The sequence below is a fragment of the Magallana gigas genome, chromosome 7 (assembly GCF_963853765.1).
Source record: "Magallana gigas chromosome 7, xbMagGiga1.1, whole genome shotgun sequence".
NCBI classification, from domain to species: Eukaryota; Metazoa; Mollusca; class Bivalvia; order Ostreida; family Ostreidae; genus Magallana; species Magallana gigas.
In genome coordinates this window covers 52,585,262-52,705,797 of record NC_088859.1, presented here as the reverse complement: position 1 = coordinate 52,705,797, position 120,536 = coordinate 52,585,262, and the positions used below count along the sequence as shown (strand labels likewise).

General features: G+C 33.6%; 8 protein-coding genes and 2 long non-coding RNA genes across 27 annotated transcripts; 4 read left to right on the top strand and 6 right to left on the bottom strand.

Annotated features, from left to right (window-relative positions):
- Nucleotides 1-16,426: 16,426 nt before the first annotated feature.
- On the bottom strand, nucleotides 16,427-50,087 carry LOC105335367 (SH2 domain-containing protein 4A). Of its 16 annotated transcripts, XM_066065721.1 has the most exons (11): nucleotides 49,915-50,087; nucleotides 47,299-47,414; nucleotides 45,277-45,349; nucleotides 44,054-44,210; nucleotides 43,747-43,939; nucleotides 43,448-43,542; nucleotides 42,587-42,628; nucleotides 41,224-41,379; nucleotides 40,916-40,980; nucleotides 40,239-40,397; nucleotides 38,662-38,854 (listed from the first exon to the last, which is right to left on the bottom strand). In XM_066065721.1, exons 2-5 carry the CDS (start codon nucleotides 47,395-47,397, stop codon nucleotides 43,879-43,881), a joined length of 390 nt encoding a protein of 129 aa, XP_065921793.1. In that variant the 5' UTR covers nucleotides 47,398-47,414; nucleotides 49,915-50,087; the 3' UTR covers nucleotides 38,662-38,854; nucleotides 40,239-40,397; nucleotides 40,916-40,980; nucleotides 41,224-41,379; nucleotides 42,587-42,628; nucleotides 43,448-43,542; nucleotides 43,747-43,878. The 16 variants fall into 16 exon arrangements, with proteins under 16 accessions (XP_065921801.1, XP_065921802.1, XP_065921797.1 ...); XM_066065720.1 differs by having other exon boundaries at nucleotides 43,448-43,939; XM_066065732.1 differs by lacking the exon at nucleotides 43,747-43,939 and having other exon boundaries at nucleotides 49,915-50,084.
- Nucleotides 18,403-23,185, bottom strand: LOC117684600 (SH2 domain-containing protein 4A-like). Its single transcript, XM_066065735.1, has 4 exons — nucleotides 22,695-23,185; nucleotides 21,222-21,294; nucleotides 19,878-20,034; nucleotides 18,403-19,390 (listed from the first exon to the last, which is right to left on the bottom strand). The coding sequence occupies exons 1-3, from the start codon at nucleotides 22,791-22,793 to the stop codon at nucleotides 19,943-19,945; spliced, it is 264 nt and encodes an 87-aa protein (XP_065921807.1). The 5' UTR covers nucleotides 22,794-23,185; the 3' UTR covers nucleotides 18,403-19,390; nucleotides 19,878-19,942.
- On the top strand, nucleotides 28,361-30,825 carry LOC117684595 (E3 ubiquitin-protein ligase TRIM71-like). The gene is made up of 2 exons (XM_034457353.2): nucleotides 28,361-28,520; nucleotides 28,775-30,825. The coding sequence occupies exon 2, from the start codon at nucleotides 28,808-28,810 to the stop codon at nucleotides 30,491-30,493; it is 1,686 nt and encodes a 561-aa protein (XP_034313244.2). The 5' UTR covers nucleotides 28,361-28,520; nucleotides 28,775-28,807; the 3' UTR covers nucleotides 30,494-30,825.
- LOC136269992 (uncharacterized) lies at nucleotides 32,437-33,171 on the bottom strand. The gene is made up of 2 exons (XR_010707624.1): nucleotides 33,124-33,171; nucleotides 32,437-32,915 (listed from the first exon to the last, which is right to left on the bottom strand). It is a non-coding gene; the product is annotated as an uncharacterized lncRNA (long non-coding RNA).
- Nucleotides 50,088-52,241: 2,154 nt separating the features above from the next.
- LOC117684520 (tripartite motif-containing protein 3) lies at nucleotides 52,242-54,624 on the top strand. Of its 2 annotated transcripts, none has more exons than XM_066065718.1 (2): nucleotides 52,242-52,355; nucleotides 52,703-54,624. In XM_066065718.1, the coding sequence occupies exon 2, from the start codon at nucleotides 52,741-52,743 to the stop codon at nucleotides 54,409-54,411; it is 1,671 nt and encodes a 556-aa protein (XP_065921790.1). In that variant the 5' UTR covers nucleotides 52,242-52,355; nucleotides 52,703-52,740; the 3' UTR covers nucleotides 54,412-54,624. The 2 variants fall into 2 exon arrangements, with proteins under 2 accessions (XP_065921790.1, XP_065921789.1); XM_066065717.1 differs by lacking the exon at nucleotides 52,242-52,355 and adding an exon at nucleotides 52,520-52,609.
- A 6,679-nt stretch (nucleotides 54,625-61,303) lies between these two features.
- LOC105341013 (E3 ubiquitin-protein ligase TRIM71) lies at nucleotides 61,304-81,207 on the top strand. Its single transcript, XM_066065714.1, has 2 exons — nucleotides 61,304-61,379; nucleotides 79,189-81,207. The coding sequence occupies exons 1-2, from the start codon at nucleotides 61,315-61,317 to the stop codon at nucleotides 81,056-81,058; spliced, it is 1,935 nt and encodes a 644-aa protein (XP_065921786.1). The 5' UTR covers nucleotides 61,304-61,314; the 3' UTR covers nucleotides 81,059-81,207.
- LOC136269957 (uncharacterized) lies at nucleotides 74,239-77,183 on the bottom strand. The gene is made up of 4 exons (XR_010707567.1): nucleotides 76,612-77,183; nucleotides 76,278-76,396; nucleotides 75,260-75,381; nucleotides 74,239-74,397 (listed from the first exon to the last, which is right to left on the bottom strand). It is a non-coding gene; the product is annotated as an uncharacterized lncRNA (long non-coding RNA).
- A 1,209-nt stretch (nucleotides 81,208-82,416) lies between the features above and the next one.
- LOC105341014 (diphthine methyltransferase) lies at nucleotides 82,417-91,549 on the bottom strand. 2 transcript variants are annotated; one of them, XM_011447292.4, is made up of 9 exons: nucleotides 91,465-91,549; nucleotides 86,759-86,890; nucleotides 86,381-86,498; nucleotides 85,583-85,808; nucleotides 85,228-85,385; nucleotides 84,909-84,981; nucleotides 84,605-84,670; nucleotides 83,595-83,767; nucleotides 82,417-82,609 (listed from the first exon to the last, which is right to left on the bottom strand). In XM_011447292.4, the coding sequence occupies exons 2-9, from the start codon at nucleotides 86,882-86,884 to the stop codon at nucleotides 82,443-82,445; spliced, it is 1,107 nt and encodes a 368-aa protein (XP_011445594.3). In that variant the 5' UTR covers nucleotides 86,885-86,890; nucleotides 91,465-91,549; the 3' UTR covers nucleotides 82,417-82,442. The 2 variants fall into 2 exon arrangements, with proteins under 2 accessions (XP_011445594.3, XP_011445593.3); XM_011447291.4 differs by having other exon boundaries at nucleotides 86,381-86,495.
- A 363-nt stretch (nucleotides 91,550-91,912) lies between these two features.
- Nucleotides 91,913-102,372, top strand: LOC105341015 (Golgi to ER traffic protein 4 homolog). The gene is made up of 9 exons (XM_011447293.4): nucleotides 91,913-92,070; nucleotides 95,109-95,187; nucleotides 95,468-95,549; nucleotides 95,735-95,890; nucleotides 97,209-97,347; nucleotides 100,203-100,343; nucleotides 101,134-101,209; nucleotides 101,316-101,385; nucleotides 102,090-102,372. The coding sequence occupies exons 1-9, from the start codon at nucleotides 91,955-91,957 to the stop codon at nucleotides 102,230-102,232; spliced, it is 1,002 nt and encodes a 333-aa protein (XP_011445595.1). The 5' UTR covers nucleotides 91,913-91,954; the 3' UTR covers nucleotides 102,233-102,372.
- A 4,531-nt stretch (nucleotides 102,373-106,903) lies between these two features.
- On the bottom strand, nucleotides 106,904-111,107 carry LOC117682712 (uncharacterized). Its single transcript, XM_066066916.1, has 2 exons — nucleotides 109,218-111,107; nucleotides 106,904-107,989 (listed from the first exon to the last, which is right to left on the bottom strand). The coding sequence occupies exons 1-2, from the start codon at nucleotides 110,944-110,946 to the stop codon at nucleotides 106,971-106,973; spliced, it is 2,748 nt and encodes a 915-aa protein (XP_065922988.1). The 5' UTR covers nucleotides 110,947-111,107; the 3' UTR covers nucleotides 106,904-106,970.
- Nucleotides 111,108-120,536: the final 9,429 nt, after the last annotated feature.

Below are 120,536 nucleotides of genomic sequence, written 5' to 3'. Positions count from 1 at the left end.
GGAAGACATTATATATATACCACAACAAACAAGAGGCCCAAGGGCCCTAAAGTCCACCTGAATATGAGATAAAATCCACTAGAGGATTCACAGAATCGCAGCTTTCTTTTAGTTATTAAAACAAAATAGTATTTTGCTTAGAAACAAGATTACATGATTTATGGGATTACAAATGATTAAGAAGATAATGGATTTGGTATTCTAAAATTTTCAAAATCTTTGATTTTATTCAATGGCTGGAGAAGGGAGAATTATGACCAATATGAGTAAGTTGACTTATTTTGTCATGAGGGGGGGTTAATGTTCTTTCATTTCCAGCATGTAAATCATAAATTATTTAAATATATATAAGTGTTTAAAAAAGAAAGAATCAGAACCACTCAACTAAAGGTTAAAAATTTCAATAGTTAGGTAAAATATCTTTATCTCATCTAAACCACCTGCTCAGTTTTTTGTTGTCCCCCCCCCACCTGCACACACTAGAACCTTTAATCGAAGGGTCATGCATTTTTGCATTTTACACTTCTGGTTGATCATTATACTGCACTTAGATGACCAGTCACCCCCCCCCCCACCCCCATCCCCCAAAACATTCTCATCCCACACCACACCAGGGATATTGATTCTGTTAAGTCATCATCAAAACCCAGTACTTAGTTTTCTGCAAGATGCTAGGTAGTATGATATAAAATTACAATGATTTGCTCCATGTTAACTATATTACAAATAGAGTCCCACCATAACACCAGAACCACTGATTGAGAGGGTATAAATTTTTACAATTTTGGTACAGACTTCCTTCTCCATCTGTATTACATACATAATTTGACTGCTAATACTTCAGTAGTAGAAATTCCTCAAAGAATCCATATTTAGTATATGGAAGCTAAAAACCAAACTTAACACAACCCTGGACCCAGCGGCCAAAAATTTACAATTTTCTTGTTGGCATCCATGCATATCATAACCATATACACTGCTCAATGTTCGACAACATAGGGAATTTTTCAAAATTGAATTTATTTTTACAGTTTTTACCCAAATTATATAACACATTAAATATAGTCAGGATAGGTAATCCTAGCTAGCAGGCTAAAAAATCCTGAAAATGTTTAAAATTAATGAGTACCGGTACTAATGCACGAAGGACGACTGCACGACAATGAACGAAAACGCATCGCAATACATGTAGGTCACCCAAGTCACTCAGGTGACCTAATAAGAGAGGTTAATTATAATGCTTTTTATAATGATAATTATCACGACTTTGTACAAGTACGAACCTCCACATGGTCACGCTGGTTAGAATTATAACTTCTCTCTGCCCCTCACAGGAAACCATCCAGGTGCAGCATATCCAAAGTTCTCTCCCCTACAATATTCACTCTTGTTTTAATACATTGTTAGGGTTTAATACATTTTTGTACATGTATGATAACTAGCCTATTTGTGTTGTATTTATATATAGTTTATCTCCTTATTATACTGTAAAATTCATTTATTTTACAATTTCTACCGATAAAAATTAAATAAATGTATCAATAAATAACAATTGAAGCATTTCCATGGCATTGATGAATGCTTTAAAGGAAAGGTACATTCTTAAGAATATTGATCAAACTTGTTCAAACAGTTATAAATCTATATAAATTAATACACACGGTTGTACATGTTCCTGATACCTACACAAAGGTTTACCTGATCTGATTTGTTTCAAACTTGGTAGGATGGCACTTGTCCCTGTTCTTAATGTATCTGTAGATTTCTTGTAGAAATGATATCCTCTAGAAGAATAAAGTTTCAGACTTACAAAATTTATTCAGTCATGTTAAAATGTTATATTTGTCATTGAGTTTTTTATTTATAATAAACATGGTGATTAGTTTTCACATCCCTGTCACACATTATAAACAAATAGCCCATTCAAATATTCGGAGCATATAAATATTTTTTGTTTAAATTTTTGCATTATTTAATTGTTTTGTATCTTACCAATATTATTAGTTTTTCATTTCAATCCTGCATTTTTTCTGAAAAAAATGTGATATATTAACGTGTTATATTTTAAAGAAATTTATTTTAAAACCACTGAATTCTTTGAGAAAAAATAAATTGTTACAAAACTTAGACATGACTAGACATCAATACTCTACAGTGAAACTGCATTTAGTTTGTGTACTGTATTCAGTAAGAATACATTTGGCATTGATAGCCTATTTACCACAGAAATGGGTTTCAAGGCAATAAATCTTCACATCAATAATATCGTCTGTTTTACTTATACAAAAGTTGTATCTCGATCCCGATCGTTTTTCTGTGACGCTAAATTGCTACAAGAGACACAGCATATTAATGGCATTCATTAAAAGATTTCAATGATAAAGATTAAAATGCTCGTAATTCAAATAATAATAGATAAAAATCTCAGTATTTTGATACACATAAGTTCTTGCAAAATGTGATGGCACTTGGTCAAGGTCTTCCACACAGTTGTTTATTTTATTAAAGTTTATTTTATAAATGTTTATTTTGTAAATGTTTTTTTTCTAATTCCTGGTGGTTATTTAAAACGAAAATTATATAATTATATTGGTGATTAATTTTTATTAGGAACTGAAACATATCTCTTTATCAGATAAACCTTTATCATGTAAAATAAATAAAAATGAAACGTCTAAAAAAAATCAACGCAGGCCGACTTTAATTTTTTTTTGCGTAAAAACTACAACACCAAAACTGCAAAATTTAACATTGTGCAATATACACCAACCCTAGTGTACCGGCAAATATCCTGGAAAATCTACCATCTGTTTTTATTTAGGGGTCCTCTTAAAATATGGGCACATTTACGATTGGGATATACGTTTATAGGAAGTTGCAATTTTTTGCACTTCAAATCAAAAAATGCTACAATACATAGACGTCGAAAGCAAATTGAAAGTGAGGGGGGGGGTTAGCCTTATCCGAAATCTTGACAAGACAAAAAAGCATAAAAAGAACAAAAACAAAAAAAACACCGTCTCCTCCTATCCTCACGATTCTAATTCGGGGGTGAGGTTTAAATGATCGATTTATTCATTCTGTTTGATTATGTCTACAACATCAATTCCACCATCTGGTAATTAAATTGACTCATCTCAAGATATCAAAAATTAATGCACGAAATTTGCAATTTATTTTGAGTGTATTGCAAACGTAGATTGGTACAATGAATATATTCATTAGAAAATTAGAAAAATTAACCACAAGGAGAGAATATTTTTGTTTTCAAAATTTCTAATGCTTACATTTTCTACTTTTTATTTTATGTCAATTCATCTAGAAAGCTTCATTTTATCATTACATCATATTATCACGACGACAACACCCCTTCACCAACCCCCCCCCCCCCCCAAATCAAATGATGCCACGGAAAAATAAAAAAAATTCAGAACGAAAATTTTTTATGTATGTGTATTTTGTTTATTGTGTTCCAATTTTCAAAAATCAAAAAATATTTAAAAAATATCAAAATAATTTCTGAAAAGGTGCAAATACATCGACTTTTACAGGAATCATCAAAAGCAACTATAAAGTTGGCCATCATTAACCTTTTTCATTGCTGGATCCTCTGATTATTTCCTCCTCTATATCCTAAATAAATCTATTTTTAACCCCAAAAAACACTTTCTTGTCGATCTGGTTTTTGAAAACAATTTTTCCGTGTATTATAAATGAAATAAAAAGGTTTTGTTGTTTGTTGTTAAAGGTCCATTCAGATACATTTGTTTGTCATGGATAAATTAACGTATTGTAGTTGATGAACACAATTTTCTCTCCTCCTGTGGAACACAAATCTTAAAATAAGATACATTTCAGACAGCCAGGAACACGTCGTATTTAATTACAATAAAACACAAGCTGTCTTAAGATTATAATTAGAGTCTGTTATACATTGTAACATTTTTAATTTTTCAAATAAACAATAACCCTTTTATCATTAATGATTTGAAGAAAAAATCGTCCCAAGTTATTCAAAATGATTTATTCGAAGAACATTTTATGGATATTCTTAGCGTAACATTGGCCTGTGTCCTGGATAAAGCATACTGTGTGCCCCATATGAAAAATATGGTGGCATATTGCTGACCCCTACATGCAAGATAAATTAAATTATGTCAACATAATTATCTTGCATGTAGACATAATTTATTTTGCATGTAGGAGCAGAACTATGCCACCAAAGAAAAGGAATCGACAATAAACTAGGCTCGAAGAAAACTCATTTCACTGTCTACTTTTACAAACGGTTAAATAATACAGTTTTTTCATGTGTAAACTGTTAAAGATGTCACTATAGATATCAATGTCCGATGAGTATTGTTTACAAGATCTTCATCCACATGTCAATGAATTTAGATACGAAGGGGACATTAGTAGGAGAGTGAGGACATTAAACATGACATGTTCATAAAGCAACCCTTCTCAAACACGTGCATTTTTCTGTAGTTTGTTTGACAGAGACGGTATATACTAAAAATCAAGGATACACGACTATTTAATTGACTTTCATCACGTATGTAATTTTATGCACTCCTATTACACATCCTATACCTAGATAAATCAACCAGTCTACCAAAATTATCGTCGGAAGCTCAACATGATGATGTAGGATTAACGGCCAAATTTCATCTCATATCTTGTTGTAAAATGTGAACAAATATAAACAGATAGCCATGCTATGACCTTAAATTGCTAGTATTAAATAATGGTCACAATGATATTTAAGTGTACCTAGGTACTGCGCATTGAATGGTGTTAATGATAATTAATAGAATGAACTCTGTTAATCTTGTAGCACTGCGTAGTATTCCTAAATGATGTTATAAAACCAGGCGAATAATACGGGCATAATAATATTCAAATTGAGAGTTTAAAAACAAGTGTCATATTTGGCGATTCTGTGTCTGCAACGATAGCTCTGGTACTCTATATTGAGTCATATATTGTGTATTCTATATATTAACCTTTGTAACCTTTTATGCCAGGTATGAATGAACGTATTATGAGTAAGTGATGCCTCATACTAGGTGGGGGACTCCGAGGCTCCTGCATCCAGACTCTTTGATTGGCAGTTTTGATGGTTTTGTTACTTTATTTAGGAATAAACTATTAATCTTAATTTTGAACACTAAATGTTCACTCATGATCGCCGTAAATGGGCAGAACTAGTCAGAACTGTCCATCATAAGTAAAATGTTATATATACCCATGTAAAATGATGTTGAACAGATTCCGCTTATAGAGATTCTTAGATTCTTAGACTCTTGATTTGGGCTGATTTTAATTGTTGTAACTATACGATCACGCTTAAGGTCAAGATCTAGTAAATGAAAGGTGCCTACAGATTTATGAAATTCAAGCTATACATTCTTTCAATGAAGCTTCATAACAATAGCTTTGTTTCATGGGGTGTACCGGGGCTTAAATTTTATGGTAAACTCAATGAAAAATAATGTTTTAAACAGCAATTGTTTTTAAATATGAAGGATAAAAGTAACAAAACTCGGACTTTTGTCCATTTTTGACTTATGAAATATATCTAGAATGCCTACAGTCTCTCCAAAAACAGCATTAAACAAGCTTTTGACCTCCTCTTTAAAATGATGTCAAATTCAATATAGGTACCGGGATTACTTTTCATGTGATTAAATATAGAATGTCAAAATATTGTTTTATTTTCTACATAATTCCTTTAAAGTCGTAAAATACGGGAAAAGATTCATCAAAACCAATTATGACGTCATAATGGTTCTAGCACCAAAAAGACACTCTGAAATAATTTACTAGATCTCGACCTTAAGAAAACCGCTTGAGAAAGAAATACTGTACTTGTGATCACTAAGTTTGAGCTGACCCTCAATTGGATCCGTAAGACATAAGGCTTACATGGACTTTCTTAGTGCCAGTGACCAGGACTGAGCGAAGTTCAATACAGAATAAGGTAAGAACCATTTCTATATGTCTCTTATAGCTATCTCGAAGTAAAACAACTTTGTCTAAGCAACCAATATGACGACAGGTGGTGGGTTTGATAAAAAAGAATTTAAAAATCAAATGGAGCAATTAGAAAAACAATTCGCGGGGTTGGGTCAGAACAGGGAAAATAAAGGGCAAGAAACAGGTCAAAAGTCCCCCAAACAAAATACTTTTGAAACATATCATGATGCTAGGCCGTATGAAACTCGTGAACCTCGACACCGAGTCCCAGATCAGGATGATGGTGAATATTTTTTCATTGGTGAAGTTAAAGCTATAACAGCTGCACTCTTAGTGCCCCTATCTTCTGTGATAACTCCTTTTGAGGGAGATGCTCACAAATTTAAACAATGGATAAAAGAAGTTGAAAAGTACAGTGTTATGTCTGGGAAACAAGGTCATGAAATCCCCATACTTGCATACATAACGAGTAAGGGTTCAGTTGGGGATTATATTAAAAGGTATTTAGATGAAACAGATGCGTCGGAAGAAATCCCATCTTGGAACGATCTTAAGGAATCCCTTAAAAATAGATTTGCAGAAATAACAGATCCCCAACACGCGTTAGCAGTAATGCGTAAAACTCGACAAAATTCAAATGAAAGTGTTCAGTTGTTCGCCGAGAGACTATTGCAAATCGCAGAAGACGCCTACAGTAATGCCAGACTAAAAGATCCTTTGAAACAACAACAGTAAGTAGATATCTTTTGTGACGGGTTGACATTCGACTACCTCAGAATGAAAATTTTGCGAGAAAACCCTAAAGATTTAGAATCCGCAATTCAATTAGCAATGCGAGAACAAAATCTGACACAGAGGCTAGCGAAAAGAGTGTCAAATATGTCAGAAATTGTACACAGTAATGACAACAGACGACGAACTCTTTTCAATTTTGATACTACTCTTCCCTTAGTAAAGGATAGAGCAGATAATCTTACCTCAATAGAAACAAGGCATGTAGAATCAATGGAAAGACCTTGGCCAAAGCTGACAATGGACACCCCTGGGTGTGCCCTTCCTGTACTCAGCGTTCGGTAGCTCTCCTGGCCAAAATTTGTAAAGGCACAAATACAGTTTGGAAATATAGCATCATCCCTGGTTACCCCTACAGCTAAAATCCGAGGACGGAAAACGATAGATTTACGAGTCCCTGTAAATGTTTTTGTCTGAAGCTTACCTGAATGATGACTTTGATAAGGAGAAACAGTTAACCTTGTTGAATGGGGTCTTATTTTATACTTGTAATGCTTACTTTATGTATATGTAAGAAACACGATATCTTTACGAGTCCCTGCAAATCTTTTTGTCTGAAGCTTACCTCTGAGATGACTTCTAGATAATGGGATACAGTTATCATAGTTGACTGGTGTCATTTGCAATACCAGTAATGCTTACATTTGTGTATCTTTAAGAAATAAGAATCATTCTTCGAGTATTATGAGGTGATCAATATGAAGTAGCTTTACAACTGGGCGTTGTACCAAGAACAAAAATACTAATGGTTCGAAACTTATACTCTGTTTTAAAACGAAAACCCTGAAATATACAATAAGAGTATGCCTTGTAATATGCATAACATGATAATGATATAAACAATTTATACACAACAATTATACGATGTTCATAATTATATGAGTTATCGCTCATACCGTGACAAACAATTACTCCATCCATGTAATTTCTACACGTTCATATGCAACATTACTAAATGATATATTTATACATTTAGAGATCGATATATCATATATATGCATCTCCATAAAAACAACAATTTATAGATATATTTAGGTAACAAAATATTATATTACCTGATTGTGGATCAGGGTCCACTTCAAATAATTATGACAAATGCTGTTAATCAAGTCAGGATCCTGTTAAACATTATTATGTGCGTATAGAACACTATATTTGATAAATTCCAACAGATAATAATTTCTACGGAATTGATTGTACCCTTCGTGGACTCAACTATGTTGGTGAAACCAAAGGTTCACTGAACAAACGAATATCAGGTCACAGATTACAAATCAATAGCGGTGGTCAGCAGCTTTTATAGAAACATTTTAATTCCCCTGATCATTTTATTTTCTCTATGAAAGTTGAAATTCTAGAAAAAAGTTACCATCATACTAATAACCCATCGCTGAGTACGCAATTCCGTAGACAACAAGAAGAACTTTGGATAAGAAAACTAGGTACGGCCTTTCCGTATGGATGCAACGATAATGTTGAATTTCAAGTCCACAGTGTACCAATGTTTATGTAATGGGACTTTTTAACAACACCAAGAGACGTAGGCGTAGTCATGGACATCGGTCTTATAACAAACCAATTATACACGATGTTTCCTTTGATTCATTAGTACCCTATGTAAAATAAGAATTGGGTCTCTATTTCATTCGCACCAAACTTTACTCTGTCCCTTTGAAAGAGTTAAACAATCTTCTTGAAAAAGTCAAGGGAAAGCCGCTTTTTGACTTTTCTACACTGGAATACAGACTCGAATCCATGATTATGGATATTGCTAATCATCGGCTTTTTAAACCTACAAAAACACAGAAAATACTGCTCATGCACCGCGTTATTTTTTCAAACTGCAGTATGCCAACAAGGGAATCGATGTCGTAAATACTAACAATATTCTTAACCACAACAAAGTTCAGTCCTGCATTCCGCCATATTTCAAATCAAAGTCAATCCCTTGTATTTCTTAAAATTATACTTCAACCATTGCTTCCAATTTATTAATTATAAACAAACTTTACAAGATCTTAACATTGAACATTTGAAAGATAATCCTCCAAAGTGCTCATGTTCTTCTTCACCCTACAACTATAGTCCTGCCGGACACGTCATTACTGGTGATGTTAATCTAGTTAACAACGAAGACCTAAGATCACTTATTATGAGAGGACCAAAATTTAGGGAACCTAGATCCTTCACATGGCGTCGTAATTTTATACATATCATGAATTCTTTTGAAGATTACGACAAGCGATGGGCAAATCTGAAAAAGAAGACATTGATGCCTTGTCAGAGAGGGTTAAAAGCATCAGATGTACATTATGATCTCGTATTAAACGACCGAGAGATCAAATGAAAACCATATATCCTTCTGTTTTCAATACAACAGAAGTGAGAAAAGAACTAGACAGATTGCACGATCAGTATGTACTGGAACCTGCTGATAAGGCAAGTAACAACATTGTCTTTGGTTGTAAGGCACATTATATAAAATGTATTTTCAAACAACTAGGTTTTGATCCTACACATGGTAATCCTACTTGCACCAATAGCAGCCTTTCCAAGCAGGAATTACTTCAAAATCATAAATCAGTTATGGATATCTTTAATATCCCCAATAAACAAAATGAATTTGATTGACCTTATTTGTACTGGATTCCAAAGCTTCACAAAAGTCCCTACAGACAGAGATATATAGCAGGTTCCAGTAAATGTTCTACCAAACCTTTCTCTTTACTCCTTACTAAAATTCTTACAGTAGTGAAGGAGAAACTTCAAGAGTACTGTACAACAATATATTCCAGAAGTGATGTGAATCAGATGTGGATACTAAAAAACTCTAAAGAATTATTAGAAACCTTGAGGTCACAAAATCTTACCAAAATCAATAGCATCAAAACGTACGATTTTTCAACGCTTCATACAACCATTCCCCATGACAAATTAAAATCTAGGCTTTTTGATATCATCGACAGTTGTTTCTTCAATAAAAATGGAAGTCATAAAAATGCTCACCTGGTCATTGGAAATCTAAAAAATTATTTGTTAAAAAACCATTCTGATTGCACTCACAAGTACTCTGAAGTTGATATAAAATGATGCTGGAGTTTCTGATAGACAACATCTACAGTAAAACACGGTTATAGCGAACACGCTTATAATGAATTGACGCTTACAGCGAAGGGAATTTCATTCCCCAAGTCTCTATTTCATGTTGTAAACTTGATGGATATAACGAATTACGCTTATAACGAAGTTAAATTGGCCGTCCCTGGGACTTCGTTATAAGCGTGTTTTACTGTATGTAGTTTTGGAAATCAAGTCTTCCAACAATCTGTTGAAATTCCCATGGGTACAAATTGTGCCCCATTGTTAGCAGACCCATTTTTGTATTTTTATGAAGCAGGATTTATTAAAAAACTTGTACGTGGAAAAAATAAATCACTCGCTGTGGCCTTCAACTCAACATTCAGGTATATCGACGACGTATTATCAATCAACAATTGCTATTTCCATAATTACGTCGACTCGATATATCTCAGTGGATACCACTGAGCCTGCGTCATCTGTTTTATATTTGGATATTTTACTGGAAATGGACATTGACGGTAACCTAACAACAAAACTTTTTGATATACGCGATGACTTCAATTTTTCTATACTCAACTTTCCTTACTTATGTAGCAATATACCTTCATCACCTGTATATGGTGTTTTTGTCTCTGAGTTAATTCGATACACAAGGGCTTGCTCTTTGTATGAACAGTTTCTATGGCGAAGCAAGCTACTGACAAATAAGTTGATAAAACAGGACTATCAACAGTCTCGTTTGAAGTAATCTTTTCTTTAGTTCTAAGGTCAATACAACTACCTTTTCAGCAAATACAATCTTCCACTGGGTCGCATGCTGACTGACGTTTTTCATACTAATTGTTAGACCATAATTAAAACCCTATTTGTCTACGGACTTAATCGGTTTTTTCCGATTACGACACAAAGTACATGGCGGGTGTGATCGGTTAGCTGAGGATGTTCACTCCTCCTAGGCACCTGATCCTACCTCCAATATAATGGAGGTCCGTGTGGGCTCAAGGTTTGTATTTTGACCATCACAAACAAACCATCAACGTTTCGTTTTTTTTTCCTTTTTTGACATTTACCTTGATAATGACATGCTTAATTGTGACAAGGAGCACACAGCGGGTGCAACCGGTCAGCAGAGGATGCTCACTCCTCCTAGGTACTTAATCCTACCTTTATCTTTTTGGAGGTCCGTGTGCTCTGCTTTGGATTCGTATTTCGTTTTATGGATTTTTGAGATGTTTGACGGTTTGTTATTGTCTTTTTTTATTTCATTATCTGCTTTTAAACTTTGCATTCTCACTGAATAGGGTTTATGTAAAAACTATAGGCAATCAAAAATATTACGCTATTTAATTAGAGTTTAACTGTGAATTAAGAAGTAAAAGAACTTACAGTATGAAGTCATGTCAGAAGTCGTATTGAGTTGTATATCTCAGTCCACCTCTCCAGAGCTCGACAGAAAACTACCTGCTAAGCACCGCGGTAAAATTCCCCCAGCCAATCAACAACCAGAATTAAATATAGAACTGACCATTTGCTAATTTTAACTTTAAGGAATAACAGGTATAACACAACTTTTTAATATGAATGATCTTATTGTTGTAATGATAAACGTAAATTTGTATAGCTAAAATAAAACAAGAGGCCCAGGGGCCACATCGCTCACCTGAGCAACAATTGCCTTAATTCTGATCAAATTAGCATTACAGTATCAAAATATCTTGACAACTGAGTACCGGTACAGTAGATCTTGCTAAAAAAAAATTGAAAATCTGCCAATTTTTATTCACCTCTTATTTTTTGGTAAATACCAAGCCCCTTTTGTTGTTGTACCTGTAAGAAGATTTTTCTCTATTCCTAACCCCCCCCCCTCCCCATTTCGTGGCCCCACTATTCTCTAGGGAATCATGGTTTCATCAAACTTAAATCTACCTTTAATCTCATAACGTGTGCTTTCACACTAAGTACTGAGTTTTGGACCGAAAACTTTCCCCAGAATATTTTTAAAGATTGTAAAACTTGATCCCCCAATTGTGGCCCCACCCTAACCCCGGGGACCATGATTTGAACAAACTTGAATCAACACTTCCTGAGGATGCTTCCATTTTAATTTGAGTTTTTCTGGCCTAATAGTTTTTGAGAAGAAGATTTTTAAAGATTTTCTCTATATATTCCTATGTAAAACTTGATCCCCCAATTATGGCCCCACCCTACCCCCGGGGACCATGATTTGAACAAACTTGAATCTACACTTCCTGAGGATGCTTCCATTTTAATTTGAGCTTTTCTGGCCTAATAGTTTTTAAAAGGAATTTTTTTAAAGATTTTTTCTATAGATTCCTATGTAAAACTTGATCCCCCAATTGTGGCCCCACCCTACTCCCGGGGACCATGATTTGAACAAACTTGAATCTACACTTCCTAAAGATGCTTCCATTTTAATTTGAGCTTTTCTGGCCAAATAGTTTTTGAGAAGAAGATTTTTAAAAGATTTTCTCTATATATTCCTATGTAAAACTTGATCCCCCAATTGTGGCCCCACCTACCCCCGGGGACCATGATTTGAACAAACTTGAAGCTACACTACATGAGGATGCTCCCATTTTAATTTGAGTCTTTCTGGCCTAATAGTTTAATGAGGAGAAGATTTTTAAAGATTTTCTCTATATATTCCTATGTAAAACTTGATCCCCCAAGTGTGGCCCCACCCTACCTCCGGGGACCATGATTTGAACAAATTTGAATCAACACTTCCTTAGGATGCTTCCATTTTAATTTGAGCTTTTCTGGCCTAATAGTGTTTAAAAGAAATTTTTTAAAAGATGTTCTCTATATATTCCTATGTAAAACTTGATCCCCCAATTGTGGCCCCACCCTACCCCCGGGGACCATGATTTGAACAAAATTGAATCTACACTTCCTGAGGATGCTTCCATTTTAATTTGAGCTTTTCTGGCCTAATAATTTTTGAGAAGAAGATTTTTAAAGATTTCTCTATATATTCCTATGTAAAATTTGAACCCCCAATTGTGGCCCCACCCTACCCCTGGGGACCATGATTTGAACAAACTTGTATCTACACTACATGAGGATGCTTCCACTCAAAGTTGAGCTTTTCTGGCCTAATAGTTTTTGAGAAGAAGACTTTTAAAGATTTTCTCTATATATTCCTATGTAAAAATTGATCCCCCAATTGTGGCCCCACCCTACCCCCGGGGACCATGATTTGAATCAACTTGAATCTACACTACCTGATGATGCCTCCACACAAGTTTAAGCTTTACCGGCCTAATAGTTTTTGAGAAGAAGATTTTTGAAAAATACCAACAAATTTTCAATAATTCTTAATTATCTCCCCTTTTAAAAGGGCGTGACCCTTCATTTGAACAAACTTGAATCCCCTTTACCTAGTGGTGCTTTGTGCCAAATTTGGTTGAAATCTGCCCAGTGGTTCTTGAGAAGAAGATGAAAATGTGAAAAGTTTACGACGACGACGACGACGATAACGACAACGACGACAGACAACGGACAAATTGTGATCAGAAAAGCTCACTTGAGCCTTTGGCTCAGGTGAGCTAAAAAGGCCTAAAATACTAGTATGTACAAAATTCAACACTATCATAATTATGGCTTGAAGGGCTTTATGATAGATTGGATCACGCCACAACCGTAATGCCTCACAATACTCAAAGAATGATATTTTATTACTTATTCATGTATTTAAATGATGTTTGGCAATTGTACGATCAAATATTACACCACATTGACATTTTTACGTTATATTTATTTTATATAAGCAAACCCCGCTTACAACGGTATAGAATACGTCATTTGCGTTATTTATGAAAATATTGAACAATACATTACAAATTAAATTTGAATCGTTATCACAGACAAAGACGCTGAAAAATGTAGATACAAACCTTTAAATGCTTCTTTGGTGAGATTAATTAAGTTAGCGTTTCTAACTTATAAGCAAAAACAAGATGCTTTTATGCAACATTATACGTTAAAATTGTGAATTCAGCCAACTTTTTAAAAAGAAAACCCTGATTTTAACATGATTAAAAATATCAACATCAGTTAAAAGGTCCATAACTATGTATAAAGTCGTATGTTATGGACCCCCTGATATTATCCTCTCAAAAAATTCTTTTGAAACGAAAATTAGAAGTGTGATTTTTTTTTATTTGCAAAACTAAAAAAAAATAAAAGAATAAAATAGGTATTTTTCCAGCATAACGTTCATTTATCCAAAATCTTGGTTTTTCATTGTAAAATTCCATTATTGCAAGGAATGATTATAAAAAGAGCACGTTGCTACGATGTTGTAGGCGTTGCTTTGACACCAATCAACACTGTAACAATGGGAAACATCTGTTATAGTGATGTACTACGTCCATCTTTCCACTGAGAAAAAAAAAGAAGTTAAAGTTTTAGTGTAATAAATTAAAAATAAACAAGATGTGTTTGTAAATCTTAAATAAGTTCCCTTTCTACAACCAATTGACAACGCTTTATTATCAATCCTGAAGACATTTGCCCTGAATGATATTAAACCATGCTCTGTATGACTGTCAAAAAGGTGTATCTAAAGATATTGGTGAGATATAGGTCAAGCAATGTAAATAAAAGATTTCTCGATATTTTTGTGACCAAATGAATATTCTGAATATATACTGACAAACAGTAGATAATCAGTCTACCCTTTGATTCAAAGTAAACGTCGATATGATTTTGAATTTCCACCAAAAATGACAAATATGGAAATTTTCAATTTTTTTTTTATTTTCTTTATTGTATATTCACTTTCTCTGGAAAGTACTTTCAATTACTACTAATAACAGGTGTGTTATTACCTGTAGTATGTGAATTGACCACCACATGGTAATCTATGTGCAAAAAGACAGTTGGGATATAAACTACAGGTATGTTATTAACCTGAATCATCCATTACATGGTAACCATTGTACATCGTGGCTGTCAGATTACTTATTCAAAATGTGTTATTACCTGAGATATGTTCAGTGTCCACAGCATGGTAACCATTGTACATCGTGGCTGTTAGATCACTTATTTCAGGTGTGTTATTACCTGAGATATGTTCAGTGTCCACAGCATGGTAACCATTGTACATCGTGGCTGTTAGATCACTTATTTCAGGTGTGTTATTACCTGAGATATGTTCAGTGTCCACAGCATGGTAACCATTGTACATCGTGGCTGTTAGATCACTTATTCCAGGTGTGTTATTACCTGAGATATGTTCAGTGTCCACCACATTGTAACCATTGTACACTGTTGCCGTCGAAACACTAATTACAGGTGTGTTATTACCTGAGGCGTATTTAGTGTCCACCACTTTATTTTGTGTTGCACCGTGTTGAAAAACGAACGAGAAAAGTATTTACCAAAATTTTTATCTTTATAGACCAAATGTTGTCGATTGCTTATTAAGCATGTTATGTAAATTTATCAGTATTGTTATCGAGAATGCTTTTAATTCCTATATATTTACATCCACCAAGTATTATTCTTTCGATTTCTTACGGACACTTGTAGTTAATTCATAGCTCTATAGAAACAGACTGAAATCTACACGCCCCGTTTATCGATTGGTAGAAATCTACAGCGGCTGAAACTGACAAGAAAATGACAGGACAGATATTGACACGCCCTGTTTATCGATTGGACCAAACCTACAACGTAACGACCTAGGAAAAATCACAGATTGCACAAAATAATCATGACGATGTCAGAATCAAAGTCTCACAGGAGACGATTTGGCTGTTTCTTTTAGCTAACTTACTTACATACATTAACAGTAATTTAGTAAATATTACTTACTTTTCATAATCAATTTATCAATTTGCTAAAAGAAAGATGTTATTATAAACAATAAAATACTTTCTTTGATGATTCATTAGGGTTTTGAAGGTAAATAATAACATAAGTGTTTTTTCTGCAATGTCGCTACCTTCATATCCCGAAAAAAACACCAAAAAAAGCATTTTATTGTTTAAATATTTATTTACATAAAAAATGTACATTTATACTTCATATATATTTTGTACAGAACCATTATAATTGTTTATTTTTCCTCTACTTACCCATAAAGTGTAAATTGCGTATATATGTTTGTAATATTTTCTATGTTGTAAACTACAACTAAAGAGAAAAAATAAATTATTCAAACCACATGGTAACCATTGTACACTGTGGGCAGCAGAACACTAATTACAGATGTATTATGACCTAGAATATGTAAAGTTTACCCCACATCATACTTGCCTTTTTCAAGTGACCAGTATATGTATTGTAACGTGTATAGTAATTGTATATGTCTATGAGTTGCACAGCTGTTGACCAAAAAACAATACACTATCATAGCTCTTGTACATAGTAGCCGACATGACACTAATTACAGGTGTGTTATTACCTGAGATATGTTCAGTATCCACCACATGGTAACTATTGTACATAGTGGCCGTCATAACACTAATTACAGGTGTGTTATTACCTGAGATATGTTCAGTGTCCACCACATGGTAACCATTGTACATTGTGCTCATCATAACACTGATTACAGGTGTATTATTACCTGAGATATATTTTGTGTCCACCACATGGTAACCATTGTACATCGTGGCTGTGTGTGACCAGGGTGCCAATTGACCCTACAGATGTCCCGCCTAAATGTGTGTCTGCCAGTGGATGCTTCATCTGTCTGCTGTTCCACACAAGGAGGTGCTCATCATAGCTACAACACAAACAAACCTCTAAATATTAACATGTCTCATCATAGCTACAACACAAACAAACCTCTATATATTAACATGTCTCATCAACAATGCATGCAGTCTTATGTTTGAATTGTTGCTAAAAAGGAGAGAGAAAACTATTTGTAGACATTTAAATGATAATTTGTGATACACATATTTAGGACATGAAAAAACATTTTATTTATTCAAATATTTATGATGTATGAAGGATAATTCTTACCTCCCTGTAAAAGCAGATGGTCTCTGATTGGACAATACTAAATACTGCACACGCCCATTACATGTCTTCATTATATCAAAATATTGACATTAAAAATCAGTAACATTATAATAGACATAATTTTTATGTTTGTTTAAAAATTAAATACAAATTTTCCTTACATGGATTTATATTTTTACAAAATCTTGCAAAATTACAAAACTTACTATGTCAAACATGTATTTGTTAAAACTATTATATGTAAATCATTGAATTATTTTGCTGATATCTGAATGTAGAGTAGTATGTTCCTTCATAGCTAGAACGTTATAAATAGACCTACCTTTTACTGAAGAATATTGGAATAGAAGACTTTTTTCATGCTCAAGCCCTTTAGTTAACAATCAAACCTACAGATTTATATAAAAAGGTTTCTTAAGTAATTGTATTGAACAAAACATACGCTGCAGAAAAATCAGTTACAGTACAATATCTTAGATTCAAAACAGTAAAAATTCAACTCCATGCAAATCAAGAAGGTTGATATCTTGACAAGAACAATTTAAGACAGATAAAAACATCCTGTAAAATCATTGAAGTGTGGGTGATTTTGGACTATTAACAATTTTAGATATTTGTGTAAATACACCAACCTGTGCAGGCAGCATTGGTGTCCTAGTAATTGAAACTGTGATCCAGACCTTAATATTATGAACTTTCAAGGATGAAACAGGAATGGGCTCCCCTGAGGTCAGCTGGTTAACTTGTACACAACCATCGGATGAGGAGGTAGTCAACATTTGGTGGTGCTACGGAGGAAGCAAAGCGGTCAAGGTAACAAAGGTATAGTCCACTCTTAACAAGCGTTCTGATTTTGTCTATGACATTTTATTTAGAATTCTACAAAAATTATTTTCCTCTTTACAGGAGATTTTCAGGATAGAAATAAAGTTACTCATTGAATTATGCATCTATATGATATTTTTATAAAAGTGAGTCATGTTTCTCTCATAGGTACAATTCAAATCATGAATATTTTAAAATTATTTTCATCAATCCCGGCTTGTGTCCTAACAGTGTATGTAATTTGATACGTATCAATTTTTCAAGTAACGCAGATTGTGTGTTACCATGCAGAGAAAAACAACTATGTGACTTCGTTGAAAAAGCAATGTGACGATAATGAAGTTAATAAAAAATTAAAAACAAAATATGACTTGTCGTTTTATCACAGAAAAAGACATTTGAAATGTAACTATTGTTAAAAAAGTCTTATTTTTATTTTCAAAGTTTACTGTATGCATTAATTGTGATCGATCAAAATTTTTCTCTACATTGAAAACACAAAATATACCAACAAAGGTAAAATCTCTAAAAAGCCGTCATTAGTTTCTTACATGTAAAAATTATCACTTTCTTCTAATATGCAAACAGATCAACAATAGGAAAATTTTAATATTGCTAGACCATAGTGTACATATTGTTGTGAATTATTTCCATGGCATTGATTAATATTTAAAAGGTGTAATACATTCTCCAAAAGAATATATATCAACCAAATAAATCATGTTTTTATCAGTAATACACGCTGTTTATTGATTCCTGACATGTACACACAGATATACCTGATCTGATTCAGATGAAACTTGGTAGGTTGGCTTCTGGCAACCTTTTACAAATGTACTTGGAGTGTACATGTACTTGAAATGGGCATTTTAAATTTGAATCATCCGACAAATAGACATTTATGGTTGCAAAAGAAAGTCAAAACTCAATGTTAAATATTCACATTAAGTGTATTTTTTTCGTTAAAATAAAATATAAAAAATGAAATATTAAGTTTCATTCAATGCAAAAAATTGAATCACACCGAATATAATACATGTTCATGTAGTGTAGACTTATTAACTTGGATGAGGATTATGACCTTACTATCAATCTTATTGAAGATATGGACATTTGAAATCCTTGACTCCAACTATGACATTGACATTGCTTAATGATATATCAGAAAGCCAAAGCTTAAATATAGGCTAAAATCAAATAGTACATGAAACTTCTGATTCGTCTGACCAACTCAAAACAAAAATTTCATTACAATAACTTTTCATATGAGTGTACATGTTATTGATAAACTTTTAACAAGTTAAAACTACAAAATAAGAATTTAAATTTAAATATCAATGAAATCTTAAACAACCCATTTTAAACAAAGAATTAAAACTACACAAATGACATAATATGTAGGTCTTTTGACTCTAGACCAAAAAAACCTTAGTATGATGTTTACGAGGCATTCAAATTTTCCAAGGTAAATTGTTTTTGCAGCGTTTGACATTTGCATAAAATCAGTAAGGAGTCAAGATTTGTTGCATTATTTACACAATCAAACACTAAACTCCAAACGTCATACAATGTCAGGACCGTTCAGCAGAAAATGCTCATTCCTTCATGGCACCTGATCCTACCTCTAATTTTTGTAGAGGTCCATGTTTGCTCTGCTCCTGTTTTGCATTTTTTCTTTGGACTTTGGAACATTTTTTATTATCACCACATTTCATTTCTAAAATACAATTCATACTTTTAAAATTAAAACATAAAGGGTTTGGTTGCAAATGGTAAAAACATCTCTTACATTTCTACTCTGAAGCCACTCCCAAAAGCAAAGGTGATGATGAGTCTTTGTATCACAAAAACACACTTATGTTTTACGAACCCCATCACCAAGACTCAGTAAGTCATTATTGATCTCACTTTATCTCACCTGATCTCCTCGATCTCGCACTCGGCCTCCTTGAGTGCCCTCTCCTGGATCTCTAACTCGATCATCTCTTCTATAAAGATGTCGTTTTTGTGATCCCCATCACCCAGACCCTTTTTTTTATTACAGATCTCACTATACCTCAACTGATCTTTTGATCTCATACTTGGCCTCCTTAGATTAACTTTCCTGGATCTCTAACTTGATCATTTCTTCTATAGATTTGTCAATTTTGTGTTTTCCCACTACAAGGACTCAATATGTAATTACTGATTTTCCTATATCTCACCTGATCTCCTCGATCTCACGCTCGGCCTCCTTGAGTGCCCTCTCCTGGATCTCTAACTCGATCTTTTACTCTATAGACCTGTCGTTTTTGTGTTCTCCCATCACCCAGACCAACTCCCTGCCATTCTTGCCCAACAGGAAGTCCACGTTCTTTCTACCTACTCAACAAATCAAACACATTAATAACAAAGCTAAGATGAAATAAATGGGAAAAGTGACAAGAATAAAACATACATGTATGACATCCAGAATCATATCCACCTCAAACAAATCCAAAAAAAGACGCACAAATACACAAAGAACTTGGAAGATAGCTACCATCTGTGCATGTTCCTTGAATTTTATCTATGACATATAAATGAACTATTAAGTGACTTGATTGTTTAGATCAATTACGGGGCCTGAAGTTGTCTCCCTTCAAATAAAGGAAGTTTGTATCTGCAATTGTTCCACAGTCCACATCATGTTTAAAACAGCGCGGAAAAATAAATTAATCTTTAAGCAATGCTGTGTCTAAAAATTAAAGCCATCATTTGGATCATATAAATCCGAAAGAACATTAAAGATTGTGATAGCTTAATTTTCATTCAGGTTTAATGGTACCCCTTCACCGTCAATTTTAATGCAACAATCTTGTGAAATATAATCTTAATTATAGCTTAACTTGAAAATTTAGAAATAATGACCTTTATGAACCTTTAAAACATTATAAATCCTACAAAAAGGCTATGTCGACTGAAATGAAGTTATTGTAAGCTCCTAACCAAATTATGATATTTTTTGCTTTATCAAATAGGTTCTCTTCCTTTATTACATTTTACTTCATAATTAATTCTTATTAATACAGATATATATTTTCCTGAGTATCATTAGAGAGTTCATTCACTTAAAGATAGATTGCTATGAGTTCTCCAATCAGCCACTAATTACTTGCACATACACACTTAAAGCATTAATTATCTGTAAGACCATTGATGGTCTAAAATCAGGAAGTACTGACGTTAGTGAAATCAGTTTAATTAAATGAGAGTGTCACTGTGACACTCAGAACAAGGTGTTAAAGTCAATACCTTGACCCCAGGGAACCGCCACATTAACCTGTAATTAGGGCAGGAAGCCATTAAAACCGACCACCCTCTCTGTTAAGGTGGAAAGAAATACTCTAACTTTATCATCAACATATCTCACAATTTCTACATTGAAATCTTTAGAATAGTATGATGACAAACTTGGAGGATTGGTTTGTACCGAAACAATTAAAACGGTAATTTCAGTAATTAACAACAGTATAACGGCCAGCGTAACTGTACAACACATAGCATACAACCGTTGTGTTACGGCATACCTTTCTTGGGTTTCCTTGGAATCCAGTCATCTTGATTCTTCTTCTCAAACTCATTGTACCTCCGGACTTGTTCCTGGGTTAAAAGATAGGAAAACATTTGTCAGATTCAATCAACTCACATTAAAAACATTTAATTAATTCTGCGTTTATCAAGATTGATAAAAAATAATCAGTTAAAAGGACTTGGACACGATTTGATTTTTCCATTTTCAATGTTAATACTGATAAATATAGAAGTTTATAATGCTTTGTCAAAATTTGAAAGTCAAATATTAAGTTATAGCCAAGATACCAAGTTCATAATTCTTTGATTTGTAAACAAAGTCCGAATGTTGTCATTTTTACATATGTGTTGTAACGGTGCAAGTTTCAATCAAATGTATCTTTCTTTTGTTGATAATACATGTAGTATTTATGAAGATACTGAATTAGTTTAAATTGTTGTCATTTTTTCAAAGAAAACTGCTCTCTGCTAAAACCACTAATTAGTCTAATTTAATGAAATACAGAGCCAAATGTAATACATTTATGGTATATTGATTTCAAATGAACATAAAATGTAATACATTTACAGTATATTGATTTCAATTGAACATAAAATGTAATACATTTACAGTATATTGATTTCAATTGAACATAAAATGTAATACATTTTATACGGTATATTGATTTCAATTGAACATAAAATGTTAAAGGAACATCACCAACCTGCTGTTTACAGACAAACTATGGCCTTCTGTATGATATACATGTATAACTGTATGTGGTACTGACAATATTAAGGTTTATTATACTTTCATGTTAAATACCGAAATCTGATTGGTTTAGACGCAGTAGGTAATCCGTTCCATTTCCGTACGTTCTGACAGCGTTAGCAACACCCTTGGCAACGGGTAACACAACGAATTTTATGCACATACATTATGTGCGAACGGTTTGCCATAGAATTCACTTCATTTCTACATGTATATAAAAGCAGTAAAATTTTCTTTAAGATGAGGCATTCAGTATAATAAAATAAATAGTGCCTGTTTGGGAGGGTAACGGTTGAAACTGACACCCCTCGAAAACCATTGTCAACCGACGCGAGGCAGAGGTTGACAATGGTTTTCTCAGGGTGTCAATTTCAACCGTTACCATCCCAAACAGGCACTATTTATATAATATCAAACACCTCCCATATCTTGACAAACAGTATGGCCTTCTGTATAATGTACATGAATAACTCTACATGTATGTGATTTAGACAATATTAAGGTACATCACCCACCTCCCAAATCTTGACAAACATTATGGCCTTCTGTATGATGTACATGTATGACTATATGTGTATAACTGTATGTAGTATAGACAATAATAAGGTACATCACCCACCTCCCAAATCTTGACAAACAGTATGGCCTTCTGTATGATGTATATGTATGACTATATGTGTATAACTGTTTGTGGTACAGATTAAGGTACATCACCCACCTCCCGAATCTTGACAAACAGTATGGCCTTCTGTTCGTCCGACAGCTCTGACAGGAGGTCAGGGTCGACGGTCATCGTCTGGAAAATCTGCTGTAACATGGTGGACTCGTACTGACCTGTAACCCACAAACAAACCAAAAATAATTAACAGTTTGATTTAATGATGAATTTTCGTTAATTTGAAAGCATTACAATGAAATATTAACTGTACTTGTTAGAGTAAATAAAACACTGCACATCAAGAATAATATTTGCCAATAAAAAACACTTTCAAACTCATAATTAAATTTTATTCAATACTGTTGAATACATCTGGTTTAAAAACTTGTGACACCATTAACACAATTCTTTTAAATGAAGAATTTTATTACTTTGATATCAATACAATGAAAATTTCACTACAAATTTTACATTTTTACCAACTCTACAAATTTAACACTTTACCACGTTTACAGACTTTCTCTCATATTACCTCTAGATCAAATGGAATCCAGGGTAAGTTAAAGGCAATAGATCTATTTTTATGTTTTCTCTGATTTAGAAATGCACAAGGAAATAGTATGTTTAAGAAATAAAGTACGAGTTTTCGTGAATGTTGCAGAATAACCTCCGAGGTCGAGAAATGTTGTTTTGAAATATAAAAGCCGAGGCGTTAGCCGAGGCTTTTATATTTCAAACAACATTTCGAGACCGAGGAGGTTATCCTGCAACATTCACGATAACAAGAACTTTATTTCTATTCTACTAACAGCCCAGTATTTCTACGGATCGTTTCTCCTATAGAGAGACGATCTAGGTCATTTTGACGGCTGTTCCGTGTAACCCCAATGGTTTTGTTGGTAATGTTTACATGTGTATCGATCAAAGGAATCACATGCAGACGACAGAAATTTCTTTGGTTTTTTAATACTCTTATCTTATTTATAAAATATCTTTGAATCATGTTCCTAATATTATAAAGGCAATTTAATACGATTATTACTACTACACGATATATATTTTATGTAAAAACATGCAGTGAAAAAATGCTAGGGAGGTGCTAGGAACAGCCGCCTTGATCTCTTAAAAATAAACATTTGAGGCAATACACATCGTTTTGACTGGAACTAACACGTGAAACTGACATGGTTTTAAAACTTTTTACGGTTTGAAGTTGTACTTTCATAGTCAGTGCGAGACAAATAGGTATTTCTGATCTGATAATTTACTGATGACGTTCGTGGTATATTGGAGAATAATGTCCGCGGCATCTCTTTGATCTCGGCAATAACTGTAGTAGAATGATAAATACTTTACTAGATTCAAGAATGTTTGAGTGTTCACAAACAACTTCCTCATAATAATCATTGGCCATACTTCAGTTGTAACGCTTTCTACCTCACGGTCGCTCCGTTAGATTAATGTTCATTGAGACTTTCAGAGTGTGAGAGACAACTTTACAAAGGATTTCAATTCTAAAAATCACTGATATGTATTTTACGTTTAATGTCTCTGTCCTAAAAATTTCAAAATACATGTTTATCTACATACTTTAAATTACCTTCCACAGATGTCCGGTAATAAGTTATAATAAAGCTATTTCTCTGAATTAATTAATTCTAAGTTTCTAACTCTTTCTTCCTCTTCCTTAGATTATGGACTTAATTGGCCAACATTTAAATAAAAACAAATGAACCGCTGATTTAACGGTTTTACATCTTTTACATGATGTTGTATGTAATTTCAATTCTCTTGGTACAAGACAGATTCAATTGATTCACAGATGAACATATAATGGTGGTTTAAGATAACGAGGAGATCATATATATATATATATATATATATAGTGAATTCACTTCCACTGGGAGTTGGATTATTACGATGACCTGACAATATCAAGGATGACTCCAGTCTGTCAGTCCGCTGTCATCCCGTTATCTTACCGCTGCCAAAAACAAGCTGATCACATGACTCACGCCAGTCAATCCCTCCCCCTACCGTTCACACGGCATCCTGGTACCCCAAACATCTCACTCCTACCCCCCTCCAGTAAATAATCAACACCAGATACCTGGGGGCACAGTCAACACACAGTTTTTATCATATCACTACTGAGTTCCCATCACACTGAGAATCTACAAAATGTCTTGTAGAATTCCGCTGAATGGCAGTTTTTAATCTTGAATGCTGAGGATGTTTTGATCTGACTGGTTGATAAGAAATCAAAATACACACATCTATATTTTTCTTTCTTCCAATATAAATAAAAAATCTAGACAGGAGTTTTGATGAAAGAGAGAAGCAATGGTTTAGTAAATCTCTGTATAACAAGGAATACAAAAACACAAACAACTTGTGTATATATCCCTTGTTTTAACAACATTGGGACATAAACTGTTTGCTGAATCACTGCTTCCCAGATGTTCCCTATTCCCTCTCCCTAGACCTAATGTGTGTTATAACGTTTGTGTTGTAAGGTGGAGAATGACATTCAATGAACTGGTATCATTGTCTTGTTTATCAGTAAGTAGAATACTCCTTCCTCTGTATATTGTTACATCACAGTACATCATATCATACAACACTGGTATCAGCGACTAACTACCCACCACAAAATCGTGAAAGTTAACTTAGGAACAAATGCATTATTTGACTACAACAAGTTTTGTAAAGACAGCCCCCCCCCCCTCCCCCGCCAAAAAAAAATCATTGCTCAGTGCAAATGTAAATCAATAACACAAATAATTTTGTACAGTGTAGTTTACTCTTCCATGAAATTCAATACAGTATAGCTGACATAGATATGTCAACAATTGGTAAGTATTATCAACATGACCTCAATTTTAAATTGTTTAATGGGGACAAGAATATTTGTATGTTTGAATAAATTAAAGCAACTCAAACAATGTAAATGATCAGTGAAACTATTTATTATATAGGTTAATCAGTTACAGCCCTTAAGGTCAAATTCAACAAGTTTGTCCATTAGCTTGTAATGACAATCTTCAAGTCATCCCATTCTGACAATGACATCAAAATGAAAGTAATTACACTCTCTGATTTCTCTCTTAATGCAGACAAGTGAAAGGTATAGTTTAAAATGTCCAATATCATTCCATTGCTTACCAAAGCATTCGTTGAGAGAGAGAGAGAGAGAGAGAGAGAGAGAGAGAGAGAGAGAGAGAGAGAGAGAGAGAGAGAGATTGAGATTTTCACAACGAGATAATCGTACTCCAGTCAATTTAATATGCGTGTATTCGCATCACAGACATTAAGTAAATAGCAAAAACAACCAACAACTGAGAATTGCTAACCAACAGGCCGCAACAACCGAATATTTCGTCTCTTCTCTTTTAACAGCTGTGTAACAAGGGGCAACAGATTTAAATGCTCTACTTACGATTCGACCAACGCAATAAATGCCGTAGTGAAATGATATGGCGGAAACTAATGCATCATTCTTCCATAGTTAATGTCTTCTACACTAAATATAAGTTCATAGCATCATGCTGTTTTGTGAAGTACAGCACCTTCGCTTTCTACTTCCACTTTACCAAAACTTCCTGTTGGTGGCGCTGCTAACCCGGAAAAAATATTTCACGATGTTATGGCGGGAAAAATGAATTTTCTCAAGGGAGATAATCATAAGTCATCATAATTCAATTTTAGCAATGGAAGAGAAAAACATTAAATTATCATTTTATTTTCTTATTGATCACCGTAATACCAATATTCAAATTATCCTACCAGAAAGTATAGACCTATTATATTATTTTTTATGAATCTTATTTTAATTTAATTCCTTTGAGCTGCATTAAATATTATATTTTCTTTTTCAAGAACAAACACATTTTTATGTGACTGAAGGAAATTGAACAAAATAATTTTAAAAGTTCAGACTGCAAACTACCGGTATACATATTAACCAAAAAAGACAAAGCATTAAAGTTTCTAATGAATTCTCAAATGTTGTAATTTAAGCATCTTAAAACATAGGAGAGAGTAGACGGAATAAAAAAATGAGAAACAGAGAAAATCCAAGATTCTCGGTAAAACATGATATTAACATCTATCCAGTATTTCCGCCCTTACTTTTTTCTTTATTTATAGAAATTTGAGTTACTACATGTAAAGCCACTGACAAATTAAGCCATATCATCATTAATCTAATTTGTCTGCATATGACTGTACACAATATGTTTAAACCAACAGCCTACAAATGTATCATCAAGCAGTGATTGGCCTATGAAATGACACATTTAATAAAAGTAATGATTACATTGTTAAATTGGGGTTTATTCTATAACTTTGAAGTGAACTATGCTTTGATTAATCTGTGATTGATTTAAACTTCCTCTACAATGCATGGGTGGAGCACGTGGCTCAGTGGTCAGAGGCGTTAGACCAGTAAACAAAAGGTCACTGATTCAAATCCCTCTGTGGTCTCATGATGTTATGTGTTGTGCATATAGTCAAGGAATACTTGCTCTACATTTTCTAAGTCCACCCAGCTGAAATTGAGTACCAGTTTACGCTAGGAGTTTACTTGCAATGGACTGATGACCCATTCAGGGGATCGAGTCAATGACTCACATCTGCTTAGCACCACGCAAGCTGTGGATAAGCACCGGCCTAATGTGCCTTCATGCCATGGAGAATGATTTGACTTAACAACAGCAGCGCACGGACTCAGGTCAGACTTAGGGGAAAGGAGAAACTATATATGGCAAAGTCTCAAGACAGGGACTTTACAAAGAGGTTGGCTATGGCCTGTGACCATCATACTTTGTTCAAAGTCACTGCACATCCTGTACCCCAAAACACTCTGTGGGTGAAGTATAACCCAGATTGGGCCAAAAGAAAAGAAACTATATGCTATGTACTAGTGATATCGGACATCCAGATGGATGGAATGAAGGATAGAAGGAATAATAGACTCATGACTATAAGGCATCTGTATATCGAGGCCCTAATAATGGATAACAGAGAGAGAGAGAGAGAGAGAGAGAGAGAGAGAGAGAGAGAGAACTATATCTAGTAAAGTCCTGTCTTTGGTGGTTGATATGACACCAATTAAGAGACAACCTACCCCCAATTCAGGACAACACCCACTAGTCAAGACGAACTTGACTCCAACATAAAGATCACTTGTCCCCTCTGATATTCTTTTTAATTTTTTATGAATGTACTTTTGGAGAATAGAGCGCAAGGTTGTTTCAGCTTCATGTACACAAGCCCACGCATCATTATTTTTTTATTTTGTCACACTTCACAATAAATAGTGGTGTTGAGCAAACACATCGTTCATGTCCCCAATAAAATATGGGAAAAACCCAATTTTTCATGCCAAAACACCGATTTTGTGGAACTAAATCATTTCATACCTCATCTACGACCTTAATCAGGTATATGGACTTTACTTATGATATAAATGAATTGTATATGGTTTTAATTATCTTTCAGCCTTCTACACATGTGTTAACGTTCTAAATTCAATTTTCACTTGTTGGCAGAACATTCTTTTAATATATCACAAATAATCATGTGGCTGACATCCTCAGAGACTTCTACAATGTTTTAATAAAATTTCCACATGATCCCCAACACAGGACAGACAGAGGGTGATAAAAGAAATAGGTCATCTATTTAGTCTGTCACTGAGACATTTAAAATCGATCACGTGACTATCGGCAGGTAACCAGACCAGGAAGAGTAAATATCTGGAGCCGCCATGATAGAAGTTTAAGGTAAATCAGTTTGTACCTATCGGAATAACAGATATATTCTACTTTGAATGGATAAAAAATAGTGAAAATATCCATACATCTTTTTATTCAATTAGACCAAGTAAGTGTTTTGAAATTTATATTATAACTATGATACCAATTTTAACAATTACACTGTAAAAAACATGCCCGGACAGGAAAAGGTCAAAGTATATATATCTACTAAAGATAAATATGAATGATACACACGGGCAGTTTTCTTTATAACAGAATAGGTATGTAGTCATAATATTAACAAACATTTAATTTCTTATAGGCATTTTAAAAAGCATTGGGAGTTTTAAGAGATAAATAATCATAAATATTTTATTTCAGGATCCATGAGTAAGTTACATCGTGTGCCTGACCATGTACCCTAGGACTTGGGCCCAGGATGTGTTACGGTGTCGTCTCTGTGAGACCCCGGGCCCCCCGATGTACTGTGACATTTGTCACATACATCTGTGTAAAGCCTGTGTGGGGGAACATCTCTCAGATCAATCCACAGAACACAAAGTGCTGCCATTTGAAAAGCGGGGATCTACTCCAAATTACCCTAAGTGTTCTAAACATTCCACAAAACAATGTGAGCTTCACTGTGAACAATGTGACATTCCTATTTGTGCACTCTGTATTTCTGGAGAACATATAGGACATAAACCAGTCGATATTGTTAAACATATTGAAAGCAAAAAAGAACTTTTACAGAGAGAAATGCAAGAATTAGAAAATTCCATTTCTCCTAAATATCAACAGATTGCCTCTAATATCCCAGTTCAGAAAGCTGCTCTAAATAAAAACAGCCAGAAACTGACATCAGCAATAGACAAACATGGAGAAGCCTTGCACAGAGAAATAGACACCAGGATCCACAAACTGAAATCTGATCTGAATGAAATGGACACCAAACACCTGGCCGTCCTCGACAAACAGGAAGATGATATCACACGCACCATTGATGAGATCACACAGACCATTACTGATCTGAAGAAGTTAGTGGACTCCAATGATGTCAGCCGTGTCTCTGCCTACAAATCCAGGATTGCTGAATTCAGAAGATTGCCTCCTAAACTCATAGTGTCCTTACCAAGTTTTACCCCTCAGAAGATCAACAAAGAACAGCTTTATCAACAGTTTGGTTCTCTGTCAGCGTCATCTATTAAAACAGAAAAACAAGTCTACACCATGGATTCCCCCGGTGCTGAGTCCTCTCCCCCGGACAGACCCCTCATTGATGTACCACGGATCATCACACAGATAAACACCGAGTATGGAGTCTTACTCTATAATAGATTATTTGGTGTGTCCTGTCTAAAGGATGAAGAACTATGGACGCATGGTCAGGACAACAAGATGAGACTGTACAACCTAAAGGGAAAACTAGTGAAGTCAGTCCAAACCAAATCAGGGAACGAACCATTCGACATAGCAGTGACAAGGAGTGGGGATCTAGTTTATACTGATGGAGGTGATAGAACTGTGAACATAGTGAAGAATACACAGATACAGACAGTGATCAGATTACGGGGGTGGAGACCTCGCGGTGTCTGTAGTACCTCCTCTGGTGACCTCCTGGTTGTCATGGAGAGTGATGATAAAAAACAAACAAAAGTTGTGTGTTACTCTGGCTCCACAGAGAAACAAAGTATTCAGTACGACGACAAAGGACAACCTCTCTATTCATCTGGTGGATACAACACTAAATACATCAGTGAGAACAGGAACCTAGATATCTGTGTGTCAGACTTTGACGCCCGTGCAGTAGTGGTGGTCAATCAGGCCGGGAAACTCCGGTTTACCTACACTGGTCCTCCCTCTACTACCAAGGAATCATTTAGTCCACGCGGCATCACAACAGACAGCCAGGGTCGGATCCTGACAGCAGACATTGACAACCAGCGTATCCACACCCTGGATCAGGACGGACAGTTCCTCCGCTACATTGACAACTGTCATTTACAGAATCCATGGGGTTTATGTGTGGACACCAGAGACAACCTCTTTGTGGCTGAGTTGATCACAGGTAAAGTGAAGAAAATCCAGTATTACATGTAAACAAACTGTGTGTATTACCAACAAATATGTAAACTGTGGGTATGTTTCATTGATATGAACTATATATAAACACAGTATATGTATTATATACAAACAAACCATGTGTAACTATGTATTATATGTAAACAAAGTGTGTGTATAAATAACAGAAAATGTACATGTAAACAACATGGCTGTGTAAATTACAGGTGAACAATCTGTATAATCATGATAATTTATACTTCATTGTATACTGATGCATGTAGGCAAATGAATATACTACAGTATATAGTAAACAGACTGATAAAGATATTACATACAAATTAATTTTGATTATGAATTATGCTGATTTTTTAATTTTTAAAATAATAACTCAATGCATATTTATAATTCTTACTATGCAAATTTGTTTTAATAAATTATCTAAGAACCTGTTACTGCAGTTTCTTTGATTAAATATTGATGAATTTAATTACCTGATTACTTACTTGTATTTCATATGCAAACAGTCCTTCCAATTACATCCATAATGTTGTAGACACTTACACCGTCACAGCAATACCTGCATATGAAATATGTTAATTAAAAGGTATATACTGCCTCTATGGCACTTCAGAAGTAAGAATTAGGAAGACAATAGATATATCTCACCACAAACAAGAGGCCCAAGGGCCCTAAAGTTCACCTGAGTATGAGATAAAATCTGGTAAAGGATGCACCGAATGGCAGCTTAGTTTTAGTGATTAAGAAGATAATAGATTTGATATTATAAATTTTTAAAATATTTGATTTTATTCAATGGCTGGAGAAGGGAGAATTATGACCAACATGAGTAGGTTGACTTATTTTGTCATGAGGCAGGTTAATGTTCTTTTATTTCCAGCAAGTAAATCATAAATTATTTAAATATATATATGTATATATATGTATTTAAAAAAGAAAGATACAGAACCACTCAACCAAAGGTTATAAATTTTACTATTAAGGTCAAATATCTTTATCTCATCTAAACCACCTATTCAGTTTTTTTTTGTCCTCCCACCTGTACACACTAAAACCTTTGATCAAAGGGTCATTCATTTCTGCATTTTGCACTTCTGGTTGATCCTCATACTGCACTTAGATGACCAGTCAACCCCCAACCCCCCTCCCCCCAAAAAACATTCTCATCCCACACCACACCAGCGACATGGACTCAGTAAAGTCATCATCAATAGCAAGTACTTAGTTTTTCTGCAAGGCGCCCGGTAGTATATATGATATATAATTTCAATGAATTGCTCTATGATTTACATATTACAAATTTTGGTACAGACTTTCCTCTCCATCTTTATCATCTACATAGTTTGACTGCTAACACTTCAGTAGTAGAGAGGGAATTCCTCAAAGAATCCATATTTAGTATATGAACATTAAAGTCCCATCCTAACACAAAAACCCTGACCCAGGGGCCAAAAATTTTACAATTTTCTTGACGGTATAGTGAATTTTTAAAAATTGAATATATTTTTACAGTTTTTACCCAAAATATACGACACATTAACACAATAAATAAAATCATGATAATCCTAGCTAGCAGGCTAAAAAAATCCTGAAAATGTTTAAAATTAATGAGTACTAATGCACGAAGGACGACTGCATGACAATGAACGAAAACGCATCGCAATACATGTAGGTCACCCAAGTCACTCAGGTGACCTAATAAGGAAGGTTACTTATAATGCTTTTTATAATGATAATTATTCTGATTTTGTAGAAATACAAACCTCCACATGGTCACGTTGGTTAGAATTATAACATCTCTCTACCCCTCACAGGAAACCGTCGAAATGCAGCATATCCAAAGTTCTCACCCGGGCCTACAATATTCACTCTTGTTTTAATACATTGTTAGGGTTTAATACATTTTTGTACATGTATGATAACTAGCCTGTTTGTGTTGTATTTGTATATAGTTTATCTCCTTATTATACTGTAAAATTCATTTATTTTACAATTTATACAGATTAAAATTAAGTAAACTATTAATAACAATTGAAGCATTTCCATTGCATTGATGGATGCTCAAAAGGTGAGGTACATTCTTGAGAATATTATTGATCAAACTTGTTTAAACAGTTATAAATCTATATAAATTAATATACACAGTTGTCCATGTTCCTGATACCTACACAAAGGTTTAAATAAATTAAGTAAACTATTAATAACAATTGAAGCATTTCCATTGCATTGATGGATGCTCAAAAGGTGAGGTACATTCTTGAGAATATTATTGATCAAACTTGTTTAAACAGTTATAAATCTATATAAATTAATACACACAGTTGTCCATGTTCCTGATACCTACACAAAGGTTTACCTGATCTGGTTTGTTTGAAACTTGGTAGGTTGGCACTTGTCCCTGTACTTGATGTATCTGTAGATTTCTTGTAGAAATGATAACCTTTAGAATAAAGAGTTTCAGACTTACAAAATTTATTCAGTCATGTTAAAATGTTATATTTGTTATTGAATTTTTTTTATCTATAATAAACATGGTGATTAGTTTCCACATCCCTGCCTCACATTATAAACAAATAGCCCATTGAAATATTCGGAGCATATAAATATTTTTTAAACTTTTTGCATTATTTAATTGTTTTGACTCTTACCACTATTATCAGTTTTTCATTCCACTCCTTCATGTTTTCTGAAAAATGTGATATATTAACGTGTTATACTTTAAAGAATTTTTTTTACCAATTCTTTGAGGAAAAATGGGAAAATGTTACAAAACTTAGAACATCAATACTCTATAGTAAAGCTGCATTTAGTTTGTTTACTGTATTCAGTAAGAATATATTTGGCATTGATAGCCTATTTACCACAGAAATAGGTTTCAAAACAATACATCTTCGCATCCATAATATCGTCTGTTTTACTTTTACAAAAGTTGTATCTCGATTCCGATCGTTTTTCTGTGACGCTAAACTGCTACGAGAGACACAGAATATTAATGACATTCATGCGCGGATCTAGAGGGGGGGGGTCGGGGGGGGGGGGTCGGACCCCCCCCCCCCCCTGGAAAATGAAAATTTATTAAATTTACATAGTAAATATGCCTCGGACCCCCCCCCCCCCCTGGCAAACACAATTATCCTTCGGACCCCCCCTGGAAAAATTTTCTGGATCCGCGCATGACATTCATTAAAAGGTTTCAATGATAAAGATTAAAATGCTTGTAATAGATAACACATCTCAGTATTTTAATACACATAAGTTCTTGCAAGATGTGATGGCACTTGGTCAAGGTCTTCCCCACAGTTGTTTATTTTATTAAAGTTTATTTTATAAATGTTTTTTTCTGATTCCTGGTGGTTATTTAAAACGAACATTATAAAAATATATTGGTGATTTATTTTTATGAAGAACTGAAACCTATCGATTTATCAAATAAACCTTTATCATGTAACATAAATAAAAATGAAACATCTCAAAAAATCAACGTAATTAAGCAGGCCGACTTGGATTTTTTTTTTGCGTAAAAACTACAACACCAAAACTTCAAAATTTAACATTGTGTAATATACACCAACCCTAGTGTACCCAGGAAAGTCTACCATCTGTTTTTATTTAGGGCCCTCTTCAAATATGGGTACATATACGATAGGAATACACATGTATAGGAAGTTGCAATTTTCTGCACTTCAAATAAAAAAAATGCTACAATACATAGACGTCGAAAGCAAATTGAAAGTGGGGGGGGGGGGCGGTTAGAGATCCAAAATCTTGACAAGACAAACCCCCCCCCCCCAAAAAAAAAAACCCCCACAGTTTCCACCTATCCTCACGATCGTAATCCGGAGGTGGGGTTTAAATGATCGATTTATTCATTCTTTTTTATTATGTCTATTTTTTGCACATAGAAAAAAATCACAAAGTATTTTGATTGAGTCATCTAAAGATATCATTGAGTATTGCAAACGTAGATTGGTACAATGAATTCATTCATTAAAAAAATAGGAAAATTAACCAAAAGGAGAGAATATTTTTGTTTTCAAAATTTCCAGAGCTTACATTTTCTACTTTTTATTTTATGTCAATTCTTCTAAAAAGCTTCATTTTATCTTTCCACCATTAAAACACAACGACAACCCCCTCCCCCTCAATTTACGCCACGGAAAAATTGAAAAATTCAGAACAAAATTTTTTATGTATGTGTATTTTGTTTATTTAGTTCAATTTTCAAAAATCAAAATATATAAATAAAATATCAAAATAATTTCTGAAAAGGTGCAAATACGTCGACTTTTACAGGAATCCGCAAAAACAACTATGTCACATAAAAGCCACACATTGCTTGTTTTGATTTTATGACAATTGTAATTATCCAGTGGTGAGCCCCCTCTTTCGGAATGTTACCTGTACAATTTACCTGTAACGAGCCTCAACTCACTGGACCTTTAAAATTAAAATCAGTCCGTGCACAGTTTGGACACGGCAGTCCGAGGGGAAGGACGCAACAAAGACTTCTCCTGTTTTTCTTGTACTAGTCCTGGCACATTTTTACTTTCCTTTGAGCACTCTTTATTTAAAATGCCTATGGTCCAGCTTTTCTGAGGTAAGCCTTTTTTGTACTGTGCTTTAAATGTTATTGTTTCATAAATGCAGAAAAACTCTTAAAACATCCAGTTACGAAGTTTCTCGGTAATTTCAACTTAAAGCTATTCACGTTTATCATTAAATGTCTTTACCATCTGTTTACCTATATTTAGCTTTCTTATTATGGTGGTCCGTTTATGTCTGTACTCATATATATTTACATTTTCCAGTGTCTTTGCCTGTGATAACACTACGTATTGATTTTGTACTATATAACTCATAACTCATTGCTTATAAATATTTAAATATTTAATCGTACGATGGTTTAAAATTTAATAAATATAAGTAATAAGGAATCATTCTTTGCATATTATGAAGTGATAATTTCGGTCGGGGCGTGATCAAATCTATCATAAAGCCCTTCGGGCTTTATTGGATTTGATCACACCCCGTCCAAAATTATCACTTCATAATATGCAAAGAATGATTCCTTATTGCTTATGAATGACATGTGTTCCGTTGTCTTGATCTCATTTTAGTGAGTGTAAAGTGTGAGTAAGTGTGAGTGTATCCATGTGTTAAGTAATGCATGTATTTCATGTATGTAGTGCGTAACAGAAGTTACGAGTAAGTAAAATGTCTAGCATTGAGACATGAAGTACTTGTGTATATATGCCACGTGTTGGTATGGTGTGCACCTTGTGACATAAGTATGTATTTGTATTTGAACAATTAACAGGTTTAAGTCTTCCTGGTAGATGCCTTGTGTTTTTCCACGTATCTACATCGTAGACATCTTCGTCATTGAATGGAACATCAGCCTCCTACAAGATCAGCAACAGCAGAACCATATTTGAAGGACAGTCTCGCCACAACCGCCATACACGGATCATCAACCTGATAAGCAGCATTCTCCTCCAATACCGGATTCATGGACAAATCATTGTTTCAATCATGTATTTTATAACTCAATGTAGAAAGAAAATATAAATCATTTATGTAAAATCAGTTTTTCTTAACATTTGAGGGTCAGGATCTTCTATTCTCACTAGGTCATTTGGTCATTTTATGACAAACTACATGTATAAAGTTGGCCATCTTAAACCTTTTTCATTGCTGGATCCTCTGAATATTTCCTCCTCTATATCTTAAATAAATCTATTTTTAATCCTAAAAACACTTTCTTGTCGATCTGGTTTTTTGAAAACAAATTTCCTGTGTATTATAAATGAAATAAAAAAAGTTTTGTTGTTCGTTGTTTAAAGGTCCATTCAAATGCATTTGTTTGTTTGTTTGTCATGGAATAAACTAACGTATTGAGCTTGATGAACACAATTTTCTCGCTTCTTTTAGAACACAAAGTTAAAAACAAGATATATTTAAGACAGCCAGGAACACATCATATTTAATTCTAATAAAACAATAGCTGTCTTAAGATAATAATTAGAGTCTGTTATACATTGTAACATTTTAAATTTTTTAAATAAACAATAACCCTCTTATCATTAATGATTTGAAAAAAATCGTCCCAAGTTATTCAAAATGATATATTCGAACAACATTTTACGGATATTCTTACCATAACCTTGACCTGTGTCCTGGATAAATCATACTGTTCGTGCCATATGAAAAATATGATGGCATATTTCTGACCCCTAAATACAAGACAAATTATGTCAACATAATCATCTTGCATGATGACATAATTAATATTGCATGTAGGGGCAGAACTATGCCACCAAAGAAAAGGGATCGACAACAATCTAGGCTCGAAGAAAAGTCATTTTACTGTTTACTTTTACAGACGGTTAAATTATACAGAGTTTTTTCATGTTTAAACCGTTAAAGACGTCATGTCACTAAAGATATCAATGTCCGATGAGTATTGTTTACAAGATCTTCATCCACATGTCAATGAATTTAGATACAACGGGGACAATAGTAGGGGAGTGAGGACATTGAACGTGACAGGTACATAAAGCAATCCTTCTCAAAACACGTGCATTTTTCTGTAGTTTGTTTGACAAAGATAGTACTAAAAATCAAGGATACGCGATTATTTAATTGACTTTCACCACTTATGTAATTTAATGCACTTCCATTACACATCCTATGCCTAGATAAATCAATCAGTCTACCAAAATTGCTCAACACGATAATTTAGGATTAACGGGCAAATTTCATCTCATATCTTGTTGTAAAATGTGAAAAATATTAGGGTAAAATAACTGCCTACTGTTCTAGAGACCTTGGCCAAAGCTGTCAATGGATACCCCTGGGTGTACCCTTCCTGTACTCAGCGTTCGGTAGCTCTCCTGGCCAAAATTTGTCAAGGTATAAATACAGTCTGGAAATGTAGCATCATCCCTGGTTACCCCTACAACCATAATCTGAGGACGGAAAACGATAGTTTTACGAGTCCCAGGAAATGTGTCTGAAGCTTACCTCAAAGATGACTTAGATAAGGAGAAACAGTTAACATTGTTAAATGTGGTCTTATTTCATACTTGTAATGGTTACTTTATGTATATCTAAGGAACAGAAATCATTCTTTGAGTATTATGAGGTTATCATTTTGGTCGTAATGCCTCTCGATATTAGTACTCAGAAATGATTCCTTTTTACTTCAAGCAATTGTACGATTAAATATTTTATCAAATGTTTTTTCTCAATATACGGTGGATATCACTCATGAGATTAATTTTTGATATTACACTGCGTGTTCTTACGCGACGTGACGTCATAATTCAACATTGCGTAGGTTTAGACGGTTGATTGGGTTGATTGACGTATAATAAAAAACTAAATAATAATATTCAGTTGAAAAGTGTTGAGTTATAAATGTGAAGCATTTAATGTCGTTTCAATTATTTTTCATGAATTGATAAAAAATGTTCGAAAATGAAATGTTTGTTTGTTAAACTTTTTTCCATGCGTAAAGTTGTTACGTCTTGTAGATAATGTGTTGTGCGGCTCACAATTAGACTTTTTACCGAAAAAATTGGGATTAATAAATTACTTAGTAAAACATGTGATCTCTCATGCTTGGCTCGGGGATACAAAACACACAACTCGTTGGATAAAAATCATATACAATCGCAAATCATGAGATATCCTATATATACATGTATCAGTGACATGTTTACGTTATTTTTATCTCATATACCAGCATGTAAACCCCAGCTTGCGCCCCAACAGTACGTCATTTGCGTCATTGATGAAATTATTGACCTATACATTACAAATTTAATTTTTATTGCTATTACAGACAAGACACTGGGGAATGTAAATATAACATTTAAATGTTTCTTTGGTCAGATTATTTAAGTGGGCGTTCCTAATATTTTATTAGCAATACAAAGATGCCTTTAATGCAACATTACACACGTAATACAATTGTGAATTCAGCCAAATCTTTTAAAAAGAAAACACTAAAACATACTATATCAATATCATTAAAAATTTCCATAACTTTACATAAAGTTATATAATATGTATTGGACCCACGGAGTTATCCTCACGAAAAATTTCTTTGGAACAAACAAAATTGGAACTGTGATCTTTTTAACATTGCAAAATTGAAAAAAATAACAACCAAAAGAAAAGAATAAACTTTTTTCCAAAATTACTTTTATTTATCCAACATCCTAGTTTTCATTGTAAAATTCCATAATTGCAAGGAATAATTATAAAATGATCACGTTGCTACGAGGCTGTTGTAGACGTTGCTATGACACCAATCAGCACCGTAACCAAGGGAAACATTTCTGTCATAGTGTTGTACTACATCCATCTTTCCATCTGTAGAAAAAAAGAGGTTAAAGTTGATGAAAAAATAAACAAGATATGTTTGTAAATCTTAAATAAGTTCCCTTTCTACAACCAATTGACAAGGCTTTATTAGCAACCCTGGAGACATTTGCCCTAAGTGATATTAAACCATGACCTTTATGACTGTCAAAAACGTGTATCTAGAGATATTGGTGAGATATGGGTCAAGCAATGTAAATAAAAAAATTCTCGATATATGTGTGACCAAATGAATATTCTGAATATATACTGACAAACAGTAGATAATCAGTCTGCCCTTTGATTCAATGTAAACATCAAAATTGTTTTGAATTTCCTCCAAAAAAAAAACAACTAATGGTAAAAATGTGGAAATTTTCAGTTTTTATATCTTTTGATTTTCTTTATTGTATATTCACTTTCTCAGAAAAGTACCTTCAATTACTACTAATAACAGGTGTGTTATTACCTGTGATATGTTTATTGACCACCACATGGTAACCTACGTACAAGGTGACAGTTTGGATATAAACTACAGGCATGTTATGAACCAGAATCATCCACCACATGGTAACCATTGTACATTGTGGCTATGAGATCACTTATTCCAGGTGTGTTATTACCTGAGATATGTTCAGTGTCCGCCACATGGTAAACATTGTACATTGTTCTCATCATAACACTAATTACAGGTGTGTTATTACCTGAGGTGTGTTTAGTGTCCACCACTTTATTTTGTGTTTCACCGTGTTGAAAAACGAACGAAAAAATATATATATCAAAATGTTTATCTTTATAGACCAAATATTGTCAATTAAACAAACTTTTTTTCTCAAACAATGTTAGCTTATCAGTATTGTTAACATGAAGGATATTAATTCCTATATATTTATCTCCATAAAAAATGTACATTTATACTTCATATATATTTTGTACAGAATAATTTCTCCTCTTCTCACTCATAAAGTGTTTACAAATTGTGTATATGTTTGTAATATTTTCTATGTTGTAAACTACAACCAATGAGAAAAAATAAATTGTTCAACCATATGGTAACTATTGTACACTGTGGCCAGCAGAACACTAGTTACAGGTTCATTATGACCTAAAATATGTATACTTTCCCCACCATCATAGCTATTGTACATAGTGGCCACATTATGTATAGTGTACACCACATCATAGCTCTTGTACATAGTGGCCACCATGACACTCATTACAAAAGTATTATTTTCTGAAATATGTTCAGTGTCCACCACATGGTAACCATTGTACATTGTGGCCGTCATATCACTAATTACAGGTGTGTTATTACCTGAGATATGTTCAGTGTCCACCACATGGTAACCATTGTACATTGTGGCCCTCATGACACTAATTACAGGTGTATTATTACCTGAGATATATTTTGTGTCCACCACATGGTAACCATTGTACATCGTGGCTGTGTGTGACCAGGGTGCCAATTGACCCTACAGATGTCCCGCCTAAATGTGTGTCTGCCAGTGGATGCTTCATCTGTCTGCAGTTCCACGCAAGGAGGTGCTCATCATAGCTACAACACAAACAAACCTCTATATATTAACATGTCTCATCAACAATGCATGCAGTCTTATGTTTGAATTGTTGCTAAAAAGGAGAGAGAAAACTATTTGTAGACATTTAAATGATAATTTGTGATACACATATTTAGGACTTAAAAAACATTTTATTTATGTATATATTTATAATGTATAAAGGATAATTCTTTCCTTCCTGTATAAAGTGGATGGTCTCTGACTGGACAATACTAAATACTGCACATGCCCATCTCATGTCTTCATATTAGCAAAATATTGACATTAAAATCAGTAACATTATAATAGACATAATTTTTCTGTTTGTTTCAAAATTAAATACAAATTTTCCTTATATGGATTTTTATTTTTACCAAATCTTGCAAAATTACAAAACTTACTGTGTCATACATGTATTTATTAAAACTAGTATATGTAAATCATTAAATTATTTTGCTGATATCTGCATGTAGTGTAGTATGTTCCTTCATAGCTAGAACGTTATAAATAGACCTACCTTTTACTGAAGAGTATTGGTGAAGAAGACTTTTTCATATTCTAGCCCATTAGTTAACATCAAACCTACAAATTTATATATTAAGGTTTCTTATGTAATGGTGTTGAACAAAACATACACAGCAGAATAATCGGTTAATGTACAATATCTTAGATTCAAAACAGTAAATATGCAACTCCATGCTAATCAAGAAGGTTGATATCTTGACAAGAACAATTTAAGACAGATATAAACCTCCTTTAAAATTATTGAAGTTCGGATGATTTTGGACTGTTAAAATTTCTAGATATTTGTGTAAATATGCCAACCTGTGCAGACAACATTGGTGTCTCAGTAACTGAAACTGTGATCCAGGCCTCATTATTATGAACTTTCAAGGATGAAACAGGAATGGGCTCCCCTGAGCTCAGCTGGTGAACTTGTACACAACCATCAGATGAGGAGGTGGTCAACATTTGGTGGTGCTACAGAGGAAGCAAAGCGGTCAAGTTAACAAAGGTATAGTCCACTCTGAACAAGCGTTCTGAATTTGCTTCATGATATGACGTTTGTTTTAGAATTCTACAAGAATTAATTTCTTTTTTACAGGAGATTTTCAGGATAGAAATAAACTTACCCATTGAAATATGCAGCTATATGATATTTTGATAAAAGTGAGTCATTTTTCTCTCGTACTATTTTTATATTATTTTCATCATTTTGTGCCCCAACAGTGTATGTAATTTGATACGTATCAATTTTTCAAGTAACGCAGATTTTGTGTTTCCATGCTGAGAAAAAAACCTATGTGACTTCGTTGAAGAAGCAATGTGCCGATAATGAATTTATTAAAAAATAAAAACAAAGTCTAAGTTGTTGTTTTATCACAAAAAAGACATTTCAAATGTAAATATTTACATTCTACTGTGTTTTTCCATTAAATTGTGTGATCTTCAAATGCCTCTAAATGCAACAAGTAGTCAAAGGTCAAATTGATGAGTTTTATTATGACGTCACAAACGTTGAACGCTGTAACCTGCAACGACACAAGCGAAAATCAAAGTTCACGCTTTTGGCTGTTATACTGTGGCTCTTCCATTAATATTAACTTACCCTTAGGATAAGATAGGAATTTTAAGGTATGAATCACATTTGCAGACAAGTCAAGAAGTTAAAAAACATGTAAATATAAGCATTAAATCATGATTTTTTGAAGTTTACACTCTCATAACTGCAGCGGTGTGTGCATACAAATTTTCATAACGCGCTAACGCGCGTTACTCAATTTGTATGCACACACCGCTGCAGTTATGAGAGTGTATACTTCAAAAAATCATGATTCAATGCTATACCATTGTTAAAACGTCTTATTTTTATTTTCAAGTTTAATGTATGCATAAATTGTGACCAATCACATCTTTTCTGTACGTTGAAAATACAAAATATATCAACAAAGGTAAGATTTCTACAAGTAAAACTTATCACTTTCTTCTACGTTGCAAACAGATCAACAATAGGAACATTTTACAATTGCTAGACCATGGTGTACATTTGAATTATTTCCATGGCATTGATGTATTCTTAAAAGGTGTAATACATTCTCAAAAAGAATATATTAACCAAATAAATCATGTTTTTTTTATGAGTAATACACGCTGTTTATTGATTCCTGACATGTACACACAGATATACCTGATCTGATTCAGATGAAACTTGGTAGGTTGGCTTCTGGCACTGCATTTACAAATGTACTTGGAGTGTACATGTACTTGAAATGGGCATTTCAAATTTGAATCATCAGACAAATAGACATTTATGGTTGCAAAAGAAAGTCAAAACTCAATGTTAAATATTCACATTAAGTGTATTTTTTTCGTTAAAATAAAATATAAAAAATGAAATATTAAGTTTGATTCAATGCAAAAAATTGAAACACACCGAATATAATACATGTTCATGTAGTGTAGACTTATTAATTTGGATGAGGATTATGACCTTACTTTCAATCTTATTGAAGATATGGACATTTGAAATCCTTGACTCCAACTATGACATTGACATTGCTTAATGATATATCAGAAAGCCAAAGCTTAAATATAGGCTAAAATCAAAAAGTACCTGAAACTTGTGGTTCCTCTGACCAACTCAAAACAAAGGTTTCATTACAGTAACTTTTCATACATGTTTTCCTTGGCGCAATATAGTAGAATTTATTGATAATCAAGTTAAAACTACGAAAAACAGAATTAAAATAAACATTTAAAAATCAATGAAATCTTAAACAACCCATTTTTAACAAAAAGTTAAAACTACACAAATGACATAATAAATAGGTTTTTACTATAGACCAGAAAACCTCAGTATGATTTTTACGAGGCATTCAAATTTTCCAAAGGTAAAATGTTTTTGCTGCATTTTGACATTTGCATAAAATCATTAAGGAGTCAAGATTTGTTGCATTAATTACACAATCAAACACTAAACTCCAAAAGTCATACAATGTCAGGACCGTTCAGCAGAAAATGCTCACTCCTTCATGGCACCTGATCCTACCTCTAATTTTTGTAGAGGTCCATGTTTCCTCTGGTCCTGTTTTGTATTTTTTCTTTGGACTTCGGAACACTGTTTATTATCACCACATTTCATTTCTAAAATACAATTCATACTTTTAAAATTAAAACATAAAGGGTTTGGCCCCGCATGCAAATGATAAAAACATCTCTAAAACTTCTCTTCTGAAGCCACTCTCAAAAGCAAAAATGATGAGTCTTTGTATCACAAAAACACACTTATGTTTTACGAACCCCATCACCAAGACTCAGTATGTCATTATTGATCTCACTATATCTCACCTGATCTCCTTGATCTCGCGCTCGGTCTCTTTGAGTGCCCTCTCCTGGATTTCTAACTCGATCACCTCCTCTATAGATTTATTGTTTTTGTGATTCCAATTACCCAGACCCTATATTTTATTACAGATCTCACTATATCTCAACTGATCTTCTTGATCTCGTGCTTGATCTTCTTGATATCGTGCCTGGCCTCCTTGAAAAAACTTTCCTGGATCTCTAACTCGATTATTTCTTCTATAAATTTGTCAATTTTGTGTTTCCCATTACAAGGACTCAATATGTCATTACTGATTTTCCTATATCTCACCTGATCTCCTCGATCTCGCGCTCGGCCTCCTTGAGTGCACTCTCCTGAATCTCTAACTCGATCATCTCGTCTATAGATTTGTCGTTTTTGTGTTCACCCATCACCCAGACCCACTCCCTGCCGTTCTTGCCCAACAGGAAGTCCACATTCATTCTACCTACTCAACAAATCAAACGCATTAATAACAAAGCTATGATGAAATAAATTGAAAAGTGATCAGAATAAAACATGTATGACAACCAGAATCATAGCCACCTCAAACAAATCCATAAAAAGACACACAAATACACAAAGAACTTGGAAGATAGCTAACATCTCCACATTCCACATCATTCGTATAAAAAAACGCCGACAAATGAATTAATCTTTAAGTGGTGCTGTGTCTAAAATCTAAAAGCCATCATTTGGATCATATAAATCCGTGATAGCATTAAAGATTGTGGTAGCTCAATTTTCATTCAGTTTTAATGGTACCCCTTCACTATCAATTTTATTGCAAAAAACCTGTGAAACATAATCTTTCTTCATTAATTATAGCTATACTTGAAAATTTAGAAATGATGACCTTTTTGAACCTTAAAACATTATAAATCCTACAAAACTGACTATCTTGACTTAATTAAGTTATTGTAAGCTCCTGACCAAAATTATGATATATTTTGCTTTATCAAATAGCTTCTCTTTCTATATTACATTTTACTTAATAATTAATTCTTATCAATACAGATATATATGGTATTTTCCTGAGTATCATTAGAGAGTTCATTAAGATAGATTGCTATGAGTTCTCCAATCAGCCACTAATTACTTGCACATACCCACTTAAAGCATTAATTATCTGTAAGACCATTGATGGTCTATAATCAGGAAGTACTGACGTTAGTGAAATCAGTTTAATTAAGTGAGAGTTACACTGTGACACTCAGACCAAGGTGTTAAAGTCGATACCTTGACCCCAGGGAACCGCTACATTAACCTGTAATTAGGGCAGGAAGCCATTAAAACAGACCACCCTCTCTGTTAGGGTGGAAAGAAATACTCTTAGTTTATCATCAACATATCTCACAATTTCTACATTGAAATCTTTAGAATAGTATGATGACAAACTTGGAGGATTGGTTTGTACCGAAACAATTAAAATGGTAATTTCAGTAATTAACAACAGTATAACGTCCTGGATAACAGTTAAACACATAGCATACAACCGTTATGTTACAGCATACCTTTCTTGGGTTTCCTTGGAATCCGGTCATCTTGATTCTTCTTCTCAAACTCATTGTACCTCCGGACTTGTTCCTGGGTTAAAAGATAGGAAAACATTTATCAGATTCAATCAACTCACATAATAAGCCATTAATTATATCAGCATTTATCAATATTTATAAAAAGTTAACAGTTATACTATAAAATTATTCAAGCAAAACTGGCATAAATATATTCTTTTACACTTTTATAGTGTTGATATTTTGCAGAAATTCACTTTTCTACATGCTAACAAAGATTTGATTAAGTACATTTCTGAATGCATTTATTCAAATATCTGTATACATTATATTTAGAAATGTACCTGATTTAGCAGAAGCTGCTCTCTACTAAAACCACTAATTAGTCTAATTTAATGAAATACACAGCCAAATGTAATACATTTATGGTATATTAATTTCAATTGAACATAGAATGTTTACATTTACGGTATATTGATTTCAATTGAACATAAAATGTTTAAGGGACATCGCCAACCTGCTGTTTACAGACAAACTATGGCCTTCTGTATGATATACATGTATAACTGTATGTGGTGCAGACAATATTAAGGTTTATTATACTTTCATGTTAAATACCGAAATCTGATTGCGTTAGCAACACACTTGGCAATGAGTAACACTATATAAATAGTGCCTGTTTGGGAGGGTAACAGTTGAAATTGACACCCCGAAGCGGAGGTTGACAATGGTTTTTCGAGGGGTGTCAATTTCAACTGTTATCCTCCCAAACAGGCACTATTTATTTTGTTATACTGAATGTCTTAATTTTTAAGAAAATTTTACTGCTTTCATATAGGAATAACGTGAATTCTACAGCGAACCGTACGCACATAATGTATGTGCATGTAACAATTTGTTTTGTTATACTTTCATGTTAAATACTGAAATCTGATTGGTTAAGACACAGTTCATAATCCATTCTATTACCCTCAGCGTTAGCAAAGCACTTAGCAACGGGTAACATTAAAAATTGTTACATGCGCGAAAATTATGCGCGTACGGTTCGCTGTAGAATTCACGTTATTCCTATGTAAAAGCAGTTAAGTTTTCTTTAAAATTAAGACATTCAGTATAACAAAATAAATAGTGCCTGTTTGATAGGATAACAGCTGAAATTGACACCCCTCAAAAACCATTGTCAACCTCCGCTTCGCGTCGGTTGACAATGGTTTTCTCGGGGTGTCAATTTCAACTGTTACCCTCCCAAACAGGCACTTTTTATATAATGTTACCCGTTGCTAACGCTGAGGGTAATAGAAAGGATTATGAACTGCGTCTTAACCAATCAGATTTCAGTATTTAACATGAAAGTATAACAAAACAAATTGTTACATGCACATACATTATGTGCGTTCGGTTCCCCATAGAATTCACTTCATTTCTTCATGTATATAAAAGCAGTAAAATTTTCTTTAAGCAGAGGTTGACAATGGTTTTCTCAGGATATCAATTTCAACAGTTACCCTCCCAAACAGGCACTATTTATATAATATCAAACACCTCCCATATCTTGACAAATAGTATGGCCTTCTATATGATATACATAAATAACTCTACATGTATGTGATTTAGACAATATTAAAGTACATCACCCACCTCCCAAATCCTGACAAACATTATGGCCTTCTGTATGATGTACATGTATGACTAAATGTGTATAACTGTATGTGGTATACACAATATTAAAGTACATCACTCACCTCCTGTATTTCGACAAACAGTTTGGCCTTCTGTATTATAAACATATATAACTGCATGTGTATATCTGTGGTTCAGATTAAGGTACATCACCCACCTCCCGTATCTTGACAAACATTATGGCCTTCTGTATGATGTACATGTATGACTATATGTGGTATACACAATATTAAGGTACATCATCCACCTCCCAATTCTTGACAAACATTATGACCTTCAGTATTATATACATATAAAACTGCATGTGTATATCTGTGGTTCAGATTAAGGTACATCACCCACCTCCCGTATCTTGACAAACAGTATGGCCTTCTGTTCGTCCGACAGCTCTGACAGGAGGTCAGGGTCGACGGTCATCGTCTGGAGAATCTGCTGCAACATGGTGGACTCTTACTGACCTGTAACCCACAAACAAACCAAACATAATTAACAGTTTGTTTTAATGATGAATTTTTCGTTAATTTGAAATCATTACAATGAAATAATTACTGTACTTGTTAGAGTAAAAATAACACTGTAAGAGAACAATATTTGCCTATAAAAAGAAACTTTCAAACTCATATTAAAATTTCATTCAATACATCTGGTTTAAAAACTAACGCAATCCTTAAATGATGAATTTTATTACTTTGATATTAATACATGTACAATGAAAATTTCACTACATATTTTACATTTTTACCAACTCTACAAATTTAACACTTTACCACGTTTACAGACTTTCTCTCATATTACCTCTAGATCAAATGGAATCCAGGGTAAGTTAAAGGCAATAGATCTATTTTTATGTTTTCTCTGATTTAGAAATGCACAAGGAAATAGTATGTTGATAAATACTTTACTAGACTCAAGAATGTTTGAGTGTTCACAAACAACTTCCTCATAATAATCATTGGCCATACTTCAGTTGTAATGCTTTCTACCTCACGGTCGCTCCGTTAGATTAATGTTCATTGAGACTTTCAGAGTGTGAGAGACAACTTTACAAAGGATTTCAATATTCTAAAATCACTGATATGTATTTTATGTTTAATGTCTCTTTCCTAAAACAATTCAAAATACATGTTTATCTACATACTTTAAATTACCTTACACAGATGTCAGCTATTTGGTTACAATAAAGCTATTTTTCTGTATTAATTAATTCTAAGTTTCTAACTCTTTCTTCCTCTTCCTTAGATTATGGACTTAATTGGCCAACATTTAAATAAAACAAATGAACCGCTGATTTAACGGTTTTATATCTTTTACATGATGTTTGTATGTAATTTCAATTCTCTTGGTACAAGACAGATTCAACTGAATCACAGATGAACAGATAATGGTGGTTTAAGATAGAGAGGAGTTTATATATATATAGTGAATTCACTTCAGCTGGGAGTTGGATTGATACGATGACCTGACAATATCTAGGATGACTCCAGTCTGCTGTCATCCCGTTATCTTACCGCTGCCAAAAACAAGCTGATCACATGACTCACGCCAGTCAATCCCTCCCCCTACCGTACACACGGCATCCTGGTACCCCAAACATCTCACTCCTACCCCCCTCCAGTAAGTAATCAACACCAGATACCTGGGAGCAGAGTCAACACACAGTTTTTATCATATCACTACAGAGTTCCAATCACACTGAGAATCTACAAAATGTCTTGTAGAATTCCGCTGAATGGCAGTTTTTAATCTTGAATGCTGAGGATGTTTTGATCTGACTGGTTGATAAGAAATCAAAATACACACATCTATATTTTTCTATCTTCCAATATAAATAAAAAATCTAGACAGGAGTTTTGAAGAAAGAGAGAAGCGATGTTTTAGTAAATCTCTGCACAACAAGGAATACAAAAACACAACCAACTTGTGTATATATCCTTTGTTTTAACAACATTGGGACATTAACTGTTTGCTGAATCACTGCTTCCCAGATGTTCCCTATTGCTTCTCCATAGATCTAATGTGTGTAATAACGTCTGTGTTGTAAGGTGGAGAATGACATTCAATGAACTGGTATCATTGTCTTGTTTATCAGTAAGTAGAATACTCCTTCCTCTGTATATTGTTACATCACAGTACATCATATCATACAACACTGGTATCAGCGACTAACTACCCACCACAAAATCATGAAAGTTAACTTAGGAACAGATGCATTATTTGACTACAACAAGTTTTGTAAAGACAGCCCCCCCCCCCGCAAAAAAAAACCATTGCTCAGTGCAAATGTAAATCAATAACACAAATAATTTTGTACAGTGTAGTTTTCTCTTCCATGAAATTCAATACAGTATAGCTGACATAGATATGTCAACAATTGGTAAGTTTTATCAACATGACCTCAATTTTAAATTGTTTAATGGGGACAAGAATATTTGCATGTTTGAATAAATTAAAGCAACTCAAACAATGTAAATGATCAGTGAAACTATTTATTATATAGGTCAATCAGTTACAGCCCTTAAGGTCAAATTCAACAAGTTTGTCCATTAGCTTGTAACAGTGTAATGACAATCTTCAAGTCATCCCATTCTGACAATGACATCAAAATGAAAGTAATTACACTCTCTGATTTCTCTCTTAATGCAGACAAGTGAAAGGTATAGTTTAAAATGTCCAATATCATTCCATTGCTTACCAAAGCATTAGTTGAGAGAGAGAGAGAGAGAGAGAGAGAGAGAGAGAGAGAGAGAGAGAGAGAGATTGAGAGAGATTTTCACAACGAGATAATCGTACTCCAGTCAATCTAATATGCGTGTATTCGCATCACAGACATTAAGTAAATAGCAAAAACAACCAACAACTGAGAATTGCTAACCAACAGGCCGCAACAACCAAATATTTAGTCTCTTCTCTTATAACAGCTGTGTAACAAGGGGCAACACATTTTAATGCTCTACTTACGATTCGACCAACGCAATCAATGCCGTGCTGAAATGATATGGCGGAAACTAATGCACCATTCTTCCATAGTTAATATCTTCTGCACTAAATATAAGTCCATAGCATCATGCTGTTTTGTGAAGTACAGCACCTTCGCTTTCTACTTCCACTTTACCAAAACTTCCTGTTGGTGGCGCTGCTAACCCGGAAAAAATATTTCACGATGTTATGGCGGGAAAAATGAATTTTCTCAAGGGAGATAATCATAAGTCATCATAATTCAATTCATAGACATATAACGTTATATGTCTATGTTCAATTTTAGCAATGGAAGATAAAAACATTAAATTATCATTTTATTTTCTTATTGATCACCGTAATACCAATATTCAAATTATCCTACCAGAAAGTATAGACCTATTATATTATATTTTATGAATCTGATTTTAATTTAATTCCTTTGAGCTGCATTAAATATTATATTTTCTTTTTCAAGAACAAACACATTTTTATGTGACTGAAGGAAATTGAACAAAATAATTTTAAAAGTTCAGACTGCAAACTATACATATTAACCAAAAAAGACAAAGCATTAAAGTTTCTAATGAATTCTCAAATGTTGTAATTTAAGCATCTTAAAACATAGGAGAGAGTAGACGGAATAAAAAAATGAGAAACAGAGGAAATCCAAGATTCTCGGTAAAACATGATATTAACATCTATCCAGTATTTCCTCCCTTACTTTTTTCTTTATTTATAGAAATTTGAGTTACTACATGTAAAGCCACTGACAAATTAAGCCATATCATCATTAATCTAATTTGTCTGCATATGACTGTACACAATATGTTTAAACCCACAGCCTACAAATGCATCATCAAGCAGTGATTGGCCTATATGAAATGACACATTTAATAAAAGTAATGATTACATTGTTAAATTGGGGTTTATTCTATAACTTTGAAGTGAACTATGCTTTGATTAATCTGTGATTGATTTAAACTTCCTCTACAATGCATGGGTGGAGCACGTGGCTCAGTGGTCAGAGGCGTTAGACCAGTAAACAAAAGGTCACTGATTCAAATCCCTCTGTGGTCTCATGATGTTATGTGTTGTGCATATAGTCAAGGAATACTTGCTCTACATTTTCTATGTCCACCCAGCTGAAATTGAGTACCAGCTTACGCTAGGAGTTTACTTGCAATGGACTGATGACCCATTCAGGGGATCGAGTCAATGACTCACATCTGCTTAGCACCACGCAAGCTGTGGATAAGCACCGGTCTTATGCGCCTTCATGCCATGGAGAATGATTTGACTTAACAACAGCAGCGCACGGACTCAGGTCAGACTTAGGGGAAAGGAGAAACTATATATGGCAAAGTCTCAAGACAGGGACTTTACAAAGAGGTTGGCTATGACCTGTGACCATCATACTTTGTTCAAAGTCACTGCACATCCTTTACCCCAAAACACTCTGTGGGTGAAGTATGACCCAGATTGGGCAAAGAGAAAAGAAACTATATGCTCTGTACTAGTGATATCGGACATCCAGATGGATGGAATGATGGATAGAAGGAATAATAGACTAATGACTATAAGTCACCTGTATATCGAGGCCCTAATAATGGATAACAGAGAGAGAGAGAGAGAGAGAGAGAGAGAGAGAGAGAGAGAAGTAACTACATTTAGTAAAGTGCTGTCTTTGGTGGTTGATATGAAGGTCAGAAAAGCTCTCCCCAAAACATGTCGCCACAGAGACATGCACCATTTAAGAGACAACCTGCCCCCAATTCAGGACAACACCCACCAGTCAAGACGAACTTGACTCCAACATAAAGACCACTTGTCCCCTATGACATTCTTTTTATTAATTTATGAATGTACTATTGGCTTCCCCGAGAATAGAGTACAAGGTTGTTCCAGCTTCACGTACACAAGCCCACGCATCATTATTCTTTATTTTGTCACACTTTACAATAAATAATGGTGTTGAAGCAAACACACCCTTTCATGTCCCCCACTCTAATAAAATATTGGAAATACCCAAATTTTCATGCCAAAACGCCGATTTTGTGGAACTAAATCATTTCATACCTCAACTACGACATTAATTAGGTATATGGAGTTCAGTTTTGATATAAAGAAATTGTATATGGTTTTAATTCTCTTTCAGCCATCTACACATGTATTAACGTTCTAAATTCAATTTTCACTTCTTGGCAGAAATTTTTTGGAATATGTCACAAATAATCATGTGGCTGACATACTCAGAGACTTCTACAATGTTTTAATAAAAGTTTTCACATGATCCCCAACACAGGACAGACAGAGGGGGAATAAAAGAAATAGGTCATCTATTTAGTCCGTCCCTGAGACATTTAAAATCTATCACGTGACTTTAGGCAGGTAACCAGACCAGGAAGAGTAAATACCTGGAGCCGCCATGATAGAAGTTTAAGGTAAATCAGTTTGTACCTATCGGAATAACAGATATATTCTACTTTGAATGGATAAAAAATAGTGAAAATATCTTTTTATTCATTAGACCAAGAAAGTGTTTTGATATTTATATTATAATTATGATATCAATTTTAACAATTACACTGTAAAAAACATGCAATGACAGGAAAAGGTCAAAGTACAGTATATATACATGTATACTAAAGATAAATATGAATGATACACACAGGCAGTTTACTTTATAACAGAATAGGTATGTAGTCATAATAACAAACATTTAATTTCTTATAGGCACTAAAGCATTGGGAGTTTTAAGAGATAAATAATCATAGATATTTGATTTCAGGATCTAGTACTCCAGTAATTTACATCGTGTGCCTGACCATGTACCCTAGGACTTGGGCCCAGGATGTGTTACGGTGTCGTCTCTGTGAGACCCCGGGCCCCCCTTTGTATTGTGATATTTGTCACATACATCTGTGTAAAGCCTGTGTGGGGGAACATCTCTCTGATGAATCCACAGAACACAAAGTGGTGCCATTTAAAAAGAGGGGATCTACTCCAAATTACCCAAAGTGTACTAAACATTCCACAAAACAATGTGAACTTCACTGTGAACAATGTGACATTCCTATTTGCACACTCTGTATTTCTGGAGAACATTTAGGACATAAACCAGTTGACATTGTTTTACATATTGAAAGCAAAAAAGAACTTTTACAGAGAGAAATGCAAGAGTTAGAGAATTCCATTTACCCTAAATATCAACAGATTGTCTCTAATATCCCAGTTCAGAAAGCTGATCTGAATGAAAACAGCCAGAAATTGACAACAGCAATAGACAAACATGGAGAAGCCTTGCACAGAGAAATAGACACCATTATACAGAAACAGAAATCTGATCTCAATGAAATGCACACCAAACACCTGGCCGTCCTCAACAAACAGGAAGATGAAATCACACGCACCATTGATGAAATCACACAGAGCATTGCTGAACTGAAGAAGTTACAGCACTCCAATGATGTCAGCCGTGTCTCTGCCTACAAATCCAAGATTGCTGAATTCAGAAGATTGCCTCCTAAACTCACCGTGTCCTTACCAAGTTTTACCCCTCAGAAGATCAACAAAGAACAGCTTTATCAACAGTTTGGTTCTCTGTCAGCGTCATCTATCAAAACAGAAGAACAAGTCTACACCATGGATTCCCCCGGTGCTGAGTCCTCTCCCCTGGACAGACCGCTCATTGATGTACCACGGATCATCACACAGATAAACACCGACTATGGAGTCTCTAATAGATTACTTGGTGTGTCCTGTCTGAGTGATGAAGAACTATGGACGCGTGGTCGGGACTACAAGATGAGACTCTACAACCTAAAGGGAAAACTAGTGAAGTCAGTCCAAACCAAGTCAGGGAACGATCCATACGACATAGCAGTGACAAGGAGTGGGGATCTAGTTTATGCTGATGATGATAGAACTGTGAACATAGTGAAGAATACACAGATACAGACAGTGATCAGACTACGGGGGTGGAGACCTCACGGTGTCTGTAGTACCTCCTCTGGTGATCTCCTGGTTGTCATGAACAGTAATTATGGTAAACAATCAAAAGTTGTGCGTTACTCTGGCTCCACAGAGAAACAAAGTATTCAGTACGACGACAAAGGACAATCTCTCTATTCATCTGGTTATAGCTATAAATACATCAGTGAGAACAGGAACCTAGATATCTGTGTGTCAGACTATAGAGCCCGTGCAGTAGTGGTGGTCAATCAGGCCGGGAAACTCCGGTTTACCTACACTGGTCCTCCCTCTACTACCAAGGGATTATTTAGTCCACTCGGCATCATAACAGACAGCCAGGGTCGGATCCTGACAGCAGACGGTGACAACAACCACCGTATCCACATCCTGGATCAGGACGGACAGTTCCTCCGCTACATTGACAACTGTCATTTACAGGAACCATCGGGTTTATGTGTGGACACCAGAGACAACCTCTTTGTGGCTGAGTGGGACACAGGTAAAGTGAAGAAAATCCAGTATTAGATGTAAACAATCTGTGTGTATTACCTACAAATACATTTATATAAACTGTGGGTATGTTTCATTGATATGAACTATATATAAATACAGTATATGTATTATATACAAACAAACAATTTGTATGTATTATATGTAAACAAAGTGTGTGTATAAATAACAGAAAATGTACACGTAAACAACATGGCTGTATAAATTACAGGTGAACAATCTCTATAATCATGATAATTTATACTTCATTGTATATCGATGCATGTAAGAAAATGAATATACTACAGTATATAGTAAACAGATTGTTAAATATTACATACAAATAAATTGTGATTATGAATTATGAATTATGAATGACAAAAGATTGATATCACAACAACAAACAAGAGGCCCAAGGGCCCTAAAGTTCACCTGAGTATGAGATAAAATCCAGCAGAGGATTCACAAAAATAGCAGCTTAAATTAAGTTATTAAAACAAATTGATATACTTATTGCCGAGATCAAAGAGATGCCGCGAACATTATTCTCCAATATACCACAAACGTCATCAGTAAATTATCAGATCAGAAAAACCTATTTGTCTCGCACTGATCATAAAAATACAACTTTAAACCGTAAAAAGTTTTAAAACCATGTCAATTTTACATGTTAGTTCCAGTCAAAACGATATGTGTTGCCTCAAATGTTTATTTGTAAGAGATCAATGCGGCTGTTCCTAGTACCTCCCTAGCACATTTTCACTGCTTGTTTTTACATAAAATATATAACGTGTAGTAGTAATAATCGCATTAAATTGCCCTTAAAATATAAGGAATATGATTCAAAGATATTTAATACATAAGTGAAGAGTATGCAATTGTTTCCTTTGATCGATACACATATAAACATTACTAACAAAACCGTTGAGGTTACACGCAACAGCGGATAACCTCCTTAGTCTCGAAATGTTGTTTGAAATATGGAAGCCTCCGCTAACGCCTCAGCTTATATATTTCAAGGCAACATTTCTAGACCTCGGAGGTTATTCTGCAACATTCTAAAAAAACTCGTACTTTATTTCTTAAATAGACTATAGTATTTTTGCTTAGAAACAAGATTACATGATTCGTGGGATTAAAAATGATAAAGAAGATAAAGGATTTGGTATTCTAAAATTTTCAAAATATTTGATTTTATTCAATGGCTGGAGAAGGAAGAATTATGACCAATATGAATAAGTTGACTTATTTTGTCATGAGGCAGGTTAATGTTCTTTTATTTCCAGAATGTAAATCATAAATTATTTAAATATATATATGTATTTAAAAAAGAAAGAAAGAAACAGAATCACTCAACCAAAGGTTATAAATTTTAATATTAAGGTCAAATATCTTTACCTCATCTAAAGCACCTGCTCAGTTTTTTGTTGTACTATCACCTGTACACACTAGAACCTTTGATGGAAGGGTCATGCATTTTTGCATTTTGCGCTTCTGGTTGATCCTCATACTGCACTTAGATGACCAGTCAACCCCCAACCCCCCTCCCCCCCCAAAAAAATTCTCATCCCACACCACACCAGCGACATGGACTCAGTAAAGTCATCAACAAAACCAAGAACTTAGTTTTCTGCAAGATGCTCGGTAGTTTAAAATATAATTTCAGTGATTTGCTCCATAAATGTTACAAATTTGGTACAGACTTAGTTTTCTGCAAGATGATCGGTAGTATGATATATAATTATAATGATTTGCTCCATGATTTACTAATATATTACAAAAAGAGTCACCCCTGAGAGGGCATAAATTTTACAATTTTGGTACAGACTTCCCTCTCCATCTTTATCACGTACATAGTTTGACTGCTATAAAATAACACTTCAGTAGTAGAGTGGAATTTCCTCAAAGAATCATAGAATCCATATTTAGTATATGGACGCCAAAAACCAAACTTAAAACAAAAACCCCGGACCCATGGGCCAAAATTTTACAATTTTCTTGTTGGCATCCATGCATATCATAACCATGTACACTGCTTAATGTTCGACAACATAGGGAATTTTTCAAAATTGAATTTATTTTTACAGTTTTTACCCAAATTATATGACACATTAACACATTAAATATAGTCAGGATAGGTAATCCTTAAGCTAGCAGGCTAAAAAAAACTGAAAATGTTTAAAATTAATTAGTACTAATGCACGAAAGACGACTGCACGACAATGAACGAAAACGCATCGCAATACATGTAGGTCACCCAAGTCACTCAGGTGACCTAATAAGGGAGGTTACTTATAGTGCTTTTTACAATGATAATTATTCTGATTTTGTACAAGTACGAACCTCCACATGGTCACGTTGGTTAGAATTATAACATCTCTCTGCCCCTCACAGGAAACCATCCAGATGCAGCATATCCAAAGTTCTCACCCCTACAATATTCACTCTTGTTTTAATACATTGTTAGGGTTTAATACAGTTTTGTACATATAAGATAACTAGCCTGTTTGTGTTGTATTTGTATATAGTTTATCTCCTTATTATACTGTAAAATTCATTTATTTTACAATTTCTACAGATTAAAATTAAATAAACGTGTAAATCAATAACAATTGAAGCATTGCCATGGCATTGATGAATGCTTAAATGGTGAGGTACATTCTTGAGAATATTATTGATCAAATTTGTTTAAACAGTTATAAATCTATATAAATGAATACACACAGTTGTTCCATGTTCCTGATACCTACACAAAGGTTTACCTGATCTGTTTTGTTTGAAACTTGGTAGGTTGGCACTTGTCCCTGTATTTAACAGGACCAGTTTAACGTATCTGTAGATTCATGTAGAAATGATATCCTTTAGAGGAAGAAAGAGTTTTAGAGTAACAAAATTTATTCAGTCATGTTAAATTGTCCCTGTATTTAATGTATCTGTAGATTTCTTGTAGAAATGACATCCTTTAGAAGAATAAAGAGTTTCAGACTTACAAAATTTATTCAGTTATGTTAAAATGTTATAATTGTCATTGAATTTTTTAGTCATAATAAACATGGTGATTAGTTTTAACATCCCTGTCACACATTATAAACAAATAGCCCATTGAAATATTCGGAGCATATAAATATTTTTTGTTTAAATTTTTGCATTATTTAATTGTTTTGTATCTTAACAATATTATTAGTTTTTCATTTCACTCCTGCATGTTTTCTGAAAAAAATGTGATATATTAACGTGTTATATTTTAAAGAAATTTATTTTAAAACCACTGAATTCTTTGAGAAAAAATAAATTGTTACAAAACTTAGACATGACTAGACATCAATACTCTACAGTGAAGCTGCATTTAGTTTATGTACTGTATTCAATAAGAATATATTTGGCATTGATAGCCTATTTACCACAGAAATAGGTTTCAAAACAATAAATCTTCACATCAATAATATATACAAAAGTTGTATCTCGATCCCGATCGTTTTTCCTGTGACGCTAAATTGCTACAAGAGACACAGCATATTAATGGCATTCATTAAAAGATTTCAATGATAAAGATTAAAATGCTCGTAATTCGAATAATAATAGATAAAAATCTCAGTATTTTGATACACATAAGTTCTTGCAAAATGTGATCAATGTGGTCAAGGTCTTCCACACAGTTGTTTATTTTATTAAAGTTTATTTTATAAATGTTTATTTTATAAATGTTTTTCTGATTCCTGGTGGTTATTTAAAACGAACATTATATAATTATATTGGTGATTAATTTTTATGAGGAACTGAAACATATCTTTTTATCAAATAAACCTTTATCATGTAAAATAAATGAAAATGAAACGTCTAAAAAAAATCAACGTAATTAAGCAGGCCGACTTTAATTTTTTTTGCGTAAGAACTACAACACCAAAACTGCAAAATTTAACATTGTGCAATATACACCAACCCTAGTGTACCTGCAAATATCCTGGAAAATCTACCATCTGTTTTTATTTAGGGGTCCTCTTAAAATATGGGCACATTTACGATTGGGATATACGTTTATAGGAAGTTGCAATTTTTTGCACTTCAAATCAAAAAATGCTACAATACATAGACGTCGAAAACAAATTGAAAGTGAGGGGGGGGGGGTTAGCCTTATCCAAAATCTTGACAAGACAAAAAAGCAAAAAAAGAACAAAAACAAAAAACTCCGTCTCCTCCTATCCTCACGATTCTAATTCGGGGGTGAGGTTTAAATGATCGATGTATTCATTCTGTTTGATTATGTCTACAACATAAATTCCACCATCTGGTAATTAAATTGAGTCATCTCAAGATATCAAAAATTAATGCACGAAATTTGCAATTTATTTTGAGAGTATTGCAAACGTAGATTGGTACAATGAAATTAAATTAAATTCATTAAAAAATTAGAAAAATTAACCACAAGGAAAGAATATTTTTGTTTTCAAAATTTCCACAGCTTACATTTTCTACTTTTTATTTTATGTCAATTCATCTAGAAAGCTTCATTTTATCATTCCATCATTAAATCACGACGACAACCCCCCTTCACACCCCCCCCCCCTCATCAAATGACGCCACGGAAAAATTAAAAAATTCAGAACGAAATTTTTTTTATGTATATGTATTTTGTTTATTGTGTTCCAATTTTCAAAAATCAAAATATATATAAAAAATATCAAAATAATTTCTGAAAACGTGCAAATACATCGACTTTTACAGGAATCCGCAAAAGTAACTACAGGTATAAAGTTGGCCATCTTAAACTTTTTTCATTGCTGGATCCTCTGAATATTTCCTTCTCTATATATTAAATAAATCTATTTTTAAACCACAAAAAACCACTTTCTTGTAGATCTGGTTTTTTGAAAACAATTTTCTTGTGTATTATAAATGAAATTAAAAGGTTTTGTCGTTCGTTGTTAAAGGTCCATTCAAATACATTTGTTTGTCATGGAATAAATTAATGTATTGAACTTGATGAACACAATTTTCTCGCTTCTTTTAGAACACAAAATTAAAAACAAGATACATTTTAGACAGCTAGGAACACATCGTATTTAATTACAATAAAACACAAGCTGTCTTAAGATAATAATCAGAGTCTGTAATACATTGTAACATTTTAATTTTTTTAAATAAACAATAACACTCTTATCATTAATTATTTGAAGAAAAAATCGTCCCAAGTTATTCAAAATGATATATTCGAAGAACATTTTACGGATATTCTTAACGTGACCTTGACCTGTGTCCTGGATAAATCATACTGTTTGTCCCATATGAAATATATAGTGGCATATTTCTGACCCCTACATGCAAGATAAATTAAATTATGTCAACATAACTATCTTGCATGTTGACATAATTTATTTTGCATGTAGGGGCAGAACTATGCCACCAAAGAAAAGGGATCGACAACAATCTAGGCTCGAAGAAAACTCATTTCACTGTCTACTTTTACAGACGGTTAAATAATACAGAGTTTCTTCATGTGTAAACTGTTAAAGACTTCATGTCACTATAGATATCAATGTCCGATGAGTATTGTTTACAAGATCCACATGTCAATGAATTTAGATACAAAGGGGACAATAGTAGGAGAGTGAGGACATTGAACATGACCCGTTCATAGAGCAATCCTTCTCAAAACACGTGCATTTTTCTGTAGTTTGTTTGACAAAGACGGTACTAAAAGTCAAGGATACACGATTATTTAATTGACTTTCATCACTTATGTAATTTAATGCACTCCCATTACACGTCCTATGCCTAGATAAGTCAATCAGTCTACCAAAATTATCGTCGGATACTCAACATGATGATGTAGGATTAACGGCAAAATTTCTTCTCATATCTTGTAAAATGTGAACAAATTTAGGGAAAAATAACTGCCTACAGTTCTAAAGACCTTGGCCAAAGCTGTCAATGGATACCCCTGGGTGTGCCCTTCCTGTACCCAGCATTCGGTAGCTCTTCATAGCATCATCCCTGGTAACCCCTACAGCCATAATCTGAGGACGGAAAACGATAGCTTTACGAGTCCCTGTAAATGTTTTTGTCTGAAGCTTACCTCTGGGATGACTTATAGATTAATGGGATACAGTTCTCATAGTTGACCAGTGTCATCTGCCATTAAGAACTGGAATCATTCTTTGAGTATTATGAGGTGATCATTATGGCTCGAAGGGCTCGCCACATTCGTTTTACGTAACAATACTCAAAGAAAGATTCTTTATTACTTATACATGTATCTAAATGATTTTTAGCAATTGTACGATCAAATATTATACCACATTGACATTTTTACGTTATAAGTATGCAAACCCCGCTTACAATTGTAAAGAATACGTCATTAGCGTCATTCATGAAATTATTGAACACATTACAAATTTAATTTGAATCGTTATCATAGACAAAGACGCTGAAAAATGCTGGTATAAACTTTTAAATGCTTCATTTGGTGAAATTATTTAAGTGAGCAAGCCTAATTTCTTAGCAAAAACAAGATTGTTTCTTATTTTTATTAGATATCATTCAGGGATTGTAGATATAGTTTTGGTTACAATTAGTGTTTCCCAAGAAAGGAAAGTGTAAAATGCTAGTATAAAAGCAAGTCGTTATAAATATGCGTTTCCGGATGTTCAATAATAGATTAAGGCAAATAATATTCTGAGCATGTTTTTTAAATGTTTTTTTTTATCTGCTATTACCAGAGACATAAATAACATTATGTCTGTGGCTATTACGCAAATACTTTTGCAAAGTTTGCGGCCAATTTGATGATTTGCAGCAAAGTTATCGGGTATATTTAGCTGAGGTTTGAAACGGCCGAAATGCATCGTGATAACATTTAATATACATGCATAGAAGAATTGGTAGTTTAACTAGGTCATCTACTTAGTTTGTACCCGGCATTTAAATCAATCACGTGACCCCATGCAGGTAACCATACCTGTAGAGGTAAATCGTTGGAGTCGCCACGTAGGAATTTATTTTAAAAGGTAATTTATGAATTACAGATGTTCCACATTAATTCAATGAAGTAACGATATTTTGATAATCATACAAAGTTTTTTGATATAATCAAAACTTGTGACATGCCTCTCTAATTTTAAACAATTAAGTGTAACAACAAGTAGTGACATGTAAAGGCGTTAGCATGCTATTCTAAAGGTTTATTCCCACTTAGCCAACATTATGAAATTCTCAATTCCCACTTGGCCAACATTTTGATTTTCACACCTGAGTGATCAGCAGGCTATAGTCTGTTTTCACATGTAAGTGTATATGTTATCAATTACCTGAGAATAGTTTATTGAAAAAATGCAAATAAAAAATAGCATTTAATTTTAGCTATAACATGCATATGATAATTAAAATAAATAATGAAAATAACCAAAGCATATTTTTTTTCAAAAATAAAACAGCAATTTTCTGAAAGATTATTACATAAAACATTTTATAAGTATTAACCAATGCCAGTACTTGGATGATTAAAACATTTATGTAAATTAACAAACTGTTTATAAATTGGATGCGTGTGTGTGTGTGTGATATATATATATATATATATATATATATATATATAAATCTGATTTAGGCATTGAGGAGACCATACCCTAAAATGTAGTTTAGGGAGACAATATACAAAATTTTTATATGTGCATATTTTTTATTGCAAATAGTCATTTAGAGGTCTTCAAGATTCAAATAACTTTACATGTGTTTTAATTTTTCAATATATCTTGTCCTTAAAAAAATACAGCAAAAATGGTCTCCTTTATATTTTGTTGCTCTCTCATAAGGCTTAAGGAGACCGTGCATATATTTTCATATATATTTTTTATGGCTTAAGTAGACCATTCTTTTTTCCCATAATTTTCATGATTTGCAAGTGCTCTATCATTTTTTATCGCCACGCAACATAGAATTAAGATATAATGCAAGGTCACTGTGTACATGTGCATGTATATGTAAGCTTTGTTAATATCTCACATAGTTGATGGTGTGGACTTTTAATATTCAAAGATGGTCATTTAGAGGTCTGTGGAATGGCAATAATCTCACATCTGTTTTAATTTTTCATTACTATTAGCCCTTAAAAATATACTATATTGTCCCTCTAATATTTTGCTACTGTCTTATGCGGCTATGGGATACCGATAATACATTTTTATTAATATTACTTAATTAGGGTTTAGGTAGACCATTCTTTTTTTTTAACCATAACATTCGTGATTTGCAAGCCCTTTAATTTTCACTGTCCGGTTTTTTTTCGCATGTCACGAAATTTGCGAAAATGGGGAAAATATGTAGCATTTTAAATTTGCGTCCCTACTGAAGATTATCTTCTCAATTCAATCCATTCTACATGTATCCTAATGTGTTTTAGAATTTCACATTAATAATGAAAAAAAAAACATTTCAAGTTCATGAACAAACTTTACTAATCATCAAAACTAATTTCAAATAGATTTCATTTATAATTTATGGACCAGGGTGTAAACATTAGTTCAATTTTGAAAGTTTAAACAATTAATCATTTCAAATTTATTAATAGAGCAATCATTTCCATTCAAAATTCAGTGTACATAACATGTCCATTATTTTGGTGAACTTGCAGTTCAATTACAACAGTTTCATTTTTTTCTGTGCAACAAAATCATGTATGTAAGGATCTGTAAATTTATGAAATCAAAATATTCATAATCTATTTTCAACCTTCATATTTCAAATTTCATACATTTCAAGAAAATAAAGCTTTTAAAATTGATTTACTTAATATTCTTCATAATTCATATATAACAATAAAAAAAGGTGATCAAAGATCACGTATTGAATGAACCATTCATTAATAAATGTTAATGAATAACATTGATAATAAGTACACATGTAAGAAATTGACAAAGTTTAAAAGTTACTCTGGGAGCAAAAATGACTGATCAAATGCATGGCAAAAAAATATTAAAGGACGAACAGGATTATGCAGCTAAAAAAAATTCAAAATTTTCAAACATAAAGACATTAGGATGTCGTCTGCAATACATATCACGTTTAGGGGCCACTTTCTTGCCTTATAAGAAACAAAGGTAATCACAGATTACAAAGCACCGAGACGAGGCATCACCTTTATAAAGCATCACCTTTATGAGACCACCTTTATCATATTACCTGAAAATCATAGTTAATGATCTTGGATATCTATGGATACTGTTTCGAAACAATATCATATTACTATATCATATGTTAAAAAATTGGATAATAATCATATGTTCATTTCATATATTAATATAAGATACACACATATAATAATAAAAATAAAATACTGTAATAAATAATGATGCAATATGATATTGTAACATATGATATGACATAGTGTCATGTTAAATACATTATTGCATTTGATCACATAATACAATATCATAATATATGATACAATGTCATATCACATAATACATCACAATTTTGTAACACATTATATTATATTGTATACTTAAGTATGATATTGTATGATATTATATCATATTTGATACATAATATGATATTGTATCATAAGATACAATATAACTTGATTCAACATTGTATCAAATCATATGATACAATATCATGTGATACAGTAATATATTATATAATACAATATCACTTTATACAATATCGTATCATATGTTACAATATTATATATTCCAATATCAAATAATACTATTTCATGTGATAAAATAATATATTATATAAACCAATATCATTTTATACAATATCATATCATGTGATAAGATATTATATATTACAATACAATATTGTATCATATTATACCATATTAAATATGGCAATATAATATGAAACAATAGCATGTGATAAAATAGTATATAATACATTATCATTTTATACAACATTGCATCATAATAAAAAATACTTTACATTACAATATAATGATACAAAATCATATCATTATGCACAAAAATATTGATACAATATCCTACTAACTTTTTATAATATAATATATGATATAACATTGTATCATATAAAACAATAGTGTATCAAATCTGACAATACTATATCATATGAATCATGTTATATCATTTAACAACAAACACATCTATCAATCAGGTTAGAGTGAGGTAGGATATTCTTTTTAAACATCCTTGATAGTAGAGATCAGGATCTGAAACTGAAGCAACCTCTATGATTCATTTATATTATAGTTAAATTAACTATGCAAGCTATTGTCTATAAATCATGTGACCTGTTCCAAAATAACTAAACCTCATCCAGCATCCAAAACCTATGACTCAGATTCGGCATTCAAGCCTGCCAGATGCATCAGTATCATAAGACGCATCATCAATTCAAGTTTGGTTAAGTTAGGACCAGTCATTACTAAGATATATTTTTAGCATCCTTGATTATGAAGATCAGTCTCTGCATCTGAAGCTACCTTTGCAATTCATTTATATTATAGTTAAATCAACTATGCAAGTTTGAAATAGTACTAAATAAATTTAATATATGACCTGTTCCAAAAAACATAACCTCATCCAGCATCCGAAACCTATGGCTAAGATTCAGCATACAAGCCTTTCAGGTGCTTCAGTATCTTAAGATGCATCATCCATGCAAGTTTGGATCAGTAGTAATTTAGAAATTGCTATCAAAGGCCACCTGCACCAAAAACTTTAACCTGTTCCAAAAACCTTAACCTCCAGCATCTAAAATTCATTGCCCAGATTCAGCATCCAAGTTTTTCAAGTTCATAAAAAGGTCCAGATGCATCATCCATGCAAGTTTGGTGAAGATAGGACAAGAAATAACTAAGATAAAGGACCTGCAACAAAAACTTTTACCAGGTCCGGACGCAAACGCCAGCAGTATAGCATAAGTTCCCCCGAACTTCGTCTCGGTGAGCTAAAAATAAATTATCATACATGCCCTACGTCTTGTTGTTACATTACAGTTACATTATATGTAAAATGATGAGATTCATGTTTGCTTTTTCATTGATTTCATTTCATTTAATTTTTTAAATGTCCTAAGTCTTGTTGTTTTTCTCTCGTTGAAGATTTTAGATCTAATCTTCAAAAATTTGGTCCTCTCATCAAGCCGTTCCAATGAATACATTTCATGTTTTTCCAAAAACTCCTGGATTTCTCTTTTACCTTGAAAAGATTTTAAAAATAATATGAACAATCAGAATTATTATATTGTTACATATTCATGTAAAAAGGATAATACCTGTGTATAGATTCAAGGCATACCATACTCTGTATGGTTTTTGCTTCCACTACTTCTTGCTGAATATTTTGATTTTCATAAATACATTCATGCTCGAACTACATTCATCCACTTATATGTCAAGATTATCTGTTTTGAAATGCCCCCTCTACCGCTTTAGGCTTCAATACACAACCCAAAATAGAAAGCCTATAGGGATTTTGCATTGCATCGGGCCATGAAATAGCCTGGATGACATAATTGAAAAATTGTATGAGGTATTTCAAGTGGGTTCCGAATGGTGAAAAGATGTAAACATTATACAAATATTGACTGGGGTTGAGGGCAACATTGATTATATTAGCCCCCGAGGGACGAAATATTGCCCGACGCGAAGCGGAGGGCAATATTTTCGTCCCAAGGGGGCTAATATAATCAATGTTGCCCGAAAACACAGTCAACATTTGTTTTGTTATATGAAGAAACAAACCAAAATTTAAGAAAGTAATTGAAAACAGATCGCCGTAATTTTCTCAGCTCAACAAAGAATTCACGAATTCAAATTTGTGCAAAGTTCATTTCCAAAATATCCTCAGCATCAAACGGTCACTGTTGATATTCCGCTGACCGGAAGAATGAAAATACAGATGTTCTACCTGATTTTACTTCACAGTAATTCGCAAATCCTTATATCCATTATGATAGCAAACCGTCGCATTGCGCGTCCGTTGTTTACTTGCCTTGACTGACTGTCTATTATGACGTCACCTTGTTTTGGAGTCGCGAAGAGTTATTTACGTCATCGTTTACGAATCAACAAATCAGAGGCGATTATTTGAAATAGAGGGAATGTTCTCTAGATATTATTCCTAGCCAGTCAATATCAAAAAAATATTGACCGGTCAATATTTTTCGGACGAGCTAATATTACAGTTATTGACTATTTGTCTATATAGAGTTATATAGTGAGAATATACTACTGAATATAACAATTCACATTATAAATCTCCATGAGAAATTTGTTTCTATTCCTGTAACGGTCACCTGAGTAGCATATAACCCATACACAAACTTGTCGAGGAGTCTTATATATGCATTTAATTAATTAGGTTTTATTCTGGAGTAGAAAAATTATAAATTAGTAATGACGGCCACCTCCCTGCCTGAAATCTTTCAAAAAGAACTGTGAAACCTACAATTTTGGCAAAAAAAAGATCGGGTCTACAAAATCATGAATTCAGTTTCCTTTCAGGTGTGTGGGAGTAAAAAGGATAATTTTTTAACATTATATGCAATAACACCTATACATCCATTTTGGCCCTGCCCTAGAGTTAAAACCCATACTCCAGGGGACATGAAAATTAAAATTTCAGTAGAGGACTTCCTGGTAAACATAATTATAGGTCAGTTTTTTATACAGATGTGTGAGAATAGAGAAGAAAATGTTATAACATTATATGCATTAACACTATATTGCCTCCCCCCTCATGTCCTGAACCCCTGACCCAGGGGCCATGAATTTTACAATTTAGGTAGAGGAGTTAGTGGACATCGTAACCATGTATTCAGTTTTTTGCCCACATGTGTGGGAGTAGAGAAGAAGATTTTTTAAGATTTAAAACATTTTACTATATGGCCATATTGGCCCCACCCTAGAGCCTGAACCCCTGACCCGGGGGTCATAAATTTCACAATTTTGGTAGAGGGCTTCATGGACTTTATAACCAGATATATATATATATATATTTATATGGGAGTAGAAAAGAAGATTTTCTAAGATTTAATACATTTTTACTATATGGCCATACTGGCCCCACCCTAGAGCCTGAACCACTGACCCAGGGGTCATGAATTTCACAATATGGACATCATAATCATGCATTTAGTTTTAACAAATATATATGGGGTAGAGAAGAAGATTTTCTAAGATTAAATACATATATACTATATGGCCATACTGGCCCCATTCTAGAGCCTGAACCCCTGACCCAGGGGCCATGAATTTCACAATTTATGTAGAGGGCTTCATGGACATTATAACTATGCAACCAGTTTTTTCCTAACATGTGTGGGAATAGAGAAGAATATTTTTTAAAATTTGGCTCTTTTTTTGCAAATTTGGCCCCACATGTGGCGCCCCGGGGGTAGTAGAGCCATGAATTTTACAATTTAGATTCCTCTCACCATAGAGATGCCTCACATCAAAAATGGTAATAATCAGCCCTGTAGTTTTTAAGAAGAAGTTAAAAATGTAAAATTGTTAAGGCACGATGCACGATAACGGACGAAAACGGATTGCAATAAACTCAGGTGACCTAAAAATTGCTAATTCATCAAATTGTGGATAGATAGACCAAGCAACAAAGATATATCACCTGAGCTGCTTTTAGTCTTCTTGGCTGCAACTGGGCTTGCAAGAACTTTAGTTCCATTATCATCTTCGATCTCAAAGAAGCACTCTGTAATAACAATATCATGAATATCTTACTTTGCAAATACTAAGGACAGGCATGCATAAAACGTAATGAAAAGAGCAAACATTATGGATGGGTTTTAATTATTAAACGATGCAAATCAATGTACCATTGTCATCTTAAAAAAAGAAAGAAAATTATTGAGAAAAGTTTTTATCATTTCAATAATATGACTTCTATTACCCCCCCCCCCCCCCCCCACCACTACCACACACAGATTCACACAAATAAAAAAAAAAGACTGATCACCTTGTGGTGTAACATCCGATGCATTTGCATTTCCACTCTCGCAGGGTGTGGACATCAAATCTTCTTCAGTCACATGTGATTCAGGTGCTGTACTTGGACCTTTAGGATTGTGCACATGTAACTCCGACACTCACCCTTTTAGATAAAATTTCAAAAATGTATACAAATACAAAAATTATTTAATGAAGAAAAAAGAAAAAGAAATACATATACAGTGATTTACCACACTAAAGCACTGCCCATATGCAAATGTGGGGGTATTTTACCCAGTTTTAAGCTTAAGTGTAAATTTTCCCTTACATGTAAATAATCCCTTTTACAGTATTGAAAGTGGTACTCAGCAAATGTTATCAAACACTTTACATTTTCATTACTATCTGAACATTTCTTGAAAGTCAAATGGAATTGTGCACTACAGTCTCTGTCACAAGTCACAAGGAAATAACTCCATCTATACATTGTCATTCAAAAGCCAGAAGCCTAACACCTAGCTGCAATAATGTAGCCCTCTCCTGTTTTTTTTTTGTTGTTTTTTTTTGGGGGGGGGGGGAGGGGGGGGGAGTAAACATCAGTTATAAAAAATCGGAGAGGGCTACATTGTTGCAGCTACATATGTATGACTATCCTATTATCAAACAAGAAAAACATTCACAAAATAGATTGAAACAAACCTATCAAGTTGACTTCTTTCATCACAGGAACTGAGAGAGGGAAAACAATGGTATGGAACTGCAAAAGATCAAAGAATCATTATTGCATAAATAAAGTTTAAAACAAGAAATCTTTTAAAGAAACAGTTGCCCCTTTTGTGGCTTTATCAATCTTAAAATGATTACTTTCTTTCACAAGTCAAAATTAATTATTCTTACTAGACTTTGACCCGTGCGTGCACGGGTTGACATTGCATATGATATCGGACATTCACTACATCGACGCACCGTATTGTTTACAATTACAGAACCAAGCTTTAAGCCTACAATAATGCTATTAATTTCACTACACTCTGCTTAGTTATAATAATCTGACAGGAATGCCTCCCATATACCCGTAATGTAGCAGAAAATTGCAGAATCGCTCCGAATCGATTTTTGAGAAAAATAATGAAGTTGTATTGAAAATAACAGTCAAATTATTCATAACAAACCATTCTGAGGCTGTAAATACTTTTCATCTAAATATTTAATTCATATTATTGAAGGAATCAACACTTTTTTGCTCGCTTCAAAATTACACACCATGTTGATATTCGGATCTCTTGGGATTTTACTCTAACACAGTGTATTTATATTTAGGAATATTATTACATATAGGAGAATTTATTACATCCATTACATTCCACTCATATCATGGAAATCAAATGCATTATCACAGCATTAGGGAGACCAGACAAACATGTTAATTGTTATACATAATAACGTTGCAACTTTGATTCTAATTCATTTACTTTGTTCAAAATGCTCACTGTTTTCTCTGAGGTTCAAGATGTCCTGTTTTTCCATTGCGTTGCGGCTAGCTCTCAATAAATCTGTGGTGGACTCTGTATAAAAGTACTAATATATTGTATTGTAAATACAAGCTTCAACATTTACTTTTTAAATCATTGCAAATTTTATTCCTTATGACTAATTAAAATAAATATTACAAATATATTACCGGTACATCCATTACATTCCACTCATATCATGGAAATCAAATACATTATCCCAGCATTAAGGAGACCAAGCCCCAGGATCACATAATAACATTGCAACATTTAGTTTAATTCATTTACCTTGTTCAAAATACTCAGTGTTTTCTCTGTGGGTCAAGATGTCCCGTTTTCCCATTGTGTTGCGGCTAGATCTCAATGAATTTGGGGTGGACTCTGTAAAAAGTACCAATATATTGTATTGCAATTTCAAGTCTCTAAGTTTACTTCTTTATATCATTGCTAAGTTTATTCCTAATGATTAATAAAAATAAATATAACAAATATATTACATCCATTACATTCCACTAATATCATGGAAATCTAATGCATTATCACAGCATTAGGGAGACCAGACAAACAATTTTATTATACTTTCATGTTAAATGTTAAATACTGGAATCTGATTGGTTTAGACGCAGTTGGTAATCCGTTCTATTACCCTCAGCGTTAGCAACACACTTGGCAATTGGTAACACAACGAACTGTTACATGCGCTTAAATTATGAGCGTACGGTTTGTCGTAGAATTTACTTCATTTCTAAATAAAAGCAGTAAAATTTTCTTTAGAAATAAGACATTCAGTAAAATAAAATGAATAGTGCCTGTTTGGGAGGGTATCTATTGAAATTGACATCCCTCGAAAACCATTGTCAACCTCCGCTCACTGCTTTACCTTAGGGTCAAGCTGTCCTGTTTTTCCATTGTGTTGCAGCTAGATCTCAATGAAACTGGGGTGGGCTCTGTAAAAAAGTACCAATATATGGTATCATAAATACATGCTTCTAAGTTTACTTCTTTATCTCTTTGCAAAACTTATTCCTAATGACTTATACATGTACTTATAAGTATAACAAATATATTACATCCATTACATTCCACTCATATTATGGAAATCAAATGCATTATCACAGCATTAGGGAGACCAAGCCCCAAGATCACGAGCAATCTTAGACTTGAGTAGTAAATTGTACACTGCCAGTGGCGTAGCTACCATGTATGCTTATATGCCTGAGCATGCACATCATTTGGGGGAAAAATCAGTAAAAAAATAAATAAAGAAAAAAAAAATATAAAAAAAGAATTCAAGTATTAAGGTCCATACTTAGTTATTCCATCAGCCCGTTTCCGTCACTCGGTCCTACTTTATCCGAAATCAATGCTAAACAAAGACGTATTAAGCACCAAATATAGCCACACAATATGGTCTTAAAGTACCATATTAAAGAAACAGTACACAATGCATGTACCTAAAAAGGCAACTATTTATTTTGCAGTTGAACTTAGTTTTACACATTTTAAATTTCCCCAATAGAATATCACAGCTTTATTGAGATATTCATTACCATAAACTATGTGAAAATGAACTTAAAAATAAAAGCTTTGAGTGGGTCAAAGGCAAATGTCAAAAAAAAATTCTTCTTTTAACTTTTAATAAGTTTTGTGATTTTATTTTATGCCTAAACTATAGCCAAAACAATTTTTACTGCCTAAAAATAGGCTTAAATAGTAAGCATTCCTTTCAATTTCTGCTTTAATTTTTGGTGTTAAAAATCGTCAGAATCCATGAGCTTCCAGGGGCTTTCGCCCCCTGAGCTTTGTCCTGGACCCACTGGGGGCCTCATGGTGGCCCCCACACCCCCTGCCATTTTAAGCATGCACTTCGTTTCAGGTCTAGCTACCCAACTGACTGTATTAATGTTTCTTGCTTAAAAACATAATATCATTGCAACATTGAATTTAATTCATTTACCTGCTTCAAAATGCTCACTGTTTTCTCTGAGGGTCAAGATGCCCTGTTTTTCCATTGTGTTGCGGCTAGCTCTCAATGAATTTGGGGTGGACTCTGTAAAAATACCAATATATTGTATTGTAAATACAAGCTTCTACGTTTACTTTTTTAAATCATTGCAAATTTTATTCCTAATGATTAAACAAAATAAATATAACTGTTACAAATATATTACATCCAGTACATTCCACTCATATCATGTAAATCTAATGCATTATCACAGCATTAGGGAGACCAGATCAACATGTAGATTGTTATACACAACTACATTTCAAAGTATATCTAGTTAATATAAATGGATTTACTTTAGTCTGAATTAAAATGACTGGGCTCTCAGCCTCTTGTTCTTTCAGGTATTTTTTGCAAAGTGAAAATGGACTGCAGATGCAAAATTATTCTTTAAATAATAACATTACCCAAAACCTTCTTATTTTCATCTGATTCAGAATCAGAACTTGGCGAGTAGTTTGATACACTAAATGGGTCAGAATCCACATCAAAGGGAACTGAAAGAAATTAAAACAATATTATAAATTATGAAATTTTCTTTCATAAACATTCATCAATTATTAGTTTACCACATTTGGTAATTGATGTTTCTGTTTTATAAATCTGACAACAGACCACTGACTAAATCAAACTTTTCAGCCATGGTACAAAAACAAGACTGTACCAATATTCAGTGAAAAATGAATTCCAATTCAGATTGATGCTTAAATTAACTAACCTACCAAATCTGATAATTCTATGTAAATGTATATTTTTCAAGAAGTACATTCTGTAAACAATTTGCAAAATATACATATTTACTACAGAAACAGATTTTGTAATTTATCTAACAAAAAACAATTTTGTTCTGCAAAGGAGACCCTCCACATTAGCGACAGATTCACAATGCACACTGACTTATATTAATAGCTTTTTGTTGGCATGGATGTTAGCGTGAGTGGGTCATGATGTGGGAAGAAGTTGGGGTGACTGGAGAAAACCCACGTGTCCAAGCAGGCGACCAATGTACCCTATCATATACAACAACTGTCGATCATGGGGATTAAACTTGGGTCGCAGTGGTGATAAGCAGGTGCATTGTCCACTGCACAACTGGACACCTCTTTCAAATGTTCAAGCTTTTAATTTAATAGTGCTTGATAATGAAAACAAAATAAATCTATTCAGGTCAGCACAAGAACCGTATATAATGTTAAAATTGAAAGAAAATCAAACAACTATAAACAAAATAAAGTGAAATAAAACCTAACAAAACCATTACCAAAATCAAAAGGATCACAGCCTTTTCTGAAATCAATCAAAACTAGTACCGGTAAAAACATGTACATGAACAGGGGCTAGTGTTGTCACGATGATTGAATTTCAATCAATGATCAGTTGAAAAGGTTGTCGATTTATCATAATCCATTTTAGATTTTATAATCAATTATACTCAGTCTGGGTTTATTACATTAATATTATACCTATCATTTTGTTTTCTAATCTGTATTGAATGAAATGAAAACTGTTGTGAGCTGGGGGTTTTCTTCAATCTCAAAAGATGTGCAACATTCTACCTAATAAAAATACAGCAAAAGTCTTATAAGCTTTTAAAAGGAAGTGAAAATAGCAGTTATATATTTTAGATTATACATAGCATAAAATTTAGTGCCCCATATTATTGAATTTAATATAATTTGTTACCGATTCGATTATTGACCGATCATCAGATGGCAAGAGACAACCAATTCTGCTGATTAATTGATCACGATTTTTAACCTATTTAACAACACTAACAGAAGTTTTAGGCTTGTTTTTCAATAAAAACATATAAATTATCTATTCTGATACTTTTTAAATTCTTGAGAAAAACCTATTTTTTAGATTAGTTTAAAACAAATCAATGTACGAAAAAATGCAAAAACAAAACCAAAGCCAGATAACAAGATATCCAAAGCCTGATTGTAAATCACTAAACTCTCTCTTAGTAATTATATTTTGTGTATAATTAATCCAACCATTTTCCTACCTTGCTGCGCCACCGCAAGCTTTTCCCATCACAACCATAGTCATATACATAAAGTATCTCTTCCCCAACCACAATGTCTCTCTTAGCAAACAATCATAGGTATTCCCTTCCATTAAACACTCTGAGTTTATGGTGGAGTTTGCATCGTCCTTGCCATCATTTACAAACTGGCAGATACATGTATGGTTGTTCACTCCTGACAGCATCAATCAAACCTTAAATAAGAAGCATATAATTACTGGTATTTTTGCTTGACTTAATTAGAATTGTTTATAGTTATTTCTAGAAACATTACTGCCATACATAAATGTTAAAATATTACATTTAGCTGCAGGTCTGTATCTCCTGGTCTGAAAAAAAAATTTGGATAAACGTTGCTTCAATTTTTTTCTTTACATCAGGAGCTACATACCTCCAGCTTCATGTAAATATGTATAAATCGTATTACCAAAGTTCTTTTCCATTATATTTATAGATAAATATTTTGTTTTCTGTGCTTGTCTTCAGTCTCTCCTCCCCATCCTGTCCTTTTAATGTTTCTCCTGCAGGAGAAAATCTCCACTGACATGACTGGTTGTGCTAATAACTCCAAAACCTACATTAAAACCACAAGCACCTGTGTGAAAGCATTGTTTATATGCAAAGAAAACTTTTGGATTCATAAACATTTACATTAAGCCCCATTCACAATTGGCGTACGAGCACTTTACAACTCTTTGCGATCGGAATGTTTTAGATTCGCACGAGCTCTCTCATATATTGCATGAGGTCTCGCATTTGTTGCATGCGTTTTAGTGCTTGCATCAAGTCTCCTTAAAAATTGTGGACATGCACACTATTCAGACGCGACTGAATGCGATCCAAATCATCGCAGTGCAATGCACGAACAATATAAAGTATGAACATTTTACAACATTTTGTATACTCGCAAGAGTGCAGGTGCATGATTTTTAAAGGTCATAAGATGAATCGCTGCTGGAGAGAGAGAGAGAGAGAGAGAGAGAGAGAGAGAGAGAGAGAGAGAGAGAGAGAGAGAGAGAGAGAGAGAGAGAGTTGAATGTGATAATAGTCTACCATATATCATATGTGCATGTTCTAGTGAGAACATACATTGAATTGGTAAACAACAAAATATTTACAACCATCGACCATTTCTAATGCTATCATGTATGAAACATGTCATGTTATTCTAATAAATCAACAATTACAGGGGGAAGGGCGCCCCGGGTGCGCATAAACATTAAAATTAATACAAGTATCAAAAAGTAGTTTTAAAAGTGTTGCTACATTGGTCATGCTTCTGGATTGAATGTTCTTGAGAGCACATTGTGCACAACGCTGTGTAATCAAGACATACATGTTTTGCCTGGTCAACAGATCACACTCAGCCCAACGGGAATCTGCAGACACATTGTTTACATTATTATTAATCATCAAAAGCCAAAAATTTTACAAACCTGATAATATCCGAAAAGCCAAACGAGAGTGATACTATGATGTCACATTTGTAAATGTGGGTCACAATTGTAAATGTGGGGTGAGCATCCCGGTTGTAAACATGGAGGCCTGACTATCTTACCTATAATAAGTCAATTCGTACATAGAATAGTCGGCTATCTTTCCACTATACAAGTGAAAAAGAGCAACTGATCTTAATTTGCTTTTAATTCATTTAGGTAACAAGGGGTACATGTACATATATCTACATTACGTACATAATTAATTTAAAACAATATTACTGGTAAATATAACTGTAATATAGAAAATTCTTCATGTCGATCTATTTACATAAAGCGACATTCTTCGGTTAACTTTTCTGTCCATTTTCAATAAACTAGCTGTATAAATACAGGGATTTTTCAGCCTTTTTTTTATTTTGAAAATGCCAATTTTTTTGGAATTGGGAAAATTGTATCGACAATTTCATGCAGTTGGGAGATATCATATATTACATACATCATGATTTCTGAATTTATTATCATAATGGAAAATCAAAGAGCTAGACTTTATTTGAATAGAATCTAATTAACTTCACAATATAGATATATGTATAATATTCCTATATTTAGTTATTAGAACAAGTCTTTTTCCCTGAAATAAACACCTTCAACACTGGTCATAAAAGTATTACATTATTAAGAATTTATCAACATCCCCTTTTAAATTGAGAATGTATTTTTCTGTTTGAAATATTTCATAACATTTACCTTTTACTTTTATATCAGTTTAGTGTGTGTAAAAAAAAAAACATGTACCATTTACAGTACTGTACTGTATACCACAAAATAACGATGTTTTAGAAAAACAGAGGAAAATCGGATTAAAAGTTGGCGATGTTTACAGCGTATTTGGAAACTTTTATGACTGCAGTTTTGCTAAATGGGTTTAATCATTTGTTAATACTGAACATTTATGGACATTCTGGTTATTTTACGAAGTATTTTTTGATAAGAAATAAACATAAGAACTATTTACCAGTTGGGGAAAAATACTGCTATACTAATTGGGATCATAATTTGGACAGCTGCTGAAGTGAACTTATTTCCAATTGGGAATGGGGACGACTTTTGCTCTGGAGAAGGTACTGATAAATCCTTGAATTACATATTACATCAAACGTACAGTGGAAATGAAAATCATGCTTTTATTGTTAACTTCGTTTCGAATGTCCTCGAAGATTAATCAACATTTGGTGTAAAATAGTCAAGTTGCACACATTATCGCCCTATTTTATTTGAATATTTTAAAAAAAAAACTTCATAAAAACATTACTTTGTTCAATTGTAGTAGGATTATCAAAAGTACTTACCATAAAATGGCTTTGATTCCTAAAAGGCAACACGCTGGCGTTAAAAGGTCCATTGTTTTAACCCGAGACGTTCCGAGAGTACTCGGAACAAATGGCGGAGAGCACTTGCCAAATGTTCAAACATGGTCAAGAAATTAACGACTTTTTTTCTAGTTAGGCTTTATACATAAAAAGTGAAAAAGTATTTTGAAAACAAGTTCACTTAGAATAATTAAAGGCTAAACAAATTATATATGTTAGATTTTTTGCAATATTGCAAGTTTTCGTTGGTCTCCTAAATGCAGAAAAATAGTCATTGCTAATTATACGATGGAGGCAGATTGAATTCCTTTTTACGAAAAAATATAGACAAAAGGCAACTATTGGATGTCAAATAATAGACACATTGATGCATTTTAGGCAAAGACACACCGTTCATTCATTTAAAGATAAGCCAATTACATTTTAGACAAGGTCAAAATAATACGGAGACCAAAATATGTCTCCCTAATCTACTGGTCTCCCTAATAAAGATAAAATAATACAATCGGTCTACCAAATGCATAAGTCAGGTATATATATATATATATATATATATATATATATATATATATATAAAAGATAGATCAGCAGTTTTTTAAGGAATAGACTAGAAACATGTATTACTATGTTCTAATATAATATTATATTTAATTAAACTTTTGACATTACAATTTAACAAAAATAACACAGTTTTGTACCTCATGTACATGTGTATTTTAATGGTTTGAGAGAATAAACAAATTGAAATTGATAAGCATTATTACTTATCATTAATTTACAGAATCAAAAGCCTGAAAATTATGACATCTTATAATTGTTTTAGGGACTGTTAGTTGAAAGATATAAAAAGTAAAAATGCCCGATATTCAGATGCAGGTCAACTTTAAAAAAAAAAAGACAAAGGATGATTTTATCTTTTTAACTAATGATGTATTCATCATCATACAATGAATCTTATAAAATGTGAAGTATCACCCTTAGGAATATAATTAAGGACTTAATTTACTCAAGCGTTTTGTTTTTGTTTTTGGCTGTATTTTGTTAATTTCATATCATCTAGATTGGAAATATTCAATATAATCATAGAAATTAACCAAAGAAATTAAGAGGACGAATTAAGTTTTTATAACTTGTGCCCAATCCCATTGCAATATAAAATGCAATAAAATTTGTTCAAATCAGAACCAAAGAAAATTGAAAAAAAAAAGAATTGAAATATGACCCATATGATTTATAGATAAATTTTCAAACGTGACTCTTATAATTTCAATATTTTTCAATGCCAAGTTTAAAAGGCAGCTTATGTAATTATCTCAATAAATGATGAAAATAGACAAACCATGATACTTGTACCTTAATCAAGGGCATAAATTATAAGGGAATGTGTAACAGTTAATTTTTTTAAATTATATTTTCATCTGAATTAATTATATAAAGTACTAAGACAGAAGCTCAATTCAAATTTATTCCTCTATAGGCTAACAAATATTTTATTTCTCCGACTTTTATCTGAAAACAGACTATAGCTTACCTGTAATTAAATTCTTTTGTTCTCCACCTGCACCCCATTCCCACTTAGCCAACACACATTTACCTGTATTTTACCTGTATTTTACCTGTATTTTTTCAAAATGTTGGCTAAGTGGGAAGACACCATTCTAAATAAATACAATTATTACCTAATCAAAGGGATTTTGTTGTTCTATTACATATTAAATATTTGCGTCTATTTTGAACTGCCGGTCAATAGACTGCGATCTATTAGACCGCCGGTCAATAGACTTCGATCTATTGGACCGCCGGTCAATAGACTGCGATCTATTGGACCGCCGGTCAATAGACTGCGATCTATTGGACCGGCAACGTATTTCAGAACGCGGGTATGTTAATGTTACATAGTTCTCATGGAATGTATATTACTTTACATAAACGCTGTTTTTAGTACTTGGTGAAACCAAATTTAATGTTATCAAAATGGAGTATCAAATAATCAATAGTTTTAAAACCTCATATAAGGTAAAAGACTACATGTATTTAAAATCTAATGGGTTGAAGATTCCCCCTTCTTTGTGTAAACTAATATTAAATTGAGATGTTGTAATGCATGCAACAGGTTTTGTGCATGTAAAAGATGAAAAAAAATCTTAGTATATTGCATAATGGCACGAAAACCATCTGCAATATGCAAATTGTAAACCCCGAAAACTAAAAAAGGAATTAGGTAATAAAACAATTATTTAACGCTTGAACAGTCAATAGACCAGAATTTTTTCCCTTGGTGCAGGGAACAGCTCAGTATGATCTATTGCCCTCGGCCGTTGGCCTCGGGCAATAGATCATACTGAGCTGTTCCCTGCACCTCGGGAAAAATATTCTGGTCTATTGACTGCTAAAGCATTAAATAATTGTATAATAATAAACACAGACAGTTTGGGTTAGGGATAGACATATCATTATAAAACAGAGTCGAAAGTAATATACATGCATTTTCTTTTACCCATTAAATCATTAATTAGGAATTTTAAAAGAAATAAAACCATAAATATTTCATTTCAGGATTAACCAAATTGACATAGAACACCTGACAATGCATTCACATCGCAGTGCCCAAGATGTGTTACGGTGTCGTCTCTGTGAGACCCCGGGCCCCCCTATGTACTGTGACATTTGTCATATACATCTGTGTAAAGCCTGTGTGGGGGAACATCTCTCAGATGAATCCACAGAGCACAAAGTTGTTTTATTCATGGCCAAGCGTTGGGCCCAGGATGTGTTACGGTGTCGTCTCTGCGAGACCCCTGGCCCCCATATGTACTGTGACATTTGTCACATACATCTGTGTAAAGCCTGTGTGGGGGAACATCTCTCAGATCAATCCAAAGAACACAAAGTTTTGTCATTTAAAAATCGGGGATCTTCTCTTAATTACCCTAATTGTCATAAGCATTCTGCAATACAATGTGGACTTCACTGTGAACAATGTGACATTCCTATTTGTTCACTCTGTGTTTCAGGAGAACATTCAGGGCACAAAGCAGTTGAAACTGTTAAACATTTTGAAAGCAAAAAAGAACTTTTAGAGAAAGTAATACAAGAATTACAGATATCAATTTATCCTAAATACCAAGAGGTAGCATCTACCATTCCAATTCATAAAGCTTATATAAATAAAAACCCCTGGAAATTAATCACAGCAATAGACAAACATGGACAAGCCTTGCACAGAGAAGTAGACACCGTTATACAGAAACTGAAATCTGATCTCAATGAAATGGACACCAAACACTTGGCCGTCCTAAATAAAAAGGAAAATGAAATTACACGCACCATTGATGAAATCACACAGACCATTACTGATCTGAAGAAGTTACTGCACTCCAATGATGTCAGTCTTGTCTCTGCCTACAAATCAAGGAATGCTGAATTCAGAAGATTGCCTCCTAAACTCACAGTTTCCTTACCAAGTTTTACCCCTCAAACGATTAACAAAGAACAGCTTTATCAACAGTTTGGTTCTCTGTCAGCGTTATCCATTAAAACGGAAGCTCAAGTTTACATCATGGATTTTCTGGGTATTATGTCCTCTGCCACAGACAATCTGCTAATAGATGCACCTCGCATCCTTACAGATATAAACATTGAGTATGATAGAAAGTCTACTACTAGTAGATTATGCAATGTGTCCTGTCTGAGTGATGAAGAACTATGGACACGTGGCCAAGACTATAACATAAACCTCTACAACCTGCAGGGAGAACTAGTGAAGTCAGTCCAAACCAAGTCAGGGAATACACCACGAGACATAGCAGTGACAAGGCGTGGGGATCTAGTTTATACTGATAGCAGAGATAGATCTGTGAACATAGTGAAGAATACACAGATAGAGACAGTGATCAGTCTACGGGGATGGACACCTCTCAATGTCTGTAGTACTTCCTCTGGTGACCTCCTGGTTGTCGTGAACAGTGATGATGATAAACAAACAAAAGTTGTGCGTTACTCTGGCTCCACAGAGAAGCAAAGTATTCAGTACGACGACAAAGGACAACCTCTCTATTCATCTGGCGGTTACACAAAATATATCAGTGAGAATAGGAACCTAGATATCTGTGTGTCAGACAATGAAGCCCGTGAAGTAGTGGTGGTCAATCAGGCCGGGAAACTCCGGTTTACCTACACTGGTCATCCCCCTACTTCCAAGGAGTTTAATCCTTATGGTATCACAACAGACAGTCAGAGTCGGATCCTGACAACTGACTGCAAGAACCATCGAATCCACATCCTGAATCAGGACGGACAGTTCCTCCGCTACATTGACAACTGTCATTTACAGAATCCATGGGGTCTATGTGTGGACACTAGAGACAATCTCTTTGTGGCTGAATACATCAGGGGTAAAGTGAAGAGAATTCAGTATTCTATGTAAGCAAACAAAGTGTATGTGTTGTAAGTAAACGAAGTGCATGTATATATAACAAATAAACAGCATACATGTATGAATTACACGTAAACAACATTTACAAGCATTGATGTATTCATGTAGATATATGATATGTACAAACAAATGAATAAACTGTGTTTACAAGTTAGATTCGAATTGTGGAATTAATTTAACTTACTAACTAAAAAATCACGCAATGCATTGGAATTTATTACAATTCAATTCTTGTAAATAAATTTTTTGATATTTTTATGTGATTAAGAATTGATATGATTACACGATTTTTACTTATATTTAATATATCAATATTAGATTCGAAAATAATAGTAAAGTTATTACTTGTGTACCCTTACATACCCCAATGAACAACGAGGATCGAATTAGGGAGGGTAGATAGAATGGGATTAATGTTTTTGATTCCGACATTTGTTTCACTAGGAAATGCATTCTTTGAACATTTTAAACATGCATTCGAACACATATTCAGCCGTTTGTTTTAGACAGTAGATATTAAATATACGTTTTATACCGATAATAATGTTTACTTTAAACTTTTGACGTTTGATGTGTGAATTGTTTCCTGATCAATGATTCCAAGAGCACGTTCTGACTCGAACTTCACAGCTAAAAAAATTGAATCATTCAATCACTCTGCAAAACTCGGCTGATTCTATGTCTTATGATACTATATAGTAATTATCGGTAAGCTGCGGTGATAGACATTCCATATAAAAAAAGAAGTGTTTTTTTCTATGAGGTGAACTGTGCTACAATAACGTAATCAATCGCTATTTTGCTTATTTCATGTGAATATGTTGAAAATTCAGAAGAAATGTGTCAATATAACGATTAAGATGCTTTCTTTGGTGAATTTATAAAGGGAATAGTTCTTTTATCATGCCACTCTGTAATTTGTAAAAGGAAGAAACTTTTTGTGCAACATTGCTCAATTATGCTGCAGTGCTGTAACTCTAGATGATTAATCATAAGAAAAACCTAATTCACAATATCATATTCATAGGACTGGATGGTCGAGGCCATTTTTAGACTGCATTGATCTCCTTTTAAAAGAGAGTTCCATAAATATAGGAAAATATCCAAATTTAAAAGGTGAAATATTTAGATTTTTCCTTCCTTTAATTAGAAAGTCCTGAACTATGTATGAGGCCATCTTGTATAGTGAGTACCCTCTGTAGCCAACCTTAGTGAAAATTACTTTTGGAACCGAAATTAAAACGGTGGTAATCATAAATGTAAACTAAATTTTGTTAAAATCATTTCTGTCTTTCCTAATTGCAAAATAGAAAATCATTTTTTAAACATCTATAAAAGGATAAAATGAATATTGTTTTTTCAACATCAGGTCTATTTATCCAATATCCTGGTTTTTTATTGTAAAATTCCATAATTGTATGGAATGATTATAAAATGAACACGTTGCTACAAGGTTGTTGTAGGCGTTGCTATGACACCAATCAGCACCGTAACCAAGGGAAACATCTCTGTCATAGTGATGTAATACATCCATCTTTCCATCTATTTAGAAGAAAGAAACCATAATTGATGATAAAAATTAATTTAAGAACAATTTTAAACAAGAGGCCCATGGGTCACCTCACTCACCTAAACAACAGTTCCTTGTATCCTTTATATCAGGGTTTTAAACTTTTCCCTACATATTTCTATGTTAAACTTTGAACTCCTATTGAGGCCCCATTATTGATCCAGAGGTCATGATTTTAACAATTTAGAATTTACATTATTTTAGGATACCTGTATAGTAATCTCACAAATTGTAGCATTTTAGTTTATGAAAAGAAGATTTTAAACATTTTCCTTTTAAATTTCTATGTTAAACTTTGAACCCCTCTTAATGCCCCAGTATTGGTCATCCAGGGGTCATGATATGAACAATTTAGAATCGTCATGATATGTAAAAGCTTTTTGAAAATATTGGTATTTCTGGTGTAGTGTTTCTTAAGAAGATTTTTTTTTTAAGACACGCACCTTATTTTCGCTGTTTTGCAATTATCTCCCATTTAAAAAGGGTTTTGCCCTTTATTTCAAGAATTTGAATCCCCTTCCCAAAAGGATGCTTTGTAGCAAGTTTGGTTATGTTTGGCCCAGTAGTTCTAGAGAAGAAGTAAAAAATGTGAATGTGAAAAGTTTACAGACAGACTAATAGACGGGTGGACGACTGACAACAGGTGGTCAGAAAAGCCCACTTGAGAACCTTCAGTTCAGGTGAGCTAAAAACTTTCAAATGTTAAAAAAAAACAAAAATTATAATTGATGACAAATTGAGCATAGGTATTAAAAAGTGATAACTTTTAAAAATTACTCTTATTATAAATTTTCAGTTTTAACATTGTTTTAATTTTTAAACTGTATTTACAATTTCTCTGGGCTGTACCCAACACTGTCACTAATATGCCTGGGGTAAGTTCAGTTTCAACCACATGGTAACTATTGTAAATACATGTAGCTGCCCTCATGACACTAATTACAAGTGTGTTATTACCTGAGATATGTTCAGTGTCCACCACATGGTAACCATTGTACATTGTGGCCGTCAGAAGAAGCTGTGCGTGACCAGGGTGCCACTTGACCCTCCATACGCCCCCACCTAACTGTGTGTCTGCCAGTGGATGCTTCATCTGTCTGCTGTCCCACACAAGGAGGTGCTCGTCATAGCTACCAACACCAACAAAACTTTAAAAGAGTGTGTATCAACAACAACTTGCCCACATATTCTATTCATGGATATCTGATAAATGCACCTACTAGATTTTTAAATACTAGTATGCAACGTAAAACTAATTTATGTAAATAAATGACAAATATTAAATAATCCAAAAGACATGGAAGAAACTACTGCAAAATAAACAAATTAAGTCATGGCACAATTTCTAAACAATTATGCAAAAACTCACAGATCTTGTGTAATATGTAAAAAGAACAATACATTATACAATATTTTTGACTAGAATATTACATACAATATCAAGGTATAGATCAGTAACACAAAATTGTGTAAAAAGATGGGGCAGTGTCATCCATCGCATAAAATATCAGAACATAAGAAAAATACAAATGTAATAGAAAGTGCACACTCGCTGACAAAAAGACTGAAAAAATACATCATAGGAAAATAAAAATGTGTAAAAATAAACCGAGCATGGAGGTGGGATGGGTGTTGGTTACTTAATTTTCCCAAGTGCTTCTTCCATGAATCGATTAAAAATCAATAAAAAATGGTGAGTGGTGCAAAGTTATAGTGCATCCGCATTATACATAGACAGACAGGCTTTCTTTAATTTAGATATTACAGATATGACTATTGAAACAGGATCAGTATCCATAAATGTTTTATTGACATAAAAATGTTTTATGTGGTTGATGAAAATGAGGGAGAAAACTATTCATTTCCATAAACATTAATATAGTTTCATATGCCCATTTACAATGTGTAAAACTGTTTTATTATTCTATTAAATATTAACAAAATATAACAGGAAGGATAATTCTTACCTCCCTGTACAAAGAAGATGATCTCTGATTGGACAAGACTGAATACTGCACACGCCCATCTCATGTCTTCATAATAACATTTCAAAACAGTCAGTAACAATTATATTTCTTTTTTTACAATTTTAATGCGAATGTTTGCTTAATTAATTATTTTTTCTAAATCTTGCAAAATGCCACACTTAGTATAAGAACGTTATTTATCTATTGATTTCGCTAATGTTCTGTTGTAATATAATGTCCCCTTAAAGCTACAAGATAAAAGATAACACACTCACTATGGGGTATTAGATACCGGTATCCCTACCTTTTACTGGAGAATATTGGTGAGGAAGTCTTCTGTCTTATATCCCAGCCCTTCAGTCGACAATCATCACCACCTACAGATTTATATACATGTATAAGGGTTTCTTAAGTATTTGTACTTGCCAAACCATACATAATAGAAATATCCTTTGTATTCCTTTGGATTCAAAGAAATAAAAATACAACTCCATGCAAATCAAGAAGGTTGATATCTTGACAAGAACAATTCAAAACAGAAAAGGTAATAGCATATCATTTAAAATTTTTCGAACTGTGGGTGATTTTGGACAGATTTTTAGATAACTGTGTAATCTAACAACCTGTGTAAACAACATTGGTGTCCCAGTAATTGAAAGCTGTGATCCAGGCCTCGTAATCATGGGCCTTCCAGGAGGAAACAGGAGTAAGGTCCCCTGATGTCAGCTGGTGAACTTGTACACAACCATCGGATGAGGAAGTGGTCAACATCGGGGCGTTGCTACAGATAAAGCAAAGCTGTCATGATAACAAAGGAATGGTGCTTTCCGAACAAACATTTTCATTTTTCCTCAAGAGGTGAGAAAAAATGATATATCCTTTTTATCTGTAGTTTAATTCATAATTTAGCCACAAAGACTGCAAATCAAAATACATGTACATGTTATATGTAAGCTACACTCTTCTTCGCCCACTAACCTTTTACTGACTCTATTTGACCAATCAAGAGATAGGCCAAGTACTTCCTCTCCTAGACTGACCCCCGTTAGTTTGGTGACCTTTACCTCTATAGAACCTACATCTGTCTCCTCACTATTTGTCACCAAACACAGTTCAGCCACACCCACTGAGTTGACCAATCCAAAGACAGGAGAACCATTGACCAAGTCTGGGCTCCATTTAATGTCAAGGACACCTGGCATTTCTGAAGAGAATCGTCATCATGACAAAAATATATTTGGGACAAAAACACTTTAAAATGATTCACTGCATTATAATAGAAGAAAAATTAATAGTAGTATACATATGTAAACAGCAAAAAATCAGAAAAAAAAAGAATTAGATTTTTATGAAATTTCTGACAAAAGCCACAAGATACAAGTCGATCAGGGTTTTCCTGTTAGCAAGATTCAAGACTGAGAACTATACTGTAAATTCCTAATTAAAAGTGAGGAAATATAATATCCGTGTAAAATCGTGAGTATAATATCCTGCAGATTTTAAAATCTCGCTTTTAGTTATCACAAGCATGTAAACTATATAATAAATCATGTTAAAAATTCGGCGTTTGCAATTCAATATTTCCTCAATTTGATAAAAAACAGTTCGATCGCTGAATTAAGTACTTGCGTAATAAGGTACAGTATAATAATAAATATAGTATAATAAAATATAATAATCTACAGTATTACAAGGGTATATGTAAGTTAAGAAGGACAATAAGATGGGGGAAGAGAAACAGATGGTTGTAATTCATTACAATGGAGTTACACACACCATGGACAGCGGTCTTTGTGAGAGAGTAGGATCCATTATCTTGGCTCAGTTTGTAAACCTGCACATCTCCGTGTCTGGTCTGGGGCTTTGTCCTTGTTTCCTCTGTGTTCTGTTCCTGCTGTTAAATAAATACATATACACAGAAATGAAAATAAAAAGACATTAATATATGTTGTCTTAGTTGTAAATTGCAATGGCTAGAGCACATCAACTCATCACTATTGGATACATGTATTTCTATGCATTTTTTAAAACAAATTTCTGACTGGAGACATGAGGCTCTGAGGCCATAAAACAGCTTGAGCTCACTTTCGGCCTCATCTTACTTCTCCTCTACTTATTTCCTTTTTTAAGCAGTAACTGAGATCCAATTCCCACCTCTTTTGGGCTCTCCTCCAGCTGGTAGGTCCCACACAGTAGGACGTCATGGTAACCAGTGTGGGGGCACCACTCCACCGAGTCCGCATAATACCCTGTGTCTACCACCTGGTGAGTCTCCATCATCTGTCCCTGTTGTCACAGTAACCACAAGGTGATATAATTATAATGACAGCTTGCTATAAAAACACCTTATATTTAATTTCCATACCTCAGCTTATGGAACTAAGTTCGGACCTTTATAGATTTGGATTAAAGAATCAAGGTCCTTTCATTAAATCTTTCTTATAGAAGAACATTTGAAGTTTTTACTTCACACAAAATTTCTTATGATTTGAGGGTTTGTCATGATTTGAATTCTAGGTTATTTGGGCAAGTTCAAGGTCAATGGAAGGAAAAATGCAAAATTCCTGTCCAGTCTATACATTGAAAGCTATTACCTCACACTGAATACCCGAGAGTGTGTCATGATTTTGACCCAAGGTCGTTTTTGGTAATTTCAAGGTCATCGAAGAAAAGGTTTATAATATATGTCTGCTTTTTTTAATGTTTGTGGGACTGGAGCTGTTTTAAAATATTTTTTTTAGAAGTTCAAAAATATGGTTATAGAGCAATTTATTTGGTTATTGTTTCTACCTACATCAGTTTTTTTCTATAACCTGTTCATTTAACAAATTTTAATCAACAGTTACTGTGTCTGTGAGCAGGCTATCAAATGATACTTCCCACTAAGAAAATATAATAATTTAAGTATTTTTCTATCAAAAAGTAATGGATGCCCTATTTTTATTGAAGTGACCTTAAACTTTCACAAATAACCTGAAAAGCTTTAAGTCAAGACATGTTAACAGGTCAAGAGTAATCTTTGTCAAAATCAGCTTCCAAACATTTTTTCATTACAAGATATGACTTACCGGGTAGACAGGAGAAATTATGCATTTTTTAGCAATGACTTTTAAACTTGCACAATGACCCTAAGTCAAGTTCACGACAAACAGTCAGGTCATAAGCAGCAATCTCTATGTGAAGTGGAAACTTCCAATGTTTCTCCATAAGAGAGGTAAAAAGCAGACATATATTATAAACCTTTTCTTTGATGACCTTGAAATTACCAAAAACGACCTTGGGTCAAAATCATGACACACTCTCGGGTAATTAGTGTGAGGTAATAGCTTTCAATGTATAGACTGGACAGGAATTTTGCATTTTTCCTTCCATTGACCTTGAACTTGCCCAAATAACCTAGAATTCAAATCATGACAAACCCTCAAATCATAAGAAATTTTGTGTGAAGTAAAAACTTCAAATGTTCTTCTATAAGAAAGATATGGACCAGACATGATTGCAAAGAAAGACAGACAAACAAGGTGATTCCTATATACCCATCCCCCCCAAAATCATGTTTAACATAAAACATGAATCTGTGTACAATTTTTGTTGACAGATGAATTGAGAATCTTACCACTGTGTTTTCTACACATCTCATTTATTCACAAACTATAAGAGTCCTATGAAAAACTGGACTACAAGACACGCACTTCTGTATCTTCATTCTTCAGAGTATACATGTATATGTATACACTCTGTTTTAGAAGAAATAGATTGTTTATGTGTGGAAAAGGTGTGATAATGGTAACTTTGAGACACAAACTCTAAAACTTGTTAACTTGACACCATTCTTTAATTCAATCGACAGGACGTTGTAGTTTTACAATGATAAAAGTAAAGCAACTGTCAGATGATAAAATATCTATATCTATATATATTGTATCATTATGTATCTAACATCTACTTCATTTTACATTGCATATACACACAGTAAGGTATCTAAAAAATGTATGAAATGTTAAATGAAATAAAGTTCACAGTTTAAATACTGAAAAAATACAATGTCACAATCAATGTGATTTTGTATAAACAATTAAAATGTCATTTTTAACAACTGATTTGTGATATATACTACGAAATGAATGATTATTTCTATGAAATTTTCATAAACTGCATGATTCCAAATTCCAAATTCAACTTCTTAAAACATTAATTAAGAATGCTTATACATGTAAAATGACACTTTTTGTACAATTGCATTGCACTTAACATCATAACACAATATAAAGAGTTAAAACCTTAAGAAGTTATGGCAATATGTAACGTTTCATATTCAGCTGTGTAGGAGTTTATCTTTTCGTACAATTGAACATCTAACTTCTGGCACTTCTTTCACACTCCATAAGACATTCCCGAACAAGAATACGAGCGTGCACGATGCCTCGCTTCAGTCTCTCCACGGAAGTCTTACTTCCGGCGTATGTCGGCCGAATGTCCCTCCCCATGTCCTCGATCACCGCCAGCAGCTGTGAGTACTTGCTCTGAGACTGATGTTGCTGTACTAGTTGTTGGGTCTGAAGTTGCTGGGTCTGTAGTTGCTGCAGGTGCTGTTGCTGTAGCTGCAACAGTTGTTGCTGGCTGAGCTGCATGGCCTGTGCAGCACCGTGGCCCCGCCTCATCTGGTTGGGAGAGGGCGTGGCTCGGACCTCCTCCGATCGCGGAGTCCCTGGATTACTCATCACTGCTGGGGAGTTAACTCTGCTGCGCTCCTTGGGAGTTGATATACTGTCATCCATCACTTGTGACTAGAAAAAATAACAAACAACATTGTCTTTATTCACATGTTTATTCCTTAAAGGTTTTACAAATTATTAGTACTAAGATTTTAATCGATAATGTTTGTCAAATAGTCACGTACTACATAGACAAAATACTTTTGACAATATTGTCCAGATAATCTAATAATTACAAATATTTCACTTAACCAGACTGCTTCTCATAAACCCTTGGCAGACCTCACTACGAAAACTCTGTGATACTCTCAATTCTATGTCCTGCATAAAATTCTATATTCTATGGCTACAAGTAACTGATCCAATCACAACTAAGTGAAATGTCCTTGTAAATGCTCATATGGAAGTATGGTGAGTCTGTAGTTAAAACTCACGTGTGATGTTTGGTGGAGCAATCCATGATTTCTGTGGAATCATCATTGTTCGTGGGAGACCAATATTCATGGCTTTCGTGGGTAACACTTGCCTGAATTTACATCTCCATAAACGTTTATACAAGCAATGATTTCATTTTTATCACAATTATCCACAACTTGCTACCAATGAAATCATGCCACCACGAATCAGGAAAATTTCGGCCACACATGAACATTGACCCCCACGAATAAAAGTGATTCCACAGTTATCAGTTGCATAAGTTTTCAACTAAAGTGTCTCCCCCAAAGATGATCTCTCCAACAATGCTACACAAAGCTCTATGTACTCTTTTACTGTTTCTTATTGTTCCTGTATTATGTATGACAATGATACCTGACATCAACAACTTCCCACATCCAAAACAGGTTACAACAAACACATTACAGTAAAACTTCTCAAAACCGGCACCCCTGGAAACAAGCACCCCCTCAATATCGGCCGATTTAAAAAGTCACGGCCAGCTCTCTTTATTTCTTATATATAAACCATTAGTAAACTGTACAATCTTATGAATGAATAACAAATTTATTGCTTTCTCCAGGATACCGGTATATCTTAATTCAAACATTGTTAAAGTAGACTGTATCATCAGTTGTTTTCTGAGATTTGTCAGTTGATATGTTTTTACTTTGTTGTAATGCCATGTATATAAGCTGTTATTTTATTGTTTAACAAGAGGCCCAGGGGCCACATCGCTCACCTGAGCAACAATTGCCTTAATTCTGATCAAATTAGCATTACAGTTTCAAAATATCTTGACAACTAAGTACAGTAGATCTTGCTAAAAAAATGAAAATCTGCCAATTTTTATCCACCTCTTTTTTTGGGGTAAATACCAAGCCCCTTTTGTTGTTGTACCTGTAAGAAGATTTTTCTCTATTCCTATATACCCCCCCCCCCCCTTCCATTTCGTGGCCCCACTTTTCTCTAGGGAATCATGGTTTCATCAAACTTAAATCTGCATAACCTGTGCTTTCACACTAGGTAGTAGGTACTGAGTTTTGGACCGAAAACTTTCCAAGAATATTTTTAAAGATTTTCTCTATATATTCCTATGTGAAAATTCAAACTGCCATGATGCCATCACGGCCCCGCCCTATCACTAGGGACTGTGATTTTGCAAACTTGAATTTACACTACCCGAGGATGCCTCTACACAAGTTTCTGGCCAAATAGTCTTTAAAAAGAAGATTTTTTAAGATTTTCACTTTATATTCCTATGTAAAAATTCATCCCCCATTGTGGCCTCACCCTACCCCTGGGTATTTCAGTATAAAATGTGATTCCTGCCTCAGATGATTAGTGTTTAAATCTTTTTGGCTTAGATACATATGTAGATAGATTATATAATATATACCAGCAAGAGCCATACTTTACTGTCATATTGATCCAATTTTGAGCTAATTTTGCATACATATAATTCTCTTTCTCCCTCTTTTCTCCCCCCCCCCCTCTAAAAACATTCTTTGATGTTAGTTGATAAATGTTAAAATATAACTTATTATAGTTCAGTTAGTTGACAGTAAATACAAGGTAATTCTTGCTTCCTTCTGGCGCTCGCCACAACAGTGGCACCGTTAAACCACAAGCACCTGGATTTTCATAAATCAGTCGTTTATAAGTCATATATCGAGAAATTCTACCCCTAATATATAAAAATCTACTTACTTTCAAAATACTGTCATCAACAAGCGATGTACAACATGAACAATAGAGAAATGTTTGTGGCTGTGCTAATCATGCTAATGTCCGAAGAAATCAGGTATAAGTTTTGCTTAATAAAATGAAAGAAACACAATCGATAGTTTTCTTTGATTGAAAATGGTTATATTGATTTCGATAGCAATTTGTCATATAAGTAAATTTTTTAAATTTTTTCCCTCATAATGCAGCGTAAAAAAAAATATCACCGTGGTTTTATATCTGAGGTATTTAGTAAAATTCTTTTTTGATTTATATTTTACTACAAAACGAATAATTCATTTTATTTTTCTACTGTATTCAAAAATTATCATTTTAATTTAAAATTAAATGAGTATAAAATGCACTCAAGTTTTTAAAAATTGAACGTGAGTATTATTACTCAAAAAGTACTAATAAATTCAAATATAAGTTCATCGTTTCATTGAAGGAATAGCAATTATAGTTGCGTCAAAAGATGGCGACCGATCGCCGAAGTGGAGGAATAGAACGTGTTTTGGCGAAGTGTCAATCATGTGTGGAAGCTGGAAATTATTACGAGGCACATCAGATGTACAGAACATTATATTTCAGGTGATAGTTATTTTGTTTATAGTGTGTGTATTCGTCATTTTGATGTACTCGCGGTTTGTGAAATGCCAACATGTGATATACTCCAGTTTCAGATATTCTCCAATTTCATCATTTCATCTAAACACTGACCGTGGTAATATTGTAACACCAAAACTCCGAATCAATGAATAAATGCGTCACTACGATATGAAATGTCGCTATATGCTCCTAAACCTTATACTTCCTGTTGTGTTAAATTGTTTTTTTACTTTCAGTTTCTACTTAACAACTATTATAATTTACAAAAGAGTGGCTAAAAAGGAAAGCATATGCTATGCTATTTCTGATATATGAGATATTTAGGCTGCTTATTATTTATTTTTTGAGTGAAAAAAAAACACATGTCATTTGATCATGTTGATTGTGTGACAGTTACAGTTGATCAGTTGTTAGCCTTAAATCTCACAGAGATTCATTGAGACTAAAAATTATAAACTGTTGTCTCTTCCAAAGAAAAGTTGTTTCAGAATTATTAATATGGATGAATCTCACCGAGGTTGATGGAAGCATCTTGGTGGGTTTTATTTTTTTTACAGTGCTACGGTTATAGCAGATTAGTTTAATTATTACAGATTGTGAATAGTAGCTAAGGCCTATAAAAAAATTGGATTTACAGTCAAGTCGTACACAGACCAACTCGTATACAAAATTTTCCGCATAAAAAAACCGAAAGTCAACTCGTATACAAAAATTTCTGCATAAAAAACTAAAAGTCAACTCGTATACAAAAAATTCCGCATATAAAATAGGTGGTAAAAAAGAAATTCATATGTGACTTTTATATTCACTTTTCATTTTTACTCATTATATAAATAAACAAATTTTTAACTTATAAATCAATGGTATGTTACTTACAGTTCGTCGACAGGAAACACACAGGTGTCGTACCATGTTGAAAGAAGTTTGGGAAATGATATATAAAAGCTGAAAGTTGGATATTTTTTTTCAAACAAAATAATGAGGAGTATCTTAATTAGCCTTTGAGAAGTCATCCGTTTGGAGAAGCAAGAGACACCGCGCTTGTTGTTTTAACAATTATTGTTTTGATGTGTAGAATTAGCAAATAATAATGATCGGATTGACACAATTAATTATCGTTATTTTTGTTGTTGTAATTTCACATCGTTACCGAGTTTAATGGTAATGCACAATTATACATGTATGCATTTTGCAATCTTTGTAAAAGTTGATAACATCCATTTTATTCTTATTTGTCCTTTTTAAGCTGAAATACGGAAGCAAAATATAAATAAATTTTATTACAAGAAACCAAGTGTTTTTAAGTTACTTTTAAATTACTTTTACGTTTTGTTTCTAACTTTTTGTATACGAGTTGACTTTAAAATTATGGTGATTCTTTGTATACGAGTTGACTTTCTGTTAAATATACGGGAATTTTTGTATACGAGTTGAATTTCGATTTTGTAACGGTTATGTATACGGGAATTTTTTTGTATACGAGTTGACTTTCGTTTTTCTATGCGGAAATTTTGTATACGAGTTGACCTGTATACGAGTTGGTCTGTGTACGACTTGACCGGACACCAAAAATTGTGTGTTTAGGGTAACAATAATGAAAAAATTGGGTTAGGTAGGTAGGGATTTTTTTTTATTTTATCATATTTTTTCTGCATGAATCCTAAGAATTTGTTTGTGACATATTTAAAAACGGATTTTTTAATAGAAATAATATAAAATTCACAATCGGATAAAAACAGACATCTAAAAATGGTAGGATCGGGACATTTTTGTAGGTTAGGTCGGGTTACCATAAACACACAACTTTTTTTTTTAGGCCTAAGACAATGTCAATCACCTCTCTACACCATGTACACCAATACTGCAAATTCCTTATATTACACGAGTACTTAATTTCTGATCACACGGTTTGTATCAAATTGCCAGAATATAAAATCGCGAACGTGGAACTTTTCTCCATATGTCTTATAGTTTTCAATGCACAGAAAATAATGTCGAGATTTTAAAATCCGCATAGGATGCTTCTCACGATTTTACGTGGATATTAATTCCTCGTGTTTAATTAGGAATCTACAGTAAGTAAAAAAGAAAATGTAAAAAACCTATATGAGTTTAAAATGAAGCTTCAGCAATAACCCAATTATTTTTGAAGTTTTAATGAAGGATCAGTCAATCATTTCAATGATCTATGGCTGTGAAGAATTATTTCTGAGATGTAGTCTTGAAATTTTTTTTGGATGAATGTGTATCTTTCTATAGCTTTGGATTTGTTATTTTGCTGCATGTGTGAGCTGCCTCACTTACAAAACAAATTCTGAAGACAAAAGGTGTGCCAGAAAACAGAGTTTTAGTTAGTAATATGTAAAAGATTTAAATTGTGTTCATTTGCCCACCATTATGACCCACTTGTGTATGCTTGCTTTCAGAGTCCTCTATATACTTGTATGAAAAATCATAGTTAAAACCTGCTATATTTAATGAGATGTTTCTTGCAAATTACCAGTCTGTATGCATTGATAGTGTATTCTAAGAAGTAAGAACCACCATTGTCATAATATTTGAAGTTGAACTTGAGGCTAGTGTCTCGTATACTGAAAATATAAAAAAAAAAAAAATTTTGACCATTAGACAATTCCCGGTGAAGTCAATAGATGAGAAGTTGCAAAAATTTATTTTATTAGAGACATGGTCAGGTTGATGCATTGAGAAAAAAAAAATGAAATTTTTTATGGAATTAAGGTAAATTCACTCCAAGCTTATGCATGTTTTACATGATTAGCCGTCATGGTAAACACAATATCAGTGACCATAATGATTCTTGTCTTCAGAAACACACCCTGGAAATTGATGTACAATAAAATTTGTTTTCATGTAAAACACATTAAATTTATATAGGTATTTAAGATGATTAAGGAATTAATGGAAGACTTGATTTTACCTGCTTGATTTAGATTGATCTCACAGAAGTTTAGATTATGTTTTGTATTACTTACTTGTAACTTTCCTTTATTGAACTTTAGATATAAAGGACAGAAGAAGTATGCAGAAGCTGCCAGTCTTCTTTACCATGGTGCTCTAACATTGAAGAAATATGACCAGGTAAAGATCAAGTTAAACAACTCATTCCAGAATCTCAGCTATTAGCAGGAATTGTAGACTCTAAGTCTCTAATCCCAATGCACACAGTTAATCAGTTAATTGGACTGTTGTATGAGTACATTTATAATTTGTTGTTCTTGTAGGAATTGTAGACAGTAATCTTAATGCACACAGTTAATTGGTCTGTTGTATGGGTACATTACTACATTTATAATTTGTTCTCCATCCTGCCTCTTTAAATCTAATTTCAGTTTGTATAATCCTTCTGTTTATTTTATAGATATCCAGTTTTACAGACTTGTGTTCCCTTTTAATCGAGCTCTTGAATCAGTCGGAGACACCAGTGTCTGAGGATATTATAGGTAAGCTGAACTCTCACCTGTTCTAAAACCCATACAGGACAGGAGTTTCGGGAATAACAATCCTGCCTTTTTATTCTGCAGGGTCTTTGTATAGTGGCAAGCAGGAATTTTAAAATTTTAATTTCAATTATTTGAAATCATCCAAATGCTCTGTCTTAACTGAAATCATACTTTTAATTTTTCAGAAAAAATAATAACATTGTTTAAAGAAATGACACCCAACAGTGAAGAGAGGCAAACGTTTGTAGTATCGGCGGTTCATTGGACCATGAAGGTCAGTGCGGAACACAAGCGAGGGCATCCAGACCTCCACCAAAAACTGGGACTGTCTTTCTGGGAGGGTGAGTTGCCTGGTACATGTATGATGTATCCACTCAACACAATCTAAAACAGGGCTTACTCAAAACATGTTAGAGTTATCCCCCTTGTAACAGCTATTGTAGGTAACAAATACAATCAATTCAAAGAGTATATATGAAAAAGTTTTACTATACCACAATATGATTATTCTGTATAATGTGTCATCTGATTGGTCTAGAAAGTCACGTGACAAGATGAACAAAATGTTGTGTCTCCCGTTAATTAATAACTTGTCTCACCTCTTCAGAAATCTTGGGATTTTTCATTCCAAAGATATGAAAAATTCAATATGAGCATGCAATGTTGAAAATATGATTAAATAAAAAATATTTAATCATTTAAATTCTCTTCATATTACAAAAACTAATTTTACTCTAATTGATTCAAATTTATGAAAGAAAAGAGAGACAATAAAAAAAAAAAACCTAACAGTTACAATGTTATTGCTTTTGAAAAGTCAAAAAATTATTAGAAAATTAGAAATCGGCATATTTTATAACACCATATGTTGTTCTGTATAATAAAACTTTTATTATATGGATGTTCGGTAAATATGAAGACTTATTTCCCCAGAAAAATCATATTTCCTTCAAGCAAAGCCCTTGGGAAATATGGTTTTTCTTGGGGGAATAAATCTTCATATTTCTCTCACCATCATGCAGTAAATGTATATTGTCAAAATTCACATTTAGATATAAAAGTTGGGAAGAAGTAATTTGTAGAGCAAGTCATACATGTTTATATAGTTACCTCTGTTATGACTTTCTATGTAAAATTACAACAAATATACATGCTATTCTATCTACGGTAACTATGAAATAGCTTCTGTGCTATCTGTCCATGGTGTTTTGTCATAGAAACTATTCACCAGTGGCATTCGATTTTCCTCTATTTAAAACTCAGAACACCTCTGACATGATCCTACATTGAATTCAAAGTCTGATATATCTAATGTGTTTATCAAGAAAATCTGCATTGCCGACAAATAAGGTTTTCTTCAGTATAATGAAATACCTATTTTCTGACTAATCGGACAATAGTAAGTTTATTGTCCCCTTTGACAACAACTATTTTCCTTGGGTTTGCCTCGTGAAATAGATGCTGTCGCAGGGGACAATAAATCTGCTATCATCCTTACTGCCAGCAAATAGGTATATAATATCTCGTGTTAAGAAAGTTATATGGGGCTCTTGTGAAGTTGAAAGAATTCTGCTGTACTTTGTATGACATTTTTCTTTACATTTTACCAATTGTTATTTTTTTGATAGAATTCTGAAGTAAAAGTTGTTACTTTTGTAGAAAAAAATTATGTTCAAGCCAGGTACCATCTGGTACACTCACAAGATGGCAAGAACTGTGCCTTGATGTTAGTCGAGTGCCATGTACAGAAAGGGTTTCCTAATGAAGTGGACCTGTTTATAGCACAAGCTGTTTTACAGTAAGTTCCAGAGAAAATTGTTTAACTCATTGTATCCGAAAGTCACCAGGTTAACCTGTGCGTAAATGTCAGTCAGTATATCGCGTCTCAGTAGCTCATTGGCTAGAGCTCTGGCACGGTACGCCAGAGGCCTTGAGTAAGAGTCATGAACAAGAATTGACTCTTCACCATTTGTTACATTAAATGACAGTAATAGCTAGCATACCAAAGTCAAAGGTTTTAAAAATATTCACAAATACACAATAAAAAAATAATGGTTTAAAAAATAAAAACTGCTAACCAGAGTAAGATAATGTTTTGGCATACTTATATGAACCATGGTTGAAAATAGAAAACATATTTTCTTTTTCCAGTTAGTGAAATGATTCATATAAAACCATGGGATTGGAACTTCCCCTGTCTATTGAAATTTGCAAGACTTATGGTTACATTTATGTTGATTGCTTCAGCCATTTAATAATGTTTGATAGCCCCTCATCTCTTTGTTTCATATTTTCCTGCATGATAGCCCCTCATCTCATTGTCTCATATTTTCCTGCTTGATAGCCCCTCATCTCATTGTTTCATATTTTCCTGCATGATAGCCCCTCATCTCATTGTCTCATATTTTCCTGCTTGATAGCCCCTCATCTCATTGTTTCATATTTTCCTGCTTGATAGCCCCTCATCTCATTTTCTCATATTTTCCTGCTTGATAGCCCCTCATCTCATTGTCTCATATTTTCCTGCTTGATAGCCCCTCATCTCATTGTTTCATATTTTTCTACTTGATAGCCCCTCATCTCATTGTCTCATATTTTCCTGCTTGATAGCCCCTCATCTCATTGTCTCATATTTTCCTGCTTGATAGCCCCTCATCTCATTGTCTCATATTTTCCTGCTTGATAGCCCCTCATCTCATTGTTTCATATTTTCCTGCTTGATAGCCCCTCATCTCATTGTCTCATATTTTCCTGCTTGATAGCCCCTCATCTCATTGTTTCATATTTTTCTACTTGATAGCCCCTCATCTCATTGTCTCATATTTTCCTGCTTGATAGCCCCTCATCTCATTGTTTCATATTTTTCTACTTGATAGCCCCTCATCTCATTGTTTCATATTTTCTACTTGATAGCCCCTCATATCATTGTTTCATATTTTCTACTTGATAGCCTCTCATCTCATTGTTTCATATTTTCTACTTGATAGCCCCTCATATCATTGTTTCATATTTTCTACTTGATAGCCCCTCATCTCTTTGTTTCATATTTTCCTGCTTGATAGCCCCTCATCTCATTGTCTCATATTTTCTACTTGATAGCCCTTCATCTCTTTGTTTCATATTTTCCTGCTTGATAGCCCCTCATCTCATTGTTTCATATTTTCCTGCTTGATAGCCCCTCATCTCATTGTTTCATATTTTTCTACTTGATAGCCCCTCATCTCATTGTCTCATATTTTCCTGCTTGATAGCCCCTCATCTCATTGTTTCGTATTTTTCTACTTGATAGCCCCTCATCTCATTGTCTCATATTTTTCTACTTGATAGCCCCTCATCTCATTGTCTCATATTTTCCTGCTTGATAGCCCCTCATCTCATTGTCTCATATTTTCCTGCTTGATAGCCCCTCATCTCATTGTTTCATATTTTCCTGCGTGATAGCCCCTCATCTCATTGTCTCATATTTTCCTGCTTGATAGCCCCTCATCTCATTGTTTCATATTTTTCTACTTGATAGCCCCTCATCTCATTGTCTCATATTTTCCTGCTTGATAGCCCCTCATCTCATTGTTACATATTTTTCTACTTGATAGCCCCTCATCTCATTGTCTCATATTTTCCTGCTTGATAGCCCCTCATCTCATTGTTTCATATTTTTCTACTTGATAGCCCCTCATCTCATTGTTTCATATTTTCTACTTGATAGCCCCTCATATCATTGTTTCATATTTTCTACTTGATAGCCCCTCATCTCATTGTTTCATATTTTCTACTTGATAGCCCCTCATATCATTGTTTCATATTTTCTACTTGATAGCCCCTCATCTCTTTGTTTCATATTTTCCTGCTTGATAGCCCCTCATCTCATTGTCTCATATTTTCTACTTGATAGCCCCTCATCTCTTTGTTTCATATTTTCCTGCTTGATAGCCCCTCATCTCATTGTTTCATATTTTCCTGCTTGATAGCCCCTCATCTCATTGTTTCATATTTTTCTACTTGATAGCCCCTCATCTCATTGTCTCATATTTTCCTGCTTGATAGCCCCTCATCTCATTGTTTCGTATTTTTCTACTTGATAGCCCCTCATCTCATTGTCTCATATTTTTCTACTTGATAGCCCCTCATCTCATTGTCTCATATTTTCCTGCTTGATAGCCCCTCATCTCATTGTTTCATATTTTCCTGCTTGATAGCCCCTCATCTCATTGTCTCATATTTTCCTGCTTGATAGCCCCTCATCTCGTTGTTTCATATTTTTCTACTTGATAGCCCCTCATCTCATTGTCTCATATTTTCCTGCTTGATAGCCCCTCATCTCATTGTTTCATATTTTTCTACTTGATAGCCCCTCATCTCATTGTTTCATATTTTCTACTTGATAGCCCCTCATATCATTGTTTCATATTTTCTACTTGATAGCCCCTCATCTCATTGTTTCATATTTTCTACTTGATAGCCCCTCATATCATTGTTTCATATTTTCTACTTGATAGCCCCTCATCTCTTTGTTTCATATTTTCCTGCTTGATAGCCCCTCATCTCATTGTCTCATATTTTCTACTTGATAGCCCCTCATCTCTTTGTTTCATATTTTCCTGCTTGATAGCCCTACATCTCTTTGTTTTATATAGTCCCTCAACTCTCTTTCAGATTTTTATGTCTGAGAAACAAGGACACAGCTCAGGTGGCGTTTGTTAAATACACAGAGAACCACCCCGATGTACAGAGTGGCCCCCCTTATGTACACCCCCTCCTTAACTTCCTGTGGTTCCTACTATTGGCAGTGGAAGGGTGAGTACTGTTTCATGTACTCAATCACTAAGACTCAACAAACTCCATCACTGAGACTAAACACACTCAACCACAGGGACTCAACAGACTCCATCACTGAGACATATAATTAACAGACTCAATCACTGAGACTAATCACACTCAACAACTGGGACTCAACAAACTCCATTACTGAGACTCAACAGACTTAATCACTGAGACTCAATAAACTCAATCACTGAGACTAAACAAACTCAATCAATAGACTCAACAGATTCAATCACTGAGACATATAATCAACAAACTCAATCATTGAGACTCAACAGACTCAATGATTGAGACTAAACAGACTCAACTACTGGGACTCAACAGACTCCGTCACTGAGACATTTAATCATTGGACTCAATCTCTGAAACTCAACAGACTCAGTCACTTAGACATTTATCTCAACAGACTCAATCACTGAGACATTTATTTCAACAGACTAAAACTGAGATGTCTAACTCAACAGACTCAATCTTTGAAATTTCGAACTTTATCAACTCAATTACTGACACAACCAATTCACTCAGATTAAGATGAGATGGATTATTCATGTTCTGTTCGTGTAATTGGTGAAGACTTGGTGTTAATTACAGCTGTTTGACAAACAGCTTCCATAAATGTTAATTGTGAGGGAAAGTAAAGACTGATAGAAAAATCTAAATGATACAGCTTACTTCAATATACTGCATTGTTTATACTAATAATATGATATATATGTTTTATTATCTGGAATTACTTTTTCATCTTGTGTTTTTCCTTTTACAGAGGAAGAGTAGCTGTGTTTTCTATTTTATGTGAAAAATACCAAACATCAATTAACCGAGATCCTTCCTATAGAGAGGTGGGTCTTCTATCTAAAATAGAATCAGTGTTCATACTCTGATAAAACCCTCCCCGTCCACTCATATACATTTGTACTTACATGTGTACTTTGTTTTTATTTTCAGTATTTAGACCAAATAGGACAGTTATTTTTTGGACTCCCCCCTCCCCCAAAACAATCTCAGGGTTTTCTTGGTAAGACAAAATGTTCTTATTTTTATCAATACCAATAATTATTCCTTTATTGGAAAGCTTCTAAGTACATTTTTATTATCCATTATACCGGTATATTAAATGTATTTTACCAATTCCTTGAAATGAAGAGTATGATAATCATTTTGCAAGAACAGATTCATTACAGACAATAAAAATGGACAAATTTTCTGTGATTAATGTGTCGAAACCATACTAAATCAGTCCAAAGAGTTTGAAAATATATATACAATATAGAAAATGTATGGAGAAAGCAATAAAAGATCCATATTGTGAACAACTTTCATATTATTTTACATAACAATCTTTTATATCATATAGATAAGAATTAAGGTAAACAAACACATATTAGCTCAAGCATTTGAAGTTCTTTTTGTCTAAAAGGTGACAATTCTGTGGAATCATTAGATTTCGTGGTGGCTCAATTTTCATTGGATTCATGGGTACCTCTTAACCATTAATAAAAAACCTCCATGAATTAATATGGGTTATAAAGTCATGTATCCTTTTGTTGATATAAGAAAACACATGAAATTGTGTCCTCACGAATCTATAGAATTTTAGCAATCGACGAAAATTGGCCCCCACGAATTTTCATGAATCCACAGTAATTACGCACTTAAAATTTTTCAAAGCTCCTTATGATATTCTGAACATCTTAACAATATGATTTTGCGGGATTGCAGGAAATCTGCTGCAGAGCATCATGGGAGGTGATGAAGACGAGGAGTCTATGCAGCAATCTAGGTCATCTGGTGGCCCTACCCCGGGACCTGCCCCACAAAGCTCTGCCCCCACACCCACTCCAGCTCCTGTGGAATTGGATTAACATATTGCCATGTCTGTGTTATTGATAACTTATGTACTATTTATTTAAGACAGATTTTTATGAGATAACTTCTTCTCTGTGGGTTCGCGAGATGTAATGGCCTGGGTTAACAGGGCCCACACAAGTAAACTTACACTGTTTTCAATGTACAGTAAATAATGGTTATAGCGAACATGATTATAATGAAATGCAATTACAGCAAAGGATTTCCATTCCATGTTACTTTACTACATGTTGTAAACTTGACGGATATAGCGAATTACGCTTATAAACAAGCAAAATGGCCCGTCCCTGACACTTAGTTATAAGAGTGTTTTACTGTACACAATTCCTGTTATTTATTTTATCATTTTTATGACTCATAAGAAGAAATTCTCTGGTGTAACATTTTAAAAACAAAACACAAACATTGGTATGGAAAGGGAGCTGACAAATTTGTCTCTAGTTGTCAGGTGATCCTTTGTATGATTATTTTTTTTTCATCTTCGAGCCTTGTTTAATGACATGACATTTTTTGATAATTTTTGAAAAAGAGTGATTGTGACGTCAATCATAAAGCAGACAACACACCTTTACATCTTCTCATCCAGATGTGTTTAAACATTTGCAATAAAAAGGTCAATGGCAATTGGAGGGTAATTTGGAAGGGGGGTTGAAATTATGTATTGAAACGCACAACTTTGTCTCTTTGATTTCGTTGTGTGTCTGATATTTCCCACGCTGACCCCCAGCACTAGACCTGTGCTGGTCCTGTAACGACACAAGAGTTGTCTCTCTTTGATTAGTGCCATCTACCGTCATCTGGCTCTGTATGGTTCGTGCGTGGAATGTTCAAGTTGCATATCATTCTGTTAACTTTTGGTGGCATCCACTAGACTTAAGAATTGTCTTCAGCACAAGTTTTTAAGAGATTTTCTCATTGTTATTCAAAGTAAGTTGATTTGGTGGTCTAACGAAAAAACGTTAACATGTGCATGTACATGTACATTTTACAAAGTGTACATTGTGAACATAAATAAATAATGTTCATTTGAAAATAAACATTGGAAATGGAAATTTTATTTAGTTACTCGCTTGTTAATCTGTGTATATACATGGTTTATAAGAATAAACGCGATGAAAATTTATGATGAGTGTTAATGTAGAAAAAAACGATATGTGGAATACTATACTTCTTGGGGCAAACAAAGCGTCTTAACCTTTTATTCCGCTATCTGTGTGTGCATTTGTATCACGTGGTTGATGCTGAACAGAGTGGTGAAATCAGTACAGTAGTTAGATCACACGTCCATTTCTTTTTTCCGGGGGTGGGGTGGGGGTTAGATGGTGCTGAGTGTCAAGTGAGATCAAATTAAGGAAGCTCTGTGATGAACAATGTATACTGTCCTTTCTGATATATTTTATTTTATCAAATCAAATATACAACATAACTAAGTAGTCATGTTGTATTTTTGATTTGATAAAATGAAATATATCAGAAAGGACAATACCATCAGCTTCAGTGTTATGCCCATGCATGGTCGGACAAGCTACTGAAAAATTAAAATATCAATAAACCGGGGGGGGGGGGGGGGGGGGTTAACAAAAATCATTTACAACAATATACATTTTACATATCATTGATTTTCAACCTATAAACATTTTCAATACTTGGAATATGTTGACTCAAACAGGCGTATACGTATCAAATCCTGCAAATACTGTCATTTTTTAAAACTTCAAGGCATTTTCTTTTATAGAGTGGGTCTGTGCTCCATATTTTTCTCATAGTCTAAATAAGGTCTATTTGAAAACAAACCGACTCAATCAACAAAAACGTGGAGAGATGACCCACTATACATTAAAAATATCATTTTGTATCCCAACAATTGAACGATTTGAAAAAATAATACAAGTCCGCAAATTCGTGGTCAAAGTCGCACATAATATTTAAACAGCTTACTTTGCTGTGTCTGAAATGGCTCAGTGGTTAGAGTACTGTACATACATTAACTTTATATATCTTTTATATCTAGGGTTTTTATGTTATGGGTTCGATACCGCAAAAAAATCCTGGCAATATATTTTTTTTATCATCTTTTGTTAAATGTATTAAAAACTGAATATAGTTAGAAATTGTCCTTTTGCAAACTTGTATTATCATATATTTGAATAGATTTAATTGGGAAAAAATAAATTCAAAATTGTATTTAACTACTAAACCGAATGGGCATTTGCGCCATCTTATTCTCCCATCTTTAATCACGATTTACATGTTGGCCCAGTAAGAATCACCTTCATTGTTAAATTATCGTTTAGTTTCAAATCATGCAAAGTAAATACATGTACTTGTCAAATTATTAAATTCAAAAGAACATACTAATGGTACCGACTCTTATTGGACCACTCTAAGAAGAGTTTCCGATCTAATGGCACGGGAATCCAAAATAAATTTTTCGTAATTTTCTGTAATGAGCTGTCAGGGAAAAGCAGTGAATGTCTGTTGACATTCTTTTTCAAGAACAATAGACTCGCAGTTTGTCATAATGATTGCAATTAGCAAAATACCAGCACAGTCTATTAACTGCAGTGAAAGACTTTATATACTGTTTACATCACACATTGCGACCTGTAGTAAATAATGGTGACCTTTACCCTTCAATGAAAATGATTGGTGCATAAAAGTCATTCGCTAAATATAGATTCCAGAAATTAATTAATGTCACTGTCCGGGGTCAAAAGTAAACACTGCTATGTATTGTTGGGTGTGTGGCAAGGTCCGTCCGATGCGTCAAACTTTAGCGTCCCCTGCCGATTTGCTAGGTTAATGATTGCATCTTGACAGAGATTTATAATTTAATTCCATGTCTAATTACGACGAAGGCGTCTGGGAACATATATTATGAGATAATTATTGCTAATGATGTTTATTGACAAATTTTGGTTATAGTTTTTGCATGGTTCTGGGTTCCAATCATATTTAGTGTTTCTTAAAAATAAGAATATATATATATATATATATATATATATATATATATATATATATATATATATATATATATATATATATATATATATATATATATATATCCAAAGTCTCTTTAAAAACTTTAAAACACTGTTTCAAAATATTTCAACCGTGTTGCCGGTCTTCATCAGTCGGTGTTTACAATGGAAAAGTGTTTAAGGGTACACTCGGTGGGGTTTTTTGAAAAAGAAAACTGCTGAAAATTCGATGCCAATATGTTATAATAGCGTAAAAAGTAAACTTTCAAAATCTTGGGTAAATAATATCTTTAAGTAAGTTGAATTAATTTTTAGTTCATAAGATGGCTATTAAACTATTGTTTTGGCATTTAATCCAAAAATTCATTTGCTTCCCTAAGAGCGTTTTCTTAAAAAGGGGTTAATGTTAGCCGGTCTGAAAAATCTTTTCGCCTGTGGTTCGCGAATTTTCCAAAAGAGTTATTACGTACACGATTACAAAACATCATTAGCCTATATTTTGTGAACTTGGGTTTCTCGTTGTAAATTTAAATGAATGGTGATTGGAGTTTAATTTGTTGTATAAGCTTTATTATGATACATGTACGTGAACCGACTGCTGAAAACCAGGTTTGTGTGTGTGTGTATTAAAACAATGAAATGCTTTCTTTGGTGATTCATTCGGGATATGAAGGTAGCAACATTGCAGAAAGTGTAAGACTTTCAGGATCCCACTCTGAAGTATGGTTACCGTTTCCTAAGTTTGAATCAATTTTCTAAGTTTGAATCAATTTTCTAAGTTTGAATCAATTTTCTAAGTTCTTAATGATTAGATCATGTTCTGTTTGGTCTGAAAAGACTTTTAAGTTTAATAATATATTTTTAATTATTTTACCTTTAACAAATTTAAAACCAACTGTGATGAAAAACACCAGCTTCAACAAACAACAATATAATGTAACATTTTAAAATTTCTGCTGTATACAAAAATTAACACGGAGACATGTGGTACTTATCACTATAAAAATACCCCCCCCCCCCCCCCACTCCCCACTATAGCATATGCTAACGTTAGCCCACTCTTGCCGGGAAAGAGGCTTTGGGTAGAAGTGTACAAAGTGTACCGTGGCATTCATATACACTCTACATCTAAAGGTGGTATCAAATATCTAAACAGCAAAGAATTACTGGATTTCCAAGAGTTGCCCGTTTTGGACGTAAAAATCTGTTAAAGGTATACATGTATGTGGATAAGCTTATAGCCTTATGTATTTCAAAAGCGAAACAGTGAGACTGTTCATTTTTTTACAAGCAATAATTTCCCGTTCTGAAAGAAGTTTTTAAAAATGATTTTAATTGTGGGAAAATAAACAATGACACGACACACTTTGTACACAGTCACATCTGTACTTCTAAGTTTCAGTGAGTGGCGACTGCTATCGGCCATCGTATTACGGACAAGATAAAGCAGCAATGACGAGGATTTGATGACGAGCCGACGATAGTTAAAACATATTTTGATTGAATAGATTCGATAAGGACTGGAAAACGTACCATGATACTCCTCTCCGTGTATATGTGTATGTGAGCCTACGATGAAATAACGTCGTTTAATCGCAACTTCTCGGTCTTTATAGACAGTTATGTTCTTATTCGTTTCACTCAAACGAACATAAAATATTTATGAAATAAACACAAACTCGTGAGTAGGATGTGAAGCGCTCTGAAAGTGCAGTTTTAATTAATTCGAAGATAAAGAAGAAAAGAAAACTCGCTAAATGCCAAGATTTTTTGTGACTTTAAGTTTTTCAGATAAATTTTCTTTCACATAGCCATCTTTTGCCCTATCCGACCGCCACCGCCCATGCTTTTTAAACAGTCTATCACAAACCCCTGCGGCTGCTGCAGAAGTAGCACCGCCCGATCTTAAACTATGTACACCAAATTTTGACTTCTCTAAACCAATCTTTTCTAGTGCGTCCAATATTATCTTCCTAGCTCTTGTATATGAAATCGGACGATTATCCGTTCTAAGTCTATAAGAATTAGACTTTTTACAAAAAGACACCGATCTAAACAAGTATTGAGAAGAATGCATGTCAGCATTTGACAATCTTAAGAACTTTTCTAAGATATTTACAGGACATGTGTCACAGAATGTTCTAGCTATACAAACTTTTTGACCAGTTTTATACACATCTGTCTTGCTTTTAACAATGTTAATTTCCACACAATTATTCTGTAAACATATATCTAAATAACGAATATTTACTATTTCTGAGAATCTCAGGAACCCAGCAAAACCTAAAAAACACATACACAACGTTCTCAAATTATACAAATTGTCATTCTTTCCAAATGTAGAAACCAGGGCCTTCAAATGTTCTGGCGTAATAGGTTCTTTTTTGGTCACAGGTTTTGATGTTTCTCTGATTGCCCCCTCCTTAATATTTTTGACGAGGATAGAATCACATGGGTCTACATAGCCTGCTAAGCTATGTGCCCAGCTAATAGCATGCGCAGCTGAATGAATTTTCCCCGATGATTTGTATTGCTTTGCCAAATGAATGATATACAATGCAACGTTGGTTTCCGAAGCAGGAAGAGGAGTAATCACAGGATTAAAGCTGTTACACCATTTGCAAAAGGTGTTAAAAGCGTACCTGTATTGTTTTGCTGTGTTGTCAGCCTTGGATGTTATACAATATCGAGGTAGTTCTGATGCGAGTTCCTCAAGACGGCGATCTTTACTTTCGTTGTTAATGCCCATCCATCTGCCCACTTTAAATATATCTGAAAAATGTGTTTGTACAAACAGAACATCAATATCTTCATTTCGAATTACAATATTTGTGGTGTATCAGGACCTTCATCATCTGCAATACACCCTCTGATGTATCAGGACCATTATTCAACTGCAATACATCAACAGTTCGTATTCGCCACATATAAGCAAGAACCATAATTTAAAATAAGATGTACCAGGACCCATGTCATCTGCAATACACCTTCATTCATTACAAATTAGTAGCATCCAATCGTACCACAAGTATTCCAGAACCGAAAGATATAGAACCAAATAAGCAGTTTTTGTTCTGACCTTGAATGATTATCTCCCTTGTATCTTTAAACAATAACACGTCTTTCACATAAATCTTATAATATAAATTTTCATCAAATAACATTGGCCCAAAAACAGCAGACGGCCAGTTTGGTACTACAAGAACACCGTAGGCCTTACAATTTAGTAAATGTTTTATGGAAGAGACTATTAAATGAATGGGAGGAACTAGCCAATTATTCTCCCCCTCCCAATTTTTTGTAAAACAGTCTACAGCCTCTGATTCAGGATTCCAGAATTTTAAGTTGTATCTAAGCAATTTACGATTATTAAAATTTGCAAATCTGTCTACAGTGAATGGTCCGAACATTAAACTAACAAAATCAAAAAATTCTACAGTAACTTCCCAATCATCATGATCTATGATTTTACTAAGAAAATCTGCTTTGTCGTTTTCTGATCTCGGAATCCACTGAACATCAAGTGAAATTTTGCTATCGGCGCACATTTTGAAAATATTATATGCTATAACTTGTAAATGGTGCTTCATGCTACCAGAGTGTACTATTTTCTCACAACTTTGGTTATCAGTAAACCACTTCACTGTCGTTTCTTGTAATTCATTCTTAAAAGATGCCAACGCCAATTCTATGGCCTTCAACTCTCTCCATGTCGAACTCATATTTTTCTCATCATCTTTCCACATCAAATGGAACACCTTAGAATTAACTTCAACTGTATATGCACTTGATGCTGAGTTGCTTGCATCTGAATAAATGATTACATTTTTTCTCTTAACAGAATGTAAAAATCTTGTATTTTTACAAGGAATACATTTTATCCAGAAATTCAATTCTTCAAAAACTTGATCTCTATGTTTGAATAATAATTTTGAGTCCCATAATTCTTTTACAGCTATTTCCATAGAAGAAAATCGTGTCATTATATTACACATGTTACCCATTACTGGTGTCATGGAAATGATTTTTCCAACTACTTGTGCCAGTTCTCTCGCAGTTATATCTGGGAAACGACCAATAACTTTCTTCAAACAACAAACAGCGTCTTCTATTCGTCTATCCGGAACTGAAATGGAAAATGAATTTGAATTCCATGTTAAACCTAACCATTCAATAATTTGCGTTGGAATAAACTTTGATTTGTCTATAATGACCACCAGTCCAGTTTCTGACAATGTTTTCTGAATGAAATTAGAATCTAAAATACATTGACTCTCAGTTGAAGCAAATGCTAACCCATCATCTAGATACAATACAATCATTATACCACTTTTTCTCAAAAACTTCACCAGAGGTCTTAAACATTTAGTAAAAATAAATGGAGCTGATGAAAGACCAAATGGCAGAACTGTAAAGCAGTAATATTTATTATCCCACTGAAACCCTAGATAATTCTGATATTCTTCAGCTATATCTATATGATGGTATCCTGATTTCAGATCAAATTTTATGCAATAAAAACCCTTTTCGAAATAATCTAATGCCGTCTTCCAGTCTTCAAACTTTATTTTTTCATACTTTACGTACTTATTTAACCTACTGAGATCAAGAATCAACCTCTTTTTGTTTTTATTTTCTGCGACATTCAGGGGACTGCACACAAACGGCTGAAAAGGAACTTCTATAATACGTTTATATTTCAGCAAGTCTGAAATTTCTGAAGAAACAAATTCAACATTGTGAATGGCAGATTTGTTATTACGAAAACACATTGTAGGTGGATTTGAAACGAAAGGGATTTCATAGCCAGATTCAATAACTTTCAAAATGAATGGATTTGTACCAATTTCACTCCATTTACCAATATTTCTTTTCAAATTGTGTTTTATTAATGAACTTTGGTTTAGATAATTGTTCTGAAAGCATTTCACCTGGCCAGCAATAGTAGAATTGCCATTATAACCTTTATACTTATCATTGACTTTGTGACTTGTTTTTGGGACAGTTGGTTTTCCAGTAGCTGTGGAAAAACAGTTGAAGCACACGTCACTGGGCTGTGGTTGACGCCGTGCAGATTTGCCACGAAAGGGCTGTTGCTGGTATGTGAATGGCTGAAACGAAGTAGCAGAAGGCACAGAAGAACTAGGCTGGGCTGCCGAGCCTGCCGCCGCCGCGGGGGGAGTCTTGTAGGTGCCATATGGGTGAAAACGCCTGATCTGCCCTTGTTTTTGTTGTCGGAGGGCGCGGTTTTCCGCACTTCGAATTTTCTTCTCGTCATCCGAGTTGTCCGCAATTTCTCTTGACTGGTATTCATTTACTGTTTTCCACCCGGCTGGAGAGGAATCGGCGATTCGAATATGTTTCTGGCGCGTTTTTAATTTTTTCCGCAAATCTCCCATGATAGTAACTGAGTCGCTATCTTTAGTGTCAAAAGCTCTTGTTTCTAGTTTATCTAGACCCTCGAGAATCTCGGCATTAAATTCGTACTTTGCACGATTCCCTTCAGATTTAATTTTCAAAATAGAATTTTCTTTTAATTTTTTAGTGATAGACTCCGACTGTTCTGCTTTGAGCTGACCTGATAAATTTTGAAATTGGGTCTGCAAAACGCCCGTGACGAGCTTCACCACATCAGCAATATCCAGTGGAGGATTTCCAGCAGCTTCTTTTTGAGTTTGGTTGGTTTCGCCTTTTTCTAATAAGGAAATTTCGTCGCCAGAGTCGTCCATGACAAAACGTGTCTTGACTGCACGAAAAAGAGCCTTCGAATGGCTTTACTAGTACACAATAACTTTCACGGTCATTCTTAGCCCGTGCTATGAATATCAATATTGTCACCTGACTAGGTGACAATAATAACAACCAATAGATGTAAAGAATAAACAAACACTACCACGTGTTTAAGTAACATCAATAAATACATTGATCGGTTTTCCCCTCAGAAAGGCCCGATGTCTTGCGAATGAAGTCTTGTAACGTGTTGCAATTTATTACGTCATATTGAAGGTAGGCGCATTCAAAGCTACACCAGAATATGGATGTGTACGGAATTTAGGGCTAACTCATCAATCATATTTTATACCTATAAAATATGATAATAAACACCCGACCTATTCAATAGGCCTATATGTGTTTGACACTTCATTTCATCATTAATTTATTCACCTTTTTATTTTCTACGCAGATGCACCTACATTAGACTCTTTTTGTAAACAAGAATGCACAAAATGATTTCAAATAATTCTGGTAATTGTATTCGGACCCTGACTAATTTGGTTTTCAGATCTACACCAGCTACGTTCGCAATTCCTGGGGCTTTCTCTACCTAGCACCGTTTTATTGATTTCCGAAATGGCAAGGCATGAATGAGCTTTACTTTTAGTAGGCGAACTATACTTCCGACTAATATTCCTACGCATACTGTAAACGTGGAAATTTTGACGATGTGTTAATTTTGACTATGTTGGCGATTTTTATTTTCTCGTCAAAATTTCCACTCGCCAAACTTCACATCATATATAGAGCGTATTAATACCAGAATTTTTTATCGGCATTATCCCGTTAGGACTAGATCAAAGTTAATGATACATTTATGTTAATAGCTATAAAAACACGTAATTAGCATTGAAAAAACCCATAAAATCTAAACAAGCATGTTTTAAATGCAATTATCACTCAATCGTCACAACATTCTATAATAACTTTGCGTGCGTAATGATCATGCCGTGTTTGACCTACTTTGTTACCTCAGGCAATATCGTATAGTGAATAAAAACAAAATACAAAGAACAATTTTATTCCATCAAATCTGTAGAGACTTTTTTTTCAATCAAAGTTTAATTTTATTAATACCAACGCTTGTAAAAGAGTTCGCAAGAAAGTCGCAATCTCATGAACTTTATGCATCAATTTTGCATGAAGCGGTTTAATTGTCGACGTTCTCATGTCTATGTCAACATAGCCGATGTTTTCCCCCGGCTTTTAATTTTCTAGTTTCTGGCGAACTTTCTCAGAGTACCAGTTTTGAAATTCGGTTTTGAGAAGGTCTTTGTATTGTTTGATCTAGCGGCTGTAATTCGTCAGTACAACCCGCCGGTACGAAGACATATCGAATGTTAGCTTTTTTCAATGCTGATAAGACTTTTTTGCTTATATGCGCTGCAAACACATCGAAAATAGCTAATGCCGGTTGATTTATTTGTGCCACGGGTAGGTATTCGCGAACAGCCTCAACATACGGGACGATAATCCCCTCAATGTACTCTAACATCGTTTCCTCGGTAGACCAGTGATTAGGTGAGTGGGTAATTGCCCAATCATCCGTAAGTTTATATTTGGATGACACATAGATGTAGTTCCCTTATATATGAGTTGTGGGGGTAATAAGTGACCATCTAGAGTCACACAAAACAAAGCGGTGATTTGTCGCTTATCCCCCAAGCCGGCGAAGTTGACTTGTCTCGCGCCTAGTTGTTCCATTGTCCAGGAACACTGAGGGATCATAAAATTTAATCAAAGAAAGATAACCCTAACCCTGGCATTATAAGAAATCAAAGATAAATAACTCTTACTCTTATTCAAATATTCGTCAAAATTAAAACTCGTCAATTGTCTCTTACTAAAAAATCGTCAAATTTTGAACTCGTCAATATAACCACGTTTACAGTATTTGAAAAAACCCCACGTGATTTGAATCATTATGTATGTAACTCTATAAATGTTTTATTTTCAGGGTAAACGGATAAGATTACCGTTTTAGTAATCTACGTCCAATTAAAGATTTAAATAAGGTTGTCATTGCATAGTAAATAAAATAGTGCAAGGCGCAATGCGTGCGCAAATAGTTAAATTTGCCGGATGCCTCATATAGACACAACTGTGATCTGCCGAAGCCGATCACAAAAACACCCCCTTTTGTACAAAATGGAATCGCCTTCCACCAGTTGGAAGAGTTGAAATAGAGACTATTTATTCTGTATCCAGACACAATTTTAAAATGCATTATATTTCCTATGATGTATTATGCTATTGATGTTTTATTATTGATACCATAGAAAACGATGGAAAAAGAAAAGGAATCAAGGAAATGAAAGAGAAAATGAACCTCTGTTATTAACGCTAGCTTCCTAATCTTAATCAAAGATAATCTGTCGTGAGACGGATGATTAAAAGATTAACATGTATTCTCGTCATTACACCAGATTGTGTAATGTTTTCATTGTCAGATGTTGTATTCAACAAGTTCCTAAATCTCTTTATAAGGCTAACACCAATCAAATTTCTCGTTCGTTGGACCCCGCGCGCTCGTATGTAAATAAAACTTTAAAAAATTATTATAATATCATTATTAATTCCCCGCATCCAGGAAATTCTCTGCTGTTTTCTGTTCTATTTCCGCTCTATTTTCGCTCTTGAAATAGTTTTAATTTATAAATCAGAAACAAGTAGAAAAATTGTAACCGCCCGCGGCCCGCACAGATTTATTTATTGATTTACCGCCTAAAATTTTTGCCTACGAAAAAATTAATTCTATTATTTAATTGCTCGCCCGCTTGTGCTATTTTTCATTTGATGTCCGACGAACAAGAAATTATATTGGTGTGGCCTATGATGCTGTATTCAACAAGCGATGCTTATTGATGTAAATTTACTCCTAGTTTGTGTGATCTTAATGGTAAATCTGTTTATATACACAATGTTGATTCATTGCTTTGGTAGTTTTCCTTCGTTTTCATATGTCCTTGTAATATTTTTTTTTAAATCTCTTCCTATCGTTTGCTTATGTAATGTTGCTTTCATGGTATTTATATAGTATGTTCACTTGTTGCTGCTTTCATGGAATTTCTTTGTATGTTTATGTATTTCTGCTCTCCTGGTATTTTTGTTGTATGTTCACTTGTTGCTGCTTTTATGGTATTTTTGTTGTATGTTCACATGTTGCTGCTTTCATAGTATTTCTGTCGCATCTTCACTTATTGCTGCTTTCATGGTATTTATGTTGTATAAACACTTTGTGTTGCTTGCATCCATGGTATTCCTATGGTATGTTCGAGTACTGTTACTTTATTGTAATTAATTCTGTAGTACGTTAACTAAATTTTGCTTCCATTGTATTTCTGTCATATATATCCGTTAATACTGCTGTCATGGTATTTTGTTGTATGTTCAATTATTGTTGCTTTCATAGTATTTCTGTCGCATCTTCACTTTTTTCTGCTTTCATGGTATTTCTTTGTATGTTCATGTATTGTTGCCTTTATTGTATTTTTGTTGTATGTTCACTTGTTGCTGCTTTCATGGTATTTATGTTGTGTGTTAACTTATTGTTGCCTTTATGGTATTTCTGTTGTATGTTCAGGTATTGTTGCTTTCGTGGTAATTTTGTTGTATGTTCACTTGTTGCTGCTTTTATGGTATTTCTGTTGTATGTTAACTTATTGTTGCCTTTATGCTCTCTCTCTCTCTGTCTCTCTCTCTCTCTCTCTCTCTCTCATGAATTTGATTTAGGTAATTTTTCTCATATGCACCGTAATTAATTATTTAGAGTAATATTTTTCAGTTTTTTAATGAAATGGAGTCATTACTTAGATCCTCACATAATGTAATAGAAAAATACCGTGCTTTCTGTAAATGGGTTATTTTTTGTTAATAATTTTAATGAATATCTAGCGTGAGAAGCATGCTTGACTTTAGCAGATGAAATCCGGTTAAAACAATTTTACAAAGAAAATTGAAATTTGGAAAACAAAGCGAACGAAATTATTGATGAAGAGACAGTGAATGAGTGGTTTTGTCGATAATTGAAGAATAGTCGTGAATATTTTCCACCAGCCTTTACAAAACAGTTCTCTTGAACATTGGCAATTCCAGCAAGAGGACATCCACCCTGCCATGCTATCTGTATCCTGTGTTAGGTTGCTAGGACGAAATAACTGCTGTCGTTTTCTTTTCAAATGCTGCATTTCGTTCAGTAGCTAATAAAAGAGTAAAACGAGATTTTATTTAAGCATTGAGTTTTTAATTTTCGATATCGTCGATCCTATAAACACACCAGACCGTGCAGACAAATTGAATGATAATGTTTGGACAAAGCTTACTGTGTTTAAAGAAAATTGAACGTCGCAGATGTCCAATGCAAACATAGGGGGAATATACACTGGATGTAGATATATTTTGATGGTTAGTACCTTATTGACAACGCAAAATTAAGATTAAAAAAAGGCAACGATAAAATCAGTAAATAAAATGTACTTAGTGAGTACACAATCTAGAGATCGACGCGAGAATCGGGCAAGATCTGGGTGAGTGTTCATTTTTCGTTGAAACAAGACGCCATTGTTTTAAAAACTATGTCGGGGAGTGACAGATTCCGTCACTTTGATGATCAAGATTTCATACCTTAATATAAAACGAAATACCACAAAACATGACATAGGTTAAGCGAATCGTCAGTGTCTTCTTCACAGAGGCCAAATCTGATTTAATTATCTGACTACGGTGGTTTAGATCTGAGGTTTTTTTCATCTGTTAAGTCACAAACCTACAGAAATCAATTGGCGTGCTGTGATCTAGAAAGTGACAGCAGACCTAAAACAATTTATGGCAACTGTCACACGGGGATAATGAGAGAGGGGTTTAATTGAATCTTCTGATCTTTCATCAAGGTAAGTTGAGAGGACAACAAAAATAGAGAAAATGCGTAAACGTTTGTATATGTTCAGTCAGATGCAAATTCACGGCAGACCCATGTAGGTAATGGTGACGTAATACAAAAATGGAGATAAAAAAAAATTGAATTATAAGAAGGAGAAACCTCTCTATTTATGTACATATACTTAAGTTGTTTTCCTTTTGTTTTACCTGTGATTTTGTTATGTCATTGATAAAAAAACAACCCAAAAATGCATGGGATGAGCATTAAGAATAATAAAATGACGTCACATACAGGTATGTCTAATGCACCACGTGTAATGTAGAGGTGCCGCTCGTCTACCAGAAGTGATTAACATTTCCAAAATTCTTCTTTCATTTTTGTTCGCGTCAGACCTCTGTTTACAGCAGATAATTCACCATGCTGATTCATATCACAAATAAGATAAATCAGTTTGTTACCATAAAGATGGATTAGCTCTTTGTCTTCAAATAATACAGAAATGAACCCATTTTGTTGAAAGATTACCCTTTATGCCTTAAAATCTCTATAACTAGCAGTAAATAGCGAGCTACATGGCAAACTTATAATACTTAATGTTTAATTATTTGTGAATTTAAGAGTAATTGTGCTGTGAAAAATAATGGATATTTTGAGACCTTCGTGTAAGTAGTATATACTTTATCACCCATTGCTTTGTTTTTGTTTTGTCTTTTTTTAAAATTTTTGCTTTAGAAGGTCACAAGGACTAAAATGCAGCTAGAAATATAGGTCAACGTCTTAAGGAAACCCCCATCCCGGATTGATACAGTATCTTTTTTTTTACGATTGAATCCCAAAATTTGCACATAAGCTGAATGTAGACCCATCCCAGACGTTTAACTGCAATGTCAGGCCCCGATACGATCTCTGTTTGATTCTGGAGATAACAACAGTTTTCCACGTTCTCTTAATGACGAAACTGTCAAAGGGCTAAATTATACTAAAAGCATTTTAATTTTTATCATCGAAATATTATATTCAGGGGCCCAGAAATTGGTGCCTTTGCTCAATTGAGAATTATATCAAAAATACAAATAAATAATATTTACAGACATTTATATTCCTTGCTCCTTTTGATCTCCGGATGAACCAGTGTTGGTGGGTATTTTGAAAAATGATTAGAAGTTATTTTCTTTAATGCAGTAATTCTACACAACCAAACAAAATCACCGACTTAGGCGGGTGTCAAGTGTTAAAGCAAAGAGGAACTGTTTTGATTTTTTCTTTATATTAATATTAGTTTGTGAGGTCAGTAACCTTGTCCTTTGTATTTGAACTCTTTGATTTTTAACAAGAGAAAATGGTTGTAAATGTTGATTTTACCGATGGATAAAAAGTTCTTCGGTGTTTTTTTTATTAACACGTGTAATATAAGATTAAAATTTGCTTTGAAAGAATATATCTATTAATCCATTTAAAACGTTTCAATTAATAGAAACCTTTTTATTTTATTTTTAAATCAATCACTTTATCTTGAATTTCGGACGATATATTTTTAAACATTTGAAATCTCTTTACACGACATTTTCCTCATTGTATTTAATGTCATTTTAAAATGTCGAATCTAAATATTTGTCTTTAAAGTATTTATGTCAATTTCACTCGTTGCAAATAAAGGCAGAACAAAAATGCTAATGTATTGCAACTATATATATATATATATATATATATATATATATATATATATATATATATATATATATCAACATTTAGCCACAAAGTTTTCAAGCATTTACAAACAAATTTGATATAATTTCAAACATTTATTGTTTCAATGATACACATGTCCCAATGGGTTTAATGGAATAAGATAAAGAAAAGTATCCCACCCTCATGAAGCTTTCACAAAATTACAATAAAAGAAGAATTAACCAAAACAGCCTTTTCAACCTCTGTCAAAATAAAAAATAAAGAAAAATATACACTAAACAAAATATGCCAACTCCGCCACCCTTACCCGTCCACCCGCCCGCGAATTCGAAAGAAATAATGAGAAAATACGAAACAAAAACAGAAATACAAAATGAAAGGCAATAGTAGAACAAAAACAGCCGTTTTGTACACGAATAAGAAATAGAGAGGGTTAATCTGGCAGCACCATTAAATCACAGTACGTGTATTTTGCATTCAATGTCGCGGTAAGATTATGTAGAATTTCCAAAAGGTTTTTTTTTCTGTACGTAATTGCAAGTTCATTTTTACACACACACTAAGGGTAAGGGTTATGAAAAATTCAGGACTGATAGAAATGAAAAAGGAATTAAAAGAAACCATTCAACGATCGGTCTAAAATGTCATTTAACGCTTTAAAACTGATTTAAAACAACCCTAAAGTTTTTAAAAGATATTTTCTTGATTTCAACCACTTACTTTGGTTAGCCGGGTGCATGTGTTTATTTGTGTTTTAGAATGATATAATTTTCATATAATATATCAATATATTTAACAATTCTCCCAAAATTGTTCAGTTGATGACTCCTTTTTTTTTTATATAAATTACCATACTTGTTGGCAATTTTCTCTCTCAACAACCCCCCCCCCCCCCCTCCCACCTCTTTAACAGTCTCAGACCGATAACATTTATTGCTTCGTTCTGTGATAATAAATTTAAACCTCTTCTGAAAACCTTGTTGATTTATACATTTCACTTAAGTATATGAATATTTCAATGCTGCGGCAATATTCGCCTTTGATTGCGCCAATTCACATCATCACCTGCGCAGGCGGCACGTGAAATTCACCTATAGCCTTGCTATCATTCCCTTAATTATGACATCAATTTCTTAAATTTGCATTTGATTAATTTGGGTTTCGAACACTTGCAGCTCTGATCTTATCAGGCAGAAGACGCTTGCATAAAATTTATTCGTTTTCATTTTTTATCAGTTTATAATTTGTCAATTAAGCAAAGAGAAATTTATTGTTACCCCTATCAGATGTAAAAGGAAAGTGTTTTTCAATTGATCTATAGAATCCGACATTTTGTGGAGTTACAAAGCATTGAACCGAATAAGTAGCCAGTCAGTTGTCAAAGCCACTATTCTCTTCTCTGCATCGCAATTTCGAGTTATAACATTAAATGTATTATAATTGACTTTTAGCAGAATTTGTAAATGCATTTCGGCAATTATTATGAATATTTACATCTATTAGCGAGACCATTTTTCTCTCGCCGCACAACCAAAAACCAGACAGAGTGCAGCTATGTCCTCCCTTCTTCAGTAGCCTCTGTAATTAATGGGGGCGCTACAACACACAGGGCTATACAAATAGTGTCAGTCCTTTATTTTGGTGGGTAAACATTAAAGATAGCTATCTAATAATCTTATCTGTCAGAGGGTTTTTAAAATGGAACAGTCGCCCGAACATACATTACCCGATCATAACAACTCGGAAATGGAAATGAATATTTAAAGGTAATTTTACACAATTTATAAATTTTATCTGATTGAAATAAAAGCAGCGGTGTCGATAGTTATACTTAATATCAAGATGTTTCTCACATCTTATTGAAGTTAAGATATGATTTAAGATAAAGCGTCGAAGATAAAGTGCACTTCAATTTAAGTGAGATTTTATAAGCTGGATAAAATCTTGAATTTTAAGATTGTCATTTGATCTAGTAATTGTAATGCACACAGAAGAACTGTTACAAAAGAGTTTCGACATTTATATGTAGATATCTTTATATAAGGTTTACAGATGGCCGTGGCAATAAATATACTCCTATCTAAGTCTGAGGCGGCTATTAGTAAAATTTATCACAGTAATTGAGATATGAAATACAATTGTCTTTTTGCCCATCGATTTGGTTAATCCAAAGTATCACACTAAATCATGTTGTGGGTGTAAAAACCATGAGGAGCTTAAATCCCCTATGATGTGAAATGTGATTTATGTCATGTTAACCTAGATTTTCCCCTAATTTGAAGATTACTTTAAAATGATCTTTAAATTTTGTTAAGTACTGTCCCTTTTTTCTAAGTCGTAGATTTGCCTAATTAACGACGACGGTTTATCGTTAGACTTTGCAGTTTAAAACTTTATGACATTTTAATTTTCGTGAAGATACATTTTATAAGAGTGTTTTTACGCTTTAAGTTTTCGCTTTTATGTATATTATTTCTTAAAAAATACTCAAATTTAAAAGTAAATAATTCTAAATGTATTATCAAAAATATTTGCAAGATATGAATATTACTAGTTTTTCAAGACTACTTTTCGTCCAATGCCAAATGTTTTCCAAATTGACCATAAATCGATGTGTTTTTGTGTTTTTTAAAATTCATAATATTTCTATGTGTAAATTTATATCAGTTCGAGTTTCAAAAATCATTTATCCGTTTGAATTTAATAGGTGTTACTCGTATTTCTTAAGTAAAAACATAGTTGGATGCATTTTTCATTCGTTGTTACTTTTTTTTTAAAATTTCTTTATCAATATGAATAAATCTTAGTGTTCAACGTATTTTTATTTCCTTGTAAAAACATACATTTTTTTAAAATCATTATTGAGTAGATTTTGTTCCCTTGAAACTGTAATTAAAAAAGTAATAACGCTAGGACAATTTCCGAACTGTTTTTACGGCCTGTGTTCACTGATATTTCAATCTGTTTGCCTGAACA

What these genes read in the sequence shown, in the direction of transcription:
- LOC117684595 (XM_034457353.2), top strand. Translation starts at nt 28,808, where the DNA reads ATGTACCCTAGGACTTGGGCCCAGGATGTGTTACGGTGTCGTCTCTGT.
- LOC117684520 (XM_066065717.1), top strand. Translation starts at nt 52,573, where the DNA reads ATGATACACACAGGCAGTTTACTTTATAACAGAATAG. An exon ending in TTTACTTTATAACAGAATAG is followed by an intron (nt 52,610 to 52,702) that starts GTATGTAGTCAT and finishes ATTTGATTTCAG; the next exon opens with GATCTAGTACTCCAGTAATT.
- LOC117684600 (XM_066065735.1), bottom strand. Translation starts at nt 22,793, where the DNA reads ATGTTACAGCAGATTTTCCAGACGATGACCGTCGACCCTGACCTCCTG. An exon ending in TGTTTGTCAAGATTCGGGAG is followed by an intron (nt 21,295 to 22,694) that starts GTGGGTGATGTA and finishes CTTTTAACCCAG; the next exon opens with GAACAAGTCCGGAGGTACAA. An exon ending in TCCAAGGAAACCCAAGAAAG is followed by an intron (nt 20,035 to 21,221) that starts GTATGCCGTAAC and finishes TTTGTTGAGTAG; the next exon opens with GTAGAAAGAACGTGGACTTC.
- LOC105341013 (XM_066065714.1), top strand. Translation starts at nt 61,315, where the DNA reads ATGCAGGTAACCATACCTGTAGAGGTAAATCGTTGGAGTCGCCACGTA. An exon ending in GTAGGAATTTATTTTAAAAG is followed by an intron (nt 61,380 to 79,188) that starts GTAATTTATGAA and finishes ATTTCATTTCAG; the next exon opens with GATTAACCAAATTGACATAG.
- LOC105341014 (XM_011447292.4), bottom strand. Translation starts at nt 86,884, where the DNA reads ATGATGGAGACTCACCAGGTGGTAGACACAGGGTATTATGCGGACTCG. An exon ending in CACAAAGACCGCTGTCCATG is followed by an intron (nt 85,809 to 86,380) that starts GTGTGTGTAACT and finishes GATTCTCTTCAG; the next exon opens with AAATGCCAGGTGTCCTTGAC. An exon ending in CATCTTCTTTGTACAGGGAG is followed by an intron (nt 83,768 to 84,604) that starts GTAAGAATTATC and finishes TGGTGTTGGTAG; the next exon opens with CTATGACGAGCACCTCCTTG.
- LOC117682712 (XM_066066916.1), bottom strand. Translation starts at nt 110,946, where the DNA reads ATGGACGACTCTGGCGACGAAATTTCCTTATTAGAAAAAGGCGAAACC. An exon ending in TTCCATGACACCAGTAATGG is followed by an intron (nt 107,990 to 109,217) that starts GTAACATGTGTA and finishes CACATTTTTCAG; the next exon opens with ATATATTTAAAGTGGGCAGA.
- LOC105341015 (XM_011447293.4), top strand. Translation starts at nt 91,955, where the DNA reads ATGGCGACCGATCGCCGAAGTGGAGGAATAGAACGTGTTTTGGCGAAG. An exon ending in CATTGAAGAAATATGACCAG is followed by an intron (nt 95,188 to 95,467) that starts GTAAAGATCAAG and finishes TTTATTTTATAG; the next exon opens with ATATCCAGTTTTACAGACTT. An exon ending in ATAGCACAAGCTGTTTTACA is followed by an intron (nt 97,348 to 100,202) that starts GTAAGTTCCAGA and finishes ACTCTCTTTCAG; the next exon opens with ATTTTTATGTCTGAGAAACA.
- LOC105335367 (XM_066065729.1), bottom strand. Translation starts at nt 47,397, where the DNA reads ATGTTGCAGCAGATTCTCCAGACGATGACCGTCGACCCTGACCTCCTG. An exon ending in TGTTTGTCAAGATACGGGAG is followed by an intron (nt 45,350 to 47,298) that starts GTGGGTGATGTA and finishes CTTTTAACCCAG; the next exon opens with GAACAAGTCCGGAGGTACAA. An exon ending in CGCGAGATCGAGGAGATCAG is followed by an intron (nt 43,940 to 44,053) that starts GTGAGATATAGG and finishes AGTTTTTTCAAG; the next exon opens with GAGGCCAGGCACGATATCAA.